Here is a 116,265-nt window from a genome sequence, read left to right on the forward strand (position 1 = left end):
TTTTTATAAATATAAATAAATTAGTTAATTAAATTAAATGTTTCTCAGGAATTCAATTATTTTGAATAAAATTTTAATAAAACTTTTTCGCATGATTTCGATTATTTAAAAAAATTCTATTTTTAATAAAGTTCTTCGAAACAATTCAATTATTTTCAAGAGTTTAAATAAAATTATGTCTAAAAATTCAATTATTTTCAAGAATTTTAATAAAATCTTTTATAAAAGTTCAATTATTTTTTAAACAATTGTAATTGAATTCCTCCAGAGAATTTTATTATTTTCAAAATTTTCAATACAATTTTTAATTGAATTCTTGGAAATAATTTAATTACTTTCAAAAATTCCTATAAAATTTTTCAAAACAATTCAACAATTTTCAAAAATTTAAATAAAATTCTAATGGAAGAATTAAAAGTATTTCTGATTCAAAATTATAAAAATTTATCAAAAGTATCGTCTTTTACTGTAAAAAAAGTCACAAAAGAAAACAAAATTAAATTAAATTTTTTTTTGCATTAATATGATCACAAAAGTGATACGCATTTTCTAAAAATCAATTTTTTAATTCTTCATAGAACAAGATATTAAACAAAATAAAATTCAATTTTTCTCAGAAAATAATTTTTCAAAACATCCCTATTTTTCATTAGAAAATTATTAACATATTTCTGAACGAAATAATTAGTGAAGTAAAAGAAAAATAATTAATATTTTTAATATTAAATATTGTAATGCAAGAGAAAGATTTTGCAAAGTTTAAATAATATTCCACCTCATTTTTATTTAATATTTAGAATATTAAGCGAAGTCGAAGTATTGTCAATATCTCAAAAATTTCGAAGTAATTTCAGTCTTATTTACACATTAAAAAATGCGGTTTATAAAAAATATTTGTCACATTACTGAGCAAAACCTAATTTCTCAGTTAATCTTCTAATTATGTAAAATATAAATTGCGATCAATTTATTTACCTTCTTGTAAAATGTAAATATTAAAATTATTAAAATCTCTAAAAATATATATTTATCTACAGTTAAATAACCGATATGTAATAAATTACGAATCAACTTTCTATTACGAATAACTCTTCCTCTGAAACTTGAACTAATTAAATTTAAATTCCATTGTTTAACAAATTGATGGAATTGATTAATAAATAATATAATTAACTTTTTAGTAATTTTTACCCCTGAGTTGAAGATTTCATCGTAACTTTTTTAAAAATAATTTCTAATCTAACTACAGCCATGGATACCAATACGGATCCATTTGGCAAAGATTATCGACATTCCTGGAATTATTTAAAAAATTTCTTACATTGCTGTCAATTCCACTAAAATGACCAAGGGAATTTAGTCTCGTTGAAATACTTGTGACAACTTCAATCACTCGTCGTATTATTTCTTTATTCGTTTCCACAAATGTTGTGTCCACCGATTGATTCACACGGTCCTCGGAAAATTCATCTCTAATTATTGCTTGGAGGAGAGATTTTATCTGATAAGAAGGTTGCGCCAAACAGCGAGCACTGGCTATTATATTTTCTCTCAAAGGTCCTGATATGCCTAAATAAAAATTAAAAAATAAGTTAAATAGTTGGAGAATTTAAGCTTTTTTATTTAATATTGTCAAGTTTTATTCAAGTTTCAATAGATAGTAATTTAATTTATATTTATAAATTCTAATAATTTTTTTGTAACTTACCAATGTCAGTGACGAATTCAGCGATATTTGGTGTTAAGCGAAATGGAACCAGTTCATTCAAACCCAATTTTCCTACAGCTTCATGAAGATCAAATGTAAAATAGTTGACGTTTATTATTCCAGAGTCGAGATTTAAATTCATCATGTCAGGACACAGTTTAGTAAGATGAAAGACGTATTGTGAGAATACAACCAAAGAAATTTGAGAGATGAACTGCAAAAATAAACGAGACATTAAAAATATAGAAAATAAAAAATTCAATAGATTTTAAGATTATTTATTTTTAATTTGCGATTTTAATCCTAAATTTTACCAGAAAATCACCATTATTCAAAATTTCAAGAGAAAATACTAAAAGTGTTGTGACACAAAATTAAAATGAATAGAAAATTTTTTAATTAATTATAATATCATCATTATTTTAAATTTCAAAAGTCCTAAATTTACAGAGAAAATACTAACAGAGTTATGACAAAAAATTAAAATGAATAGAAAATTTTTAAATTATAAAATCACCATTTTTCTAAATGTCCAATAATCCATCGAACTCGGAAAAGTTGTCACAGCCCAATCTTTGAGAATTGTCTTTGGAATGAGATTTTTTTGCACTTCTTTGAAAATTGACATCAAATTTTCCATATTAACTCCTTTGCGTCTTGCTGCAATACTTGAAATTAATTCATAATACTTCGAAATAGGAGCATTAGGCAAAATATTCCTTTTTTCGCAATTTTGCTTATAGATTTGCAAAATATCGATTGCATTTGGATTATCTTCGATGAGTTGCACGTGAGGATTCAGTGGAATCATTTTTGGAATCGTAAATTGCAAAAAACGTCGACAAGTTTCTTTCTGCTTTTGCAAATTTAAATTCAACATTTGCAGCAATTGCAAAACACGATAATTTCTATTAAAATCGATAAATTGATCATTCGACACTATCAAGTAGACATAGGGTTTTCCATCACTTCCCAAAATTGAAATTCGATGAGCTATTGAGAATTTGTGTTGAATCACTTCTACCCAAGGCATGAATTTCACTATCGTCACCGGATAGTGAGAAAACTGAAAAAAATTAATTTATATTAGAATTTAAAAAAATGTTAAACTTTTAGAAATTTAGTTATTATTTAAAATTGTAACTTTTTTCAACTAAAATCTTTTTTAAGTTAATTGAAGTTAATTACATAGCTTTTAAAAAATTATTCCAGATTTTAATTAATTTAAACAAATTTAATTATTTATAGAAATAAAATACAAAGTTTCCTCATGAGAAAGCAAAAATTTAAGGCAATGTTTTAAAATTTATTGCGCGATTTAAAATAATTAAGATAGAACAAAAATTCAAAGAGAAATTAAATTTTCTGTTTTTCAAAAATATTTTTAGACACCAAAAAACAGAATTTTTGTAAAAATTTTTGGAAGTTTGTCATTTTTTTAGTAGTTTTGATAAAATTTCCTAATTTTTCCCTAAATTTTCTAATTTTTCTGATTTGTGTCAACCCTGAATTTATTTATTTTATTTTTTATCAATTGTTAATTAATTTATTGGTTTAATAAATAAATTAATTAATTTTATTAGTAAATTGTACCTTTGGTAAAAGAGTTGAGCCAGGAAGTCCAATTTCTGCATTTTGAAAATTGAAATTCGACAAAGATTGACACTTCTTCTCAAGTAGGAAAGATCTGTAAAAAAACAATCAATAAAATTACAATTATTTAAAAAATTGTATTTAAAATTAAATTTGTCAAATTATAAATATCCCTAAAGTTTCGAACGTTCGAATGAATATTTTTACTTCTTTTAATTTGACATTCATTACAAAACATAGTTTTTTTTATAATTCAAAAATTACTTTTTAATTAAATAAATATTTAATTTTACAATATTTTTCATTTCAGTCTTCATTAAAAAAAAAATTTCGTTCATTTGAAGGTTCAGAATTTTAGTTAAATAACGAAAGAAAAAATAATGTAAAAAATGTAATAAAGATACAAATAATAATAAGAAAAAAAAATTAAAATAAAGATAATTTAATAAAAATAAAGAAAAAATTACCTCAACGAAGCTTTAGTGTTATTTTCCAAAATTACAATCCACTTTTTTAATCTCTTTATCAGATTCATCAATAATTTGTCACTTGAACTATCGAGCTTGAAATCTTGCTCGAATTCCTTATTTATTTTTCCAAATATTGAATATTCTCCAAAATTTGTATTCTGACTGAAAATTTTTTCCATTTCCACACGAACATTCGCTGTTAATTTTCCAACATGATGAATTATTTCTTGAGTACATGCAACTTCATTGATATTCTCCTTATTGTCGAAAGCAACACGATAACTTAGGATTAAAATTTCCTGCAAACGTTTCACTACCCCATGTAACCAATTTTCTTTAAACATCGAAATCTGATCAAAAGTTCTCTCCAAATACGATAACAATTTTGGATAAATCAACAGAAGTCTTCTCATTACCTGCGAGCATTTGTTAATTGATTTTAAAATTTCTTTTTCCCTCTCTAGATTTCTCTCTGAATTGTCGTTATTAGAAAGATTTTTATTATTTAATTTCTTAAATTGAAGTTCCATGTAAAGAGTCCATAATTGCGAGTAGATTGGTTGTGGAAATATTCTGCTGATAATATTCAGTAAATCGATAATTTCACCACCAGGAGGACGAAGCAACCATTTTAATAATTGCGGAATAAATGAGACCCAATTAACCGGATAGATTTCCGCCGAGAGTCTATTGACTGATTTAAATAAATTCATTTCCTCGTCATCGTAATTAAGCAACCAGAGAATTTTTGCAATATATTTTCTGCATTTTTCGTTTTTCTCCTCGCCGGAATACTTGAGGGCGTTTAGAAAACAAGAGACAGCCGACTTTGTATATTCTGTTCTTTCTGTATTGGTCTGAAAAACACTCTCAAAATATTCACCCCACAATCCCCAGGCATTGGAATTCTTCTCGTTTATTTTAATCGATTTGGAGAAAATTTGGTTTGCTTTGTCTGACTCCCCAAAAAGTGTGTACAATTTTCCCTTTAGTGAATAGAAATCAGAGGTGATTTTCTTTTCGAAATATTGCGTTTCAATTGATTCCATGCAGTCGAGAGCATTTTTTAGACGATTCTCTTCTCCGTGGGTGAACATTTTCAGGTAGCATTTCACCTGTTGTTTGATTCTCTCGAAACAATCGGTTATGGGAATACTTTCAATTTTATGAATTCTAGTCAGTGAGTCAAGAGCGACTGATGAGAGATTTTGCTTTCTGGCTATTTTACTAAAATTATTGACAGACTGAGCCCAGGTGTGAATATAGTATTTTAGTGTTTTTTCCTTCGGTATCGAAGTTGCGAAAGCAATTAATGATTTGTATTGATATTCTCGCCAGATGAAGATATTTGACCAGTGACTGAGATCGTCAGCAATTGTCGGCACTCGTTGTGTCCAGGTGTAGATTATTTTCCTCAAGTTCGCCGTTTGATTGGGGTCCAAATTCTCGTGGATAAATTTCGCGTCACGTAGATCGGCGATTTTTTCAGCTGCCTGAAGAAGAGAAAAGTGGGAACGAGAGATGAGTCTAGGGAGTTTTTTCCACTCACGAATGCATTGTTTTGTTGCGTTAGAAATGTGTTCGTCGATGAGGGGCAAATTTTTCTCCTCGCCATTAGTGGATAGATAACCACGATAGAGCTCGATTTTCCAGAGTTGATCGGACGGGATGTCTTTGTTAATCTCGAGGTATTCCTTCATCGTGGACCAGTCGGAGGTCAGGAAGCAAATTTCGAAAATAAATAAAGGATCATTGAAGAGTTCAGTTTTACCTTTGTTTAGAAGCAAGTCCCATTGGTTCAGCTCCTTAGCACAACGAATCCATCGTTTCTCCCATAGTTCCGATTCGCTTTGCATTTTTTTCGAGAGGGAAACTGTTAGAAGATCCGTTCGAAGTTTTTCCACTGCTATCGAATAGGTTTCTTGTGCTTCCTTCAAAAAACCCTGTTGCTCGAAGGCTATCGCATCAACTGTCTCCTTGTAAATAGAATGCTTCTGCCAAAGTCCGGACCACATGTCATCTTCTTCCAATCTGCTGTACAAATCTGTCAAGGAGTCTAGAATTTCAAGACAGTAATTCGTATCCGAGTCATCGAAATCAAAAAAATTATTCTCCTGAATTTGGAAGCACTTTTCCTGGTCCACAATCATTTCTTCAAGTCTCAGTGTCATTTGATGCCAAACATTGAAAGTTTTTCCCAAATAATTAATAATTCTCGGTGTTTTCAAAATTTCCGGTTCACAACCAACAAGAGCTTCGCAAAAAGTAACTATCGCACTGGGTTGACAATCCTTCTGTACCAAATGACTTTTGTCACAAAGAAACGGAGTTAAATCAATCTCTCCACTCCAAATCTGAGGAAAAATATCCTTCCAAACATCAGCAGCAAGACTCGATTCCTTGTGGCACAATTGTATCGTCGCTGATAAAAATTCTTCCGTTCTTATACTCTTCAGATAGTCGAGAAACTTGATGTGCTTGTTAATAAATTCCGTGAGTTGAGGATTAATTTCTGAAGCGCCGGGAATATTTTCATCCAACTCGGGAGTTTGGAGTGTATCCAAAATATCAGTATCTAAAATCGTTAGGTTCATATTTGAATTCCCCTCCGTATTCCCCTCAATTATGTTCATATCAAAGAGATTTGTGTTTGGATCAAAATACGAGAGATCAAAATTCGAGAGATCTAGATTCATGTCCAAATTCGAGAGATCTAGACTCGGGTATAAATTAAATAGTTCCATATTGTAGTCGTCGTCATTCAATAAATCCAAATTCGATTCATCAACTTCTGAATTCAAAAGATCAGCCGTTGATTTTAGGTTCAATAAATCGACATTTGAATCTAGTTTCGAGAGATCTACACTCGATTCCAATTTCGAGAGAGCTTCGTTCAAATCCGATAAATTCAGACCTGGGTTTTCATCGTCCTTTATGGAGAACTTAACACTTGGTAGAAGAATATCTTGTGTCACTTGAATTCTAGTCGTCGGATCGACAACAATCAACACGAACTCGACACACTGTTTGATCCAATAATGTCTTCCCATCAATTGCCAATTGATTTCAGAAATATACCTCAATCGATCCTTGACACTTCGTTCAACTCCAGCGTTCATAATTTTCGAAAATTTGATTCTCGTATGCGGTTGCGATGATCGTAAACCCTCCAAGAAGGCAAGTTCCAAATCAGTCGATAATTTTACATGTCGATAATTTCTGTTCTGATACATCAAGCACAGAACATCGAGGAAATTATTCCTCAAATCCAAATCTGCAGGGAAGTTCTGAATCTTTTTCCACATCTTGATGAATATGGGGAATTTTTCACTAACTAAATTCCCTTCGTCCTTTACCCAATTTTTCAGTAACTTGATAATAATTCTAATAATTTGTAGATTGGGAGTGTTGTCTATTAAAACACCCAAAGATGTCAGGAATTTTCTTCTATTATTCGTCGACATTACTTCGAATCTATTGGAAAGTATATCGAGAAAGGTGAGTAATTCCGTTTCCTCTTTTTTTGCACCAACACCAGCTAGATGAAATCGTGATATTTTCTGAAAAACCCCCAAGAGATTAGTTAACACCGGATCTAGATAACCAGCATTGTTGAGGTAGACAGTTTTCGCTATCATTACACAAGGAGCTAGTGAATCGATCCCCGCTTCGTTTCTTTCGAAACCAGTTAATCTTTCCCTGAAAACTACTCTCACGAATTTATAAAAAAGTTTCATTTTTTCGTCACGTGTTTCCTTCGTCAAAATTGGATCAATCGGAAATATTGTTAACAAATTACTCAGAATTTCCTGCAGGTATTTGAGAATTTTTCTATCATCACTCGAGAGACACATTGTCAATCCACTTTCAAGTTTGGTAAAAATGTGAAGATTTGCATTTTCACCAAGTCCTCGTACAAGAAAGATCAATAGTTCCAAAATTCGGTAAATTTTCTCCGAATCCTGCTCTGCGAGGGTTTTATTCATCCATGAGAAATCGACATTTCCGTCTTTTACCCAAACTTCGGAGGAGTAAGTCCTTTTGATAAGATTTGCCGAACGTTTTACAAGTTGTTCTTCCATTATTCCTTGCAATGTGTTAACATCATGAACTTCGCATGTCAATTTTAGGATGAAATTCAATATTTTGTCGATGTAGAAATTTCCCAATCGTTTTATCGGTTGGGGTTCTAGGGTCGTGAATAGAGGAGTATTATTCTGTAGGACAATTCGTCGAAATCCTGATGAGCCTTCGTCTGGGAGTTGATTACTCGATTCAATGCCGACGACATCAATAATACTTGTTTCTTCACTTTTCGCCTGAATTTCCCACTCGATGATCGTCTCCGCAATGTCAACCGCCAATTTCTTGCTGTCGATGGTAGAAATTTCCGTTATCTTCTTTATAGAATTGACTAGAATCGGAATTAGATGGTAACGCACCGAATAGTAGACTTTGAAATGCTTGACTACGAATTGAAGACAGTGGGACAACGAGTACCTGGAGTGGCTCTCTTCAATCAAGACTTTTCTCGTCAATTGTGCGAGTTTGCTGTAGCCACTTTCCATTCGATGGGGAAAAATTGGAATCAAAATATCTAGAGCCTCTTTCACGACATGTTTCGTTTCTATCGAGTGAGCCTGCATAAGACTGAGAAAAACGTGGACAACAATACTTTTCGAAACGGAAAACTTTCGAATTATGTGGCTCAACAATAAATGACCATGATACTTGGTGATCGGATCGACACAATTTTTATTCAAAAGACAAGACCATGCGAAATATACCAATGTTTTGAGCTTTATTCCATGATGTTTGATATTTACATCGTGAATATACTCTCCAGCGTGATCAACCAATAAGCAAGCGAAACGAAAAATGCCCACTCGCAAACGATCACCAAGTTCACCAGGATTATCGATATCAATCACTTTGTTAATAAAAATCGAAATCAAATTTCTAGGATCGTCCGTATTTGGAGATGGTGGTGTTCCTATTATCTCGAAAACTTCCTTTTTCTTGAAACTCGCCTCAAAACACTTGTAAACGATATTATGTAAAATATCCGCCTTCAATTCGTCACTCACTCTTTTACCTTGAAAATTGTAGATGAATTTCGAAAAAGCTGTTCGTTTCCACTGAATATGATAAGTTTGTGCAATAACTTTCTCTATAAAATCACTGAGCATCGTGACATTAGAAACGAAATTTATACGAAAAATCTTGAGGATATTGAAAAGAAAATCAAATTCTTCTGGATTTTTTTCTAAATAGTGAATGAAAACTTTCAGTAATATCTCTGGTTCCACTAAATGATTGGATTTTACATTCTCAATGTCCTTGTGATAATTTATATACTCATTTTTGTACCAGATTTGCTTGATGACGGTGATGAGTTGAGTTTGGGTGGTGAACCAATTTTCATCGTAGTCTATCAAAATTGAAACAAGTCGTATAGCTCGAAATCGAATTTCCATTTTTTCTTCTTTAGCCAAATGGAGATCGGGTTGTTGTGGAGCGAGAAACATTTGCATCAGACGAATTGATCTACTCTTTAGTGTTTCTTTAAAAACTTCCCCTTGCTCTGAGTTTAGAAGAAATTCCAAAAATAGTCCATATTCCTCACAGCGTACACTGTTGTGATTCAGTAGAAAATCCACAGTATCCGATGGATATCGTGATAAATAACGAGTGAAAGGAACTTTAAATGGATTTTGAATCTGATTCATAAGATCCTTTTCTGATTGCAAAAAAAATCGACAGAGAGTTGGGATAAATTTCTTCAGATCTATGGTCGTTTTTTGAAAAATTTGAAGTATGGTCAAAATCTGTTGTTGGATGACATTCGAGTTTGTAATGATGATTCTTTTCTCTTCCGTATTTTTTCGTCTTGATTCTTCCAATGTTTGCCTTTCCGCTTCTGTGGATGATTCTGCCTCTGGTTCTAGTAATTTTTTTTCCAGTTCACGTATTTTATTCTCCAGGTCTTTTTTTATTTCTTCTTTTATTTTTCTATTCAAGTATTCAGTTTTCAAATTTTTGAAACAAGTGCCTAAGTATAGAATCAAACTGTTACAGAATTGATAATTGCTGGTGGGGAAAATTTCCACAAGGTATGAAAAATAGGTCAAGAAATTGAGATCTATCGAAGTCTCTTTAGCGAGAATTTTTTTCACTGGTTCAAAAAATAATCCTTTCATTTTTTCGCTGATTGGTATTTTTTTCAAGCACTCGAGAGCAGTTTCCTGAAGTTCGATTTTTTTTAGTGCACTGATGAAAATTGTGATTACATTCTCCTGGAGAGTTTCTATGGAATAGAAGTGAATGATTGTTCGAAGAGCGGTCGTTTTCAGGGGAATGAAATCAGAGAGATCTTTGTAACAAGGTTCTCTTAGTAGTTGATTGTCTTCTCTTTCGATAATCTGGACAAGATCTTCGTAAAAAGACTTGTGTTCTAACAACGATATATCGAGGACGAATAAAGAAGTGAACGATAGAAAAAATCCGTTCGCGTCGATTATTCCAATTTGATCTTCAATCGGATGACGGACCATGTGAATCTTCATTGGAGGAACTAAATCTGCGACTATTTCTCTGTGAGGACGAATCATATCGGTTAGAGGCACTTTTCGAAGCTCTGCTAAAAGAGAGAGTAAATTCATAGCTTCTTTTCGTAAAATCGTGCGTGGGGATGAGACAAACAGCATTAATTCTCGAACCACTCGATCGGTCTCATTCTTTTGAACTTCATAAACTGTCAGGTGTTCGTTTTCAAATTCGGAAGTAAGTGTTGTTTCTAAATCGGAATTTTTCTGCTCGAAGCAAACTCGAAGTAGTTTGTTTAAATTTGCTTTTGCTTCGCCGATCGTTCCGCTACCGATTCCTTCGTTCAAATCTGAGATTACGAAGCAAAGAGCTTTGACGAAAGGAAGGAGATGAGTGAGAAGCCACTTGAGGGGCATTTTTTGGATTAAAAACTCAATCACCATGCAGCCACCAAGCTTTGAGTACCAAGGATTCTCATAGCAGAGAGAAGTCAATTTCTCGAATAAATATTCCATGAAGGGAAGTTGACAGACTCTTTGCAGGGAACCAACGATTGAGGTCGCGGTCTTTAGAATAGTTTCCAGAACATTGGAGGCGACTTTGAAGAATTCCTTTTTCTCGTACTTCAAAATATCCTTGAGGGCATCGATCAGAACGAGAGGATTTTGGAAAATTTCCCTCTCAGCTTTGTATTTATTTTCTTCCATTACATTTGAGCAAACTTCTTGGGCAACAAAAATCATCGTATAGTGTCTTACATACGAGAGCATTGTCTCAAAGACCGGCAAATTAGAATCCAGGGACGTTTCTTCCGCAGCTGCGATAAAGAGTCCACTTAAGGCAATTTTCTGAATTTCCTTCGCCGCCAAATCTTCCTTAACGCAGCACGAAGTAGGGAAAATTTCTTCCTTGAATCTCGGATGATTGAACAAATTGATCAACGTTCTTTTATCATCTTCTAATTTCACAGTAGCCGACAAGTAAGAATTAATCACTTTCCAAGCTTGTTGTTTGTAAAATAAATCAGAAGTTGAATTAAGAGTTGAATAAGCTGTCTCAATAATTTTTTTCACAGACAAATTTATCTTTACCGAATTCTCGAAGCTGACCCGAACACTCGGATAAATCTCCGAATTAACAAATCGTAACTTCTGCGGATTTATCAACACTTTTCTACTCTCCCCGCCAAGTTTTCCCAGAATTTCAAAAGCTTTCTGAGCTAACTCCTCTTTTGATTCCCGTACAATCCTAAAGAGACTCTCAATCAAATCAGTGGCAACAATCTGCAGGTAGTCTTGCGAAAAAGAAAAATCAACACTATTGATACAAATATCCAGAATTTTCAAACCATCACCAATTAAAACATCATTTCCATTCAAGGCGTGAACAATCGTAATCATCAATTTTTCAAAATATGGTAAAAGAAAACCAATTCTCACCGGTATTGAAAGAAACAGCTCAAGTACAATTTCATGTATCTCCTGCTTATGAAACTCCGTTTGAAATCTATTTAAATCCTCGATTAATTTCGACAAAAGAGGAAGAAATTCCTGATATAAAATTTCCTGCGTCCCACCGCTTATCGATCGATAAAGTGCTCGTAAAATAAGAAAATAATTCAAAGGCTCCTTCGCATTCACAGCAAGATCCAATGAGCGTTTAACAATTTTATGAAGATTCGAACGAAGAATCTCTCTATTCTCCTCGGGAGAGAATGCAACACTTCCAAAAATCGTCTTAAATAAAGTTAGATACAAATCACTTATTTCCGGTTTCGATCCCACTTGATCCATTTTCTCCAAAAGATATTCAATCATAATATTTCCGAATACCAACGATTTTCCCGGATCCAAAAGAAGATAATTTATAATTGCCAAATAGTCCCTATTCCCAATCACTTGATTCACGATAAAATCAATTTCCCCAGTAAATATTGTCTCAAACGTCAATAAATCCATTGACATAAAAATTGTTGCAAAACATTTTACAAGTTGCTTTTCCTCCTTTAATTTCGTCTCATGAAACTGAATCAACTTATTAGTCTTCTTTGGTATCGCGTCCATTGCCAAACGACCAATTGTATAAAGATTAAATGACTTCATTCCCCATTTGAAAAATCGTAAAAATAACAAGACATCGGTCCATTCAAATTGTTTCGTGAATTTATCACTGAAATTAAAGATCACAATTTCCTTCACTCCAAGTATAATCCATCGGATAATATTTTTGTACTCCACAATATTTTGATGTAAATTTTGCGAAGTTTTGGTGAATGTTTTAGCACTCGCAAAAATTGGAATTACATCCTTAACAATTGTTTCTAATTTCAAGACAAAAACCTCGAGTATTTTCTGTAAAAGTTTTCGTCCTTTAAAATAATCTTCAGATTCAGATCGACTTATCACGCACTGAATGAGATTGTTAAGAAGTTTACAGGATAGATTTTCAATATTCACTGGTAATCGTGCGTCGTTGAGTAGTCTACTGAAAAAATTTACAACCCTCGTAAGATGAGAGAAAGAAAGTACGTTTCGTACCTGATGAATAAAATCTGCAATTACGTTGAAAGCGAATGATCTTAATGTCTCGTTGGCCGTAAAACCGGAACCGAATAAAAGCTCTTCGTCCAATAATTGATCAATGTGGGAAATAAATTGTCGTTGGAATTTAGAGAGAATGAGATAGCGAAAATAGATGAATATCTCTTTACGAAAATGTGTTGCTTCAGTGGGACAGGCACGTAATAAATCCACCACTCCTTTAAATAAAGTAGCACTCGTTTCAAAAATTATATCGATAAAATCCTTTATATTATAAGAAACAAGCATAAGACACTTGACCTGTAGACCAACAAACTCATACAGAATTTCACGATTGCAATCTGGAATTGGATCACAAGTCTTCAAAGTAATTAAAGTCACAAGTAAAGAGACAATTTCCATAATAATTTCCCCAGTCTGTTGTTTATATAACGAGCGTAAAGTAATCAGAAACGAAGGAACTTTCTGCAGAAACTTCAATGATAATCTTGTCCTCGGTATCAAATTATAAGTAATTAAATTTCCATCCTCGTCCTTTTGGTTCGTATGAATAGCAGTTACAATATACGTTTTTGCCAATGATGATTCAATATTTAAATTCACCAAATTCCTTATTGTTATAGAAGATTTTGCTTGAATTACATCCACAAAATTGTTTGTAAATTCAGTGTACATTTTCTTGACAAATTCCAAAAATTGTAAAACTTCCTTAATTGATGTTGGTTTATATTTTTTTCTATACTCCGACATAATTTGCAAACATATTAAACTATTCTCCTCATTATCAATTTCCAGTAATTGTAAAGTAATTTTCAAAACGTCTGACACGTACGGTTTAAGGTATTCGTCCGTTGGGAGTCGATATAAAATTTCTAGAATCACTTTCCTTGTTTGATGAATACTGTACTCGGAGATAAATTGTATTGTCCCTTCAAGTAGAATTGGTTTGATAATTTTCATAAATCTTGCGAGAAATATTGGATATTGCGGTAAGAGTACAATGATATCGAGACTTTCGGATATTTCCAGAGCTGATCTTAATTTGACATCGTTTCCTTTACTGGCATCTCCCAAACAATTCACATATACGAGGTAGGTATTTATTTGGGACTTGAGTGCCGTTCGTGCCACATTGTTCAAACGGTCCATTTTTATTTTCCTGATAGAAGCCAATTGTGTTGAAACCTAAAAAAAAGTAAATGTTAAAGTTCATATTCAAATAGACAATTGGTAAATAATTTGATTATCTTTCAAGAACTTGGTAAAAACTAAATGACAGGCCTCGGATCGAATTTTTCGATTAAAAATACAAAAAAAGTCGAAAAAGTCGTTTATTTAATGTCACAAGAATTTTTTTTTGTATTCTCCTGTTTTTCCCATTACACTGATTTCTAAATTAAATTTTTCAAAACTTGAATAATTTTTTTAAATAAATATTTAAATATTTATTAATTGTTTTTTCATGGGAAATAAAATTAGAAAAATTTCAAATTCAAGCCTTCGGAAATTTATTAATTTCTTAAAATTACAATTATAAACCCTTCCAAAATAAAATTCTTTTCTACAATTTTTAACTAAACTTCATTTCCAAATCAATTATTTTTAATTTTTCTTCCAATTTTAAATATAAAAATTCAATTTTCCACAATTATTGTAACTGTAACTGTTATGGTTCTTTTTTTTATAAAAGTTATTAAGATGAATTACTGAAAATATTCAACCAAAAATGTTGAAAGTGACTGATTTTTAAAAAATTATAATAAAGAAATTCTTAGAATTAATTTTTTAAATATATTTTAAAATAATTTTTGAAAGTTTATAGGTTTTTAATTTATACAATTGAAAAATTTCCAAATAATTGAAATTTGGTAAAATATTTTAAGAATAATTGAATTTTTGAAAAATATAAAAAGAAATAATAAAATTTTTATGAAGAATTATAATTTTAAAAATGAACATTACCTATTTTTCCAAAATTTTAAAAAGTCCGAAAAAGGTAAATTTTTAAAAATTTTAATTTATTTTCTACGAAGATAATCATTCTCGAACAAAAATAAATATAATAAAAATTAATTTTAAAAAATTACAAGGAAAAAACTCTGTAAGTATTACTTTTTTCAAAAATATTTTAATATCATTTTTAGAGGCTAATTTTTATTAATTTTCTTATTTATAAATTTTCACTTGAAGATTTTTCATTGCAATTTTTGATAATTCAATTATTTTCAAAACTTGCAATTAAAACTCCCCAAAAGTTGATTTTCAAAAATTGTAATAAAATACTCGAAAAAATCAATTATTTTCAGTTAAATTTTACAAAATTTCAATTATTGAAAAATTTTTTAATTGTATATTTTAAAAATTTAATTAGAAAAATCATTCAAAAATAATTTTTGAAAGATCTGTCTGTAGTTATACTTTTTACATTAAAAAAATCGAAATAAATTGCCAAAAAATATATAAAATAAACAAAAAAATTTGGTTTTTGTGGCAAAACTTGGAAGAAAAGTCGAAGATGTCGCAATTTTTGAAAATAGTCGAAAAAAGTCGAAAAAAAGTAGGATTTTTTTGAAAATAGTCGAAAAAGTCATAACATCCGAGGCCTGTAAATGTCAAAATTTGTCTCAAGTGAAATTATAATTGATTTTAAAATTTTCATATGAAATTAATATCATAATACTAATAATGAATTAATTTAATAAATTATAAATGATTACGAATATTGTACTAAAATTTAAATAAACGAGTAAATATGATTGTAAATAAATTAATTAATATTAATTAATTATAAATTACTCACATTTGATTTATTGGAAAAATCGTCTTAGCATATATTGTGATAGATAGGCAAACACTGTGTAATTTTTAAATTTATTGAAACTCTGTTATTTACCATTTAAGGCTCCTGAAAAATAATAAACCCAGTAAATATAAAGAAACTTTTGTTAACGTTTTGTATACAAACATCGAAGGTTAGAGTAGGCAATTCTTTGAAAATTTTTACTGGGCAGCATATTTTCCCGCTAGAAATCAAATTTATTTTTAACAATTAATATTAATTATCCTGAAATAGTAAATCATTAATAATAAATTGTATACAAAATAATATAAATTATATACGATTATAGTTTTGAATTATAATAAAAATATAAATAAGATGAAAAAAATATGAACAAGTTATAAATAATAAGATAAATTTACTTATTTTATAGTCTTATTTATTTACATAAGCTACACGAGATATTCTCAATTGAAGGCAAATTAATCTATATAAAAGATTATAAATTAAATGTAGTGTTATATTTTTATCTCCTGTCCGTTTTTCCAACACCGCGCTTTCCAGCGAAAAGATGCTTAGGCATCTTATTTCCAATGAAACGATCGGCTTCACCTTTAAGACCCTTCTTTTTAACTTTCTTTGAAATCGCTTTGTGAGCAATATTCTTAAGTTTTGTTTTCATCTGCAAAAAATTTACATTGTTTATATTATTCCCTTTTTACCGAGCAAAACCATAAAAAAAATATATAGAAAAGAATAATAAAAAAGATAAGAACAAAGAAAATTTACATCGTTTGCAAAAAAATGTCTATAAAATTTTACAAAAATAAAATTTTATATAATTTTATATTTTATCTATAAAATTTTTTTAATTAGTACCCATAGGTTATAAGTACTTCTGTACGAAAGGGATTTTCCCGTGTAAATTAAATTAAATTAAATTAAATTAAATTAAAATTGTAAAAGAAAAATACTTACAACAACATCCTTTACTCCCATTTCATCTCTCGGTTGTCTGGAGACACTGCGATTTCTTGACGCTGAAACATCTACACGTCGACGTTTAGCATCGGGTTCAGAAATCGACCTCGCACGTTTTTTCGTTTTTGTAAAGTGAGCCTGAAAGAAATTTTTGTTAAAAGATTTTTTACATTTTCTTGAAAGAAAGAATTTTTTTTTATTAGTGGAGCTTATTTTTTACTAGTGAAAGAAATTTTTCTTTTAATAGAAGGAAAATTTTGAATTTGAATAATCAAAAGAAACAATTTACGTCTTCTGTGTCTTCCATGTCGACTCCGAGTTCTCCAAGTTCCTGTCTCAATCTTGTCACAGATCGACCTCGAACCTTAGCACCGGCAGTACGGGGCATAACTGGTTTTGTAGAAGCCTTGTTAATTCGCGATTCATCTTTAATAACCACTTGTTTCTCTCGAATTTGTTTCGCTAATTCATAAATTTCCTGCATTTGTTCACTTAATACTGGAACCTTATGATCATAGAAACCGCTTTCGAATCTAATCTCTTCTTCTTTCTCGATCTCGTTCAATTTCTGTCGATAACAAAATTATTTATTATTGACACATTTTCATTCTGATTTATTAGTATATTTTCAATTTTGAATAAATATGTATATAAAAATAAAAAATAAAAAAGAAAATTCATAGAGGAAAAAATAAAAAGATCATGAAGAATAAAAATAAAAAATAAGTCGTCGAGTAGAAGAAAATAAAAATATAAATAAAATTCAGAAAACAGAGATGAATTTAAAGAAATATTGAAAAAATGGACAAACCTCAAAAATATCGGGATCAATATAATCCGCAATATTGTGACCTTCCCACATTTCGGGGATAATATCGAACTTCTGTTCTCCCTCGATGTCGTAATTCTTTTTGAGATCGAGAACATAATCATCGCCCAATTCCTCTTCGATTTCGCGCTCCAATTTTCGTTTTCTCTCAGCTTTCTCAGCGGCTGCTTGCTTCTTCTTAAGAACGGACTCAGGTATGCAAGGAGCTCGAACCTTGTTATCCCTAGGCACTGGTTGAGTAACGTGTAAACGATTCAATAAGCCTTCAACCTAGAAAATATATTTCAAAAATATATAAAAAAAGAAGAACAATTTAATTAATAATTAATTGAAATAAATTGAATACAAATTAGATAGAAAAAAAATTAAATCTAATTATATTAATTATTCTAAATATTGTAATTAACTCACCTTTTTAGTTTTGATCTTTTGATCCACACGATAAGCCAAAAGTCTCTCACAGGCTTCAGTTTTCACATCCATGACGCCAAAATCAGTGACGGTACTCATTTCAATGAACGGAATATTCTCATCTTCTTCAAGTTGTTTTACAATAGCTCTTTTTTCCGCAGAGAGATCATTTAGACGTAAGACGTCTACTTTATTTATCACACAAACGAGTGGTTTATTTGTAAAGAACACCTTTATTGAATCGAAGAGTTTCATCTAAGAATAAATGTGTTTTTCTATTATTTTTTTATCATTCATAAATAGAGTTTTTTCTGAATTAAATAAATTTTCAGAAATATATTTCAATTTCATTTCAAAGAAATTAAAAAAAATTTAATAATTATTTACTTAACAAGTAACGTTAATTACCTTTCTTCGAGGGAATATAATTTAAATTATAATAACCTTGCGTATTCTTTCAAGTCTAATTCTCTTCTTCGCAAATATTTAAAAATTCTTCATAAAGCCACACGTTGACACATTTCAAACACACAGACAGGCACGCAAAAAATTCTTTCTTTTCAAAAATTGTATTAAAAAATATATAAAATTATAATCAGGGTGGTCACAAGTTCCCTGACAATTTACTGACATTAAAATCAATTTTTCTGACAAAATTTTCTTTATAGGAAAATATGAATGTTCACGGAAAATGAGTAAAATTTATGAATTTTAATAAATTCTAAAAATTACGATTATAATCCTTCCTGAATTCAATTATTTTCTACAATTTTTAACTAAACTTCGTCTCTGAATCAATTAATTTAAATAGTTTACCAAAAATTCTTCTAGAATTTAATTATTTAAATAATTTCTAAAAGATAATAGTTTTTCAAATTTTGAAAAAATTTCCAAAAAATTAAAATTTGGTAAAATTTTTTAAAAATAATTGAATTTTTGAAAACTATAAATAAAAATTATCAAATTTTTGAAAACTTTTAAATTATAAACTGAACCATGATTTCTTAAAAATTTAAATAAGTCCAAAAAGTAAATTTTCATAAACTTTTATTTATTTTGTTCGAAGATAATTAAATGTTAAAAAATTATTATAAAACAATTCTAATAATTAGTTTTTAAAAATATTTCCATGTAATTTTTCGAAAATAATTGAATTTCCCTGACTTTACTGACATGTGACCACCTCTGATAATTAAAAAATTGATTTTTCTAATTATAGTTCACATGAAATAATTTGAAAGAAAAAATTTTGAAAATTAAAAGCACTTCATACAAATAAACTGTAACTTTCATTTCTTAAACAGTTTTTCTTCTCATTCTTCTTCTTCTTCTCTCAAAAACTGTTGACCACTGACCACAAGTTTCGCTCAAGCAAGAAATTATAAAAAATAGGCTTTTAACGCAAAAAACGAAAAAAACTTTTTGTTAAAAATATATTGTAATCCGTATTCATAAATATTCGAATGAATATTTTAAAATTCAACTGAATTTTTAAAAGCATAAAAATAAAAAGAAAGAAAATATCTTTCAAAAAAATGATTTTCTTACTTGTTCTTCCAATGAATGACCACATTGTTCTGAAATATCGAAGAAATAGAGAACGGCAGCACGCAAATGAGCGAGAGCTGCAACTGCTTGCATTTCGATAACATTTCTCTCTTCGACGGGATGATCCAAAATTCCAGGAGTATCAATCACTTGCCAACGTAAGTATTTATAATCCGTGTGTCCTACATACAACGATTTTGTTGTAAAGGCATAAGGCTGAACTTCAACATCGGCTCGAGTTATCTGAAATTAATTGCAAATAATTAAACACAGAACAAATTAATTGAATTTCGATTAATCATTAAATTATCAAATAATTAATTCCTTTAAACAATTAACTAACTTTGTTTATAAAACTACTTTTTCCAACATTGGGAAATCCGCAGATTATTATCGTTCGAGTAAAAGGATCTATGCTCGGCAATCGAGCCAAATGCTGTCTAACTTGCTCTAAATAAGTCAAATTGTTGGCTTGCTTCTTCATAATTGTGGCCATTCGCCCCAATGCTGCTTTCTTTAATTGTTTACATCGGTACAAGGAGTCTCCGTACTTTAAAAGACGAACGTAGTCTTTTGCAACGCTAAAAAACGCAAATAGAATTAAATGTTAATTCACAATATAAAATTAAATTAAAAATAGAATTAAAAATACATCTTCAATATTGAATTTATTTAGCTAAGTTTATATAGTGAAATTATAATAATATAATTATTAATATTGCTATATTAAAATACCCTTTTTAAAACATACTTATCAACTAAATGTCTCGCTGTATTCATTTGACCAAGGGCCAATTTGTAATGATCCTTGTCATACAAAACATTCATTAAATCCGCATAGAATGGATGCACTTCGTCTAATTTTGGAAACTCCTGAACAATTTGTGAAAGCCGATCATGAAAATTTTGTTGTGTAAATTTTACTTTTCTCGTATAAAATGCACGGATGCGGGATATTTTGTAATTCTTGTGAATTACAGTTGGAGTCTTTCGTTGTGTTTTTGATAATATAATATCAATGAAGTCCTAAAAGAAATTTTTATATTAAAATACATATTGATAAAACTAGATAAACATGTAAGAAAATTAAAAAAACAATAACTTTTATACACTTTGTAGGTTATGCCATACATTTTTAGGTTAGGACTGTCAAACAATTTTAACAAAAACATAATTTGTGTTTTTTTGTTTTAAACGTGTTAAAAAACATACGTGAAGAAAGTATATAATAAATAATAGTAAAACATTAAAATAATAATGTAAAATGAATGAAACAAAAATAAAGAATTAAAAACCACGTGGGGCTCATTGAGCCACGTTCTGACATGAAATATTGTTAATTTAAAAATAAACAAATTACTCACTTTTGCTGTTGGAACAACAGCGATCTTTTTGAAATTGTACATCACCATTTTGCTTAATTAATATAACACTTTTCTTTAAAAATAATGTAAAAATTTAATACACTTTTCTGAAAACCTGTGTGGACAAACACATGAACCACATGAATGTCACGCTCAGTGTTGCCACACTGAGAAAAGCAGGTAAATATTGCAGTGTTGCCAACTTTTTCTTGCTTGCGTCAGACAAAAAGGCGCGCTTTTCTAATAGATTTAGATTAATTAATTAATGAATTTAGTTTTATATAATTAATTTTTGCTATTATTTATTATTAATTAATCGGAAAATTATAACTAATGATCAATAATAAATTTTACAGTTAAGAATGGACTATATTGTATTCTAACGTTTTATTATATTAGAGCGATTTAAATAAGCGCGGTTTTTTCTACCAATAGGAGAGTTTTTGTGACGCAAAAGTTGACACTCACCACCGATGGCGCTGGCTGTTCAGTGAGACGATATTTTGTTAACATAACAAAAATTTAATTATAGAGATTAAAATAAACAAGAAAAATAGCGCTAATTACTTAAAAGTATTTACATAGAGGGTGGTAGGGGGTTTAAATTTCGAAAAAAATTCTCATTACAGTTGTGAACGCCCCTTAATATCGGCCATGTACAACTAGCGCCACGGTGCGGTCGCCAGTCAACAATCGTGCCATCGCCGGAGTGTTGGCATCTCTGCAAAGTTTTGAGATTCAGACAAGTGATTATTTAATTCAAAGAAACACGTTAACCTGGTTTTTATTATTAAATTGTAAATTATTAAGTATTTTTATTATATTAAGTGAATTTTGTTCAGTTTTTTGTTAGTTTCACTAAATTGATTTGCTTTGTTAAGAGTGAACAAGTAGAAACAGGTAGTTCGAGTCTGTGCAAAATAAGTGATTTTAAGTGAAGAAAGGCATGAAAGAACAGGTCATTTTTGTTAATAACTATTAATATTGTTACACATTTAACAAATTCGATGTCAATTTGACTTGCAATGCATAAAGAAAATTCATGTTTCCCGAGTGTTGCTCTGTTCTTTTCTGTGAAAATGTCTATATCAGAAGTGAGTGTTTGCCGGTATACAGAAATTTATTTCAAGGAAAATTCGCCGGAATGCAAGTCCACGTGGTGAAAAATTGTAAGTTTTCGTACTTTTTTCGGATATTACAATAACTTTGTGAATTATTTGTGACGCAACAGCGGAGAAGGGGATCTAAGATGCAAAATTTTATAGGTTATGTTCGCTACATTGTTTTGTTGTATTTTGTGCGAAAATGCATAGTGTCTCTATTGAAACGATTCAAACTAATAATGTTTAAGAATTTTAATGATTAAAAAATCCTTTATTCATCGTAAATACTCGTAAACATAACCTATAAATTTTTGCCAATTACTAAATATATTTATCGTAAACTAGAAATAGTTTTTAGTCAAATTATTGAATTTTGTTAATTAAAATTTCTGTATAATTTAATTACTAATTTTAATTATTTACAGGGAGGTAGGAGTTATTATAACTTAACAAAATCTATTCTGACGTTAGAATATCCAAGTGAGTTTTTTTTCTTATTACATTTCGTTTTTAATTCCACCATGAATGTTTATAAACAAAAATGAAATTTTCCTTAAAAAATTTATCGATTTTTTAAAAAACCAATCGATCACTAGATATAAATTCTACTACTGCGGTTGAATATTAAGAATGACAAATGAATTTTACGTTAGTCATTCTAATTTTAAACGTTCCAATAAATTACAATGAATATTTCCTTTTTTTGCGGAAAAATTGAGTTATGAAATATTTAGCCTTCTGAATAATGTTATTCACTCGAACATTAATGTCAATTAAATTATCTCTTTATTCAAATTTATTAAATTTAATAATAATAAATTAATATTAATTTATGAAAAATCAATATTTAAAATAAACTTTTCGAATAAATTTATTCGAAACAAAAATTAACTTATAATTCAAAATTTTTATTAATATTCAAAAACAATGAAAAGCAATAAGCATCAAACAATTATTGCTCTTTAATTAAATAATAATGAATCATTATTTAATTAATGAGCAAGAATTGGATTAAGATTGAAAGGTATTATTGAACTAGTGTGATATATTAGATTAATTTAAAACGTCATTTAGATATTAACAGTATTTTTGGCAATTACATAAAAAAAATAAAAACGAGTGAATAAATATTTTCATATAGATTACACGTGTTACGCGTTATGCCAACGAACTCTATTAAATATTTAATATTCAGTGTTGCTCATCGTGTTTTCTCACTTTTTTTTCCTTTTTTAATTTGTTTATATGTGAAAGTGCTAAAATTGCGTAGTAGTTGATATAATATTATCAGAACTTAAAGTGGGTATATGCAGATTATTCTCGCATTTTGCTTTTAAATGGCATAAATTATGCATAAACAAGATAATCATCATTATTGTTTGGTTATTATCAATATCTTAGGCGCCACGAGTATTATTTATTTAAAGATGATGATAATACACCTGAAAATTACACTTTAATATTATTAGATCATAATTTTGTTTACAAATCAATGTAAAGGGAAAAAATTAATTCTGCTGAAAATATAATCCGCTTTTTCTCTATTGAAATTAAAATTATATAATTAATGTTCAATAAATATAAATATTTATTTGAATAAAATCAATATTTTTGAGTTAAACATAAATTATTCAAATTAATTTAGTTTGAATTAATTTAATATTTTAATTAATTTAGTAAAATTTACTATTGTTAATAAATAATTATTACTTCAGTAATAATTATTTTTTTCAATAAATTTAAATATTGCAAATAAGTTTATAAATATTAATTAACAATATTAAATAAATTAATACTTAAATAATAAAATTACAATAAAATAAAATTAATATTAATAAATTAATACGTTAATACTAAATAATCAAATGTTTATTAATAATAGTATAATTATTATTTACTATTAATAATTAAAGCGATTATTCAAGAAAATAATTTTCCTTTTTAAATTCAAATTAATATTTTATTAGTAGCAAAGAAAATTTGATTCCGGTAATAACTAATTTATTTTATAAATAAATAAATGTCTTCACTGAATTATTTTCGAATTATTCTTTCCCGAGAAAAAAATCTATAAACTCGATGTTTTTTTATAGAAAAAAAATAATAACTTGTTTATTGTAATAATTTAACTTTTTTGTCGTCTTACGTTGAATTTTTAACAAAAAAAAAGAGAGAAAAATTAAATTCTCTGATGCACTTAAATTGATTGAGTTGTTTTCATCTATATATTAAATATTTATAGTTTGTAAAGGAAAAATAGTATATTTAGACGCGGATTTAAATGAAATATAATTTCATTAAATTTACATATTGTAGGAATGATGCTTTTCACATTATTATACATATAAGTACGACAGGGAGAGAGAGAAAGAGAGACAGAGACAATTTATCGAATACGATAAGAAAATTGTGTGCTAAAATTGGAATATCAATAATTTTGTTAAATCATTATTATTATTATTATTATTATTATTATTATTATTATTATTATTATTATTATTATTATTATTATTATTATTATTATTATTGCGATCCTTTTTCAATAAATTGATTTACACAAGAATTACTTGATTTAACGAGATAAATATAAATTATATTGTTGAAAACAATTAACGATAATAACTACTGTAAGATTATTTTCAATTTCAGTGTAGCGTGCAAAATATAATTTCTACAGTTTAAATTACATACTTTAACTAATTTAAATTATCTTTGATTAATTTCAATTAAATTAAAACTTTATTTTTTTGTGTAATTTTATCAATTTTTGATTAATTGAAATTTATTAATTATAATTATCATAAAAATTTTGATATTATCTCAATGAATGATTAAAATGGACTTTTTTCATTTAATTTTAATCTTCAATGCAGATTTAATTAAACAATTTTTTTTATGTCAAAGGGTTAATTGATTTTTAAATTAAAATAAAAATATCTTTGAATAAGTTAAATTTGTGGATTAAAAATTAAATTTAAGAGCCGGAAATTCGATCGTCATTAAAATAATACCAAATTAGAGAACAAAAATTATAATTAATAATTTATAGGTCAATTTGTAATAATATTAAAAATAATAATAATAATAGAAATAATAATATTATTATTTATTATTGAAAAATTATTAATATAAATTAAATAATAAATGCAAATGACTTGTAGATATTTTGGGAGGAAATCAATTTACTAAACGGATTTTCTAGCAAAGAATTGTAAACAAATGCAAAGAAGTATAACACAAATAAAGGAATTTATAATGTTTCTTGACAAAAATAAATTTTGATTGTATAGAGATAAAAAAAATTCTAGATAAGAAAAGTCATTAATAAAATCAAGTAGGTATAATAAAAAATTTTTTTCGATAACGTTATTAATAAATGTAAATTATCTAAGAAATTTTTCACATTTTTTTAATATACAATATAGAAAAATGTTAATTATTTGAAAAATGTTTTGTACGAAAAAATTTTCTTTTTCAATTATTAAATTTAGAAAATATTTAAAAATTATTTATTAAAATTATTTAAAATTTAATTTTAAAAATCGTTTTTCGAAAATAGTTAATAGAAATCTTGATTCTTTTAAATCGTTTGTTTCTATTAAATGGGGTGCGTCAGTAAACGTCATTACGTCATAGGTTGCGTGTATGAAAACCACTGATTAAGGTGAACATACTTCGTTTTACACTGCATGCCAATGCTCATATATATTTCATATGCAAGTTTATACGTCAGAAATATCAGTATTTTTGCACGTGCTTTTCAAAAAATCAGATTTTACTATTACTCCACATATTTATTTTTATTTTTCTTCACGATTTTGTACTCGATTTTATACACGTTATTTAAATGATAAACAAAAATATTTTTGTAAATCAAACTTTTTCTTTCGATTGACTTGAAAAATAATTTTTTTTATCTCAATTGCAGAGGTTTTATTAATTTGACATAAAATGTTTTTGTTGACTCGATTTCAAATTTTTAAAAAAGTATTTAGATTTTAATTAAAAAAAAAAAAGAAAGTAACTTTTGTTTTTATCTTGAAATTTGCACAGTTTGCCAATTTTTACTATTTCCGAAATGAATTTTACCAAATTTAATCGAAATTTTGTTTAAAGTTAAAAAAATTTAAATAAATTAATTACCTAGTTAAGTGATTAATAATAATTAATGTTAATTAATATTAAGTGATATTAATTATTATGAGTAAAGTAATTGATTGTTTAAATTTTGTTTTAAGATTTTTCTTTTTCATTAAAAATTCGAAAATAGTAAAATTTCCTCTCTAAAATAGTAAGAATTGACAAAAAAATTCTTATATTCCAAAAATTTGAAACTTTATTGCGTGAAAATAGTAAATAGTCTTTATTTATTTTTTCCGTGAGCTTTAAAATTAATTAGTAATAATGTTTACTAATTTGAATTGTTGCTTCTGAATTAGTAAATTTTACTAAAAAATTATTAGAAATTACTATTTGTTAGGTAATTTTACTGAAGTGTAATTAAAAATTTCTATTTGTTAGTAAATTTGACTAAAATTTATCAGAAATTACTATTTGTTTGGTAATTTTACTAAAAAGTTTTTGAAAATTACTGTTTGTTAGTAATTTTACTAAAAAGTAATTAAAAATTTCTATTTGTTAGTAAATTTTAATATTTTAATTATAAAATTATTTAATTTTAAGATTTTAATATTTTTAATTTTAATAATTTAGTGGAAATCACTATATTTATAAGTAAAATTTATTATATAGTAAATTTTACTAATTTTTACGGATTTTTTGTTTTTTAATTATAATTCAAAAACAAAAAATCACTAATTCAAATTAGTCAAAATTTTTACTAATTCAAATTTAGAGACTTTATAAAAAATATTATTTTTAAATAGGAACAATTTTGTCGAATAAAAAATATAAATTACTTTCAAAACAAGTAAAGACAAAATTAATTTTTCTATTTTTGTTTCTATTTTCTTTCTTTTTTATAAAGAATTTTACAAAAAGAAAAATATTTGAAAATTTTGAATGAAAATTTTAAATGGAATGCCTCATTAAAGTTTTACTCTATTAGGGATCATTGATCAGCAATATTTATCAATTACTAATGTATTTTGTTGAATATGCGTGCGATTGAGATTTCAAAGGTCAATATTCGCAATAATGTTTAGTACACTTGATGAACTGAAAATAATTATGAAAATAAATTTTTAATTTCGCATTATTAATAATAATAGTACTATTAATAGTAATAATAATAATATAAAATTTATATTCAATTGAGGCCTTGGATCCAATAACTCGCCCGACGCTTGGAGGAACGCGCAACTGCCAGTCAGTGAGCAGTGAGCGCCTCTGGGCCACTCACTGCTACCCGACTGGTATTAGCGCGTGCCTTCGGGCGTCGGGCGAGTTATTGGATCCAAGGCCTCAATTCTTAACGAAAGTAGATAATCATTATTTGATGTTTCATTATTAATTTTGTGAAAGAAATCTTTTTTTTTAAATTAAATTTTCCAATATTTAACGTATATTTAAATTGAAAAAGAAATTGTAAACTTTAGCAAAGTTTTTATCTCTAAAACTATAAAAACAAAACAAAAAAAAACTTTTGCGCACAAACGTTTTGATTTCTAGTCATCAAACATTGTAAATAATTTTAATATGAGTGTTTTAATCAAGCACTGTACCGAAACGTCATTTCTGTTATATTTGCTAATACACTTTGATCATGAATCATTGTTTTAACTTTACATTTGTGTGTATAATGTTTTGTAAAGCGTGAAAGGAAAAACAAAAAAAAAATGTTTTACTTAGAAGACTGAGTTTGTAGACTTTAATTATAAACAAACGAGACGAAATTTCACACTTGTGTATTTTTATATTTATTATATTTAATATATTTATTTATTGCAATATGTACACTGAAAAAAATCTATTTGATTCCAATATAACTGATTCCTTGATTCTTATCAGATATAAATATTTACTTGAATCAAATAATTCTCTAAATCTGAATAAGCGAAAATTTTGCCACTAATAATTCATTTTAGTAACAATTAGTAGAAATTTTTTACTAATTTTTAGTCATTTTTTGCTAAAGTGTTAGTAAAGAAAATTATAACTATTTATACTGAACAAAATAGTAATGACTGACTAAAAATTAGGGAATATTTCCACTAATGTAAACTAGTTTTTTTCCACTAATTCACATGTAGGATATAAAAATTGTAATTACAAATTTCTAGTTAACTAAATTAATTAATTAAATTAATTAATTTCTAATTAAATTTCGAGAGGGATAAATAAATTAATAGAAACTTCAAGTATAATAATATTATAGATTCTCTAATTTTTAATTACAAAAGAAAACTCTTACTAAATTTAAATTAGTGACTGACTTTTTACTTTTGAGTGAATATACAATTTTTTACTAATAATTAGTAAAAGTATTTACTAATTTTTAGTTAAATTTTAACTAATTCAGAAGCAAAGAGCATATGTGTTTCAATTTTAATTTAGTAATAATAATAATTTTGTAATTAGCAATTAGTAATTAGTAATTAGTAAAAGTAGTTAGTAAAAGTAATGTAATTAGAAACAATTGTTACTAACTAAAAATTAGAGATTATGTTTGTATAGTTATTGTATCGCAGAATTTTTCGTTTTTTTTTATATTCAGTGCTTGAATGCTTAAAATTTGAATAAAGCGCACAATAAATAGACACCTGTGAGCATAAATTGTATGCTCGCAGATTATCTCTTTTGAGTGAAGAAGGAATTCGCTCAAAATAAGGTTCCTTTGTCACGTGTGTTTCGTACTCGCGAGAGAGTCTTCTTATAGAAATTACGCATTTCGAACAGCAGAAGGGTCACGAACCTCACTTTGTCTTTTCTCTTTTTCATATTTCAGTTTCCATTTCCTTTATGTTTGCTTGTATATATATGTAAACTTTGTCATTAGCAATGCCATACATCTCGAATTATAAGCATAAATAAAAAAAATATATGTGCATTTATCATAATTATGTATATTTGTATACGGAGAAAATAAATTAGCGATTTCAGTTCATTTTTAGCTATCTTAGCTAATTTAATTGCTATCATGGCTAATAATTTAATTTTTTTTATGTGAACAGATGTGAAACCGGGAAATATCCGGGAATTTAATTTGACCGAGAATTTTTGGTTACATCCAGAGAAAAATTTTATTTAAATAAAATAAAATTTATTTGAGCCAAACAGAAATTTATTTAAACCAAAGAAAAATTTATTTGGTTTAAATAGGATTTTATTTAAACAAAATAAAATTTTATTTGAACTAAATAAAAATTATTTGAACTAAGTAAAATATTATTTAAACTAAATAAAATTTATTTGAACCAACTAAATTTTTATTTAAACCAAATAAAATGTATTTGAAACAAATAAAAAGTACAGTTGGCTCTGCTCTCTAAATTTGAATTAGTGACTGACTTTTTGATTTTCAATTAGTACATTTCACTAATAAATTAGTAAAAATTGCTTTTTAATTAGTAAAATTTACTAATAAATTAGTAAAAATTGCTTTTAAATTAGTAAATTTTACTAATATAAATTAGTAAAACATTACTATTTTGTAGTAAAATTTACTAGTTCGAAAGCAAAAAGTCAGTCACTAATTCAAATTAGTAAATACTTTTACTAACTGAAATTTAAAGAGTGAGTCAAATATATGTAAATTGTAAAGTTTTATTAACATACAACTATTATTAATTGTTTAAAAATGTTGATAATTAAATTCCTCACTTTTCCGCCAAAGACAAATATTAAAAATTTAATTTGTTTTCTCTTATTTAAAATACTATTTCACTTCTACTTTGCCTGCGTCTAAATTAATTCACTATGTAAATAAATAAAAACGAAATAATGAAATTGGACCATATTATTAATTTGTAGGATTCTTCTTCTTCTTCTTTTAAAATTAAAATATAATAAGAGAAATTTTTAAATAAGTTTTTCACTTGGAGAATTTTTCTGGAATTTTAATTTAATTTTCCATCTCTCACGACAAATATATTTTGCAAAATATGTAATAAAAGAGATCTGAAGTTGAATGAGGTCGTTTATTATCTGACAAATAAGTAAATCTTTTATATGAACTAATTACAAATTGCTTTTAATCGATCGTTATAACAGTACGCGTCAAGTTTTCAAGATATTTTTGGAAATCACAGTTTTGGTGGAAATTAATATCATCATATATATATATATATATATATATATATATAAAGCAGTAAATTTCATATTGAATAATGGTTATATTTAATTTTTAGTGTTTGTATCTATATATATGTGTGTAAATAGATTTCAACAGTTTTCATTCAAGAATTGCAAATTTTTTTTTATTGACTATGCAAATAGAAGTATTTTTAAATACCTAGTTAAATATATATAAACAAAAATTGTTTTATTTTCTTGTATATATACATAGGTGCTTCTGTATAATATAGTTAATTTTATATTTAAAATACTTAGCCAATTGAGTGAGTCACAAAATTGGAGTATTATATATTTGTAATGTGTATATGTTTTAATTTCACGAAGCGAGTTTTTACAAGGAAAAAATTATTGTTTCATGACTTTTCTTGAAATTCTGCTTTAGATGTATTTCAGCATTTCTGTTAATTTAGATCAATGAAGAAAATTCTCTCTCTTTCTGCACAATTCATACATGCATTTGACACTCCATATTAAGTGATAGATACAATCTTCATTGCGACACTAGTAGAGAGAAAATTTTATTTTAAGATAAGAGTAAATATGAGAAATTAATTTTTAGTTTTGGTCCGTTAATTAAAAATTGTTGTCTTGTAATTTAATAACTGGAATTGTAATTATTTTAAATAATTTTGAATAGGATCGGTATTTGTATTTATATAAATTATCTGTTGGTTTTGTTGGTAAATTTTATGTTGGACTCGCAGTTTTTTTAATGATGTCAAATTGAGACTATAAAAATGAAGCAAAATGTTACTTCGCAATATTTTTGCTTCATTTTTTGTCTCAATTTGATATCCTTAGAGAAACTTTGCTAAAACTGATGTAATAATTGGTTATAATTTCTTTAGTACATAAGAATTTTTGTCTAGTGCTGCAGTAATGTGCTTAATTGTAGTTACAAATATCTTCCAGAACTTCTTCTTTAGTGATTCTCTTTTGCTTTCGGTTTCTTGATAATATTTTTCAGCCCTAAGTGATTTTAAAAAATTTATACTCTTGTATTTGTTGTCTTTCTCGTTATTCAGCACAACAATCGTATTGAAAAATTCATAGTCTGTTGTATACTGAAAAATACAGCAACCATTTTTTTCCTTTTTTTCTGAACGATTTTGAATAATTTTTACAAAACTTTTCATGTTGTGATTCTGAACATCAATTTCAATTCAGCAGAACAATTGTACTTTCGAAAATTTCCTCTCAAAACTTAATAAAAATTTGTTTTCTTTGCTGTGAAAAATGTTGTAACAAAATAAATTTTCATTGATTATGATCTTCTTTTGCTATCAAAGTTGTATAATAATATTTGACACAATTTTCAAATCGTTTTTTTAAAAAGTTAAATTCGTACTGCTACAATCACATTCGAAAATCTGTAATAAAATACGTTTTTCTTTTTGGTAACGATTCTCTTTTGCTTCTAATTTTGTGGTAATATTCCTTAGCACGTATTTTTACTTCATAATAATAAGAAACTTAAATTTAGGACAACAATCATATTCAAAAATCTTCTCGCAGAAAGCAATAAAATCTGTAGTTTGCAACAAGAAGATGATCGTAAATTCTGCAACAAATTGCAATTTTTCTTTTTGTTGACGATTCTCCTTTGCTTTTACTTTTTGAGTAATGTGCTCTTGCAAAAATTTTCAATTTGTGATTCTAAGCAGCTGAAATTCAGCACAACATTTGCATTCAAGTTTCCGTAACAATAAAGTTTGTTGTTTTGAAAAACGAGACTCATGAAAATAAGTTCTACTTCTTGCTGATGCTTTTCTTTTGCTTCTAGTTTTTTGTTTTGTGTACAAATTTTTAGTTTAAGTTCTAAGGAATTTATGTTCAATATACAACAGTCACTTTCAAAAATTTTAGTAATTGAAATCTGTTTAGAAAAATGCTGCAAGAAATCAAGTTTTCTGTTTGATGATTATTACCGTTTGCTTACAGTTCCGTCGCATTCTTTTACACGAGTCGAATTTTTATTTACAGCATTTTTAAGAACCCCAATTATTAATTACAAAAATCGATTTCAAAAAAATGTTGGAATCAAACATTTCTAAAATACCGCGAACCTTTCTGCTGATTCTCTTTAGCTTTTCTATTTTCTCAAACTACAGTAATATTTTTTTGCATATATATATATATATACATTCAAAATTTTGTCATTCTAATACGCGATATCAAAAATATTGAAGGTCACGAGGGAATTTGTAGAATTTAACTCTTGAAATTGATTTGCACGTGCCTGAAAAATGTACCGTGTGTGTGGCGGAATATAGGAAGCAGGAACAGAAATCTATATATCTATATATCGTGACTACTGGATCGAGAGTGTTGCTTTTTGCATACATATATATACATATCTCTCTCTCTCTATAGTATATATCCGTTGAAAAAGAAAAAAAGTAAAAAGTGTTGGTACACTCATTTTCCTTGTGTTAGTCATATGCAATATTCAGAATGTTTGTGTATATGGGTTCACACAACCTAGTACAATCTTATATGAAACTTGAAAGTTATGCGCACGCGTTAAAATACACATAGAAACTACGCAATATACACTAATACTAAGGAAAAATTTGCATTTGTATTGGTGTATTGCGGAATCATACAGGGCTATTTTGACGGGAAGGCAGAGAAGGTCACATGACTAGACGCTTGGCCGACCGCTGACCGACACCACAAACTTACGCGCCTACCACTTGCAACAAAGTATTTACATGTGGCTACATCCATGTTGACCATAACAAAATACATGTGCTCCATTTTTAAATGCCTATTCGTAACATTTTCTTTATTTTGTTTTAAAATTTTTCTTTCTATCTGTTTCTTTTCAGATCTGTAAAATTAAATTTGGGGTGTTTTAAATTTTTTCGTATTTTGTATTTAAAATTAAAACATTTTCGTTTGGCACAAAAATTGAAAATTTAAAGCTACTAAATATTACATACTAAAGAGTATGATATGGGTCATTGGTGAATTGTCACTTGAAAATTTTTTGAGAACTTGGGGGGAAAAATGACATGTGATGTAAAAGAGATTAGACTCTTGGACGAATGGGTAAAAATTCGGTTTGAATTGATGTAGAATGTTTAGTTTTGAGATGTGACGAGAGTCTGGCCCTAAGATTAGTTCTGCCATCCCTGATGGTTTCTAAAGATATGTATATACATGACTAGTGGCGCAAGTGAGAGAGTCCTCAAAAGTGAGTTAGACAAACAGTCTCCCATTTGTGTGCAATGCACGGGTAAAGAGGAATAGAAGGGATAAAGGCGTCGTCGTCGACGATCATCAACGATGGCGTGGCAGTAGTGGAGCAAAAGGGGAATATGGCAGACAGACTACGGAGCCACCACCAGCAGCGAATACTTTTGTGTATATGTAGTCATATACAATTGCCCCGAAGGCTCGCCTCTTTTCCACACTGACAAAAACCTCGTGTTTACAGTCACACACAAAGATTCCGATGTTTATGATTCTCACTCTCTTATTTTCCCTCTATATGTGAGCACCTTGCAACCACTTTGTGTTTGTGTCGAGAGATATAGAGAGAGAGAAGGAAAATAGAGTGCGCTCGCGCATATCAGGACATGATCAGGGCTATGCTGCGTTAGCATTGTGAGTATCGTGCGTCGGGCGATGTAGACCGTTTACTTGGTGTTTCTGGCTGGTTCGAATTGACTTGGCGCTAAAAAAAATATGCGTAAACTCGCGGCCAGTGGTTCATCGTTGTTGGTTCGTGCGTGTTCGATCGATACGCCATTGCGGCGCAGCGTGCCAAGTAAATCGGTCGTCTGACAATGCCCACGGGAAGAAGTGTGATTGTGGTGATGATGATGATGATGTTGGTGGTAGTGGTGGCGAATTCGCCGTTGTCCTCATCGGTGGTGTGATATCTGTCAAAAAGAGGAGGAAAATTGTCGAGGCAAAAGAGAGTTGCTCCGAAAAGTGTTTTGACTCCCATCTATTCAGGATGTGATAATGATAAGTCGTGGACATGTGTCGTTTTGCTGATCGCCACTCGGATGGACAGAAGGCCCAGGCCACCGACCCGTACCCGTGACCGAGCCCTGTATTTTGGGTCGTGTGTGTGTGAGATGTAACCAAGCCAGTGTATGTGAGATTGTGATTCGAGCGCTTGCGTTTCCTCACCACGGCCGCCACCTTCGACCTTCGGGGACACGTCAGGGGGACGACGAATCCGAGTCAGCAGTGTCATGTGCGTGGACACGACGTCGCGTCGTCGACGAAGACGAGGTCAGACTTGGGGAAAAAAGATTTATCACAACGGGGGGGTCGTCGCTGACAAGATGGACCGCTTTATCACCTATCTGCTTTTTGCAAAAAAGAAAATTTGGTGAGCGCGTGTGCAAATTCAGAAACATTTCTTTTTTTCTTCTACTTATAATCGAGAAAGAATTCATAATGGAGACGCTACTACCAGGCAAGACAAACAATCAATCCTACAGTCCACAGCTGAAAACTGTTTTAAAAACATATCAGCTGTCAGCCGTCAAGAGTTTACAGGGTCCAAGTTCGGCCCTACTTGATATGGAATGTAAAGGTCTACTTCAGGAACAAGCAGCAGCATTTCGCTTCTCACCAACACATGGCCCAGATTCAATTGCGGAAGGTTGTGGTAAAATTGTCAAGGACAGAATATCACCGGTGCCAGTTCTATGCAAAGATCCAAGGGTGGGTCATTTGCCCGAGGACTCTGACGATGATCCACAACCAGAACGACTGAAAATTCCACTTGAAAAACGTGAACTCGAATTTCCAATTCCAATTTTAACAACTCCCGATCAAAGTTGTTCGGAGAGGTGTGAAACATTGCTCGAAGGTGAGAGAATATCGTGCTTTGTTGTGGGTGGAGAAAGGAGGTTATGTCTGCCACAGATACTCAATACAGTTTTACAAGATTTCTCCCTACAACAAATAAATCAAGTTTGCGATGAATTACAAATTTATTGTTCAAGATGTACACGCGATCAATTGGAGGAACTTAAATTATCTGGTATTTTACCCCGAAATGCCCCATCTTGTGGTTTAATAACACAAACCGATGCAGAACGTTTAGTGAGTGCTTTACTGTCCCGTGCGGAGCCCTGTTTGGCAATACCAATACAGGAACATGAATTTGAAGAGAAGAAACTTCATAAAAAAGAAGTCGACGAGAATTGTGTTTCGAGATTTAAAGTGTATCATGAGTGTTTTGGCAAGTGTAAGGGAATTTTTGATGCCGATTTATTTATTACAGAGGACTCGGCATGCATTGAGTGTTTAGAGTGTGGTTTAAGGTTTTCTCCAGCGAGATTTGTGAGGCATGCACATCGTTCATTGGAAAATCGGACATGTCATTGGGGTTTTGATTCGGCAAATTGGAGATCGTATCTTCTTTTGTCTCGTGATCAGGGGCATTACAATAAAGTTGTGAATTATTTTCAGGAACTTAAGGAGAGACATCTTCTTCCTAATTCGAAACGAAAATTTGAGGTACTTATCATTATCATCGATAAGTCAAGGGATCGAATATTTTTACGTGATAGCATTGTTTATCACGTACTGGTATACTCCTTTGACAATGCACTTTTTTCAAAACTGTTTGTAAATTGGGGTTTTGAAAAAAAACTTTTTTTTTTTTTTACGAAAAAGGTCAATGTAAATTTAATCAACATGCTGATATAAATTGTTTGTTTCTTGAATTAAATAAAAATATCTTTTCCTTTCGCTCTGTCGCTTTGTCTAGAGTCTAGAATGGTTTTTTTTTCGTTCTTTTATCTCTGAGTTGCAGACTCGTCTGATAAACTGATACCGATAAAAACTTGCGTTAGCCTAACATAACATTTTTAAAGTTCTTCATAATTATCATTTTTCACCAGATAACGTAATGCGATTGCCAAGAATTTCTAAATTACATTCATTGGAAAAGATTACTTTTCAGTAATTTAAGCTTTCAATTTTATTTGAAAATTTCGAATTTTTTCTTTTTCTATTATTTTCTCAACTATTTATAGATGTGTGCTTTTTCTTTTTGGTAAACAAAGATTTGTGGTTTAAAAACAGTTTTGAATGAGGTGTTGACATTTTGTCATTGTTCTTTGTTTATTTATTGAAATTATTGAATTTCCAGTTCCGGTATGAACCTGAGAAGTTAGCAAAGAAATTAAAGAAGGAAATAGCGAAGGAAGAATTTCCAGGTGGTATTTACAATGGAAATGGATTGGGCCTTTATCATCCTGTTTCGACAGTGACTAGTGCTAATGATCCCTATTTGCAAATGCAATGGGCTGTTTTTGAATTAGCTGCTAGGGGTGCATCCGCTTTTAGGCCTTGGAATACGCCTGGATCGTGTAAACTTAGGGACAGGTCAGCTTTTTTGATTTTTAATTTCTGTAGTGAAAGAGTAGAATTTGTATTTTTTAAGTTTTAGTTGGTTTGGTCTAATTGGATTAGAAATATAGCATAATAATATAAAGATAGCGATTAACAATCGTCTTTTATACTCTAGTTCACCATTGGTTCCTGCTTATCTGAGTAGAGGACCACCAGTACTCCAACATCCGGAACGAGTAGTACCACTCTCGGATTGTGAACGTTTCGAGCCACATTATCAGCCTAATGTTGCACTTGCACCAATAGCAGCAACAGTACCATTAATTCCTGCCACTCCATTACAACATCATCGTCGTTATCCTCATGAGCGTCGTCGTCATCAAAATCATCGTTCACCGAGTCCAAATGAAAAATCCGAATCATTTCCAGTTAGTGTGAAACTTGAGAAACCATCGTCACCAGTGCCGAGTGGTACTACTGCATTTGTTCCACTTGCACCTTCAGCACCAACAGCAGCAGATGAAACACAAGATGAACACAGTAGTAGTGTCAATAATGATGTTATTTGTCATGAAGAAAAATTATTAGGTCATCATGAGGAAGAGGAAAGTGCAGCAGTCACATCGTCAACAGTCAATTGTGAATCAACAACAGCCATTGAAATTGTCACCTCATCGCCTGAAATTGATCAAAATTTCGATGGATCAACGGCTATTGAATTAAATGAAAGACTAGTGGGTATTGATTTACCAGTGGATATTGTTGACCTTATAAAACGATTGTCATCTGAAAATGCAATTTTACGACAAGCACGAATAACAGACGCACGTGAAATTACAAGGTTACGGGATTTATTGCAAATTAAAGAAACAACAACAATAGCAACTTGTAAAATCGAAAATAATGAAGAAGTGACGAATACAAGTGTTGTTGACAGCACTGAAAGCAATGAGAAACCTAAGGATTCAACGCTTTCGGATAGTAAAACAGAAAACGAAATCTCTACTGAGAGTAGTGTTTAGAAAAAGCAAAACACTTTCCGCGGTTATAATATAAATATACAATACTCGAAATTTTCTGTCTAATGCTCAAATGGTTCTGAACTTTTCCTCGAGTATAAAATTATTTATTTTCCATTTCTTTTCTATTTAAAAAAAAAAAATGTGAATAGTGATATTTTTTTTTATCTCCTTGATCGTAGGGAGAAATTTTTTTTTTCTCGTTAAGAAAGGAAAAGAAACAGAACTGATAGGCAAAAATTTTCGATTCTATTGTTCGTTTGGGACAAATAACTGCTCAGTAATTAATCGCGGCACTTATCACCCGTTCGGATAAGTGTGGTACTGAATTTTCGCGCTAGAGGTATTAAAAATTATCCCATAATATAAATTATGTATACGTATAATAAAAATCTATTTGTAATTTAATAAATATTTAATTTCACAAATAAATGTTTATACATATACATACATTTATATTATAAATATAAATATATAAATAATTGAAACAATTCTAAATAAAATGAGAACTCTCTTGGTTATGTGATAAAATGAAGAGCCTTTTAAACGTTATAATTATTAACGATTAAATTCAGAGTTCTTAAAAAAAGAAATTGTAAGTAAAACTTTTATCAGCGGTTTTGTTTTTTGACCCATTGTAGATATTGTACAATACAGAGAAAAAAAGATTAATTAGTTATTAAAAAAAAAAAAGAAGTGAATTATTACCACGCCACGATTATATAGAAAACATTAATGGGGGAAAGAATGAGTGTACAATTGATATTAAATATCAAATGCGCGAGAGATTTTTTTTCCTTTAAAAGAAAAAATAAAAGAAAATTAAATGCAAAAAAAGAAAGAGGAGATATGCTTGAGTATAATGAAGTTTAGGTTATTTTGTTTTTTAAATAACCTTTCTGAATTTATAATCGCATATTTTGTGTATATAACGTATACATTCTGAGGTCAGATATATACATAGAAATATATATGTATATTTATTGGTATATTCATATATATGTTCATAAAAATTAGAGTGATCGTAGAAAGAAAATTTGTGCACATTAAAAAAAAAATTTCGAAATATTTTCTAAAAGTACAAAAAATTAATGTTTATTAAAAAATGAATTATATTAATATATTAATAAATATATTAATTGTCTATTAATGCAAAATTAATATAATTAATTTTTTATTAATAAATACAAAATGTAACATAATTAATTTTTAAATTAATTTAAACAATTTTAAATTAATTTGATTATTATTTATTGTATTTATAATTATATTATGTAAGTTATATAATTATAACTTATATTAATAATTATCTAATTAATCTAATTAAGAAAAGTAAAGAATATATTGATTCAATATTAAAATTCAGATTTTTCTAATTAATTTCGTAAAAAAGCAAGTTTTAATGAGGCGAATAAGAAATAAAAGTTTTCTAAAAGCCTATATAAAAGAATACATTAAAATGAAGAAGTTTCTTATTGCAAATTAAAAAAATGAAATTTTTTTTAGTGTAAAAATCCGTGTAGAACATGCTCTCTTAGCCAAGAATTTAAAATTTCATTTAAATAAGAACTTAAAATTTAGTACAATTTGTCAAAAAATTAAAAAAATGTAATGAAATTTATATTTATTTAATTAAGTTTTTATCAATTTGTATTATTTATTTATTTTAAATAATTGTAATTCAGTTAATAATTAATTAAAAATTTTATTTGAATTCAATTTAATTGTCAGTTCATTGAATTAATTATTATAAATTACAAACAAAAATCACATGTTTCGTTAAAAATTAAACATATTATTATTATAAATCATAATTTATTAAATTATTTTAAATAATTTTAACTCATTTTAATTAATTAAAAGATGTATTTGAATTCAATTTAATTTTTCACTTCATTGAATTAATTACTATGAATTATAATTTATTAGTTTATTATAAATAATTTCAATTCGTTTGAATTAGTTAAAAATTTTATTTTTCAGTGCAAACAGAAATTTTTTCATTTTATTGGATTAATTATTATGATTTATAATTTATTAGTTTATTATAAATAATTTTAATTCGATCTAATTAGTTAAAAATTTACTGGAACCTTATTTATTTTTCAGTGAAAACAAAAATTTTTCTAGTGAATTGAATTAATTATTATAAATTTTAATTTTGTAGATTATTATAAATAATTTTAATTTTAATTTATCAAAAATTTTAATTAATTAAAAATTTAATTGAATTTTATTTATTTGTCAGTGAAAACAAAATTTTGTCAGTGAATTTAATTAATTATTACGAATTATAATTTCTTAATTTACTTTAAATAATTTTAATTTTTTAATTGTTTTGATTCGTTTGAATTAATTAAAAAATTGAATTTAATTTAATTTTTAATTAATACAGTGTTTTTTTCTCTTCTCTCGCTAAATTTGAATCAGTTAAAAATAATTAATTTGGAATATAGTAAAAAATAGTTAAATAATGGAAAAATAAATGATTCAAATTTAGAGAGTTGATTTTTATTTTAAAATATTTTTTTGTACGCAAATTTTTTATTTGTGGTCACTCTACAATATATATTTGAATATATAAGTAATATATACGTAGTAAATAATAAAAAAGAAAAACAATAAGCGAATTATTGCAAAAAGTACAAAAACCCTAGGTGCTATATTGTTACGCTAGGTTTCGAAGCAAGCAAAAATATTATTATTGGCTTGATGTTATTCCAGCAGTTGGTTGAAAAAATGTGTCGCGTGAGAAAGCATCGAAAGCATTATTATTATTATTATTATTATTATTATATATTGTAATAATATATACATAAATATTTGGCATTATTTTTTTCGTAATTTACATTAAAAGGGAGCCTCACAATTTATAACAAACAGCAATAAACCCCCACGCCCCTCTCTTCCGCCGCCGAGTTGATGTCTTTTATTGATGATTAGAAATTAATTTTTGCCGACATAATTATTGACAATGATTATTTTCATTTTTTTTTGTTTTGGTAAATTAACCATGTGCTTTCTTCGCTCTACGTTTTTTTTTCTATAGAGTTATTTGTAATTTATTTCAGAAAGGAAGCACGTCGTTATAAAGTTATTTTTTAAAAAGAAATTTATTTAATGAAGAAAAAATGTTACCAATATTTTTTTACTTTTTAGTCAAATCATTGATTAAGGCAAATTATTTTTCTGAAGGATTTTTATTTTTTGGTAATAGTTCTTTTTACCAATTTTTTTCGCTTTTGGAATTTTTTTTTTATTTGGGAATTTTTCGTTTTGCGAAAGATTTTTAAATTTTTATTTGTTGTTTAGAAACTTTTTTTTTTACGAAATATTTTTCATTTGAAAGCTTTTTTTATTCACGATATTTTTTTTTGTATTTCCAAACTTTTTTTCACGAAATATTTTTCATTTAAAAGTATTTTATATTGGTGAAATGTTTTTTGTTTAGAGACATTTTTTATTTTGAAACATTTTTTCCACGAAATATTTTTCATTTAGAAGTATTTTTTATTTATGAAATGTTTTTTGTTTAGAAACATTTTTTATTTAGAAACATTTTTTTTATTTAAAAACATTTTTTTTTCACGAAATAATTTTCATTTAGAAGCTTTTTTTATTTATATGAAATATTTTTTGTTTAGAAACAATTTATATTTAGAAACATTTTTTTATTTAGAAACTTTTTTATTCATGAAATAATTTTTATTTTGAATCTTTTATTTACAAAATTATTTTCATTGGTGGTGTTTTTTTTTTCTTTACTACGATAATATTTTTATTCTTTAGGAAAATAATTTTTTTCGCCATATTTTTTTTCTCGGCCAATTTTATTTTAGTTTTAACAAAGTTTTTTTTAAAACGTAAAAAATTTATTGGTACTTTGATGTTTTTTTAATAAAATAGTTTTCAGAAAGCACGTAAAATATTTTAGATTCATTTAGTAATATTAGATGCTGATTTTATTTTTAATAAATAAACATTAAAAATAATAAAATGAAAGTAAATCTTTGTCAATGGTTGCGTGATAGTACAAGAAAAATAGTCAATACTCGATTCTAACGGATACACAATTGTTTGCCTTCTCATTTTTTCTTCTTCAAAATTTTTATATTCCTGTAAAAACTAGAAAGAAAAATTTCTTTTTCCTTCAGTCCAAAATAACACAGTTTTCCCTTTTTTTCTGCTCGAGACAAGAAAAAAAAATCTGTAATATTCAATAGCTGGTACCGTACATATTTAGTAATTAAATAATAATAAAACAAATCGATTTGTATCGATAGATTCGTTAATAGTCGTGCGTATTCATATTTACAATATTGTACAATAAAAATGAAAAAATGGAACAATTTTAACAGTGCCCGTATGCGTATTTATTGAAATCGCACATTTACTCAGACCGATTAGAGGCTGCTTGGAAGATCTCTCATTATTTGTTTTTCAATGCGCCAAATTTTTATTTCAAACACATTTTCTTCTTCTTATGAAAAATAATTTTTAATTTTTAATTTAATATTTTTAATTCATAATAATATAATAAAAAAAAAGTGAAATATAATTTCAAAGAAGAACGGCAACAAAATGAATGACAGATTTTTCAAAGCAATTTAGTAGAGCCTGATGAATATAAATAATTAACAGTTAAATATAACATAGAACGCATACAATCACCAATTATGTTCGGTATAATCGACTTCGTACGACATAAACTACTTTACATTAAAAAAAAAAATATTACAATACTGTAAGAATTTCCCACCCTTAATATAGAGCGTGAGAGTGAGAGAGCGAGAGAGAGAGAGAGAGAGAATTGTAATAGTCTACATTTTTTCATACACACTCGGTTTAAATTTTATCTTAGGAAATATTATACATACACAAGATTAATACATTGTATATTACGTACTACTTCCCCCCGCCCAGGAAAAAATTCGGAAAAAAAATTACAAATTCGTGATTCACAATTATTATTATTATTCGTTATTACATTTAGCGAAAAAAAAGAGGATTGTAAAACGAAAAAAGAAAAAAAAAATTTCATTCAATCAATCGAATTGACACAACTCGTGACAAATTATATTTATGTATATTTCTCGTCATTATTTCAATGTTCAATTTTTTTACGTAAAAATACGTTATTGTACTCTGGTCATGTTTTAAGTATGATTATAAAAAGCAAACTAAAACACGTGTCCGATATATAGATATATATATGATATCGATTTGTACTTCCTACGCTGGTATTTTGTTTTTTTTATTTTTTTTCTGATTTTTTTCATTTTTTTTCGAACTTTCTTTCCAAAGAGAGTGTCTTGAATCGACGAATGGGAGAATTTCTCGAAAATGGAAAAAAAGGCGAAGGAAAAAATCAAAGTTTTTATGAAAATTGGAAAAAATACACTAAAGAGTTCGATTCCCGTCTTCGTATTTTTTTTACATTTTTTTTCTACATTGGAAAAATTTTACTAATTTATTTAGCAGTTTTAAATTTTTTACTAATATTTTAGTGAGAATTTACTCTCTAAGTGACTGGCTTTTTACTTTTGAATTAGTAAATTTTAATAATAAATAGTTATTTCTACTGATTTATTAGTAAATTTACTCTTTGCTTTTAAATTAGAAAATTTTACTAATTAATAGTAATTTCTACTAATTTATTAATAAAATTTTCTAATTAAAAAGCAAAAGTCACTCACTAATTCAAATTAGTAAATATTTTTACTAATTCAAATTTAGGGAGTAAGAAGTAGAAGAAATTTTTAATAATTTGAATACTTTTTGTTTTTGAATTTGAAAATTAGTAATTATTAGCAAATTTTACTAATGAACAGTTATTTCTACTAATTTATTAGTTGAAAAGTTAAAAAAAAAGTAAAAATTACTAATTCGAAAGCAAAAAGTCAGTCACTAATTTAATTAGTAAACATTTTTACTTTTTGCTTTTTAATTAGTAAATTTGACTAATAAACAGTTATTTCTACTAATTTATTAGTAAAATTTACTAATAAATAATTTACTTTTTGCTCTAAAATTAGTAAATTTAACTAATTATTAGTCATTTCTACTAATTCATTAATAAAATTTCCTAATTCAAAAGCAAACAGTCACTCACTAATTCAAATTAGTAAATATTTTTACTAATTGAAATTTAGAGAGTAAGAGTAGTAGAAATTTTTACTAATTTAATTTAGTGAAAGATTTTTGACTAATTCGAATTTAGAAAGAATATTACTACAAAATTTCTTGAATACTACAGTCTAATTGTATTTTAATATTATCGTAATATTGTGGGAATATTCTCCTAATATTTTAGGAATATTCTCTTAATATTGCAGTGTAATATTCTCTAAAATTAAATTAGTAAAAAATAAAAATCTTTACTAATTTGAATGAAAAACCATTTTTTTTTTGTAAATAAAAATTACTTAATTCAGGTAAATATTTATTTGATAATAATCAAGTAATTGGTGAATCAAATAAATTTTTTTCCATTTTAGTTTTTTCTTTTAAATTTTTGTAATATGATGAAGTAATTTTATTGTAATATTATCATGTAATATTATTTTCATATTGTCTTGATATTATATTGTAATATGGAATATTACAGCTAAAATTCGTGTAATATCAGCTTTAGGCGAAAATTTTTATTTTCTAAGGAAAAAAATGTAATATCCGATCTCTAATTAAATATTGCCATAATATTCAGGTAATATTATAGTAATATTAATATTAATTATGAATTATTGTATAAATTGTAATTAATAATGTAATATTAATTAATTCAGTAATATTACATTAATATTGCCGCAAATTAATTAAATATTACGAATTATTATCGAATTCTAATTAATAATGTATTAATATAGTGTTGGTAGTATTACTGTATATTATTGAGGAGTATTACCTAATATTACTGAAACACTACCAGAATATTAAAATTTAATCCCTGAATTTTTAATTTTTACCTGAATTTTTCAGTAATATCAAGATTATATTAGGCCACTTTACTGTAATATTTCCTAATATTATTGTAGTACTGCCAGAATATTACAATTAAATTACCTGACATTACCTTAATATTACAAAAATATTAAAATAATATTCGTCGACTTTACTTTCTAATATTGCAATTCTACCAGAATATTACAGTTTAATATTTAATTACCCGATATTACCTTAATGTTACATTAATATTGAGGTAATATTACGAAATATTATTGTAACATTCCCTGATATTATTGCAATACTACCAGAATATTACAGTTCAATTATCTGATATTACAATAAATTGTCTGCATATTGCAATAAAAAAAAATATTCCTAATTTAAAAAAAACTAGAAAGTGACAAAAATTATGAAATATTACAGTAGTATTGAGGTAATATCGGAAAGTCGGGACATATTTTTATTCTTCCATTATAACGTTTGCATTTTAAAACACCAACTTTGATTTTTCCCTTCTGTTTGAGAAATTACATTTTCTCCCACTCTTTTATTAATTTATTATTAAACTATATATATTTATATAAATATTTTATGCGTTGAGTATTATTTTACGAGCAAATTTTATTTGGAATTTATATTTTCTTCGTAATAAGCTTTATTAGGTTATTGATTTATTAATATTTTATTGAGCTCTTCTTGAAAAGATTGCTTCTTTGTTTCTTTTTTTTTATCTTATTTGAAAAGTTCGGTAATTAATTTTTTACATTATATAATTAATTAGAACCAAACTTTTCAAACAGAAAATAAATTGTTTATTGATTTTTAAATGATTATTATAATACTGTAAGTTGTTTTACTATCTCGCATAATATAAAGAAAAAAAAATTTTTTTTTTGACACTCGCTTTGGAAATGATGTGTGATGATGACATTTTGATTTGAAAGAATTCTAAAAGAGAAGGAAAGAATTTTTTTTTTTTGGGAAATAAAAGTGAATCAATAATTTCGGTCGTGAGATGACATTTTGAATGTATACTACACGTAAGAAGCATTATCTACCGCGACTTATATTTGTAGATAATTATAAATATTGTTAAAGAAAATAAACTATTGAAACACAGTCGGTAGACGATAGCTCTCGTTTGATTATATATAAATATATATATATTGTTCCGAGACGACATTGTGTGTAGTTTCCAAAATGTTTTTTAATTTCTTTTTTTTTTAGAAAATTGTTTTCACTTCCCCCTCTTTGCCCCCTTCATCGACATCATGAGCGTTTCATGGTTTTTCTTTTAATTCGATTCGAAAATTCAAATAATGTCTTTTTTCTTTTTTTAAAAAATTATTACTTAACATTAGTACCTGCAATTGGCGTGAATGCCTACAAATTTGTGATGAAAGTTTTTATAATGCATAATATGTATGAAAATGTAATCGCATACAGAAATCTAGTGCAAATAATTATTCTTAATTACTATATATATATAAATATACATGTAACCAGTGATTCTAACTTATAAAAAAACCCTTAAGTTATAGGCTTTGTTTTTTTTTTAGTTTTTTTTCGTTTTTTGAAATTACGTATGTAAACCCGCATAATTTTGAACTAATTTTTTGTGGGTAAAAATGGTTTTTCTTTTTTTTTTATTTTATTTTTTTTTTTAGTGCATACTCGTAAATGTTGCGCAATTGTCAATAGTTTATTTTCTTATTAAAATTGCACATACATACATATATATTTATTTCGTCTTTCAATAAAATATTGAATCAGATTTTCATTGATAATGAAAATTTAAAAAAAAGGGTTACAATTGTTTTTTATTTTACGTATATATATATATACATATATATATATAATTAATTGAAGAAAAAAATCTCCATTGTTATATAAAAAGAAAAATATTATAGTGTCATTAAATACAAAGTGCAAAGTGAAAGTACAAAAATTTGTGGTTTATGTCTTTATCAACCTATTTATTACTAATTATTATTATAATTATTATTATTTATTTTTGTTACATTATTTAACATCTTTTTATTCTTTTTAAATAATTTTACCTATAAATAATTTTAAATAATATATTTTGATACTAAATATTTTATTTAGTTTTGTTTATATTTTCAATTTTTTAAACATTTTTTATTGTAAATTTTAGGATAGAGTTTTAAATTAGCAATTAATAATTGAAACTGAAATTGAAATTCACAATTGAAATTGAAATTTACAATTAAAATTGAAATTCACAATTAAAATTCACAATTGAAATTGAAATTCACAATTGAAATTAAATTTACAATATTGAGATTGATATTAACAACTGAAATTAACAATTCACAATTTAAATCGAAATTGAAATTGAAATTAACAATTGAAATTGAAATTAGCAAATAAAATTAAAATTTACAATTAAAATTGAAATTAATAACTGAAATTGACAATTGAAATTAACAGTTCACAATTTAAATCGAAATTGAAATTGAAATTAGCAAATGAAATATTTTTTTGGAAATTAAAAAAACTGTATAGAATTATCTTTTCTTTCTTGGTCCAATTTTTATTATTATTATTATTAGATTAGATAATCAAGAAAAAAAGGTTTCAAAAAAAGAATTTATATATATTCAGTAAGAGATTATCAAAAAATTTAATAAAAAGGCATTACTCTAAGCTTATTCAATATTTTCTCTGCGGTATTGATTTTTTCTAAAATTGGAACCACAACGTACTCATTGCCTTATGCATTCAATTGTTGAAATTTTAATGCATTTTTTTATTTGCCTTTTTTTGTTTAAACTGTCAAAAAGGGGCTGATTGATTTTTCCCCAATAACTGCAAGCCATAATAAAAATAGATTTATTTCTTTTGTTCAATAAATATATTATTTCTTTTTTTTTTTTTGTAGCAAAATATGAAAATATATTGTGTATCAATTTTCTTCAATTTTATATTTTTTTAATTCTGTTTATTGGATTTAAAGTATAGCATTGAATTTTTTTGGTAGAAATTATGATTTTGTTAATTCTTGTAATAATTATTTATTTAATATAAAATATATATTATCATTAATATCATTTTTTACTCCTATTTTTACAGGAGAAATTTTAAATCGAATTCTTTCGAATTAGAAATAATTTTGTTTACTACATTATTTAATATTACTTATTACATAGTATTAAATAATAAAAATTATAAATTCATAAATTAATTAGTAAATAAATGAATCAAATAGTATAAAACATATTTAAATTATGTTTGTATTGCTTTACTTTAAATTTTATTTCACAAAATTTTATTTATTACAGTTATGGATGTTTAAATGAGCGAATGTTATTTATTTCTTCTTTAAATTAATATTTTATTGCAATAATTTTGCGTCAGTATTGCAAAATTAAATTATCAATGTAACTAAAGAGAAAAATTTATGTTTTTAATTTTTATTTCAATCAGTAATTTATAAAAAAATATTTTTAATAAACAATTATTTGTTTATTTGAAAGTTGAAAACACTGTGGATCATTTTATTTCACTTATATTGTACATTAGTTAATTTGCACGAATGTTTATATTAATTAATAATTAATTATTATCATTAATTACAGTTAAATTATAAAAAGGTTGATTTAATTTTTAAATAATAGTAATTTGTTTAAAAATCTTATTTGTTTTAATTTAATTTCTCAATTTTAAATAAAAGAAAGAAAAGTGTGAAAATAAATATAAAATATTTTTATAAAATTACTGATTGAAAAAAAAATTAAAATCGTATTTTATATTTAGAAACTTAAAAATTAATTTTTCTTGATAGTGTTAGCAAATTTTTTATTGAAAATATTTTTATAAACTACTGATTGCAAAAAAAAAAAATTCAAAACGTAATTTTATAAATTTAGAAACTTTAGGATTAATTTTTCTTGACACTACTTGAAAACTTATTGTTATAAATTTTAATTTAAAGAAGAATTAAAAAAATTTCGTTTATTTGAACTTTGATAACTTTAGAATTATTCTTATTTAAAAATTCGAGAAGAAAAAATACTGAATATTTATATAATTAATAAATGATTATTTAAAAATGTTATTTGTTCCAAAAAATAATTTTTCGAAGAAAATACTTTAAAAAAAATTATAATAAAAATTGAATTTTAATCTCACGATAATCGACATTAAATTTTTCTCGTGTTTGTATTAAAAGGAGTGAATTATAAAAAAAAAATTCTGCCATCCTTTGTGTACATATACATATATAAAATTTTTTGCAAGTATTTGTGAGTGTTTTTGTATATGTACACTCAAGAAGAGACCCCCTTGGTTGATTATTTTCCTCTTTTTCTCTCCCACATTATTTCTCAGTGATTGTCCCTCTCTCTCTCATTCTCTCTCTTTTCGTTTGGGACAGCGCCTCCTATGCGTCAGGTCAACGACTATATAGAAGAGAGACTCGAAAAGAATACAAAACCAGATGCAGAGACTTGCACTCTGACAAAAGAGAGAGAGAGAGAGAGAGAGAGAAGGAGAGAGGATATGCGAAAATTATTTATTTTTTAATCATCCTTTTATTTTTTATATATACAAGTAAAATTTAATTTAGAGAAAATATCACAAATTCAAAATTTAACTCTATTTTAAAATAAATAAATTTTCATTTATATTAAATGTAAAAAAAATTCGTCTTTCTGATAATGTTTATATTTATTAATTTATTTTCAAAAAGAAGATTAATTTTTACATCTTGTTAATTTTTATAAAAATATTTTGTATATTTTTAAAACTATTTCGTATATTTTTAAAAATATTTTAAATATTTTTTTAAGTATTAAACAATATTTTATTTTTTTAAGCATTAAGACATTTTTTTTCAAATATTAAAAAATATTATTTTTAAATATTTGTAAGAATTCTTTTGCAAATTATGACCCTAAAATTTATAGAACAAATCAATGATTATTTGCTAACTTCTTCAAATTTTGAATTTTATTATGGAAAATATAGTTTTTAGGCAGGTTTTAAAAAAATTAATTCCTAACGAAGTAAATAATTTGATTTTTCATTTTTCTAATTAGCAGTTTTTCGAAAATATATTTAAACAGAAAAATAATTTCGTTCATAGCCATTACAATTTTTTTTAACAAAATTTTGTAATATTTTTTTTCAATTTATAGAAAAATATTATTTATTTAAAAGTTTAAAAACTGTATAAAAAACTATTTGGTGGGTAAAATTCTGAGCCAGAAAGAAATAAGTTGCAAAATATAAAATTTAGTGGTTCAAGTAAATATACAAAAATTATTTATAAACTATTATTGAGAAATAAAGGAATTTTGGATAAGTTTTAGCTTTTTTTTGGATAAAATTCCTATAAACCGTTTGTTTTAAAAATATTTCCCGTATATTCAATACGAAAAAAACTGTCATTTGGAACGACAATAAATTTCACTACATTAGCGAATTTTTTAATTGTTTTAATGAAGACTTTCGTTGTTCTAGAGAAACATTAAATCTGTTCTGGTGAAACTTTTTTCCATTGAAGTAAATTTTATGAAACAGAAATTAAATTATTTGTCAATTGGAACTAACTTATTTTGAATTAATAAATATTAAGGAACAAGGGTGAAAAAAGTCAAAAATTTATTATTTTTTTTTATTTAAAAAAAATGTATTATTATTATTATTATTATTATTATTATTATTATTATCGACACAATTGCAGTATTTTACAACAATAGTAATTATAATTAGGTACTATTATTTTTGTTACTATCGTTTCTATTTTATATCCTTTTTTTTAATCATCATTATTGAATTTATCACTTGCAGTGTTAGTATCATTATTTTTTTTTGTTACTATTTGTATAGAGGTATTATATTTTAAATGACCTGAGGGTGCGGAAGTTGTCGAACCGGCCCTGAAGTAACCAATACAGGGCCAGTGGCACCTTACACGCACACACAGGTTGTACTTTTCGTCGCCGATGATCACAGGTGTTCGCGATCGAAAGATCCGATCGTCGGTCCCAAGTGGTCCAGTCATCTTCGTCTAGTGTCGTAAAACGCGTACCTTCGCGAAAAAAAAGGGAAAAAAGAAAATAAAACACAAGAAACGAGAGAAATATTACAACCTGTATTTTAAAAAAAAAGAAGAAAAACCACCGTATGTGTGGTTTATTATTGAAAATATTGTGATCACAAATGTTAAATATCCTTTTGTTCGGGACGTTAAGTTTTTCGTCCCCAGGTGAACTGTGTTGTATATAATGTGACCTAGTGCCCGTGGGAAATGTAAGAACACACGTCAAAGACCGGAACGAGTGCAAAAAAAATGGCTTTCTTATGTCCTGTGCGTATTCGTCGTGGTAAGAAGAAGAAACGTAAGTATTTTTGGATTTTCTATATACGTGTATATAGAGAAAGAAAGAGAGAGAGAGAGAGAAAGCCATCCTTTTTCTCGTGGGTTCCTGCGTCTACCTGTTGCTTATATATTTCAAGGATCGATGATCTTTTTTGAACCCCAGTCACTTTAACAGAAAGTTATACTCTACAGAGCGTTCGAATGTCATTCTCCGATTATATACAGTATTTATACAAAAGAATGAAACAATTACGAAAATTGTAAATTTAGAAAGAAAAGTACTATTTTCCCAAAGGGGGGGGGGGCACTTTCCCCCAAAGGGGAATAAATTTGAAGAAATGAAAATTCTACCTTATTAAACAGTAGGGGATATCTTTCACTTAGTTTTGAAAATGATTGTACCAAAGGTATAACGGGGTTTTTAATGTTCACGTACTTGTATTTACAGAAAAGGAAGAAGACACGAGATCGAAACGAGTTGACAATTTTTGTAATCCGGCAAAATGACATTCGAATCTCTGCTGTAGTGCGAAGGAACAAAAAAAAAATGCTTTGGAAAAAAGATAAATTTAGTTCTTGATAGAGAAAACTATTTTGATAGATAAAAATAATAATGATGCAAATTCGGCTTAAAGAGAAAATTGGATTGATTAGAAAAAAAATTGTAACTAATTCTGTCACAGTCCCCCTTGATTGGTGTAATTTTTCTGATTTTAGCTGGGGTGCATAATTTTAATTTGGAGAAAGATGGAGTCGGGGGTTTGGGTATGGGGACAAGAGTGCCATTGCCTCCTGGACGAATAACAGGAAGTGCCAGTATAGAAACTCTAGTTCGAGTTGGAATCGAAAAGGAAAACGGACTCTCGCCTGATAGTAAAATGGTCATCATTCACGATTTCACTCCGTGTGTGGACGATGAACTTCAAGTCAAAAGAGGACAGGTTGAAAATTTTCTTTAATTAGTGCTGAATTAATTGTAGGTTTTGTACTAACAGCCGAGAAAAAAAATGCTATTTTTGGCATTGAATGCTGACCTAACAAATAAACACTATAGGTACTGGCTACTGGCTAGCAAGAAACCGCTTTTAACCACTAAATATTAGCTGAGAAGAAACTGTTTCTAATCACTAAATATATTGGCTTACAAGAAACTGATTTTAATCCCTAAATACTAGCTACCAAGAAACCGTCTTCAATCCCTAAATACTAGCTAACAAGAAACTGTTTTTAATCCCTAAATACTAGCTAACAAGAAACTGCTTTTAATCACTAAATACTGGCCAGCAAGAATTTACTTCTAATCACTAAATACTAACCAAAAAGAAACCTAAATACCACCCAACAAATGATTAATATTCTCTTCTTGAATTCCGAACACAGATCGTGAATGTCCTCTACAGGGAGAACGACTGGGTTTATGTGATAGCGGCCGACACAAGAATGGAGGGTTTCGTTCCCCATTCGTATTGTGCTCCGTATACATCGCAACTCGCTGAATCGACATTAGCCACACTAATGAATAATGTGAAGAAAAAATTGCCCCGCTCGAATGATAACGAGGGCGATTTATCAAGTACCGGAAGATCGCAGGGTATGGACGCCCAACAGACCGACACTGGTTCAGCATCCGACTGCGAGAGCTATGCAAGAAATATCACAACAGCCGACATCAATGTTAATCGTTCCAATGTATCCCAATCGCAGAATTCCATACAGACAACCCAGTCTCAACCGGATGTGCATCCTTTCTTTAAGGTATATGCTTATTTTGTATTAAATTTGTCTTAATTTGTAAATATGAAGTTGAAAAAAAATATGAATATTGCTGAATAAATATTAGTATCAAAGTTAAAGAGAATTTGTTTTAGGATCCCTCGGCTGGAAGATACATCGTTTTGTACACATTCGTTGCACGTGATGAGAATGACGTGAGCGTTGAGAGAGGTGAATTCGTCACTGTATTGAATCGAGACGATCCCGATTGGTTTTGGGTTCTACGACATTGTGACGGTAATGAAGGTTTTGTGCCATCTGGTTTCGTTTATCCGGGTCATGTACTTCATTCCTATGCGGCAATAACAACGGGAACGACGACCACAACAACGACGACAACCACACCTGGTGATCCACACGGATTAGGTTAGACAATTGTCATTTATTCTTTGTTTACATATTTACAGTATACGTTTACTTATTAATTCTAATGACAAACAAACAAAAATAAATAAATAAATGATTTATTAAAATGCCAGGAGCTAGCAATGGTAATGTCTCAGGAAGTGAGCAGTTGCAGCAAAAAGATTTGAGGGATTTTCGTGATGAGACCACTGGAACGGAATTAGTTGTGCTTTATGATTACAAGGCGCAGGCGCCGGACGATTTATCCGTGAGACGTGCTGATTGGATTTATGCTGATCTCGGTAATCAAACGGTGGATGGTTGGCTTTGGGCGTATGCCCCGAAAACACGAAAATATGGTTTCATTCCCAAGGCCTATGCCCGTCCTCCAGCTATGACAAGTCTATAAATATTAATAGTCGTTTATATAAATATAAATATATAAATATATATATATATAAATTTTGTATCTCCCGTACTTTTATAATTTTCGAGATAATATACACTTTTCTATAGAGACATGTTGGTTTTTCTCTATTTTTGATTTTTTACATATTCGACGAAAGTCGAAATTTTTCGTTCGTGTTTTCTCGGGTTCGACGAACTTGACACGATCAACGCCGAAACGTTTGGTTCGTACATGTTCGTGTCTAGATCGAAACCGAAGCTGCACGAACAGACCCGAAGTTTACAATTTCCTCCATTTGCGATTTCCAATCGGAATTGCGATTGGACTTCGAATCGGGATTTACCGAAGTAGAAATAAAAAGCTGTGATTATTATTGTTTTAAATTACTACTTAGTGTTCATTTGCTAGGATCAGTTTGTAGATTAATTATGTACTTGCCGAATGAGAACAGAAACTTTGGAGACGAAATATTTGTGGAATTTAGACGTTTCAATGGACAATCACGTTGACTATGAAATTGTCGCATCCAGACGAAAGTTGATTGACGAGTCCCTCATGAAGAACAACGCAATCACCGGCCATAAAGATATCGTGTGGACGTTGAGCTCGTCTGAGGGAATTAATTGGTCCACAGTACGTTAACGATCGGATTACTTCCGATTGTAAACCATCGACTGCCTGTAATTTAATGAAGAATTGTTATTTTAACTTAATTAGTTTAGTCTAATTTCCTAATTATGTTCATCCAGGAACCTTCGTTCCTGGATGAACATAATTAGGAAATTAGAACGAAGGTTCTTGGATGAAAATAATTAGGTTAGACTAATTATTTGTAGCCTACTCTAAAACTAAAGATACGAATCTTCTTTTGTTATTTGAATCTAACAAATGTCTTCCGGATAATTTTGAATAGTTTTTTTTTGTAAATTACTTGAATACTGCAGCGTAATGCTCCAGAGGATGAGCCTGATAAATCGAGACCGGCAATCCAGGCTATTATGATATCGCCACAGGAAGGACCCTCACCTCCAGCTTTTGTCTCGTCCTGACAATTCAGCTGATCGATGATCTTCAAACGAGCCGCCAGTACCGGTAGTGGTAAACGATTTCTGTATTTCGGATGAAGCTGATTTCCACTAAATAGTGTCGCTGCAGCGCCCCTAAATTTCCAGTTAGGATGATTTGAATTGCAATAGTGGTAGAAGCAGAAATAGTAGTAGTAGCATTAATAATAGCAGTAACAATAGTAGAAATAGTAGCAGAAGAAATAGTAAAGAAACCGAATAAGCAAAAAACTCACGATACTTTTCCAGAGACGAGCAACAGTGCAAGACACCTCGACGAGCCGTAGGTAAGAGACGAAAAACTGACCAATAGAGTATTTTTAACGCCAGGTTCGACACTAAACACAGGCACCTCGGGATGATCGAACAAAAAATGATGAGTCAGAGCTGAGAGAGCAACAGTTCGTGCACAATCAAGACGTGGACATCGTATCGGTCGTCGTGAACATTCCTGAATCATGTGACAATTAATTTTTAGATCGGTATTTGATGGGCTCGATTCGTCGCGTCTCATTAGATTGCAATAGCTCTTTCGTTGCATTCTGCTCTCGTATATTAAACGATCCTCCCTCGTGTCGCCATGATCTGTTGTTCCATATTCGAAAATTGAGTTTATCGTCTTTGCATTGTTGATTACAGTGTTTTGCATTTTGCCGATTCCGGTTGATAAATTCGGTGCATAACGATTTCGTTGGCAGGGATAAATCTCATCTGGTCGTTTCTGTTGTAGCATGGAAGATTTACTCTGAATCGGTTCCAAACTTGCGTCGTAATTATTGTTTTGTGGATATGGCGAATTTTGGGATTCTGTCGCACAAATTAGGCAGCCTATATCTGAGAAATGATTAGTTTTTCTTTTTTGAAGAATATTAGTTACTGTTGATTAATAATTGAATTTTAATTTCTAGTCTTTCTTTTCTATTTGTGAAATTCTTTTTTGGTAGGATTATTTACTATTTCTACTGTGTTTAGTTATTCTGATTGGTTTGTAGTAATGATTCTGTAATACTGTGGAGTTGGGATTTTGGTGACAGCGGTCGGATTATTTAGCAGAATTCTAGTTTAGATAAAAAAAAAAGAGGAACTTGTGATTAACTCTGCTTCTAAATTAGTTATTTTTCCTAGTGCTTCAAAAAATATGACCACAACAGAACTTGTTAGTGGTTTTTACAAATATTTCTGCTACATTATTTTGATTTCGATGACATGTTAATGAATTCATGTAAATAGTTCGAATTTGGTGGCAGCGGTGGGACTACATTTCGGTTTGACATTGTAATTAGCAGATGAAACAACAAAAAGGGTAATTAATGCAGACTTTCCGAATATTTTTGTAAAATTATCTACACTTTGATGACTTGTTAGTGAATTCATGTAACTATTTCGAATCTGGTGGCAGCGGTGGGACTACTTAACAACTAATTATCATAATTAGCAGACTTTTGTGCTTTTTGTTTTTGAATGTTATTTCGTTTAATTTATAGAAAAGATTCAAAAATCGAAAAAATTTATTGAAAAATTGCAATTTCTGAATGAAGTTACCGGGTCGAATGGCGAAACGTTGCACGCATCGATGACAAAGAAAATGTCCATGTGAACAAGCAAGTGCTTGCTCATAATTGATGTTATTATCTCTGAGATTCGTGGAACTGACACTGACATGACAAGCGGCACAAATTAATCCCGAGTTCACTAGATGATCACTTGACCTGTCATCTTCTTCCTCATCATCATTATCACCATTATCGGCAGTATCTAGCCTCTTATAATCGCGCATCTCTTTATCATTTCTTGGATATCTTGCTCTAGGCACTGGAATAACTGGAATCTAAAAATTGTACCGAAAAAAAATTAAACCAGCCTTCCCCTTTTTTTGGAACTGAAAATTTTGTTTTAAATTTTGAAGCAGCTTTTTAGAAATTTCTTTTTAAATACTTTGGGAATTACATGGCATTACAGGTATTACAAAATAAATAAATAAATAAATAAATAAAAGACTTTAATACTTTTAATGTTTTAATTTTTAATACTTTAATATTTCTGATAGTTAAAAGAAATTAAATTCTTGAAAACAAAATAGATTTTTCAAAGAGAAACACTTGAAATAATAAAGAAAAGAAACAGTAAAATTTCTTTTTTTTGAAATGCTTTAAAAAGAAGTTTCTACACTTTATAAAAAAAAATTTGAGAAAAAGAAGAAAATGTCACATTACTTGAGAAGTTGTATCACGTCCTTTGTAATTATTTTTTTCAAACGTCTCGTTATTTTTTTTAATAGTAATTCGATCCGTTTTTTCCATTCCTATTAGAGTTTTTCATCTGTTATCTGAAGATTAAAATTCGATAACCTTTAGACTCTGTCGTGTGTTTTTGAGCTCACGAACTTCTGGACAATGACGATAATACTATAGTAATAATAATAATATTGATGACGATGTTGTACAATTTTGTTGTTATTTTAAATGATATTTTCTGTTGTTTACAATTTGAGCTAATGACACAATAATATTTACCAACATTTATCGTACAGAAAATTTTGTGATGTTATTCATTTCTCCTAAAGTTGCTAATAAATAATTTTTGACAGGGAATTTTATTAATTTCTCCAAATTTCTTGCTAGGTAATGATTATAATAGAACAATTTCTTTTAAATTTACAATTAAAAGTGATTATTTGAATATACTTTTAAAAATTATCACTGAAGGGACATTTTGACAAAACGAAAGACAAAAATTTTGTTACCTGATTTTCTGCTATTTGAAGTTGTAGATGAGAGAGAAATTTTTCTTTTGTTTTGAAGGGAATCAATGAGTTTTTTAAAATTCACATTTTTTTGCAATTATAATAGTAATGACAACTACCTATTGTCTATTAGAAAATTTGGAATTGAAAAATAAAATTTCCTATTTTATGCAGTAAAATATATTTTTAAGATACGGAAAAAAAATTCTTTTCTAGGAAATTTTTATGATACGACGAATTTATTTATTAATTTTTTAATAATCAATTAATTAATAAATCAATAGATAAAGGTTGATTTATTATTGACAAATAAATTTATTAATATGCAATTAACTAATTAATTTTTTTTATAAATAATACAAATTATTTATAATTAAATGATAATATATCAATATAAAAATTATAATTATTATTAAAAATTATAATTATTATTATACAAATAAAATAATACCACACGGTGATAATAATAATAATGAAAAGAAATAAATTTATTTAAATTTAATATTAAACTAATTTTCCCGAATATTGAACTTTTAATTTTTTTAACATTGCAAAGAAGTTATGGAGTTATTAATTAACTGATTTTTAATGTATTTTTCTTATTTCATTTAAAATTTTTAAAAATAAATTTTTTAAAAGTTAAAAATTTTATTTAATTCTTTTTTGAAATTATTAAAATTAATTTTATATTTCTTTATTTCATTTTTTTTATTAAAATTGGTTATTTAAATAAATTAGGATAGAAGGATTGTCATTTAGAGAGATCAGACTACAATCAGATAACATTATTATTACGTTGCTTTTTTTTCTTTTTTTTTCTTTTTATTTATCACTGTGTTTCAAACACATAGTCGAATTGATAGCAGTAACTTAGTTTTATCTTAAAAACTATTTCGTTTTGCTTTAATGAATCATTATAATCACACTCGGCATAAAAAGTATAAAAAAAAACATTTTGTTTTGATACAAAATAAAATATTTTAAACTAAAAAATAGAATTTTCATTAGTTTTCTCTAAATGCAATATGATTTTGAAATTCATCGTTTAAAAATTTTCTCAGAATAATTTTTTCTTTTTTCCTTAAATTTTTGAGAATAATTTTTGCATTTTTACTTTTTCAATATAGCAGTTGTCTCGAGAAAATATGTTTCAAGAATTTTTTTTATCGATTTTGTGTTGGAAATTTTATTTATTTTTTATTTTTTTTGTAATGAAACGATGAATTTTAAATTTATGGAAATTGAACCTTTGATGTGAAAATTTTACGTATAAACAAGCAAAGGTTCAATTTCGTTTGAAAATTGATGGTACATTTTTTTTAATTATATTGTTAAAAATTATATTTTTGAAATTATATTTTTAAAATTATATTTTTGAAATTATATTTTTAAAATTACATTTTAAAAAAATTAGAATTTTTAATTATTATTAAAATATATATAATTTTGAAATTATATTCTCTTACATTATTATTAAAAAAAAAATATATTTTTGAAATTATATTTTTGAAAATTATTATTTTAAAAATATTTTTAATAATCGTTTTAAAAACAATTTGTTCAAAAAATAATTTTCCAAAATCATTTGAAAAGAATTGTTCTTAAAAAATCATTAACGATGAAAATTCGATTAAAACAAATATAATTTTTTTTTTCGTTTTTGGTATGATTAACTTCCAAAATCAATGCCTTTCATATATATATAGAAAACTACAAAATAACCAAACTTATATTTTACAAATCGAAGAAATAGTTTTTGATTATTATATTTAACTAGGATTTTTGTGTACAATAATCAGTATTTTATTAAGCGCGCTAAAATCACAAAACTATTTACATAAATGTCGTCGATTGCCGGAGGAATTTCATTGACAGAATTAAATTTTTGATAATACGAATACCATTATTTTTTTTTTATTGGCAAGAAACTGTCAATAGTTAAGTGGTTAAAAAATAATAGTATATCCCTCGATTTAAATTAACTTGTTGCACAAGTCAAAGAAAATAAAAACAATTATTTATTTACAACGAAAATTATTGGGGGAAGTATTTTAGCTTTTGACACAAAATCACCTGTTCGCTTTATTATTTTCTCTAAATTTTTAAATGAAAATTATTTCTTTCAAATTAATAATTTTAATTATTAATCATTTAATTATACACAAATTAATAGTTTTGATTTTAATTTTTTTTGTAATTTAATTATTCGGTTGATAATATTAGTTATCAATAACTAAATTCAATAGTGAATATTTATCATCAAGTACTAATGAATTATCAAAAACTGTTTTTATCGTATTTTTTCAATTAATAATTTCAATAATTATTCAATAATCACAATTACTAATTAATTATTATAATTATTAGTTAATAATTGCAATTACTAATTAATAATTACAGTTACTAATTAATAATTACAATTACTAATTTTTAATTACAATTTTTAATAATTAACTGCAATTACTAATTATTATTCCAATTACTAATTAATAATTACAATGAATAATTATCTAGCAATTTAATTTGATTATTTTAAACTGAATAATTTAATTAACAATTTTAATTATCAATTTATAAATGTTTTTTTTTAACATTATAAGCTGAACTTGCGTGTTTTTTTATCACATAGATATAATCATTCGTTTAGTGATTGCCAACGAATAGTAAATTTTGAGCATTTTTTTTTTATAACGAAGTCCTTAAATCTCTTCGTCGAAATTTCTTTGAAATATTTTGTAACAGGCGTTAAAAGTTTTAAGAATTAATTTTCTTTACAGTTTATATTTCTAATTAAAATGAATTATAATTATTGTTATAATATATTAAATTTGGTAATTCTGTCAAAAAAAAAAAAATAAAGTAATAAGACATTTTTGTTCGTTAAAAGTTGACTACAAAAAGTTTGTTAATAATAGTTTGAAAATCATGTTTAAGAACACAATTATTGTTATTTGTTCAACTTACATTTAACAATGAAAGTTTCGACTTTCTATAAATTTTTTTTTTATTTTATTTTTTTGAGAATAGGATATTTTTGTATTTTTTTTCTTTTTTTTTTAAACTTGTAATAATATTTTTTTATATCTAACGTTAACAGACATTAGATTATTTAGTAAATGAGATAAGAAGAGAACAGTTTTAGTTAGAAAGAAAATATTTCTTTTTGTTTATAGTTTGGAAAATAGTTAACAAATTTTTAAATATGTTTTGTGATTTTGGAAAAGTGTGGAGAATTTTTTTATTTTTTTGATTTATTTACACGAAACTAGCACCAGTGTTGATCGGAGTTTTTTTTTTAGTTACATTTTGTATTTTATATTTTTTGAAATAGAAATTTTTGGATTATATTTTAATTATATAAGTTGACAATTATAATTTTTTTAATATTTACATTAAAAAGGTCTTATTTAAATTTAAATATTTAAATTTAAAATTTATGAATTATTATAAATATTCTAATTTAAAATTTGATTATTATTAGAATTATTTGACTCTGATTAAATTAAATTAATTAAAATTTTGAATAGTATTTAAAATACTTAATATTACAAATAATCAAAGTTTTTACTTCGATTATTTTATTTTCAATTAACATAATTAATTACATTTTAAAACTGAATTTTCTGAATTTGATTTTCAATGTTAAAATTGAGTTTTAAAATTAAAATATTTTGAATCGTTATTAAAATATTCAATATTACAAATAATATAATTTTAAATTCGATTGTCTTATTTTTAATTATCGTAAAGAATTAAATTTAAAAATTGGATTTTCTAAATTTTATTTTTAAAATAAAAATTTTTAATTTGAATATTTTGAATCGTAGATATTTAAAATATTCAATATTACAAATAATATAATTTTAAATTCGATTGTTTTATTTTTAATTAACGTAAAGAATTAAACTTAAAAATTGGATTTTCTAAATTTGATTTTTAAAATTATAATTTAAAATTTGAATATTTTGAATTGTATTTAAAATATTCAATATTACAAACAATTAAATTTAAAAATTGAATTTTCTAAATTTGAATACTTTGAAATATTTAAAATTCAAAATACATATTCAAATTTTAAAGTTGATTTTCATAATTTTAATTTTCAAAAAGATTCAATTTAAAATTTGAATATTTTGAATCATATTTAGAATATTCAATAATAAAATTTTAAATTCGATTATTTTAAATATAATTAAAATAAATAATTCAATTTTAAATTTGATCATTTCGAATTAGAATAAATTTAATTTCTATTAATTAAATTTAAAATTTGAATTTTCGAAAATTTCCTTTCTAGTTTAAAATTTTTTTATTTTTATTAACTTAAAAGTTATCAATTTATTTTTATTTATTTATTTATTGAATAAAATAAATTGAATTCAAATTAAATTCGAAAGTTGATCATTTTAAACTGGAATAAATTATATTTTCAATAATAAAAATTCAAATTTGAATTTTTTAAATTTGAGTTTTAATATTCAAGTTTTAATTTCGAATATTTTGAATAAAATCTAAAATACTGGAGCTTTAAAATTCATTATTGACTTGTTATTTTTATTAATTATTAATTTAAAAATTACTAATCAAATTTGAAACTTGATAATTTTAAAATGTAATGAATTATATTCTAATTAATTAAATTTTAGGTTTTAATTTCTAAATCTGATTTTTAATATTAAAATTCGAAGTTGAAATATTTCGAACCAAATTTAAATATATTTAATTAAATTAACTATTTTTTGTTTTCATTGTTATTATTTTTAAAATTGACAATCAAATTTAAAATTAAATCACTTTAAATTAGAATACGTTGCAGTCAATTTTTAATATTTTAATTTGATTTTGAATCTAAAATTTGATTTTAATTACTTTTTCCAAATTATGTAACATTCTAAAAATGTTTCGTATATTTTTTCCTTTTTTTCGAATTGGAAAATTTTTCCACACTTTTCCTAAAATCTACGTTTATAAAATTTGGTAATTATTTTCTCTCTCTTCTTTCTTTTCTCTGAGTGTAAAAAAATTAATTTTTTTTTTTTTTCAAAAAAAGGCATTATTGAAATAATTCTGCACCTGGTGCAGAAGTTAAAAATTGGCACTAATAAAATCGAGACTTTAAGCCTCGTTTTTTTTTTTAGTTTATGATACTTTTTAAAAAATATCTTTTTCCTTCACGAGATTCTCAAAAAAAGAAGAGTTCGGAAATTATAAATAAATATTTTTAAATATCGCTCCTCAATATCGTCATCGCATTTTTTCCATTTAGTAAAAACTAATTTACCTCATAACATTTTCGGTACGTTGTCATGTTTACTGCGCGGCAAGTTTTACCATTTTTTTGTTGTCTTACCTTCTTATTTAAATATTATAAACTTTCAAACACTTGTATCACATTTTTTTTTGTTTCACTCGATTTAGGCGTCTTTTTTTCGTATCTTAAATTTCTTATTGAGTAATTTTGAGTTCGCAATTATCGGTGCACATTAATTTATGCCTCGCATTTGCCAGTCTTTCGACACTCACTGTTTGTAAATTTTTATTACTCGAATTTTCGAATAGACCCTTTAAATTTTGTTTGTCGCCCAAATCAATCATACTACAACTTTTATCCTTTGACATACCGAATGAATTACGAAATATTGAAAGTAGAGGTAATTCTTTCGATGGGCAGTTTGGTTTTTTAAACTCCTCATTAGCATTTAATGACAATTCGCGATTAATGTCTAATGATTTTGTTGATTTTGAATTGAAGAGATAATTTCTTTTCACTGGCGATGAACTTAAACTGTGAGTTGTAAAATTTTTATCGACCATCGTTGGTGTTATTTGTACTTTTTTAATATCTGATTTTTCCGTTCTTGAATTATTATCAGTGTGTTGGGATTTTTTTTCAGAATCAACGTGACTTGAATTTTTTTGCAATTTTTCATCATTATCATCGATAATATTCGATGGTAATTTTTTTTCTACTAATTGTAAATTGGAAGAATTGGTGATATTTTGAGATTCTTTATTATTATCATCATCGTCGTTGGTGATTGTTGATTTATCGACGCTCTGCTGTCTCTCGAGTTTTGCTCTACTGAAGGTGAATTGTTTCATATTCACTGGACTATTACTTAATGATTTTGAAATACTATTTTTCAGGGCGTCTTTCGATTTATTGAATATCGAATTAATTGGACTTTGCGCCAACGATTGCCAGCCTTGATAATTTAGGGAAAATCTTGTTGCTGGTTGTGAATCAAATTTCACAAGTTCATTATCATTATTTTTTGTTAATTTCTCGAGTGTTGATAATTTATCGAGTGCCTCGTTATTATCATCGGTAAAATTATTATTTCCCTTGCCCAGGGATATTTCATTTAATTTTTTCATACTCGCTTGCAATTCCAATTCCCATTGGCTTGACGTGGATTCCATTCCGTCAACGGATCGTCCACCGAGACTCTCTACGCGTTGCTTCAATTCCAAAACGTCCTGAAAATTTTTATTTTGTTATTAGAAATTCAATTTTTTTTCGAATTGACTCAAAATTCAATTAATTATTGAAATTTTAAATTCAATTGATTATAGAATTTTTCTATTCAATTAATTATTGCAATTTTTTAATTCAATTAATTTTTGCATTTTTTAAATCAATTAATTATTGAATTTTTAATTCAATTAATTATTGGAATTTTTCAATTCAATTAATTATTGAATTTTTTAATGCAATTAATTATTCAATTCAATTAATTATTGGATTTTTCAATTCAATTAATTATTGAATTTTTTAATTCAATTAATTATTAAATTTTTGAATTCAATTAATTATTTAATTTTTTAATGCAATTAATTATTCAATTCAATTAATTATTGAATTTTTCAATTCAATTAATTATTGAATTTTTTAATTCAATTAATTATTAAATTTTTCAATTCAATTAATTATTTAATTTTTTAATGCAATTAATTATTCAATTCAATTAATTATTGAATTTTTCAATTCAATTAATTATTGACATTTTGCGGACAATTTTCATCTGTTTTTAAAAAAAAGCTAGTTTTTCTCGACTTATTTTCAAAAAATGCATCTTTTTCGACTTCTCTTACAAAAACGTCGGCGAATTTCACAACGTTTTTGGTCAACGATTGAAGAAAATATTTTTCTCGAAGAAAAAAAAACAAATTTTAAACATTTTAGAGAAATCAATTATTTAAAAAATTTTTAATTGAAATTTAATAAAAAAATGGATTTTAAAATTTCAATTTTAAGCATTTTTTTTTTGCATTTAAGATGTCCAAAAATTCTCTTAAAAATTCACTTACAAACAAAAATTTTAGAAAAATTATGTTAAAATATTTTTTGAAAACTAATTCTTAGAATTTTTTTAGTATCATTTTTTAAAATTCAATTATTTTAAATATTTCCCGTTACATTTTCAATAATTCACCTTCATAATTTTAGAAATGAAACTAAACAATTACAATAATGATCATTATCAGAAATTGAATTTTTTATATTTAAATAATTTGATTCTCGAAGAACTTTAGAAAAATTATTAACAATAATTGATTTCGAGAAGAAGTTTAATTAAAGTTTTAGAAAATAACTATATTTTGAAAGTTAAAATTTTTGGACATTCTTGGAAATTGATATTTTTAAAATCTTATTTCTGTGAAAAAATAAATTTTCATTAAAATTCTTAAATAATAAAATTATTTTCAATTTAATTTTAGAAAATTTTAATTATTTCCAAAAAATAAAATATTTTAAAAAAATAAAACTGAAATAATTTAAAAACCTAATTCTTCAGAATGTTAAATAAAATTTTCTAAAATGTTTATTTTTAAAGAAAATTTTAAATTTAAATATTTTTAAAAAATTGAATTAATATTTTTTGAAAACTGTTTTCCTTCAGAATTTTAAATAAAATTATATAAAAACTAAACAATTTTTTAAATAAATATTGAATATTCATTAATTTCTTGACAGTAGTTGTAATTTAAAAAAATTTTTTTTTAAAACCTTCGAAAATTCAATTATTTTTTACGAAAAAGAAAATTGCAACTGTTTCTATCTAAAATCTTTTCTGAGTTATAATTATTACTATTAATAACTTTAAGAAAGTTATTCTAGAATTTAATTATTGAAAATAGATTTAATTATTTTCAGAAATAAGAAATCAACTGAAAGAAAATTGAATGAAAACTCAAGTTTTTTAATTTTTTCAAAATTATGCTTGGGCACGGAAAATCAGAATTTTTTGAAGTAATTCTAGACGTCTAAATCTTCTTTTGTAATTGTAATTCTAGAAGTTTGATATTTTTTTAGTACTTTTGATAAAATTCCCTATTATTTTACTGATTTTCCTGAAGTGTGTTAATTCTGTGCATTAAATCGAAAAGAAAAATTTGATTCTTACATCGAAATCCTTTTCTCGATCGTCCAAGTCAGGATCACTACTTGCTATTGAATTTATTCTACTGATTTTAATTTTATTTAATTCCGCTTCATAGTTGAGACTTTCTTCGGGAGTAATGAGCTCGGCTCCTACACCTGGCTCTCGCGGTCCATTTGCTACAATATCTGAAATTCAAAATAGTATATAAATAATATATCATTAAAATTCTAATTAAAAATAAAAAAGAAGAAGAAGAAGAAGAAGTTTTTTTACCATAATCTCTTCTGCGCTCGTGTATTTGGTTACTAATTTCCTCCAAAGTTCGCAGACTAGCGGCATAAGCGTTTTTTGCTTCCTTGACTTTTTTCTGTAATTCCTCGACGCGTTGTTTTTGTGTGACCAACATTTTATCGCACTCCGCTGTCATTTCGAAAAAAGGACGCGCCTTATTTATTGAACGACGGTATTTTTCTTCTAATTCTTGGACCTTTCTTTCCGCCTCCTCGAAAAGCATTTTCCGTCTGTGATGTTCCCTTGCGCACGCAGCCTTTTGGTTCTCCGCATCCATCACCTGTTTTTTCACCAAATAATTATTGTTTTGTTCTCTTTATTATTTTCTAATAATTTTCTATTATTTTAATGTGCTTAAACTTCGAAAATTTAAATTTTTGTACTTCAAGTTCAATCTGCTAGTTAATTCTTTCGGATGCATATTTTATTATTCCAAATTTTTTAAATCTATAAATTTTTTGGTTCAGGTTCTAAAAAGCGATCTTTTTTTGTCATAAATAAATAAATAAATAAATAAATAAATAATGTGAAATTGAGAAAATAAAAATCCGTTACTTTGACCAAAAGAAGTATAATTTGGTACAATGGTGTTATTTTCTTTTTAAAGTACCGGATAAATTTTATGTAACAATTTACAAAAACTTTCCACTTATGTTGGATAGTGTACGTGAATATAAAGTACTTTATTAGCATTTGTGGACAATACGAAATGTTCGTTGATCTATTGACCGCAAATAGCTGTAATTGACATATTGTAATAATCTCCTGCGTCGTTGACGAATATTGATTTTAAAATTCGCGCACACTTGAGATTTTATTTGTCATTCTTTTCCTCAATGTCAGTATTTGACATTGATTTTTCCTAATTTTTTAGTTTACTTTCTTATTTATCCTCGCTTTATAAATTCTCACTGAAGGGAAAAGAATTTCAAACATTTTAATGTTGGATTTGAATAAAAATTACAATTTTTTTATCGAAAAACGTTTGTTTTTTTAAGTAACTACGTTGGTTTTTTTCTTGTTTGCTTCTTGGCAAAGAATTATAATTTTTAATCTTTCGTGAAGTTCATAGCGTTCATAATGCTTTAGATTATGAAGGAAAACTATTTTTGTCCAAACAAAATTTTACAATATTAAACTGATCAACAATTTAGAAAACAAAAAATCCGTATAGGCAAAAAATATTATTCGCAATCATCTTTTAAAGAATTATTGTTTTTTTTATAAAAAACCGTTTTAGTTATGACTTCTTCAGTTGAGTTCATTTTTATTTTCTATTTTAATGATGAACGTGAAATATGAATATGAAATAGAAAAGAATAATTCAATAGAGCCTCCCACTCACAATTTCTATTTTCAAATAATCAAGGACTTATTAAAAAAAAAGAATTTTGATTTCGCTTACTTTGATCGTTGCGTGGCTCAACATATCCTGCCATGCTTCATCAAAGTTCCACTCGTGTTGATGTGACATAAATCTCGATTCGGCAAGAGCAACAGTTTCTTTGGCTGCTGCATGAATTTCGTTTGCTCCCGAGAATAATTTTGCCTGCTTTTGACACTGTTTCTAATTATCAAAAAAGTAGTTAATTACAATATGAATTTTTAAATTGTGAAAACAAGGAAATAAAAATAAGAGAAGAAATAAATAGAAGTTAGAAAAATATCATCGATAATACTTACTCGTGCTTCTTCTACCACTTTTAAAGCTTGGAAGTAGCATCTTGATTTTTCGATGCAACTGTTTCCTAATTTACATTTTATTTCATCTGATCTTCTTCCAGTGTCAGAGAGCAATTGCTTGTACGCTGTATTAGCGTCCTGCAAACCAAAAAAAAAATTTTATTCATTTCTAGAATTTTCAACTAAAATTCTTCTTTAAGTCAATTTTTTAAAAATTATTTTCAAAAAAGTTTTTTGTGAATTTTCAAATTCTTTTGTTTAGAATTTAATTTTACGAAATTTCGATTATATTGACATTCTGTAATTAAATATATTAGAAATTAAAAACTTTAAATAATTAAAAAAAAATTCCATTAAACTTATTGAGAAAAATTAATTCTATAGAATTATTAATTAAAAGTATAAAAAATTCAAATTTTTAAAGATTTTAATTTGAAATTCATTTTTTTAAATCAATACCTATTTATTTGAAAATTCTACGAGAATTCAATTATTTAACTATAAAAATAAATATTATTTTTATTAAACAATTGAATGTTTCTTAAAATTGATTTTTTAATAAAGAATTTTATAAACAAATTTTTAAATAATTGAATTCTCTTGACAAATTTTAATAAAATTTTTAAAAATAATTGCATTTTTCGAGAAATTAGATGAAAATTTTATTTTAAATAATTGAAATTTAACCAAGAATTTTATTAAAAGTTTTGAAAATGACTGAATTTTGGAGAAAAATTTTATTATACATAAAGATAATTTAAATTTTGACAAGAATTTTCGTAAATTGTTAAACATAATTGGATTTCTGAGAAGAATTTTATTAAAATTATTTTGAAAAAAGTTGAATTGTTACGCAAAGAATTTCATTAAAATTTTTGAAAATAATACTTAAATTCTAAAAATAAATTTTAGCAAAGGTTATTAAAATAATTAAATTTCTTTGATAAATTTTAATAAAAATTTTAAGAAGATAACTATTTTCGAGGAATTCCATTGAAATTGTTTTAAAAATAATTGAAATTCAGCATTGAGTTTTATTATTAATAAAAATAATTGAATAATACATGAAAATAATTTGTAAATAATTGAATTCATGTGAAATTCTTATTATTTATGAAAATAATTAAATGTTTGCGTAGAATTTTATTAAAAATTTTTTCGACAGATTGAATTCTTTTAGGAATTTTTATTATATAGTAGTAGATATTAAAAAATCATTGAATTAATAAGGATTAAAGAATTTTATTAAAATTTTTGAAAATAATTGCATTTCTGAGAAGAGTTTTACTACTTTCGAAAATAATTGAATAATTAGAAAATTACAAATTGAATTTAAACTAAATATTTTTAATTTTACCGAAAGCGAAAAAAATAAATTCTTTAATGGAAAAAGCTTTCCTAAAAATTATTCTTTTTGCATTAAACAATTTCCTAAATGTTTCATATCGTCGGAAAATTATTATCTACATATCAATGATTTTTAATTACGCATCATTGGTTGTAAATTTTCTCTTTATGATAATTTTATCGTTAATTTAAATTCAGGTCATTATTCTAACAATCGAATATTATTTACTGTTGTCAAAAAAATTATTATTATTATTATTATTATAATAAACCATTAATAATGATTAAAAAATGGTTTATAATAATGAATTTAAATTCGTACGAAATAATTGTTATTCAAGTAAATAATTCAAGTAAATTCAAGTAAATAATTTGCTTCAAATAAAGAGAATAATTGTTTCAAATAATTATTGGTTCAAATTTATTTGATTTAAATAAAAATTATTTGATTCAAGTAAATATTTATTTGATGCTAGTAAATATTTGATTCAGGTAAATATTTATTTGATTCAGGCGTATATTTATTTGATGCAAGTAAATATTTAATTCAGGTAAATATTTATTTGATGCAAGTAAATATTTAATTCAGGTAAATATTTATTTGATGCAAGTAAATATTTGATTTAGGCAAATATTTATTTGGTCCAAGTAAATATTAATTTTATTCAAGTAAATATTTATCTGATAATAGACAAGTTGTTACTTGAATCAAATGCATTTATTTTTTAGTCTAATTTAGTCGAAAAGTCGCTTTAATTTATTCGAAAAAGTCCCTTTAATTTAGTCAGAAACTCCCTTTAATTGATAAAAAAGTTCCCTTTTAGAGAAAATTTCTTTTAATTGACAAAAAAAAAATCTCTTTAATTGAAAGAGAAAGCTCTATAAATAATAATTGTATAGAAATCATTTTTCTGCATATTTACTTAATTGGCATGTAAATGTAGATTTAATTACTTTATAAAATGAAAGAGCACATTATTTTTTTTTGTAATAATACTGGTACAAATGCTTGGATGAATAAATAATTAGTAATCGCATAAATCGTATTGAATGCGCGGCGAAATATGAAAATACAATTATAAATGATTGGAGACATCCTCTTCTTTTGAATTCATAAATAAAATGAGAGACAAAATGATGGCTCTGTGAGAAAGATGATACAGTAAGCAAATGCAGTCACATTCATAGAGATTGTTATTTTTAGAATATTATGAAATGAAAAAGCACACTTTTATATACTCACATCTAACTCTATCTCGAGTTTATTAATATTATCTGTTGCATTGTTTAAACTCTCCAATTCGATCTGCAACAAAAGATTCATTCATGTTGTTCAAAAATCTCAATATAATCGAACTCCAATATTTATTAATAATAATTTACAATTATTTTTGTCAATATTATTTTTATTTTTTATTTATTTATAAATTATTACAAAGCCCAACAGTAAAAACCATTAACTGTTACTATTATTATTGTTATTATTACTACAATTATTTTTATTATTACCACTGTTATTGTTATCAAATAATTTTTATTTGAGTGAATTAAATTATATTTGAATCAAATAAATTATATTTGAATCGATAATTATCCTCATCAGTATTTGAGGCAAATACCATTTAGTTGATTTAAATAAAAATTATTTGATTCAAGTAAATATTTATTTGATAAGAGTTAAAAAGTATATTTTGAATCAAATACAATTTTTCAGTGTACAATTATTGTTATTATTACTATTAGTATTGTTATTATTCTTACAATTTTATTATATTTTTCTTATTCATTTCTATTTATTTACAATTTCTTTCTAATTTCTTTATCTTTTTTTTACTTAAATATATTTGTTTAGACTCTTAGAAAATTTAAAATTATATCATAACTTCCATATTTTTAAAAATTAAAATAATAATAATAACAATAATAATTAAAAAAATAATAATAATAATAAGAAAAAATATATTTAAAAATTAAAAATATAAAAAATACGATTACTTATTACTATCATTATTATTATCACAGTTTTCTTAAAAGTATCAAGTTGATACTAAAGTGGATCAAATTGATATTGAAAATTGATCTAAATTTTTGATTTGATCCACATTTTTGGTATCAATTCGCTGCCATTTGATACTTTTAAGTTATAACAGTTATTTTATTATATTTTCTCATTCATTTTTCTTCACTTATAATTTATTTACAATTTACTTATCATTTTATTTACTTAATTTGTTTATTCTTTTGGAAAATTGTAAATTCCGTTGTAACTTTAATAATTAGAAAATTGAAGAAATAATAATAAAAATAATAAATAATAACAAAAATAATAGGATTAAAAAATAATGTATTAAAAAATTAAAAATACAAAAATATGCTACTGAGAAAATTTTTTTTTTAATTGAAAAATAAGTAGCCAACCAAAAAATATATTTGAATTAAACATATTTCGTAATTGAAGTAAACATAATTTTTATTGAATAAAACTTATTGTGTATTAAATAAAAATTATGTTTAATTCAAAAATAATTTTTGGTTGACTGTATACCAATCGTTTATCATTATTATTTTATTATATTTTCTTTTATTTATTTTATTATTTATTTATTTTTATTTATTTATTATTTTTTACATATATATTTATTTACGCTTTTAGAAAATTTTGAATTATATATGATAATTTTGATAATTTAAAAATTAAAATTTCAAATTAAAAAAAATAAAAATAGATAAAAGTGATAAGAAAACAATAGAAATAAGAGAAAATTAATAATAAGTAAAAATTAATAAGAAAGAAGTAATAACAAAACAAAATAATTTAATAATCCCTGTAACAGTAATTACATATATACTTAATGAAGAATCCGAGAAACAGTCGGAACAAAAATTAGTTCAATTCAATTATTTCCTGTATTTTAAATGAAAAAAGCAAATTAAATAGAAAATTCCTCTTGGCAATAAGGTAAAGAATTTAATTTTGAGTATTTTAGACAATTAAAAATTGCATTTGAATAAAAATTATAATTTTGAAAATTCCTCTTGGTGATAAGATGAAGAATTTAATTTTGAATATTTTAGACAATTAAAAGTTGTATTTGAATAAAAATAACAATTTGTTTTTGTAAAATCATAATTTTCTTTAGTAAAATTATAATTTTTTTTGTAAAATCATAATTTTTTTTAGTAAAATTATAATTTTTTTGTTAAAACAAAATTGAAACGTTTGTTAAATATCATCCTCAAGTTTTGAACGTTCAAATGAACGTAATGTTTATTATTAAAAACATTTTGATAAATTACTTTGCAAAAATTTACAAACTTCAATTTCACATTTAAAAACTTTGAAATTAATTTTTTTTTTATAATAACGCAAAATTATTGTAATAAAAATTTAATTTGAAGAAGGAAAAAATAAATTTCGTTCATTTGAACTTTCAGATTTTTGGGATCATTGTTAAATTTTAGGTTATGTTACACTCGAAAAAGTTTCCATTACTAAAAATATTGTAATTTTTACTTAAATACAACGTTTAATTGTTTGAAATATTCAAAATTTTGTTTATTTTTCTTTCGCTAAAATTGACTTAAAAAAATTTTGTTTGTATTTAAAATACGAAATTGGAGTAAAATTTGAAAAACAAAAATAATAATTATCAGTAAGCATTGAAGTAACTTTTATGTCGACTGTCCATTCAGATTCTTCGTGAACCATAAATTTTTACTGACAAAAAAAAGGAACCTTTTTTAATAAAAAAATTTTTTTTTTCCATTTCAATTGAACCTTGATATCCAATTTCGAATCATCATCATCATCATGATCATGATCATTGTTTGAGTGTAAAACCAAGATCAAAACAAAGTATCGACATTTAATGTGTCTCGAGGTTGAATGAATATGACACATTACACACAAACCATTAAATTGTTTCTAATGACTCATTGAAAGCAAATTTGTTTAAAATGATAATAGTCACACAGTTTTTATTTAAATTAAAAAAAACCGTTATTTAAATATTCAAATAATTTCGAAAAAAGGAATTAAAGTCCATTTTGGAGTAAATTATTCCTAAAATTCTTTTATTCTTTAAATTTTTTATTCAATATTTTCTGATATTAAAAATTGAATGATTGAAAATAAATATAAAAAAAATTGTCATTATAAATTGAGAGTAAATGAAAAAATTTATTTAGAAAAATAGATTAAATAATAAATAAAGTGGGACAAGGTGCCAGGAGGTATCAGTTAGATGTAATCAACACATTAATTGTTGTTGATAAAAATTGACACTGTCTGGAGATTACTATTTAGGGAATGATTAAAAATGAAACTATATATGAGAGTTGGAAAATTTTTTCAATTTCTAAATGAAGAGGAAAAAAAGAAGTGTTATTATTTACCTGAATACGGGGATCCAATGGCCCATCGGCGTCGTCTATAACGTTCATACTTTATTTTTTCCGACATTTAATTATAATTTCACGTCATAATTAATAGTTTGTGATTGTTAACAACATTTCATTGAATAAAAATTTGTCAACTTGGTTGAAAATCAAATTCAATTGTTTCAATTGAATGCGCACTTATGTTTTTGTTTAATATTAATTTTTACATTTTTTCTATGCACAACATTCGATGTGCTGTGTGTGGACGAGTCGACGCCATTTTAAAATTTATGCGTCAGTTCTGTATAGTATAAGAGAGGTATACATTGTAAAACGTCAGTTTGGAGCAATTGGAGAGAAAACTCTGCGTTAAGGTTAAGTTGGGCGTGAACAATGAGAAATTTTCGATACTTGTTAATTTTGTGTTACTTTTTTTCCTTTTTTTAAATTTATACTCATTTTTTATTTACTCAATTCTTTTGAGGATTTTTCCCTTAATTTTAGAATTTTATAATTAAACAATTTAATAATATTATTATTCTAATATTATTAGTTATTATTTTATTATTTTGGAGTAATTGATTTTATTTTCAAATTTTTTCCTTTTTTGTAACTGTGACTTTTATTGATTTTTTCTATTTTTGACAGTTATAGTAAATGTGTGTTATTTTTGAAAATTACAGTTAAATTCATGTTTAAAAATTTCTAGAAACGAACTTTTGTTTGTTTTTTGCATTTTTAAACAAAATAGTAATAAAAATAAAATATAGTTTCTTTCATATCTAAAGTGGTAAATTTTTAAAATTCTATTTTCATCGAAATGAGTAAATTATTTTCCTTTTTTTATAATTTTGAAATTTTCGGCTCTTTCTTACCGATGAATGACAGTTTAGATTTCTATAACCACCGGGAAAATTTGAACTGAAAAAATCTTTAAAAAACTTTTTCTTTTCTATGGAAAAAATTATTTATTATGATTATTATATTTATAATAAGAACTAATTTTAGTTTAAAAAAAATATTTAATAAAAAAAAATTGTAAAATAATTATTATTTCATTAATTATTATTAATTAAATTATAATTATTATTTATATTTAAAGTTTAGTTGATTTATACACAGAAAAGATTATTTCATTCAAATAACCAATTACTTGACTATTGTAAATTAAATATTTACTTGTAAGTAATTAAATATTTACAAACAATCCTTATTTGACTCAAGTAAATATTTAATTGAAAATAGTCAACTAATCGGTTATTTGAGTCAAATAATTTTTTTTCATGGTAGTACAACAGAATTTAGTAGAGTAATTATATTCATATAATTATAAGTAATAATAAATTTAATTATAAATAATAAATTTTTATTTTAAAATAACTATTTAATAACAATTTTCAATAAATTGTGAAATGCACCTTAAATTTAATTGAATGGAAATTTCTCTGATTTCAATTTTTAACGGAAGATTTTTTCAATTCAAATTTTTTGACAGAAAAAATTGGCTCGGTGAAAATAGCGACCCGCCGGCCGCCACCCATCAAAAGAATCCATAGGCGCCGACACACATAGTAGCGCGGTGGCCCTATACGGTTCAATCAACGCAAAAAAAACGTACGCTAGCTATTACAGTTTATACAAAAAAAAATGCAATAGTCACATTTTAAAGAGCAATAATCCCCCTTTAATTTCCGACCAAGAAATAAGCATTTGGTCTGAAATTGTTCGAGTTATGAATTTTTTTCCGATTTTTTTCCAATTTTCGTTTTTCTGATACGGGCGGGTGGGGACGCTGACTATCAAAAATTTTTTAAATAAATTCTTATTGGTCACATTTTAAGGACCATTAATCCCTCTCTAATTTGCGACCAAGAAACACAGAATTGGTCAAAAATTATTCGAGTTATGAATGTTTTTCCGATTTTTTTTCCAATTTTCGTTTTTCTGATACGGGCGGGTGGGGACGCTGGCTATCAAAAATTTTTTAAATAAATTCTTATTGGTCACATTTTAAGGACCATTAATCCCTCTTTAATTTGTGACCAAGAAACAAGAATTTGGTCAAAAATTATTCGAGTTATGAATTTTTTTCCGATTTTTTTCCCAATTTTCGTTTTTCTGATACGGGCGGGTGGGGACGCTGGCTATCAAAAATTTATTAAAAATATTTTCAATTGTCACATTTTAAAGAGCAATAATCCCCCTTTAATTTCCGACCAAGAAATAAGCATTTGGTCAAAAATTATTCGAGTTATGATTTTTTTTCCGATTTTTTTTCCAATTTTCGTTTTTCTGATACGGGCGGGTGGGGACGCTGGCTATCAAAAATTTTTTAAATAAATTCTTATTGGTCACATTTTAAGGACCATTAATCCCTCTTTAATTTGTGACCAAGAAACAAGAATTTGGTCAAAAATTATTCGAGTTATGAATTTTTTTCCGATTTTTTTTCCAATTTTCGTTTTTCTGATACGGGCGGGTGGGGACGCTGGCTATCAAAATTTTTTTAAATAAATTCTTATTGGTCACATTTTAAGGACCATTAATCCCTCTTTAATTTGCAACCAAGAAACAAAGAATTGGTCAAAAATTATTCGAGTTATGAATTTTTTTCCGATTTTTTTCCCAATTTTCGTTTTTCTGATACGGGCGGGTGGGGACGCTGGCTATCAAAAATTTATTAAAAATATTTTCAATTGTCACATTTTAAAGAGCAATAATCCCCCTTTAATTTCCGACCAAGAAATAAGCATTTGGTCTGAAATTGTTCGAGTTATGATTTTTTTTCCGATTTTTTTCCCAATTTTGGTTTTTCTGATACGGGCGGGTGGGACGCTGGCTATCAAAAATTCGAACAATTTTATACCAAATGTTTATTTCTTGGTCACAAATTAAAGGGGGATTATTGCTCTTTAAAATGTGACTATTGCAATTTTTTTCTGTAAACTGTAATAGCAAACGTACGTTGTTTTTGCGTTGATTGAATCGCATAGGGCCACCGCGCTACTATGTGTGTCGGCGCCTATGAATTTTTCTGATGGCTTGCGGCCGGCGGGTCGCTAGTTTCACCGAGCCGAAAAAATTCCACAGTCGCGAAGAATCGAACCCCGAACCGTCCCCTTGCTGCTCTTGTGAGACAAGTACACTGAAAAAAGAGTATTCTAACTTTAAGGATATTCTACTTGACGTTAGAATATTCGCCACTTAAATGAGCGCCAAGAATATTTTCTTAGTGTAAGTGGGGAATATGCTTTAAATAAGAATATATTCTAAAAATCTCTTTTGAGAATATATTCTTAACCTATTAAGCCGTTCTTCTTATATTAAGAATATTATTATATTCTTGAATTTATAAGCACATAATATTTTTGGGTTTCTGGAAATAATATTTTTAATTTATGATCTAAATAATAAATTTTCAATTAAATAGACATAATTTTGGAATGATAATATATGCCAAAAATATGAAATTTGATAAAACTATTTGATATAATCAAAATATTTCTTAAGTTAAAAAAATATTTATTTTTTTAAATAAATTTTTTCGAAACAAAATTTTGGATAGAATTTTGTAATAACAATATTTTTTATTATAATAAAATTTGGTCGGTCAAAACTATATTAATAATAATAAGATAAATAGATTGAACAACTTATCTCTTGTGTCTTTACTTTAAGGTTAAAATATACATTACCTGTCAAATTTACGTAAATAATTCTTTTAATAATAATTAAATTAATCTATTTTTAAAAATAGTAATAATAATCTAAATAATTTATTGTTATTAATTACATCTAATTCATTTTTAATAAATAAACACACAAAATTAAAACTCAACACTGCGTCGCACACACTATAAAACCAATTAAACGAATGAGAAAACGAAAACGCGTTATGGCGACCGCAGCACGCTCTATCGTAAGTATATTTTCTTAGCTTGCCAAGAAGATATTCTCAAAATAAGAATATTTCTTTCATCGATAAGAATATAATTTAGAATATTTCTTTAAGAATATAATATACTTAAAAGTAGAATACTCTTTTTTCAGTGTAGTGTCGCCACTGAGCCAACTCACTCAGTACTAACTAAAAGTTAGAAATGTATTCTCTGAAGCTATCTTACAATTTTGATTTTCAGAGTTTGTTAGATTTTAATGAGTATTATTGAAAAAAATATTACTTTTTCAATTTTAGAAACAATTATTTTTAATATCGATAAAATTATAAAATTAAATTTTTTAATAAAATCTAAATTTGGTTAATTGTCTGCCTTAAAGTAGTTTTTACTACTTAAGGAATAGATTAATGGAAAAGTTATTGTTTTTGAGGTAAAAATTCAATCAACTACTTCCAACGAAAATTACAACTATTAAATAAAAAGATTTGTCTGACTAAAAATTTATTTTTCTACTTATATAAATAAATAAGCTATTTAAAAATATTTTTTCTGGATCTAAATTGACTTTAAGCTCCGACTTAAAGTCCGACTAAACACTGCTTTTACTACTTATAGGGTTTAATAAATTAATTACTAAGTTTTGTCTCACCTAAGTTGACTTATACTACTTCAAAAAAGGATTAAATAAACTAATAACAATGTTTTTGTCTGACTTAAATTGACTTATACTACTTATAAGCAGAATTAACTAAATTAAGCACAATGTTTTGAATGACTTAAGTTGACTTACACTACTTCAAAAAAAAATTAAATAGACTAATAAAAAAAGTTTTGTTTTTAGTCTGACTTAAATTGACTTATACTACTTAAAGGATTAATTAAAAAATTTAAAAAGACTTGTCTGACTAAAGTTGACTTATACTACTTAAACGATTAAATAAAAAAATTAAAAAGCTTCGCCTGACTAAACTTGCTTTTACTACTTATGGTTTAATAAACTAATTACTAAGTTTTGTCTGATTTAAGTTGACTTATTCTACTTCCAAAAAGTATTAAATAAATTAATTACAAAGTTTTGTCAGACTTAAGTTGACTTATTCTACTTAAAGGATAAAAGAAAAAAAATTAAAAAGGTTTGTCTGACTAAAATTGTTTTTACTACTTAGGGTTTAATAAACTATTTATTGTGCTTTGCCTGACTTAAGTTGATTTATATTATTTAAAGGATTAAATAAAAAAATTAAAAATACTTGTCAGATTCAAACATTATTTTACTACTTTCAGAAATAAGTAAATTAATGACAATGTAAATGCATTCTTACTGGTATTGATTTGTAGTGAAACATAGTTGCGTCTGACTTAAAATTGCAGTTACTACTCACAGGATTAAATAAACTAATTACAATTATTGTCTGACTTAAATTGACTTGTACTACTTACTGACGAAGATAGTAACTTAATAGATGAAAGTTTTGTCCAACTGGGAAATTTTTCTTCTACTGAAATATTAAATAAAAAAATGTTTTGTCTGTCCTAACATTGATTTTACTACTTACGACAATACATAAAGTAATAGTTAATATTTGACTGATGACAAAGATTGTAAATAAATACGTTTTGTCTGAAATTATGTCTGACCGAAAATTGATTTTACTACTTAGAGTAATAAATAAAATTTAAATAATTTTATCTGACTTAAACCGAATTCTACTACTGACAGCAAATGAAATGAAATTTTTATTTAAAAAATTTTGACTGACCTTTACTATTTACAGAAATAAATAAAAACTAATTAAAAAATTATGTCGGAGGTAATTTCGCTCTTACTACTTAAAACGAAAATTACAACTATTAAACAAAAAAATGTGTCTGACTGAAAATTGGGTTTTCTACTTATATAAATAATAAATAAACTATAAATTTGTCTGACGTAAGGTAGTTTTTTCTACTTAAAGGAATAGATTAATGAAATAGTTATTGTTTGAGATAAAAATTGAATAAACTACTGATAACGAATATTAAAACTAAAAAAAAGCTTTGTCTGACATAAAATTGATTTTTCTACTTATAAAAATAAATAAATCATTTAAAAATATATTTTCTCATTCTAAATTGACTTTAAACTCTTGTCAACACAGCTTGTAAAAAAATTAAAATTTCTGACTGACTCAAGTTGACTAAAACCACTGAAAATTTACAATTTATTTTCACTACTGAAACAAAGATTATGACTAAAAAAAATTTTTTCTACATTAAAAATATCACATCAGAAAATTGTCTTTTACTACTTACAATGCAATTATAAATAATACTGCCTGACCAAAAATTTTGTTATACTACTTATTTGATAATTATGAAATTCTACAATGTCTTGCGACCAAAATAATAATATTTATTATTAAAATTAATTATTATTTATAAAAATTAATATTTATTATTAGTAATAATTATTATTATCTTGTGAACAATAAGCAAATATTAATAAAAAATAATTGACAAAAAAAAATTTTTTTTTAAATAACAAAATTTCAAAAACTAAGTGAATCCTGAAAACGAAAAAATGAATTATTATTAATTACAACAATTAAAACAATAGTTATTAATTACAACTAATTCAATTTTTTTGATTTTTTTCCTTTTTTTATTGGGCGTCTGATACATGTAACGAATACAATTCTTTTGAAATTCATGCTTCAGTATTTTAATGCGTATTTTAGAACTCTTAAAATCTATTTATACAATGAAATCTAAATTTCCGCTTTTTCACAAATGTTGTTAAGAATTATACATATATGTTTTTTTTGTTTCCTGAAACGTGTCTTTCGAAAAAAAAGAAAAGAAAAGAAAATTAATTCTTTCTTCGGTATCGATGTGCCCTGTACATAATAATTAATTCCAACATACAATTTTAAAGTATAGCATCATTCGTTTATCACATATCAAAAATTATATTTATATATATATTACATCGTAGTTATGATTTTCTGATAAACTGAATATTTCACAATAAATTTGATATTATTCAATAATAATAATAGTATAATAATTCGTAGTAAAAGAAAATGAAATTAGCCGAGACTTTGTTTATTAATAATGATAAAATGATTAATTAATCAATTAAAAATATTTTATTAATATTTATTGACTAAATTAATTCATCAGCAAACTAGTTTATTCATAATTTCTGTTATTTTTACTCTTATTTCTATTTTATATATTTAAATATATTTTAATTTTCTTGTTTATTCAAAAATTAATTTCTTGAACGATTTATTTCAAAGAATTCTTTGAAAAATTTATTCAAAATTTATTCAAAATTTATTCAAAAAGTAATGAATTGATCAATTTATTCAAAAATTACTCTTTTAAACAATTTATTGGAAAATTAATTCATTTAATAAACTTTCAAATAATTCTTTGAAAAATTTATTCAAAAATTAATCTTTTGAACAATTTATTGAAAAATTAATTCATCAAACAAATTAAAAAATTAATTTCTTGAACAAAAGTTAATTAAAAAATTAATTCACTAAATAAACATTCAAGTAATATTTTTAAAAATTTATTCAAAAATTAATTCATTGAACAAACTTTCAAATAATTCTTTTGAACAATTTATTCAAAAACTAATTTATTAAACAATTCAACAGAAAATTTATCAAACAATTCATTGGAGATTTTTTTAAAAAGCAAAACTAGTGATTGAAAAATTAATTAATTAATCAATTTTTATTAAGAAAATAATTTTCAAAAAAAAAAATTAATTTATCGATTAAAAAATAGTAGAAAAAAGTTTGAATTTACGCTTGGAATTTTTACAACACACACAATTTTAAATTATGACTCGAAAAATCGTATTTTGAAAAACTAATTTTTTTCTCTGGTTATAAAAATAAAGTCACGATTAATTTCAAATTCGGATACAATTTTTCTTTTTTCAACCGATAAACATACGAAGAGTATGCGCCACATTAAAAATAAAAAAAATATATAATTTCTTTATGATTAAATTTGACAAAATGTTACTGAATAAAGTATGAAATAAAAGCACCAACTCAAAGTCTTTACACACATATATTAAAAAGCTGTACAAATATACTAAGGTGTAAAAAAAATCCAGTTTTCTTCATTTTTTTAATAATAAATATTTAAAAAAGAAAGTCAATAACTTTATTTCATGCTTTGCTCGTAACCAAAAAAAAGTTTTATGCGCAGCATAATAAATTGAAATCGCTTTCAATTTTATTTTTCCATCATTTTAGTATTTATTTTTGTTTTTTCTTTTTTTGTTCAATTGGTTTCGTTCAAAAAAAAAAAAAAGTATTTTTCCTTTTTTTTTGACTTTTTTTTTATACTTAATATATTTTTTAGAGCGAGTCATGCAATTTTCCTTAATACACTTATTTTGATACATATCTACTCTCCCTAATATTGAAATACTAAACTTATTTAAATATTCTCTATCATAACTGGTGGATTAATATATAAAATTAAACATGCCAAACAATCCATAAATTTAGGTCAAATATATTGTTAATTATTAACAAAGGCAACTGATTGATCACAATTAAAGAGACATATTGAAACGTATATAAGGACTTGATGGAAAATAAATTCCATTTTAAAAAAAGAAAACTATTTCCCTGCGTAGAAGAAAATTAATTTCTTTGCAATAGAAAAGAAATATTTATAATTTCAGTATTTATACTTATTAAAGAATAATTTTTCTTCTTCTTAATCAACTGACTGATTGACCTAATTGTATATATATAAAATTAAGTTAGCACATTAACTGCCACATATAACTTATACATATAATTATAAATTTCAAAAGAAAAAAATTAAACAAAAAATATAAAAATTTTTTTTATTGATTTTTCACTGATTATTTATTGTTTATTAAAGTTTATTAACTTTTTTTTCATAAAAAATGTTTAATTTATACCATTTTTAGAATAATTTGATAAAATTTGATTTTTTTTTCCTTTTTTTTTATCAACTAAATTTTTTTTTCAAAAATTATATAATTTGAAAAAATATTTTTTTTTTCTCCCACCGCGCTCGCACAAGAAATTATGAAAATTTGGCAATTAACGCGATAACATCACAAATGATTTGAATGGATAAAAATTAAAATCAATTGTGATTTATAGCAGTCTATGGGAATTTGAAAATACCTAAATTGTTTTTTTTTCACACACCTATTTCTCGATTAAATTCTTAAAAAAATTTTGTTCAGTTATATGTTGACAGTAAAAAGCGTAAAAAGTATTTTTTTTTAATATTATTATTATTATTAAAAATTGATGATAATTCTCAAAACTATCTAATAGAATAAAAATATTACTTTGGTTGCCATTACTTTAAAAAGTAATAATAGCACTGCATTTATTAAAATGTATAACGAATTTTTCTTTTTTTTGGCTTTAGATGATTATTATTTTTATCGCAAATTATATTTATTTATTTATTGTTATCGTTTTTTATTTTAATTTTTATTATCATTATTAATCGATATCATTATCATTCCCTTTATCACTATCATTATCAACATTCTCTTTATTATAATTTTTTATGCTCATCATCATTCCCTTTATTTTCATTTTTTTGTCACTATTTCCTTTTATCATCAACATTATAATTATTATCATAATTAATATTATTAACACCATCGTTATCATGGCAAAAAAAAATTTTTTAAGAATTGAAAAAGAAAAATGTTTGACAAAATTATTTTTCTCGATAATTGACAAATTAGTTAAGAACAGTTTTTCAAAAATCTAGTAAATATTTTGTCTAGTTTACAGTACTTTGAAAAAAAATCTCAAGCGTTAATTAATAGGAACAGTTTTTTACTTAAAAATAATTAGCTACGTTTTTACTGAATTCAGTAAAATTTATCGTGATTATTGTATTTAGACACTTATTTCTTTTTTACACAATCATTTTGGTAAAAAATATTGATAAAATGATGTAAACTTGCATTTCAAATCAATATTTTTTTTCTTAAAATTCTCGAGAAATTCTGTACAAAATTCATTAATGAAATTAATCAACAGAAAATTAATTTATAAGTGAAATTAATCAACAGAAAATTAATTTATGAGTGAAATTAATTTACTAGTGAAATTAACTATTGGAAAATTAATTTATTAGTGAAATTAATTAACAGAGAATTAATTTATTTCATTAATAAATTAATTTCATTACTAATTGACAGAAAATTAATTTTATTGAAAGAAAGCAAGAAAGAAAAAAAAAAGAAAAATTGAAAATCTTCAAAGAAAAACAATTTTGTAAAAAAGGAAAAATTCCCCAATATGCTAATATTACTTTATTTTGCAACTTTTCGTCAAAGTTGTTTTTGAAAAAAGAAACTGGTTTTTTTAAATCCCCAAGGGAAATTAAATTTTAAAAAATCAATTTCCTTCCTTTTTTTGAAAGAAACGATTTTTTTTTACCATTTTCAAGAAAAATAATCAAATTAGATTGATTTTAAAAAAATTTGAAAAGAGATTTTACTTTTTTTTCCTAACTATCAACTAGAAATTTGTAGGATTTTTTTTAAATTTATATACTTGAATGCAGTATTAATAAATACAGTATAACTTGAGCCGTATAGATATCACATTATCACATTATTAAGGGTGATCTATTATTAGCAGAAAAACAATAATAATAATTGGTGAGATAGGTGTGTGTTTGTGTGTGCTTTTCGATAAAGTACCATTTTTTTTAAATATATAATTTGTAGGAAAAATGTAATCCTACCGATGATTTTTCATTTTTAATATTTAAAAAAAACAAATTCATATTTCTTCATCAATCATCATGGCAACAATACTAATTGTTAAATTATATTTATAACTATTATACAGTACGTGTGTCAAACCTTTCGTTTACGAAGTTTTGCTTGAGCTTCTTTTAGCAGCAGATCGAATGTGTGATCGTCTCCGCCTGACGACGACGACTTTATCATATTCCTACCACCATAGGAATTACCCGGTGCTCCGTCTGTTAAAAAAAACCATTTTTTTCTGTTAATTTAATATTTTTTATTGCATAAATAGGTAAATTTAATATTTAAATAAATAAAGTTCCATTTTTCTTTTTTTCTTCTCTCAATTGAGTGATTTTTTATTGAATAAATAAATTATTATCTTTATAAATGATAGAATTCTTCTCCAAAATTCAATTATTATCAAAAATTTTAATAAAATTCTTTGCAAAAATTCAATTATTTTTTAAACTTTTAATAAATCCTTCGAAACAATTCAATTATAATTTATAAATAATAAAATGCTTTGCAAAAATTCAATTATTTTTTAAACTTTTAATAAATCCTTCGAAACAATTCAATTATAATTTATAAATAATAAAATGCTTTGCAAAAATTCAATTATTTTCAAATAAATTCTACGAAAGAATTTATTTTTTTTTTCTTAATTCGTTATAAAATTTTTCAAAAGAATTTTCAAAAATTGTAATAAAATTTAATAATTAAATGTTTAATTTCAATTATTAACAAACATGATTATTTTATAAACTTGTAAGAAATTGTTCATAAAATTCAATTACTTTTAAAATTTTTAATTAAAATTTTTAAAGAAACTCCATTATTTAAAAAAGAAATTCAAATAAATTCTTCAAAAACAGTTTAATTAGAATTATCGAAAATTTTAACATATTTCTTGTCAAGAATTCAATTATTTTCCTAAATATTAAAATTCTTCGAAGAAATTCTATGATTATCAAATTTTTTGCAACAATTCGATGATTTTCAACAAATTAGTTTTAAAAATGGAAATTATTTAAAAAGAAAAATTATTAAAAAAAAGTTAGGAAACAAAAAAGCGAAAAATTTTAAAAACTCCAAATTGCGAACAGATTACCGGAATACTATTAATTATAGATTTTTTTAAATAATTGAATTCTTTTAAAAAATTTTATTGAAATAGTAGATATTGACAATCATTGAATTCAGGAAATTTTTTGAAAATATATAAAATTTTGACAAAATTTTTATTACAATTTTTGAAAATAATTGAAATTTTGCCAAAAATTTTATTATAATTTTTGAAAATAATTGTTTTGTAGAGAAGAATTTTATTATTTATAAAGATAATTGAAATTTTGACGGACTGTTTTTAAATTTTTGAGCAACTACTTTTAAATTCAATTAATTTTGAAATAGTTAAGTAAAATTATTCATTAAATAATTTATTTATTTTATGATAGTTGTTCAAGATTTAAGTTTTTAAAAAAGAAATTTTTGTCAGAAATAGAAAAAAATTGAAGGTTTTGTATTAGAATTCGTGGTAATTTCTAAGTTTTATGAGGCAAACAAAAAAGACCAAAATTCAAAATTTTATACTGTTAATCGTGAGGCTTGGAAAATTAGGAAATTATTTTCATACCGAGATCAGCATATTTCACTTTGCAGAAAGCTCGACGTCCACCAAAACATAAATCGTATCGTGGTAAGGAAGGATTTTCATTACCGCGTTCAACAGCTTTGTAAGCGTCGCTTTTATAAGCGAATGTAACGAAACCGTAATTATCACTGCAAAAAAAAAAAAAATACATCCAAATTTAATAAAAATTAAATTTCTATCATAATTATTAATTAAACAAGACTTTCTCATTTTTGATGAGAATGTAAAAAATATCAAAATTTTAATTTAAAAATCATAAGGAAATAATTTGTCTAATTTTTCTCACAAAAAGTAATAAATATTTCATTAACTTGAAAAGAAAAAATCTCACCCATGCTCTCGAAAATGAACACTGATATCAACAACAGGACCAAAAGTTTCGAATCTTCTCCTCAGGTCAGCTTTCGTTATTCCCTCCTCAAGTCTTCCAACGTAAATCACTCTTCGCTCCTCGACTTGTCTCTGCTTTTCTCTATCGTACCAACCGTCGTATGGTCTTTTATACGAACGAGAAGTTGATCTAAAAAAATATTTCTCTTTCAAAAAAATTGTTTTCTTTTCGAACAATTGATTTTCTTCGAAAACAGAAAAAAAGTTAACAAAACATGTCAACAAAATAATGTTAATAATTTGTTAATTACTCATAACATTTAACATGTTAATTTTCGCAAATTACATCAATTCTATTGAACCTACCAAACATTTATGTTTACAGGTCAATTTTTTCTCTCCGTAAAAAATAAATATTCATTCAATTTTTTTAAATTAATTTCCTTATTTTGAAAAGTAGTCGCAAAATCAGTTTGTGTTATTAAATTATTAATTTAATGTTTATTAAATATTTGGGTGTTAAATTTTTAGTGTGGAAAAAATTGATTAATATTACATAGTTCGTATTGAATATGAATAGAAAATTTCTATATTGATTTTGATTAGTTTTTACAGAAAAAAACAAACAATTCTTTGTTATTTCAAAAATTATTCAGTATTTTAAAATCATTAATTAGGAATACAATTAATTATATTAAAATTTTCTTTTAATCACGTAAAACATAATTTTATTTCAATCAAAAATTAATTTTATTTCCGTTAAATTCTATTTACTTAAAATTTTTATTTGCGTTAAACTTTAATTTTATTGCAATTAAAATTTTATTTTATTTCCCTATAAAATTTAATTTTACTTAAGTTACAATTTAATTTTAATTAAATTGAAATTGAAATTTACTTAAGTTAAAATTTAATTTTAATTAAATAGAAATTTAGTTAAGTTGAAATTTAATTTTAATTTAGTTGGAATTCTTTTAATTAAGTTAAAATTAAATTTTAATTCAGTACAAATTACATTTTACTGAAATTAAATTTTAATTTAGTTTAAATTCAATTTTATTGAAACTAGAATCCAATTTTAATTTGAAATATTAATTTAAAAAAATGAGTGTGACAAAAATATTTCGGAAAGGAAAAATGTTGCTTTAAAATAAGATGGAATATATTTTTTTTTGCAACTGTAAACATATTGTTTTACCTCCTCAAATTTCTGTTGTCGTTACTACTCCCAGAGGAGCGACGCCTGTTCCTATCATAACTTTGCTTCCGCTCGCGGTTTTCCCATCTTCGTCGACCTGACCATCTACTCCTTGTGAAAATAGAGCGAGACGACAACCTATAATCACGCGATATCTCCGAAACTTAAATCCCTCGAAAATAATCGGAAAAAAAACTTAAAACAAAAAATAATAATAATTGCGAAACCCGCACTTTCACTAATTTCTTATCATTCCACTCTTGTACCTTTTAAATTATTCGTCTAACGATTTTATTCGTCTAAATATATTTTAGTTTATTTTTTGTATTTATCTGATAAAATTTATTTAATTTAATTAGATTGATAAAAAAATAAACTAAAATATAACTACAATAAGATAATTAATAAAGAAGCTAAAATAAATAATGAGGTGGAAAAAAAATTAGCTAAAAACAAATATTAAGATAAATAAAAAATTAGCTAAAATAAATAATCGAAATAAAATTCAATTATTAAAATTGAAAAAGAAGAAAAAGGAAACTGAAGTCGAAATTTACCTGGAGCAACTGGAGAATCGTGACGATGATCTCGATCTCGATCTGGATCTCAGTCTCGATTTCGATCGGGATCGTGACCTTGACCTTGATATCGATCTTGATCGGGAGAATCTCGGCGAACGTGAACGTGATCGCGATGATCTTGTTCTAAAACTAGACGATGATTTTGTATATGATCGTGATGACCAACTGCTACTGGAACTAACTGAACTGCGACGATGACTTATTCGTCGACGACGTTCCGGCGTTCGTCGACAAGATCTACTCTTGCTTCGGCTACGATTGCGATTTCTATTTCGGCTCCTAATTCGACTTCTACTTCGACTTCGGCTTCTTGATAATGAGCGACTTGACTCTGACGATCCTCTTCTCCTGTAATTTCTCACTCTTTTCCCAGTTGGTCTGATCCTGAAATTTTAACACAAAATTACTTATTACGATAAGAATATTCTCTTCACATGAAACGTTATTTTTATTTTTAATTTATCTTCATCAGGGTTGCCACAAAAATTTAATTTTGTTTTTCCCTGAATTACAGACAAATTTTTTTCTTTTTCCCTGATGCTAAAGAATATTCTGATTGACTCTAAAAATTATTAGATATTCTATTACATTTATTTACGAATTTCTTTAATTGGAAAATTATTCGAAAACATCAATACTTCTTTCTTAAATAAATATTTAATAATTATTTTTACATAGGAATTAAAATTCTTCAAAAGATTTAATTTTAATTTAAAACCTTTTAACTGAAATTCATTTTTAAATCAATTTTTATTAGAATATTCGACGAGAATTCAATTATTTAAATACAAAAATAAATAATTTATTGAATAATATTTAATTTTTCTTAAAACTGAATTCTCATAAAGAATTTTATCAAGAAATTTTTAAATAATTGAATTCTTTTCACGAATTTTAATAAAATTTTTAATACATTTTTTGAAGAATTCGATTAAAATTGTATTAAAAATAATTGAATTACTAAAAAGAATTTTATTATTTATGAATATAATTGAATTATTGCAAGAAAATTTATGAAAAATTTGTAAATAATTGAATTCCTGTAAAATGTTTATTATTTTTGAAAATAATTCAATCTTTGAGTAGAAGTTTATTAAAATTATTTTTAAATAATTGAATTCTTTTGGAAATTTTATTAAAATAGTAGATATTGAAAATTATTAAATTGAGGAAAATTTTTTAAAAAATTTTCATTATTTTTAAAAATAATTAAATGTTTGCGTAGAAGTTTATTAAAAAGATTTTTAAAATAATTGAATTCTTTTGGAAAATTTTATTAATATTGTAGATATTAAAAAATATTGAATACAGGAAAATTTTTGAAAATTATTGAATTTCGTCTAAGAATTTTATTATTTATCAAAATAATTGAAATTTTTATGAGAATTTAAAAAAATTTGTAAACATAATTGAATTTCTGCGCAGACTTTTATTATTTTTAAAAATAATTGAATTTATGCAATAATTTACAATTTCTCAAAAATTAAATTTTTCTTTATAGTTTTTAACTAAAATTATTCTGTAAATCAGTTATTTTTAATAACTAAAAAAATATATATTAAAAACTGTAAGTAATTAAAGAAGAATTTAAATTATTATTAATTATTATTCTTCTAAAAATCCATTATTTTTAATAATTAATTAAATATGAAAAATTAAAAAATTTAACTAATTTTAGAAGAATTTGAATTATTTAAATTTTTCAAAAAACTAAGTTCTTTTGAAAATTTCTAATTAAATTCATTAAAAATTGAAATTTTATAAAAATTCAAATTAAAATCTTTTGAAGTTCATCTATTTATGAAAATTGTAAACGTAACTCCTTTAAAATTCAATAATTTTTTAAATATTTAAGTAAAATTATTCATTAAATAAATTGTAAATAATAATTTTGATATTTGTTTAAGAATTAAGTTCTTTAGAAAGAAATTATTGGCAGAAATAGAAAAAAAAAGGTTTTGCATTAGAATTTGATTATAAAAATAGTGAAAACTTGCCTTTCGTCTATGTCCTTCGCACCACTCGATTCACTCTTTCCATTAGTGACAGAACTGATTTTTTTGGCATTATTTGTTCTTTCGATGGATTTACTTCGTTCTGTAGATTTATCCCGAGATTTACTTCTATCAGGAACTGATTTATTCTCAAGTTTTTGACTCGAATTTTGATCCATTATTCGCTTACTCTCCGGTGATGATTTATTATCCAATTGTTTATTAGCCAATTGTTTATAATCGAATTGCTTATCCGATTGTTTATTATCCGATTGTTTGTTATCCGAGTGTTTATTATCCAATTGTTTGTTATCCAATAGTTTCTTCTCCAATTGTTTATTATCCATTAGTTTTTTCTCCAATTGTTTATTATCCATTAGTTTTTTCTCCAATTGTTTATTATCCAATAGTTTTTTATCTAATTGTTTATTATCCATTGTTTTTTTATCCAACTGTTTATTATCACCTCTACTCTCCGGTGATTTATTTTCAACCAATTTCTCATCAATTTGTCCCTTGTTTTCCAATTTTTCTTGTCGCTTACTTTCCATTTGGGATTTACCATCAATATTTTGCTTACTTTCAATTTTAATTTCTATTTTTCGCTTATTATCATTCGCTGTTTTAACGTCAATTTGTCGACGATTATCATTTTTATTTTCAGTTTGCGATCGTTTATTATCGACTGAACGATTAACGATTGAACGTTTATCGGATCTATTATCAATTGATCGTTTGACGTAATTCTCGGCTTTCTTTGAATTAATTGATGCTGCTTCGAAATTTGATCTTGGCGTTTGATTGAAGACAGTTTCGTTTGTTTGAATTGAAGCGTCACGTACCGATGGTTTTGCTTCGACTTTAATTTCTTCAATTTCCGATTTTGGCTTTAGAATTGAAACAATTTCGCGCTCGGACCAAATGACATTGTCGTGATCGGTTTGAATTGGATGCGTTGTGGTTGATGCGTGATAAATATAGACGAGAGTCATTGGTTGAATTGGCGAATTTGTACGACTATTGTCGCTGCGATTTTGTTCGCGTCTACTTCTATATTCGGCGAGATTTAATTTTTTACGCGGTGGTGGTAATTTTTTATCGTTCTCCTGCGCTTCGATTGGTTGCGTTTGAACGATAATGTTTTGTACTTCGTTATTTAAACTGTTTGTTGTGGTGACAATACTTTCATTTGGTTTATTGCAAATGAGAGTTTGTGATGGTTGGGGTGGTTTCTTGAGTACGGAGATCATCTTTTGGGGTCCGTCGATTGGTTTTGTTTTGGTGATGACTCCCTTTCGAGTTTGTAATATACTGGTTGCTACTGTGGGTCGAACTTTCATTTCCGGGAAAGATTTTTTCACTGTGGCAATTGTGGTAGTTTCCTTGAAGGTTTTGTTGTTTTCCTTGAATGGCGATTGTTTGTTGTCAACAATTTGAGCAATTTCGACTTTCTTCAGGGAAAATTGCTTTTTCTTGATTTTCTCTGATTCTTTTGAATCAGAGGGAGCATTAATCTTTTCCTCACGTACATTATTTTGTTTTGTGGATTCCAAGCAATTGTTTGGTTTCTTCAAAATCGTATCGACAGCTAAAACGCTAGTTACCTTATCGTTTGAAACTTGTTTTTGTGGTTCAAGTTTTGTAATTTTTTTCGAAATCTTCTTCACTTTTTGTTTGCCGGAAGTTTTGCTCTTTGAATTTATTGCGTTTCCATTACTGCAATAATCGTGATCCAACTGAACTGATCCTTCCGGACTGCTATTTTTGTTTGTCGTTTGCTGAAGGAAATAATTTATTTTTAATAAAATATTTAATATTTTAAAATTTTTTACTTTATAATTTCAAATACTTTTTCTTCTTTTCTAAATTGTACTTTTTACTAAATATTTATTATTATTTATTTTTGACTAAACTGTAAATCAATTGATTAAGAAATTAATTAATTAATTCAAGCCACAAGAATTTAATTTTGTTTTACCCTGACATTTCCCTGATTTCCAGTCAAAATTTTAACTTTTTTGCTGATCCTGAAAAATATTCAAACCTTCTGAAATTCAATAACGTATGATTTAAATCCTTTTCGAAATTCAATTATTTCTAAAAATCCACGCTATAATGTTATTAATATTCAATTAAAATTTAAAATTTTAAGTGAAATTCATTTTTTAATCAATTTTTATTAGAAAATTTTTCAAGAATTCTATGATTTAAATAGAAAGATAAATAATTTATTAAATAATTGAATATTTCTTCAAATTAAATTTTTATGAAGAATTTTATCAAAATTTTTAAAATTAAATGCAATTGAATTTCTAAGAATTTTTTAAAACTTTTTGAAAATAATTAAATTCCATCGAGAAATTTCATTAAAAAATTGAAAATAATTGAAATCTAACGAAGAATTTAATTAAATTTTTCTTAAATAATTGAATTCCTGTGAAAAATTTTAGTTTTAAAAAGAATTGAATTCTTGGGAAGAATTTTATTTTTGAAAAAAATTGCAATTTTATTAACTAAATTTTGTAAAAGAATTTTGTCAAAATTTCATTAAATAATAGAATTTTTTAAACAATTTTATTTAAATTTTTCGAAATAATTATTTATGAAAATAATTGAATCATTGCGAAAAAGTTTATAAAAAACTTGCAAATAATTGAATTCCTGGAAAATGTTTATTATTTATAAAAGTAATAAAATGTTTGCGTAGAATTTTAATGAAAATTTTTCTAAATAATTAAATCGTTTTGGAAAATTTTATTAAAATAATAAATGTTGAAAATCATTGAATTGACGAAAATTTTTGAAAATAATTGAAATTTTGCCAAGATTTTTATTAAATTTGTTGAAAATAATTAAATTTCGGAGAAGAATTTTACGATTTATAAAGATAATTGAAATTTTGACTAGAATTTAAAAAAATTTTGAACATAATTGAATTTCAGGGTGTCTACTATTTTCGTTTAACAAAATTCCCGGTTATTTCCCGGTTTTTCCCGGCTATATCCTAATTTTTTCCCGGTTTTTTTTCTTATCAAATTTAAATTTAAATTTGATTTCAAACATAAATAAATCATTAAATTTTTTGAAAATAATGTTTTTTTCAGTAATTTTAATTAAAAACTTGGAAAATACTTGAATTAAACAAAGAATTTTTTCAAGTTTTTAAAAATAATCTTGTCTCTTTATAATTATAATTGAAAATTGGATTTTTCAATTTTATTAAAATTACATTGATAATAATTGAACTTCTGCAAAGAATTTTACTATTTATAAAAATAATTGAATCCTTCCAAAGAATGCTATTATTTATGAAAATAATTTAATTCTTGTGAAGAATTTTATTAAAATTTTTGAAAATAATAAGCAGCAATAATTAATTCTTTACTTAATATGTAATAAACATTTAATTTGCTCAAGAAATAAATAAATATCATTTATTTGAACATTCAGAAATTTGAAATGATAAAAATTTAAGAGAAGTTTAATAATTATAATTATTAAATAATAATAGAATAGTATAATTTTTAGAAGCAAAAAATTGATTTAAAACTGTAAGAGGGACTTTAAATTTTAAAAATAAAATTATAATTATGGTCACTAACTTCCCTTGATTATTTTCGAAAAATTTAAATAAAATTCTTTAAAAGAATTCAATTATTTTTCAAAAAAAGTAAAAAAATTTCAATGATTTGTTTAGAAAAATTCAATTATCTTGAAACAATAGAATTGAAAAATTACAACAATTTTATTTTTTAGACAAAAAAAATTTTGCGAAAGTTTAATTTTATTAAACAATTTTAAGTATGTATATTTTTTTAAAATAACTAATAAAAATTTTAATTATTAATCTTCGGAGTAAGAAACATGAATACATTAGAATTTTACTCTTTATAATATTCAATTATTAATCAATTATTAAATTAAAATACTTTGAAAATTCTATTTGTTAAAAAGTTTCTAATGAATTTCTTTAACAAATTTAATTACATATTTTCAGTCGAATTTCACAATATTTCTATTAACTCCATAATTTTTTTTAAATTTATTTACATAATATATTTGAATTGGTAACTGATTTTTTATCATCAAATTAATTATTTTTAAGTAACTTAAATTTAGAGAACAGTATAAATATCTATAAAAATTGAAATAAAAATTGATTTTTTAAAAACAAATTAAAATAATAAAACTTTTTTAATTTTTGTGAAAAAATTCCCGGTTCGGTATAAAATTCCCGGCTAATTCCCGGTTTTTCCCGGTCAAATAAAATTCCCGGTTATTTCCCGGTTTTCCCGGAATTCCCGGTTAGTAGACACCCTGAATTTAAGCGAAGAAGTTTATCAATTTTGAAAATAATTGAATTTCTGTAATCAGTTCTTCTTAAAATTTCTATTAAAAATTTTAAATTAATTAAATTAATCCCCCTGACCAATTCTAATTTCCCTGACTTTTCCCTGAATTCCCTGACTTGTGGCAACCCTGTAATTGGAAAATTAAATTCTAAATTAATAAATAGTACTTTTTAGTGAATAAATTTTAGAGAGAATAATTTTTTGTTCACTAAAGGTAAGGAAAAAATTCCTTCCCTTCGACGAAAAAGCGTTGCCAATAATTTTAGTTGATTGATTGTTTAAAAAAATAGTTGACTTACTATTTTCAATTGTTTATTCCGAGTGGGTGCAGCATCCTGCATTTTTGTTCCTTTGCAACGAACGCCAACTTTCTTCTCTGGCAGTGCTGGTATGACTGATATAGGTTTCTTGCGATTTGAAGCCTGTTATATAACAACACTTATTCTCAATAAAGTTTCTAGTGTTCAAATTTTTTTCTACAACTATTTTTCAAAAAAAAATCATTTTTTCTCTTAAATAAAAAGATTGAAAATTATTTATTTGGAAAAATAGAGAAGTTTCGATTTTTAAAATATAATAAGTAAAAGAAAAGCAAGAAAAAAAGAAAAACAAAAGAAAGAAAAAAGAGCAATTGAAAGAAAAATAAAAAATATTCTTTAGCATTTTGAAATTATTTCCTACCTTCGATGAAAAATTATCGAATTTAATTCTTTCATTGTCTTTAAATATTTTTCAAAAATTTTCAAGCTTTTTCATTTTAATTTCCATTTCATTTTTCATTTTCCTCCAGTTTAAAATTTCAATTTCAAGAATTCAAATTAAAAATTAGAAAAAATTTCTAATTACCTGTATCCTATCGATGACTTCTTTGGGCAATGTTTTCTTAACATCACGTTGAGGGTTTTCTTGAATTTTCACGGGTTTCTTTGGAACAGGCTCGATAATTTTAGTTTTCTTTTCGGATTTTCGTTTCTTCGTGGGGGGAATTTCAACATCTTCTTCTTTAGTACTTGAAATTTCTCTTTTCTTCTTTTTCTTCGTTTCCTCCTGCAACGGTTCTTTAGTCTCATCATTCTTTGTCGAAGTTTCCGGTGGTTTTTCCGAAGCTTCGAACTGTTCAAGAAGATCGGTGACGTCTCCGGCTTCTAAAACTAAATAATTACAATAATTAAAAAATATCCTCTCGATTATTACACAAAATATTACAATATTAGAAAAGAACTTTATGAACTTTAATCATTTTTTCACATTATTAACTTCAATCTCGAATTCAATAGAAAATCGAATTACCTGACGAAGTTTCAATTAGATCCATATCATTCAGAAACCAGTTTTCTTCATCTAAATCGTCGTCACAATGAATTTCCTTCTTTACTTCTTTCTTGATCTTCTGATTATTTACATTTTTTCGAATCTTTTTCTTAACTTCGACAGTCTCTTTAGTTTCTTCTTTAGTTTCGTCAATGGAACAGTCAAGTGCACTACTGCCACTTGCTTCTAAATCGTTGACTAAATCTAAAGACGCCTTTAAACTATCATCATCTGAATCGATGATTGAAGGAAACAAAAAATGAAATATTATTTTCAGATTAATTTTCACCGCATCAGCGATAGATTTTTAAGATGAATAAAATTTCTTCTGAACTTATTAATACTTGATTAAAAACTAAGTTTTTAATAGTTAATAGTTCTTTTTTTAAATTAAGAAACAAAAGTAATAAATTACTTAGAAAGAAAGAAAAGCAAGCAAGAAAATAAATATTTTAGAAGAAAAATTATTTGGTAAATTTTGCATTTTTGCCTACCAAGAATTTTTTTTTCCGATTTTGATGGAGGATGAAAATCGTCATCAAATATGTTCTCGGGAAGAACGGGATATCTTGACGATGGACGATCAATGTCCAACAAATTCATTCGTTCCTCAAATTCGCATGTCTGCCAATTAATAATGTACAAAAATTTTAAAAAATTGAAAGAAAAATGTGAATTATCCTTTTCACATTGCTAGAGTTAAAACTGACCTCTAAAAAGCCCAAATGCTCTTGCCAATCATTGAGAACTTTAGCGAAATCTTCGCTTAAACATTCCATTTTTGGATAGACGGAGGCAACTCCAGAAACTGGTAATACAGCCATATCACCATTGAGTCTATAGGAAATAATTATTATTTCATTAAACAAAGAATTTTTTTAATTTAATTTGTTTTTCTTTTTTTTATATTTTTTTCTTTTTTTCAATTTTTTGAATAACATTTATTTAAACATTTTATTTTCGGAATTATTTTCATAAACGAATTTAGCAGCAAAATTTAGGAATAAAAACAATTTTCAGTTATTTAATAATTTAGTTTTAATAAAAATTACTTTCTCATTATTTATGAGAGTGTAAAGGAATAGAAAAAACACAACTTACTCCTGTTCGGATCCCCAGGATAAACCACTTGTGTCCAATTGGTTTTCCATGTAATCAAAATCGCTTTCTACGACTTTGAGCAAAGAGCCTTCTTCACATAATGGAGTTGGAAGTGGATTTGGCATAACATAATCGTTCTGTAAAAACAGCTCGAACTACCAAGTTGTTCGTAAAACGACAAGATTAAAACCAGGTTTATAAACACAAAAATTAAATAATAATAATAAAAATAATATAATAATAATACTAATAATAATATTTATAATAATTAAAACATTCTAACAATTAATAATAATAATAATAATAATAAAAGTAATAATAATAATAATAATAATAATAATAATAATAAAAATAATAACAATATTTATTAATGCAAAATAAATAAAACAGTAATAAAAATAGTTATTACAACCATTATCCGGGTTGCCACAGGTCAGGGAATTCAGGAAAAAATCAGGGAAAGTAAAATTAGTCAGGGAAATCAGGGAAAAGTCAGGAATTTTTATTAAAGGTAATAGAAAGAACCAAATTTGAATTTGAAATTTTATAAAATTTTAATAATTCAAATTCTTCTGAAATTAGTTACCTAAACTTTTTGTATTTAATTAATTATTAAAAATAATAGATTTATAGAAGAATTTTAATTAAAAACACTAAAAAATTGAATTTTAAACAAATGATTGCAGAAATTCAATTATTTTCAACAGCAACAAAATTCTTCGTAGAAATTCAAATCTGTTCAAAAATTAAAGAAAATTCTCACAAAAAATACAATTATTTCTTAAAAATTTTCCTCAATTAATTAATTTTCAATATCTACTATTTTAATAAAATTTTCCAAATGAATTCAAATATTTAAAAAAAATTCTAATAAAATCATACGCAAATATTCAATTATTTTCATAAATAATAAAAATTCCATAGGAATTCAATTATTTACAAATATTTTATAAATTTCTTCGCAATAATTCAATTATTTAAAAACATTTAAATAAAATTCATTGCAAGAATTCAATTATTTTTAAAAGTAATAAAATTCTTTGCGAAAATTCAATTCTGTTCAAAAATTTTTTTAAAATTCTCGTCAAAATTTCAATTATTTTTATAAATAATAAAATTCTTCATCAAAATTCAATTATTTTCAAAAATTTTAATAAAATTCTTTGCAAAATTTCAATTATTTTCAAAAATTTTCCTCAATTCAATGATTTTCAATATTTATTATTTTAATAAAATTTTCCAAAAGGATTGAATTATTTAGAAAAATTTTCATTAAAATTCTACGCAAACATTTTATTATTTTTCTAAATAATAAACATTTTCCAGGAATTCAATTATTTGCAAGTTTTTTATAAACTTTTTCGCAATGATTCAATTATTTTCATAAATAATAAAACTCATCGCAGAATTTCAATTATTTTTAATACAATTTTAATTGAATTCTTCGAAAAATGTATAATAAAAATTTTATTAAAATTCGTCAAAAAAATCAATTCTTCAAAAAAAAAAATTCTTTATGAGAATTGAATTTTAAAAAAAGTCAATTATTTAATAACTTATTTTTGTGTATTTAAATAATTGAATCCTCGTAGATTTATTAATGAAAATTGATTTAGAAATGAATTACAGTTAAAATTTCAAATAATAATCGAATTTTTTTTAAATTATTGGAAGTTTTTAATTTTTAATATTTTATTTAATTGAAGAATTTACGATTAATCGAATATTCGTAAAATTGAATTGTAAACAAGATTTGAAAATTCTCAAACAACTTTTTCAAAAGTTATTAAAAATAATTAATTTAAAGAAAAATTTTAGTTAAAAATTTTAGAAAGTAATGTTTGAATTAAAATCATGAAAATAATTTTGAAGAAGTTACAGTAACAATATTTTTATAATATAAAATAATAATTTTTTCACTTTATTTTTAATTATTATAAGTTATTGAATTTCAAAAAGGTTTGAATTTGAATCTTTTGAAGAATTTTAATTCCTATGGAAAAATAATAATGATTAAATATTTATTTAAAAAAGAAGTTATTGATGTTTTCGAATAATTTTACAATTAAAAAAATTCGCAAATAAAAGTATTAAAACATTTTTTTGAGTAGCTAGTAATTTTTAGAGTTAAACATAATATTTTTTAAGTTTAGGGAAAAAGTCAAAATTTTGTCTGGAAATCAGGAAAAAGTCAGGAAAAAAATTCAATTTTTGTGGCAACCCTAATTATTATTATAAAAATAATATAAATAGTAAATTAATTAAAATATACAAAGTGGAATAAAAAAAAATTATATATAAATTGTAAAAGAGAAAGAATACTTTTTTTGGGTGGATAAAAAAAATTGTGAGGAAGGATTATTAGGTGCAAGCATATTTCGTACAATAAATACAAATTTTAATAGTGAATTTCAATCACTAATTAACTGGTGAGAAAAAGAATAATATTAATTACCTGCTCCATAATCGATAATGATGGATAGCGTTGCTGCTCATCACGCATATTTAAATAATCAGTCTCCATCTTCAAGTTTTTTTTTCGACAATTCTTTAAATCTCTAAAATAAAACAAAAATATATTTTAGAATTTGAAAACATTTAAATTCGCATTTTTTATTTTTTTTCTTATTTTTCAATTGATGTTTACGCACACGTAATAATTGTAAAAAAAAAAGAATGTTAGATTTTGTTTCATCTACCAATATTCTGAGTAAATAGAAAATTTTTCCATTGCAAAATTTCAAAATCATAAAATTAAAATTCACAAAAAGGTAAAATGTAATTTTCTATTGTTTGAGAAAATTGAAAAAAGGATCAAGGTAATAAAGTAGGTGACAGGATTTGTTCGACTTTGTAAAAATGGTTTTTCCTAGAATATTATCTAAGCGCAGGTAGTCGGCCGACAGATGCAAATTCGCAGAAAGGTATCAGTCAAAAATGATATTTTATTTGAAAAGCCACGCCCCTTCGAGTTTAACACAAAAGTATTAAGAAACACTTAATATTAATTTTATGAATTGAAAATTTTCTTTTATAAATTACAAAGATGGGCTATTTAGAGACAAAGGATAAGAGGGAAATAAGTTTTAAAAGGTCTGAGAAAAATATGAGTATTTTAAAAATGTCCAACAAAACACAGATTTACAGGAATTTTGCGTCTGATGAAGAAAATAATTTTCTGCAAATAATAATTACATTTGAAGCTAATTAACTCGATTATAAATCATTACGGTTCACATTGTTATTTCATTGCATTACTTTAAAAAGAAAATTAATATAAGTTTGCAATATTAATACTAAATAGAATATTTGTTAATAAATTACTTAAATTGTACAAAATAAATAATAGTTAATTGTTATCAAAATCCATACTAAATCCTAAGTAAACCAAAAAGATGAATAAATATAACTTTATATTAAAATAATAATTTGAAAAAAATGCATTAAAACGATTTAGAAAACAAGTGCAAATAAATCATTTCAACTGCAATAAATATTTACATTTATGAATTTTATTGCAGTGAGAAGCAAAGTGGGAAAAAAACCATTGAGCATGATTTCGTAATAATGCAAATAATTCGAATTTTTTATTCCAATAGTAAACAGAATCCAAACAAGTTTGCATTACAATTGAAGAACAATCAATTCGAGAGAATAATCAACAAATACATAAAGAAACAAGAGCAAAACAGGAATCTCGAAAAAAAGCGCATGTGAGACTTTGAGGTTATGTTCACAATTGCCCAACAAGATTTTGTCCATCAAGCAATGAAAAACAATAAATTTCCCTAAAATACAATCGAGAAACATGCAAATAATAAATATTGACTAAATATTTATATTTGTAAATGAATTTTTATTGCAATTTCATGAGATAACTTACCAAAAAGAATTATTAATTAGTTCTCTGGAGGTTAACAAGCATGCTGACTGTACAATGGTACAGATATGTATCAATGAATATTATACACATGAAACTCACATTAAATCTCAAGTAAGAACTCCTTTTCAATAAAAATCACTCCTAGATTGTCAAATAAACACAATATATACCTTATGTAACGATAGTAAGACAAAAATTGTGATTAACTGTCCTACAATGTGTGTCGCTCACGTAGCACCCACACATATTGTTGCATGACTGAGAAGACTAAACACCAAGAGGTTATTAGATATAACAATAATCCAACATGAAAAATGATGTACCACTTGAAAAGTAATTATTGTACATGTCCAATTATGCACTTTGTTAATGACATGTCAAACTACACTTGTCTCCAAATAAAAGCGTTATTTTTATACACGTGTTTCGGTGACGGTCACATTTTTACACTGGCCATTATCGACAAACAGTAGCAACAACATGGCAATACATTCACAAAATTCATAAATAATTAAACAACTAAATTCACTTTGATAATTATTTTTTCAATTAACACGCGATTTTTAATGAATAAAATATTAATTTTCGCCACATAACACTTTCCCGGTTGGTTATGGACCCAACATTCATCCGGTATAACCATTGAATACCTGCGAGAGACAAGATGACCATCCTCCCTACTTAAAAGTGTCATCACTTGACGACTGTAACCACCAATGAAGGGAGGGGAAATCAGCCAATCAGATTGCACTATAATTTCTCTTGTTCCGCCTATTTTTGCAATTTTTCAAAGATGTCATCACTTAATTAATTGTTGAAGTTAATCACATTATTTATTTGTAAGTTTTACATACTTAAAAGGTATTTCTTAATAACGTTTTACTTTTATTTTTCTCATTTTTGAATTTCGGAAGGAAATTGCAAATTCGCAGAACGCACGCGCGCCGTATTTGAATATTAGAAGTTTTTTTATCAAGTGAATGGATGGAATAGACTAAAAGTTTGAGTCACAAGTAAAAAGAGGTGTAATAAGTTTACATTATATTAATGATTATAACAGTAATGATTATTATAGTAAATTCTGTTTTATTGTTAACTTTTTTTTTAATATTTGCTTCTGATATGGAAGCGCACATGCGCATGTTTTAGCCGCGAAACATTGCAAAATCAATATGGCTTCCGAATAATTATTACAACCGGTAAACAATATTGTCGATAATAAAAATTCTCCTTTAATTGTGCCCAGTAATCTTTTGTTATAATCAAAACATCATGATTGTGCAGTGATTTAGGTAAGTATTGTTTATATTTCATTATTTTTTGTCAATTTCATAAAAATTAGCGGTTGAAATATTTTCATAGACACTTTTTTTTATCTTGTCTAAAGAATAATGTAAACACTGGCTCATTATCTTATTATTCTCATTCATACAAACGTAATTTGAATATTAGTCTATTTTTAAAATTATATTTCATTATTAGCACGATTAGCTCATGCTTTTATGTTATCAGTATAATTTTATCAAAGAATTTGGAAATTATAATAACATACATAACCTCAAATAAAAATGGCGGTATCTTTTCGGAAAAATAAATAAATAGAATTTTGCCTTCAATGTTTTTGCTAAAACTTGTTGAGTTTATTTTATACATAACAGTATTTATTATAATTTTGAATATAAATTTTAAAAATAATACTAATAACTACTTCGTTTATGCAAATATTTTTTTAACAAAATTGTTAAAATTTATTATTTTTAAATAATGGGAATTATGTTCTTTTTTCAGCAATTTATCATGCACAGTGAAAAGAAAATATTAAATATTATCTCGAAATTGCAAGTTATTCTTAAAAATGAATATCCTGCGGTTCAAAGTATTTTCAAGAATCTGGTAATTAAATTTTCAAATCAGTTTTTTTGAAATTGTGAAAAGTGTGTTTATTTTTTTTAACAACTAAGGAAAATGTTAAAATAAAAAAAACTTTTTTGATTTAATGAATTTTATTTTCTTATTTACTTGTTTATTTCAGAAAAAAAAGGAAGACATCAAATATGCAATTCAGTCAATCAGTTCTTTTAGAAAGATAAAAAATGTAATGCAACTTATTCGAGATGAAAGAATTCTTGAAATACAAGAAGGAAGAGATCTATTGGTCTATCTTCTAACGATTGGAGATGACTGGACAATGGTAACTAATTTAATTGTTATTAAAATTACTTATTTGTCAAATTTATTACATTAATTTGTTTTATTGCATTTATTTTGTTCTTACTACATACATTTAAATTAATATTTTTTTATTAAAAATTTTCCAGGGAATTTATAATAATATTCGAGTGTCACTCGAAACTGCAGATGTTAATCGTGTGAAAATTTACGCAACGATATTTATGAAAGCCTGGCAAGAAGCAAATGAGAGCAAAGAAATTATCGAGACATGTTTGGAAAATTTAATTTATCACTGTCTACGCACCAAAAGAAAAAATAACGAAAGAGAAAAATTGGGACAAAATTTATTAACATTTCTCGAATGTTTTCATATTCAAAAAAATGTTCCCTTGAAGCAAATGGTTTGCGATTATTATCATCAATTTCTATGGACATATTTAGAGGTAATATTTAAATAAATAAAATTTTAACAGTTAGTTTATTATCTAGCTATTATTATTGTTTATTATTTTTCGAAAATTTTAATAAAATTTTTAGCAAGAATTTAATTATTCTCATAAATAACAAAATTCTTTAGATCATTTCGATTATTTTCAATACAATTTTAATAAAATTTCTCAAAAGAATACAATTATTTTTAAAAATATTATTTAAATTCTATTATTTTCAAGAGTTTTTAATAAAAATTCAATTATTTTCAACAATTCTTCGAAAAAATTCAATTATTTTAAAGAATTTTAATAAAAATCTTTTCAAGAATTCAATTATTTTCAATACAATTTTAATTACATTTTCTCGAAAGAATTCAATTATTGAAAAAAAATGTTGATAAAATTCTCGAAATAAATTCAATTATTTTCAAATTTTTTTATAGATTGAAAGAATTCAATGATTTTTAATACATTAATTTTAAAATTATTGAAAATTGAAAAGAAAAATAATATTAATATAGATTATGTTATTATATTTAATTACAATTGATTAATTTTAATTTTTATTTAAGGCTCCGGGATCTTGTGTAAAGTGCAATACGGCAGAAGTTCTTTTCGTCGCATATCCAATGAATTTAAGCAATAAACTAAAAAACAACAATTATGAATTGAAAAGTAATAAATATTTACATAAGCAGCACAAGGCAATAACAAATATCCTGCGAGATTCGAATAGTAATGTTCGTGCTATTGCTCTAAAGGTATAAATAAAAAAATCCTTCTCGAAAATCAAACTTAGTTTTAATAATTATTTTAAACAGGATTTAGTAATAGAAAAACTAAATCACAATTTAGTAAAAATAATTCCAATTTGGAAAATTATTTTGCAGTTAAATTAATAATTCAATTTTTATTCTAGGGCGTATTTCAAGTGTTAGAGAAGTTTTGGACCACAGTACCGAAAGAAACAGTAGATTTATGGTTAAGACTCGCAATAGAATACAAAGAAACTTCTAATAATCCAGAAATAAGAAAAAGTGTTTTTCAAGGTTTCAAGTCACTCCTGAAAAATTCGAAAAGTCATTTAATTTTAGAAAAGAAGATACCAAATTTTCTCAACAGTTTGTACGATACAAATGACGATGTTAAATTGTCAGTACTCGATCTCTTCTTGGAAATGGAAAATTGTACAAATATCGAAATTTCAAATTCAGTGCCCTTAAAAATTATCGTACATTGTCTAGAGGTGAGTGAGGAAAAAAATTACTAATTAAAATATTAAAATTATTTTTTTATATTAAAATTACTAATTTTTCTTTTTCGATAAATTTCAGATGAATTCTCATACGGAAGTGGTGAGTTCATTGCACAAATTACTATGGATTAGAATTTCTTTCTCTAAAATCGAGGGAAGAATTCTTAACGAAATAATCGATTGTGGACAATTAAATCTTATCGAATTTCGAAAATTTCTTCTACAATCAAACGATATAATTTGCCATGAAAATGCAGTGGAAATTTTAAATTTGTTATTACCGGAAATATCACGTTTAACGGAATTATTAAACGAGGCGGAAGGTGATATGGAAGACGAGTTAAACGAGACAGTAAGGAAAAAATCCCGTGGCAAGTAATTCGTTATCAAATTTATTTTTTCAATTTTATATTTCTTTATAGAGAAAGGATTGTTTTTTTATATTTCCTTCATTTTTCATTGTTTGGAAAATTTCCTTTTTTAATTTTTAATTTTGTTCCTTTCAGGAGAAAAGAGTGAACAATTACTAGAAAGAGATGTCAGTAAATTAACAGCAATTCAAATTTTAATTGATGCAAGTGCTCTTTTTTATCTAATAAATAGAGAAAAGCTCGCAAAAAATGTCTATCAAAAATTAAATAATGATATCATAGAAAAAATGAGGAATATTTTAGAAAAATTTCAGGTGAGAAAATATTCATTAAGGGCTTCTTTTTTTACTCACAATTTCTTGAATTTAAAAGAAAAAACTTTTTTCAGGATTCTGAACTAAGTGAGTTGGCTATATTTTTTCTATCCTTGATGCCTAGAAAATTAATCAAAAATATTGGAAAATTTCTACAAAAGTATAAGAGAAAGATTTTCCAAGAAAACTTGTCTGATAATATGTTATCATCAATTTTACATTTATTCTTCAAATGGAACGAAATCGATTTTCTATTTGAATTGTTGCCGTTCCTTCTAACACCAGACGGAGAGTTACCTCTAGAAATGGTTAGTTAAAAATTTTATACTTATTATTTTAATAGTAAACGTAATTTATTTTATTTAAATATTAAATTCAGATATTAAATTTAAATAGTAAATTTAAATATTAAATTTAAATATTTAAATATTAAATTTAACAGTAACAATAAATTTTTATTTAGATTTTTAATTATATTTCCATTTATTTTCTAACAAAAAGAAAGAATAATAAATACTTTACATTTCAGGCATCTTTCGTAGGAAATGTACCCAAGAGTGATTTGGGTCTCAAATTACTGGAGATTATTCTTGACAGTAATTTTTTGTGCAATTATTTACCAGAGTATTATACAAAAATTATTAATTTGTGGGAAAATTTATATTTTCTCGAGAAATCTATAGAAATTCGTTTAGGAAACAATTTTTCACATTCATTATCGGATAGTGTTTTAAAAACAAGTTTCAAACACTACGTGTCCTTAATTCCAAAACTTGATTCCGAGAATTTCCAATCAGAAATACATTTTTCACGGATTATTGTCTGGACACGAGAGTATGTATACTTTTCAATTTATTTCTTTTAAATCTAAATTTTTTTTTCATTATAACATTTTTTTCTTTTATTATAAAATTATTTACTTTCTCTATTTTAGAATAATTCTTCCACACATATCGTATTTAAATGATCTCGAACTTGATGATTTTGGAATAAATTTATTGAAATCTGTATTAAACACCAGCAATAATCTGATAATTGAATTGAAAGCTTCACCAAAATTATGTTGTGAAATTATAATTTTATACAGTAAATGCCTGATGGAAAAATGTGGCATTATATTTGTAAAGTTTGCTCTAGTCACTATATTAGCTTTAATGAAATTCAGTTCGAAAATGTTCAAAAATGATGAATCAAAATTATTAAAGACTCTTGTGCCGTCTCTTTTTGTAGCTGTGATGGTAACATTGACGAAATATTCTGAAACTGTGATAAAAACGCACACAGCGGTAAGTTTAAAATTAATTATTAATCTATTATTTTCACTAATTTAAACGAATTGAAAATAAAATTTTCAATTCAAAAATGAAAATTAATTTCTTAGTTAAAATAGTTAGAATTATGTGATAATGAAAATTTTTATTTTTTAGAATTTGGAGTCTCTTGGGGACTTGGTGAAAAATATTTTTCCACTATTGAGTGAATCGCTGGATTTACGCATGAGATACATGTCGATTATTTTCAATACGGCTGTATTTTGCCTAAGTAAAGATTTGAAAAAACTTTTGAACAATGAGCAAATTTTTTCACCAGAAAATACGCTCAATCAAGAGTTTTCCTTTGTCACGAAGGAAATAATGAAAATTATTTCTCACGTCGAAGAATTCGATGATTTGTGTATTAATATTTTGAATAGGAATTTTTCCAAATATAATATAGTAAGTAAAGAACTTTATTTACCTGAAAATATAAAATTAAATAATTCAAATAGAATTAAATAATAGAAACAAATATAATTAAATAATATAAATAAATAAATTTTAAAATAGGTGGATCAATTGTCATCGTTAATGTTTGTTCAAAGACTAATTAAGCAGAGGAAAAAATCGACCATAAAGAGTCGGAAAAAAATAAATACAATCGTGAGTTTGATAAAAGAACAAAATGACAAATTCAGTGAGACAATTTCAACGTCATATGATCGGTATGTAAAATTTATAATTATCCTAAATTTTTTAACACAATTTTATTAAATTCTCTCATTATTTCTTTACTACTTTCTCTATTTATTCGGAAATCAATTTTATATGAATTTTTCTTTATCTGGATAATTCTTATTTTTCAGATTTATTAGTGACTCGAAAAAACTGATAATCGAGAAATTAATGTCTTGATATTTCGAGACTCCGAGTGAGGAAAAAATGTTGATTGTTTAAAATTATTTAATAATTGAAAACAAGATATTTCCTCTATGAGGAAAAAAAAGAACTGAAAAGTAACATTTTCGAATTGTAAAGAATTTTCTACGAATTTTTATAATACTTGTGGAAATTCCTCAATTAAAAATTGTCGAATTTTTACATTTCTATTGTACAGTATTAGCTCTATGGATATATTTTAATATATAAAAGAGAAGCTATCGAGAAAAAAAGAAATCTACGGATGTTAAAAATTCCATGTTTACAATGTTGTTGATTGAAACATTTATATGTTTATTTTTGCATATAATTAACAATGCAAATTTTTGTATTGTGCTTTATTGTTTTATTGTTGCCTACTTATTTTGTTTATCAAGAAATTTGGAAAAGAAGTGAAAAATTATGGAAAATTTCATTTTTTGTTAATAATGTGGAATTGAAAATAAATATTTACACGTGAGACTAATATTATATTATATTTATTTTTGGAAACTTAAGAATATATTGAAAATTGATTAATGAATTATTATTTTCAATTATTGAATATTTACAGAAAAATCACATATGGGAATAGAAATGAATTCCTTAATCGCCCGATGAAGTAATATTCCGCATTTGACGAACCGCCGCGACTACTCGTGCATTACAACCCGATGTTCCACTTTGATAATCTTCGGGTGTCAGTCTCAATAATTGGGACATTTGCTGCAAATTTTCGGAGAGAGATAATCCCAATTCCTCCAGGACGTTTCCAAGGTAATCTGTAAGTTTTTCATTTCATTCAGTTCTTTTTATATTTAGACTTTTACTTTATTTAATTTGAAGAAAATTTTATTTCATTTGGGTAATTTGAATAAAATTTCATTATAATTAAATATTGATTTCATTTAAATTTAAAGAAATTTAATTGAAATTTGATTTAATTTAAATTGAATAAAATCAGGCCTCAGATATTATGACTTTTTCGACTTTTCTTCCAAATTTTAAGACAAAATACCATATTTTTAGTATAAAATGCAACTTATTTCGATTTTTTAGTGTAAAAAGCATAACTATAGACAAATCTTTAAAAATTTATTATTGAATAATTTTTCTAATTCAATTTTTGAAATATACATTTAAAAAGATTTTTAATAATTGAAATTTTGTAAAATTTAATTAAAAATAAATCATTTTTTCAAGTATTACAATTATTACAATTTTTAAAAATTAACTTTTAGAGAATTTTAATTGAAAATTTTAAAAATAAGTGAATTCTCAAAAATTTTAATGAATAATCTTCAAGTGTAAATTCAATAAAAATGAAAATTAATGAAAATTAGGTACTAAAAATAATATTAAAATAGTTTTGAAAAAAATAATTCTGTGAATTGTTTCGTTCTAATTTTTTAAAATTAAATTATTTTCAATTTTTACAAAATACAAAATAATAACATTAAAATCTTTTATCGAATTATTTTTAACATTTTGGAAAAAATAATCATGTTCAAAATTTTTAATTAAAATTCTTCAAAAAGTTATTTTTTTTTAAATTACACAAAAATTTAATTATTTTCGAAAAATTAAATTACAATATTTATAAAAAAATAATTCTTAGAATTGTTTTATCATAATTTTTCCAAATTCATTCAATTTCATAATTCAATTACCTTTGAACAAAGTAAATTACAAATTTAGAATTTTTAAAAATTTCCTACTCTAGAATTTTTAAAAAATTATTTATAATTATAATTCTTCAAAAATTTGATTTTTTAAAAACTCAATTATTTTTAAAAGATTCTATTAAAGTTAAATTATTTTTCAAAGATTTTACTAAATTTCAAATATTTTTCAAAGATTTTATCAAATTGCAATTATTTTTCAAAGATTTTACTAAATTTAAATTATATTTTAAAATATTTTACTAAATTTCAATTTTTTGGACATTTTTAAATTGTATGTAATTGTAAAACTATTGTCTTTCAAAAATGATTTAGAAATATTTTTAAAAAGTTAATTTTACGAATTTCTTTATTAAAATTTTTGAAGAAAAATGGACGGTTTCAATTATTATAAAAAATTGAATTTTTGTATTTAAAATTTAAATAATTGAATTCTTGTAGAATTTTCGGAAAATTATTAAAAATTAATATAGATAATTGATTTAGAGATAAAGTTAAGCTAAAAATTGTAGAAAATAATTGAGTTTTAATTTTTAGAAATTATTAAATTTCAGAAGTTGAAATTTTTTAAATTTTATTTCCTGTGAAAAATGAAATAAGAATTATTTAAATATATTTGTTTAGCAAAATTATTGAAGTTTGATTAATTGAATTCAGAAATCAGTGAAGAATCAGGGAAATAAAATATTAGATTTTTGTGACAACACTAAATTAAATAAACGATTTTTTCAACTTTTTTTCTATTTTTAATCAACTAAAGTGACTTTTTTTGCTTGTTAAAGTCGATCCGAGGTCTGTAAAATTTAATTAAAGTTTGATTTCATTTAAATTCAATAAAATATTATTTTATTTAAATTGAATAGAATTTAATAAAAAATTTATTTCTTTTCATTTATTTATTCTTATTATTTATTTAAATAAAATTGAATTCAAATTTTTATCAAACTGCGAAATATTTACCGATATCAGTCGCGAGTTGCTTGCAGGCTGCGAAATTTAATTCACAAATACCCAATGTTTGATCTTGAAACATTTGACAAGTTTCTTTGGCGACAATTCCCAGTAGAATATCAGCAAATCCCGATTCCGTGGATCCTTGATTATACTGAACGTCAGCTGCTTTTAAAGCGTGCGTTAAACTTGGATTGTCGCGCAATAAAAATGGTTCCAAATGTTGTGGCAATGTCATTAAATATTGTCCAATTTGTGTTATATATTCTTGAGGTGCAAAACTGTAGTCAGGTAAATCTGACGTTATACTGCTACCACTATTTTCCGTCATTGACCATGCTGGTGCTTTTTGCACCAGCAATAATTGCGTGAAAATCGGTGAAAATATCACCTCGTACGTTGTTCTATGCAAATCGGCGCATAATTTGTGAATTGCCTTTATCGTCGGGTCCAAAACAGTCTTGTCCTCTGAAAATAGAAACCAAAAGAAAATTAAAACGATTAAACATAAATTAATACAGTAATAAATAAGTTAACACAATAATAAGCAAATTAACACAATTTCAAACAAATTAACACAATTATAAACAAATTAACACAATTTCAAATAAATTAACACAATTATAAACAAATTAACACGATAACACTTAAAGTTAACACTATTTTTCATTGAATAATTTTTAATACGAGATGAAAAGAAAGAAAATAGAAAATTAAAAGACCGAAAAAAAATTGAAGGAAAATTTAGTAATTTTTCTTCTTTCCCTTTTTCTTTTTAAAAAAAGAATAAAATCTTCTTCTTTTTCTTCTTTTTTCTGTTAAATTTTTTAAGGTGAAAAACATTTTTCTAAGTTAGACAATAAAGATTTTAAATTAGAAACAGAAATATTAAAATTTTTCGACAGTGAAATTAGAAAAATAAATAACCTCTCTGAATAGACGATACAATATTCTGCAAATCCGTTCGACCAGCTGCCGTTAGTAATAAAATTTTGTACTGTCCAAAAACATTTGTAGACGAATTCTGAATTTTATTGTTAATTTCAATAATATCCATAGTCAATGTTTTTTCGAAATTTTCAACATTTCCCAGAAATTCACCTGAAAATGATCATTAAAAAAATTAATTTTCCAATTTACATTTTTTACTAGGTACTAGATATTAGGAAATTTAGAGGATTAATTAAAAAGTATTTTAATTAAAATTTCCCGATAAATTGAGAAATTTTCTGATTCCAAATTTTCCAAATTAAAATTTGCATTTGACAAAAGTACCTATAGTTTGCATAAGTGTCAAACACATTTGAAACAAATTCCAGTCCTCGTGTTTCACTTTTCTCTTCTCTAACATTCGAATGCCAGTTCTGTATTTTTCCACATAATTATTGAAGTATCCCTGGAAAAAATTATTTTTAAAATTTGTTGTCAATTTTCATAAAATTTTTCGAAAAAAAAATCGATAATTTAAAATAATTTTGATAAAATTTTTCGCTAGAATTCAAGTATTTAAATAAAAATTACAAAGTTCTTCGTAAGAATTGAATTATTTTCGAAAATTTTAATAAAATTTATTGCAAGAATTCAATTATTTAAAAATTTTTTTGTAAAACTCTTCGTATCAATTCAATTATTTCAAAAATTTTTGATAAAATTCTTTATGAGAATTTAATTTAAAGAATCATTCAATTAGTTATTAATTTTTGTATTTAAATAATTGAATTCTCGTTGAATTTTCTAATAAAAATTGATTAAAAAATTAATTAAAAATTTTACAGCTATAATTGAATATTAAAACAGTATACAATTTTTAGAAATAATTGAATTCTGAAAAGATTGTAAGTTAAAAGCTTTGAAAATCAAAATTTTATCTAACAATTCTGTGAAATTAATTTTTTTCAAAAGGTTTAATTGAAATTATTTGAAATTATTTTTAATATATATTTAATTGAAGAGTTTAGAAATAATTTAAATTTCGTAAAATTTAATATTGAAAACAAATGGATTTGAAAATTGTCAAAGAACTTTTTCGAAAATTATTAAAAATAATCGATTTAAAGAAGAATTTTAGTTGAAAATTCATGAAAATAATTTTGGAGAAGTACAATATTCTTATAATTTAAAATAATGATTTTATCTATTTGCTATTTTTAATTATTATAAAACATGAAGAAATTAATTGCTCCGAGTCGAAGACTCGGAGTGATCGATATCTTCATGATTTATAATAATATTCTTATAAGTTATTGAATTTCAAAAGATTTGAATTATAAATTTCGAAAATCTTAGTTCCCATGGAAAAATAATGACTAAATATTTATTTAAAAATGAAGTTATTGGTGTTTTTAAATAATTTTACAATTAACGAAATTCGTAAATATATGTAATAGAACTTTTTTTCGAGTATCTAATAAATTTTAGAGTAAATTAGAATATTCTGTATGGTCAGAGACAAAGTCAAAATTTTGTCTGGAAATCAGGGAAAAACAAAATTAAATTTTTTGTGGGAACCCTGAATCAGTAATTTACGAAAATATTTTATTCATTTGAGCATTCAAAACTCACTTTTATTAAAAAAAAAAAAATTGAAAAAACTTATTATTTATTAAAAAGTGTAATAAATTTGTCAATAACGTACGTTTAGAGATTTTAGTAAACCAGGATAACCACAGCCCTCAGTGAATATTTTACATCTTTTATTCGCCTCATTTGCGTAATCTAAAATTCTCGAAATACTTAGCGAGAGATAATTAATTGTTTCACTCAAATCATCGTGAATACAATCCAATGAATTCAATTGCTGTCCCAATTGGGCATTTTCATAAATACTGTATTTCGTGACATAGGGAACGTAGGGCATGTAAATTGCTTGTGCCAAATGCAACATTTTTTGCTCCTGAATTTTATTCTGCGAAATTTCTATTGCCCCTTGTAAATTAACAGTGAAGTGTCTCGTTATTTGCTTCAATTCCATCAATAATGTCAATTGCATTGCATTTGTATGTTGCTTTAAAGTTGCTTCAATACATTCCAATATTCCTGGATCCAAATTTCTCAGTAAATCCGTGTAAACTTCAATTAAAACTTCCACCGAGAAATTCTTGAAAACTTGCGTACACCACTTTAGCTTAAACGAAAAACAAAAGTTCATTTTATTCTCGTTACGAAAATTTATTTCATCATTTATTTAATTTCTATTAATTTAATTATTAATTGAATTAAATTATTATTAAATTAACTTAAATTTTGGATAAATAGAAATAAATTTCAGTCACTACTTTCTTGATTAATTAATAGTAGAATAATTTTAATCAAATACTTGGGAATATTTTTCTCTAATATTTGAAAAAAGAAACATTTTTCAATTTCTACATTTCCCGTTTTCCCGTTCTGATAAGTTTATGAGATTGAAGAAGTAATACCTGCTCTTGCCAGACGGATAACAATTTATCATAAAATGTATGTAGCCAATAGGTAATATTTTCGTCCTGGGCAAGTTCTATCGTTCGTCTCCATTCTTGGCTCAGGGAAACTTTTAAGCAATTGTGATAATATTTCAACAATTGCGGTAGGCGATCGATTTTGTTGAAAATATTTACGTAAATTTTCGATTGCTCTAAAACAGAATTTTTTTTTCGAAAATAGTAATTATATAACAATAATGTTAATAATAGTAACAAGGCTCAAAAGAACTTGCGAAAAAGTTCTTTGACAATTTTCAAATCCATTCGTTCACAATATTCAATTTTACGAAATTTCAATTATTTGTAAACTCTTCAATTAAATATATATTAGAAAATAACAACTTCAAAAAATTTCAAAACAAAATTCAATTAAACTTTTTGGAAAAAATTAATTTCAGAATTCAATTATTTCTAAAAATTCGAATGCTTTTAATATTCAATTATCTAAAATTTTAACTGAAATTAATTTTTAAATCGTTCATTTTGATGAATTCTAGTGTTTTTTTTAGTAATTAAATATAACTTGGAAAATTTGCTATCAAAACTGTAGAATGATTATAAATTATTACCTGCATTTGATGCCGTGAAAGCTTCAACAAGTCGAGGACTTGCCATCGCCTCGAGTCTATTTTTCAATCCCTCTAATTGTAACTTTTTATCCTCATAATCGACAACATTTGCCAACATTGTTAATGATTTTTGCATACTAAACAATTTACTGGCAATATTTTCAATATCGCCCGATTCAAAGACCTGAAATATTCAATATTTGATTAAATAAACAAAATCTGTATTAATAATCGTATTCCGGTAATTTTTAAATAATTTTTCTTTTCAAATATTTTCAATTTTAAAATTAATGTATTGAAAATCATTAAATTCTTGCAAAGAATTTTGGCAAAAAATTCGAGGACAATTAAATTCTTTCGAAGAATTTTATTATTTATGAAAATAATTAAATTCTTGCGAAGGATTCTTTTAAAAGTTTAGAAAATCCTAATTAAATTCCTTTGAAGAATTTTTTAAAGTTTTTTTTATATAATGTAGTTTTTTGAACAATTTTAATTGTAAATTTAGAAAATAATTGGATTTTATTAATAGTTTCTTTCAAGTTTTTAAAATAATCGTAATTTGTTAATAATTGAAATTAAACTTTTGATTATTGAATTTTATTAAAATTTTTAAAAATAATTGAATTCTTACGAAAAATTTTATTAATAATTGAATTGTTTCGAAAGATTTATTAAAATTTTAGAAAATGCTTGAATTTTTCGAAAAATATTATTAAAAACGAATAAAATAATTGAATTCTTTGGTGAAATTTTTCTTGAGAATTGTAATTGAATTTTTGCAGAGATTTTATTATTTTCAAAAATAGTTGAAAAAATTTGAGTAATTCTGACGATTTTCATTGAGAAGTTTAATAAATTTTTTCTTTTTGAAAAAATAAAATAAATTAATTTAACAAGTTTTGAAAAAAGAACCTCTTCCACGTCATTTGCCAATACTGTCCAATTATCCGCCTCGTGAAGACCTTGTTTTGCAGTTTGTAAATCAGTTTTAATTCTGTCGATTCTCTCTAAAACTGCAATCGAAGAGGCCGTGTCCTTTTCCACCTAATAATTTGAATTCATTATTTTTTGCCGAATTCAAAATTATATTATAAAATATTTCTTCTATAATATAATTTGCAATTTTTAATAATAATTACATTCGCGATCTCCTGTTTTACAACCACCATTTTATCCTGTAAAGCTGTTGCTTCTTGTTGCAAAAGATGAGTGTCGCGAAGAATTCTCGGCAAACTGGATAAAACAGATTGACTTGTTTCTTCAAGTGCTCCATTTATTTGTTGAACGTACAATTGTAATTTTGTCACCATAACAGTAGCAAATACCTGAAAAATTAATTTTCTGAAATTATTCCAATTTACAATAATTTAATTCATCAGAAAAGAATTTTTAATTCTCTAACAAGTTTTATTTACATTTTCGTCTTTTTTTTCATTTTTTTACCCTCAAAATAAGATTATAAATTAAAATTGTTATTAGAAAAATTAATTTCTTCCCCATTCTCTTTTTATTCGAACACTGAAAATAATTTTCATAAAACACCAATGAAAAAAAGTTTGTTTTTTTTTCTCAAAACAAAAAGAATAGTAATATCGGCATTCTCTTTTTTTAAATACTACTTTAAATTTTTAATAAACACGAATGAATAATTTAAAAAATGAAAAATAGAAATTTCAAAAATTTCAAAATTGCAACTTGGAAAAATAAAAACTTTTCATTTCTGGAGGGAAATTTACCACAAAAAAGGCGCGGTGTGTCAGTAACCATCTTTAAAGTTCATTCAAAGTTTAATGGTGCTTGTGTGCGGAAGTGATTAAAATTAAAAATTGCAAAAGTTGATTCAAATTATGAGTGTACTTACAAGAAAGCTTGATTTACCTGTTTAATTTCCGGATTTTCAGTTGATTTAAACGTTTTATTAATCCAATCTTTGACATCGAAATTTTCATCGGAAAATGCAGAGACATCCTGAAAGGAACTTTTGAGGTTAGAAAACATGTTTCACATAACTTTGCTTTTTTACTTTCAAATTAGTTAACTATCTCTACAAAAATAATCATTTTACTCAAGTAATTAACCATCTAATCATCTTTATTCTAAATCTGCAATTTCTCTATTTTTTTTTTGAGAAAAAACAAAAAACGGAGAAATAAATACCTGACAAGTCGCAAGTTTTTTATAGTAAAATTTTCTTACCATAATGAACAATTTCCCGTTTCTTCTGATTAATTTAATTTGCTTTCTCACTTTTATTAAAAAACTTGTATTTTATATTTCTTATTACGAACAATCAATAATTAAACGATTCCACGTCATAAGAAATAAAAACAATATAAATTCACTTCATTTTGTTTTACTCGTTCCTGGTTATTTCACAGATGACCAACAATTCAACTTACTCAACAAATGAAAATCGTCAATTATGAAGATTTTTTCAACAATTATATCTATTTTCTGTAGAAAAGAAAAAAAACAAACTTGATTGAGATTGAGATACTAGTTCGTTGATTTTGCGACATTCAACGTGGAATGTTCAGTTTAGGTTAGAATCGTGGGCCCCACAAGATACACGAGAAGTGACAAATTAACTTTCAATTACCCTTAA

At 25.2% G+C, this 116,265-nt stretch overlaps 9 protein-coding genes across 15 annotated transcripts; 3 read left to right on the forward strand and 6 right to left on the reverse strand.

Moving 5' to 3' along the window:
- Nucleotides 1–800: 800 nt before the first annotated feature.
- On the reverse strand, nt 801–15,779 carry LOC122497744 (transformation/transcription domain-associated protein-like). Its single transcript, XM_043605011.1, has 6 exons — nt 15,658–15,779; nt 3,769–14,042; nt 3,302–3,395; nt 2,226–2,774; nt 1,709–1,922; nt 801–1,569 (listed from the first exon to the last, which is right to left on the reverse strand). The coding sequence occupies exons 2-6, from the start codon at nt 14,004–14,006 to the stop codon at nt 1,244–1,246; spliced, it is 11,421 nt and encodes a 3,806-aa protein (XP_043460946.1). The 5' UTR covers nt 14,007–14,042; nt 15,658–15,779; the 3' UTR covers nt 801–1,243.
- Nucleotides 15,780–16,053: 274 nt separating this feature from the next.
- Nucleotides 16,054–20,926, reverse strand: LOC122497766 (nucleolar GTP-binding protein 1). The gene is made up of 9 exons (XM_043605042.1): nt 20,770–20,926; nt 20,157–20,431; nt 19,749–19,986; nt 19,406–19,648; nt 17,858–18,112; nt 17,429–17,716; nt 16,907–17,185; nt 16,615–16,755; nt 16,054–16,318 (listed from the first exon to the last, which is right to left on the reverse strand). Exons 1-9 carry the CDS (start codon nt 20,815–20,817, stop codon nt 16,163–16,165), a joined length of 1,923 nt encoding a protein of 640 aa, XP_043460977.1. The 5' UTR covers nt 20,818–20,926; the 3' UTR covers nt 16,054–16,162.
- Nucleotides 20,927–34,547: 13,621 nt separating this feature from the next.
- On the forward strand, nt 34,548–38,556 carry LOC122497759 (ski oncogene). Its single transcript, XM_043605033.1, has 3 exons — nt 34,548–35,618; nt 36,256–36,491; nt 36,634–38,556. Exons 1-3 carry the CDS (start codon nt 34,548–34,550, stop codon nt 37,478–37,480), a joined length of 2,154 nt encoding a protein of 717 aa, XP_043460968.1. The 3' UTR covers nt 37,481–38,556.
- Nucleotides 38,557–50,339: 11,783 nt separating this feature from the next.
- On the forward strand, nt 50,340–53,408 carry LOC122497753 (SH3 domain-containing protein Dlish). Its single transcript, XM_043605023.1, has 5 exons — nt 50,340–50,790; nt 51,489–51,712; nt 52,152–52,526; nt 52,640–52,910; nt 53,024–53,408. Exons 1-5 carry the CDS (start codon nt 50,742–50,744, stop codon nt 53,296–53,298), a joined length of 1,194 nt encoding a protein of 397 aa, XP_043460958.1. The 5' UTR covers nt 50,340–50,741; the 3' UTR covers nt 53,299–53,408.
- LOC122497752 lies at nt 53,160–56,981 on the reverse strand. Its single transcript, XM_043605022.1, has 6 exons — nt 56,576–56,981; nt 55,905–56,190; nt 54,599–55,196; nt 54,230–54,458; nt 53,737–53,976; nt 53,160–53,292 (listed from the first exon to the last, which is right to left on the reverse strand). The coding sequence occupies exons 1-5, from the start codon at nt 56,660–56,662 to the stop codon at nt 53,788–53,790; spliced, it is 1,389 nt and encodes a 462-aa protein (XP_043460957.1). The 5' UTR covers nt 56,663–56,981; the 3' UTR covers nt 53,160–53,292; nt 53,737–53,787.
- Nucleotides 56,982–61,859: 4,878 nt separating this feature from the next.
- On the reverse strand, nt 61,860–73,520 carry LOC122497750 (SH3 domain-binding protein 5 homolog). The gene is made up of 7 exons (XM_043605021.1): nt 73,209–73,520; nt 70,057–70,119; nt 67,467–67,604; nt 67,189–67,350; nt 65,766–66,063; nt 65,514–65,677; nt 61,860–63,585 (listed from the first exon to the last, which is right to left on the reverse strand). Exons 1-7 carry the CDS (start codon nt 73,254–73,256, stop codon nt 62,551–62,553), a joined length of 1,908 nt encoding a protein of 635 aa, XP_043460956.1. The 5' UTR covers nt 73,257–73,520; the 3' UTR covers nt 61,860–62,550.
- A 10,386-nt stretch (nt 73,521–83,906) lies between these two features.
- LOC122497757 (NK-tumor recognition protein-like) lies at nt 83,907–100,940 on the reverse strand. 5 transcript variants are annotated; one of them, XM_043605031.1, is made up of 14 exons: nt 100,377–100,940; nt 98,850–98,952; nt 96,395–96,531; nt 96,004–96,130; nt 95,788–95,917; nt 95,273–95,524; nt 94,829–95,133; nt 94,282–94,404; nt 89,634–91,408; nt 87,613–88,020; nt 87,056–87,193; nt 85,859–86,047; nt 85,510–85,655; nt 83,907–84,106 (listed from the first exon to the last, which is right to left on the reverse strand). In XM_043605031.1, exons 2-14 carry the CDS (start codon nt 98,916–98,918, stop codon nt 83,979–83,981), a joined length of 3,927 nt encoding a protein of 1,308 aa, XP_043460966.1. In that variant the 5' UTR covers nt 98,919–98,952; nt 100,377–100,940; the 3' UTR covers nt 83,907–83,978. The 5 variants fall into 5 exon arrangements, with proteins under 5 accessions (XP_043460966.1, XP_043460964.1, XP_043460965.1 ...); XM_043605029.1 differs by having other exon boundaries at nt 96,395–96,549; XM_043605030.1 differs by having other exon boundaries at nt 100,278–100,940.
- Nucleotides 100,941–101,420: 480 nt separating this feature from the next.
- On the forward strand, nt 101,421–107,048 carry LOC122497760. Of its 2 annotated transcripts, XM_043605035.1 has the most exons (14): nt 101,421–101,569; nt 102,066–102,170; nt 102,310–102,468; nt 102,596–102,892; nt 103,453–103,641; nt 103,800–104,126; nt 104,215–104,506; nt 104,642–104,820; nt 104,895–105,128; nt 105,350–105,654; nt 105,755–106,106; nt 106,248–106,535; nt 106,647–106,801; nt 106,943–107,048. In XM_043605035.1, exons 2-14 carry the CDS (start codon nt 102,075–102,077, stop codon nt 106,989–106,991), a joined length of 2,922 nt encoding a protein of 973 aa, XP_043460970.1. In that variant the 5' UTR covers nt 101,421–101,569; nt 102,066–102,074; the 3' UTR covers nt 106,992–107,048. The 2 variants fall into 2 exon arrangements, with proteins under 2 accessions (XP_043460970.1, XP_043460971.1); XM_043605036.1 differs by lacking the exon at nt 102,066–102,170 and having other exon boundaries at nt 101,440–101,569.
- A 430-nt stretch (nt 107,049–107,478) lies between these two features.
- LOC122497762 (conserved oligomeric Golgi complex subunit 7) lies at nt 107,479–116,040 on the reverse strand. 2 transcript variants are annotated; one of them, XM_043605041.1, is made up of 11 exons: nt 115,857–116,040; nt 115,539–115,628; nt 114,800–114,985; nt 114,573–114,704; nt 113,658–113,841; nt 113,047–113,240; nt 112,263–112,751; nt 110,903–111,023; nt 110,555–110,728; nt 109,637–110,095; nt 107,479–107,776 (listed from the first exon to the last, which is right to left on the reverse strand). In XM_043605041.1, the coding sequence occupies exons 1-11, from the start codon at nt 115,857–115,859 to the stop codon at nt 107,601–107,603; spliced, it is 2,208 nt and encodes a 735-aa protein (XP_043460976.1). In that variant the 5' UTR covers nt 115,860–116,040; the 3' UTR covers nt 107,479–107,600. The 2 variants fall into 2 exon arrangements, with proteins under 2 accessions (XP_043460976.1, XP_043460975.1); XM_043605040.1 differs by lacking the exon at nt 115,857–116,040 and having other exon boundaries at nt 115,539–115,659.
- Between the last annotated feature and the right edge of the window lie 225 nt (nt 116,041–116,265).

This window comes from Leptopilina heterotoma, unplaced genomic scaffold (genome assembly GCF_015476425.1).
Source record: "Leptopilina heterotoma isolate Lh14 unplaced genomic scaffold, ASM1547642v1 Lhet_136, whole genome shotgun sequence".
Lineage (NCBI taxonomy): Eukaryota > Metazoa > Arthropoda > Insecta > Hymenoptera > Figitidae > Leptopilina > Leptopilina heterotoma.

Excerpts from the sequence above, each read along its gene's own strand:
- LOC122497744 (XM_043605011.1), bottom strand. The coding sequence starts at position 14,006 with ATGGACCGTTTGAACAATGTGGCACGAACGGCACTCAAGTCCCAAATA. Across the intron at positions 3,396-3,768 it reads AACACTAAAGCTTCGTTGAG|ATCTTTCCTACTTGAGAAGA; the intron begins GTAATTTTTTCT and ends GTTTTTTTACAG. Across the intron at positions 1,923-2,225 it reads ATTGGACATTTAGAAAAATG|TTCATCTCTCAAATTTCTTT; the intron begins GTGATTTTATAA and ends TTATTTTTGCAG.
- LOC122497752 (XM_043605022.1), bottom strand. The coding sequence starts at position 56,662 with ATGGAAAAAACGGATCGAATTACTATTAAAAAAAATAACGAGACGTTT. Across the intron at positions 56,191-56,575 it reads GACGTGATACAACTTCTCAA|ATTCCAGTTATTCCAGTGCC; the intron begins GTAATGTGACAT and ends TACAATTTTTAG. Across the intron at positions 55,197-55,904 it reads ACGTTTCGCCATTCGACCCG|ATATAGGCTGCCTAATTTGT; the intron begins GTAACTTCATTC and ends ATCATTTCTCAG.
- LOC122497762 (XM_043605040.1), bottom strand. The coding sequence starts at position 115,658 with ATGTTTTCTAACCTCAAAAGTTCCTTTCAGGATGTCTCTGCATTTTCC. Across the intron at positions 113,842-114,572 it reads TGGCAAATGACGTGGAAGAG|GTCTTTGAATCGGGCGATAT; the intron begins GTTCTTTTTTCA and ends TGAATATTTCAG. Across the intron at positions 110,729-110,902 it reads GACACTTATGCAAACTATAG|GTGAATTTCTGGGAAATGTT; the intron begins GTACTTTTGTCA and ends GATCATTTTCAG.
- LOC122497753 (XM_043605023.1), top strand. The coding sequence starts at position 50,742 with ATGGCTTTCTTATGTCCTGTGCGTATTCGTCGTGGTAAGAAGAAGAAA. Across the intron at positions 51,713-52,151 it reads TTCAAGTCAAAAGAGGACAG|ATCGTGAATGTCCTCTACAG; the intron begins GTTGAAAATTTT and ends TTCCGAACACAG. Across the intron at positions 52,911-53,023 it reads TGGTGATCCACACGGATTAG|GAGCTAGCAATGGTAATGTC; the intron begins GTTAGACAATTG and ends TTAAAATGCCAG.
- LOC122497750 (XM_043605021.1), bottom strand. The coding sequence starts at position 73,256 with ATGAACGTTATAGACGACGCCGATGGGCCATTGGATCCCCGTATTCAG. Across the intron at positions 70,120-73,208 it reads CATTGGATCCCCGTATTCAG|ATCGAATTGGAGAGTTTAAA; the intron begins GTAAATAATAAC and ends CTTTTGTTGCAG. Across the intron at positions 65,678-65,765 it reads CGAGCGCAGAAGAGATTATG|ATATTGTAGCAAATGGACCG; the intron begins GTAAAAAAACTT and ends TTTGAATTTCAG.
- LOC122497759 (XM_043605033.1), top strand. The coding sequence starts at position 34,548 with ATGGAGACGCTACTACCAGGCAAGACAAACAATCAATCCTACAGTCCA. Across the intron at positions 35,619-36,255 it reads ATTCGAAACGAAAATTTGAG|TTCCGGTATGAACCTGAGAA; the intron begins GTACTTATCATT and ends TTGAATTTCCAG. Across the intron at positions 36,492-36,633 it reads TCGTGTAAACTTAGGGACAG|TTCACCATTGGTTCCTGCTT; the intron begins GTCAGCTTTTTT and ends TTTATACTCTAG.
- LOC122497757 (XM_043605029.1), bottom strand. The coding sequence starts at position 98,918 with ATGGAGACTGATTATTTAAATATGCGTGATGAGCAGCAACGCTATCCA. Across the intron at positions 95,918-96,003 it reads AGCATTTGGGCTTTTTAGAG|ACATGCGAATTTGAGGAACG; the intron begins GTCAGTTTTAAC and ends ATTAATTGGCAG. Across the intron at positions 85,656-85,858 it reads GTTCATTTTCGAGAGCATGG|TGATAATTACGGTTTCGTTA; the intron begins GTGAGATTTTTT and ends TTTTTTTTGCAG.
- LOC122497766 (XM_043605042.1), bottom strand. The coding sequence starts at position 20,817 with ATGGTGATGTACAATTTCAAAAAGATCGCTGTTGTTCCAACAGCAAAA. Across the intron at positions 17,717-17,857 it reads AAAAGATCAAAACTAAAAAG|GTTGAAGGCTTATTGAATCG; the intron begins GTGAGTTAATTA and ends TATATTTTCTAG. Across the intron at positions 17,186-17,428 it reads TTGATCCCGATATTTTTGAG|AAATTGAACGAGATCGAGAA; the intron begins GTTTGTCCATTT and ends TGTTATCGACAG.
- LOC122497760 (XM_043605035.1), top strand. The coding sequence starts at position 102,075 with ATGCACAGTGAAAAGAAAATATTAAATATTATCTCGAAATTGCAAGTT. Across the intron at positions 103,642-103,799 it reads TTCGTGCTATTGCTCTAAAG|GGCGTATTTCAAGTGTTAGA; the intron begins GTATAAATAAAA and ends TTTTTATTCTAG. Across the intron at positions 105,129-105,349 it reads GAGAGTTACCTCTAGAAATG|GCATCTTTCGTAGGAAATGT; the intron begins GTTAGTTAAAAA and ends TTTACATTTCAG.